The 136,698-nt window shown below is 53.1% G+C and overlaps 5 protein-coding genes across 5 annotated transcripts; 3 read left to right on the plus strand and 2 right to left on the minus strand.

Annotated features, from left to right (window-relative positions):
• Window positions 1–7,386: 7,386 nt before the first annotated feature.
• Window positions 7,387–103,410, minus strand: LOC309603411 (olfactory receptor 14J1-like; the record flags this gene model as incomplete). Its single annotated transcript, XM_082338267.1, has 2 exons — window positions 7,387–7,467; window positions 102,520–103,410. The coding sequence occupies 2 exons, from the start codon at window positions 103,408–103,410 to the stop codon at window positions 7,387–7,389; spliced, it is 972 nt and encodes a 323-aa protein (XP_082194393.1).
• Window positions 29,178–69,837, plus strand: LOC309603413 (scavenger receptor cysteine-rich domain-containing protein SCART1-like; the record flags this gene model as incomplete). The annotated part of the gene is made up of 5 exons (XM_082338269.1): window positions 29,178–29,187; window positions 29,676–29,985; window positions 30,626–30,942; window positions 31,029–31,343; window positions 69,737–69,837. The coding sequence occupies 5 exons, from the start codon at window positions 29,178–29,180 to the stop codon at window positions 69,835–69,837; spliced, it is 1,053 nt and encodes a 350-aa protein (XP_082194395.1).
• On the plus strand, window positions 70,054–71,031 carry LOC309603414 (olfactory receptor 14C36-like; the record flags this gene model as incomplete). Its single annotated transcript, XM_082338270.1, has 1 exon — window positions 70,054–71,031. The coding sequence occupies exon 1, from the start codon at window positions 70,075–70,077 to the stop codon at window positions 71,029–71,031; it is 957 nt and encodes a 318-aa protein (XP_082194396.1). The 5' UTR covers window positions 70,054–70,074.
• On the minus strand, window positions 82,337–83,266 carry LOC309603416 (olfactory receptor 14A16-like; the record flags this gene model as incomplete). The annotated part of the gene is made up of 1 exon (XM_082338271.1): window positions 82,337–83,266. The coding sequence occupies one exon, from the start codon at window positions 83,264–83,266 to the stop codon at window positions 82,337–82,339; it is 930 nt and encodes a 309-aa protein (XP_082194397.1).
• Window positions 103,411–114,642: 11,232 nt separating the features above from the next.
• Window positions 114,643–115,581, plus strand: LOC309603412 (olfactory receptor 10AG1-like; the record flags this gene model as incomplete). The annotated part of the gene is made up of 1 exon (XM_082338268.1): window positions 114,643–115,581. One exon carries the CDS (start codon window positions 114,643–114,645, stop codon window positions 115,579–115,581), a length of 939 nt encoding a protein of 312 aa, XP_082194394.1.
• Window positions 115,582–136,698: the final 21,117 nt, after the last annotated feature.

The following is a 136,698-nucleotide window of genomic DNA, read 5'->3' on the forward strand; positions in this document are numbered from 1 at the left end:
GGTCCTGCCAGCCAATCACAGGGGCTGCCTGAGAACACACGGCTCTGACGGTGTCGAGACATGGCCATCAGCCAATCACAGAGCAGTACCAGCTTTAACAAAAGGGCAGCTCACTGCCATGGAATGGCGGCGCCCTGTCCCGAAATGGCGGCCAACCCAAAATGGCGGCCCCTGTGGATGCAGGGGAAGGGCCTTCCGGGTCTGACGTATCTCTGGGCCAAGCGGCAGGGGTGGCCGGTCCTGCCAGCCAATCCCAGCGGAGCACATGGCCGGCAGAGGAGAGCGACTTCCGGGGCACAGGGCCCCTGCGGGTGCTGGGAGGGGGCGGGGCTTCCAGCGGAAGCGGGTGGGCGGGGCCCCTGTCCCGTGGTGTCTCCCGCAGCAGCGGTGCCCGTGCTCTGGCGTGTTCCAGGGCAGGGATCCCAACAGGCACCGGGAAGGCCCGTGGGGAGGTGAAAATGCTTCTTGGGAGCTGTGGGCAGAGAAGGGCTCACGGTGGGGTCAGAGCTCCCGGCTTTGTGCCGGACGTAAGACCTTTCCCCGCCTCCCAGGGCTTCAAGGCCGCATCACCTTCCCCAGCAAAATAATTACCATTAATTAACTAACCAAGAAATAAACCACCATAAACCCCAAAACAATGAAAGGGAAGAGGATGGGGGCAGAGAAGCAAGGATTAGAGGAATGAAAACCCAAAAAATCTTGCTACTGTCCAAATCTTCCAACAACACGACAAAGCACACTGCTGCAGAGACCGGACTGACCAGGCAGTACCCATGGACGTGCAGCTCCTGGTGTTCACGTGAGTTGCATCGTTCATGCAATGGAGCCTCTCACAGGGTGACCGCAAGAGGAAAGAGCTACTCAGAAATAGGCCGATCCCTGCTCTGTAAATCTTCACCATGCTGCCCGAGTCCTCCAAGAGGAACGTTCACCAAAGAAACAACCCCTCAAGCACCGACTGCCAGGCAGAGACCATGAGGAACCACACAATCACCTGCGTGAAACCACTGAAAAGATGCATTTTCCTTGTTCACAAGCTGCAAAACAAGCCCCATTTTCTTCAGCAAGGCATAAAAGAACACAAAATGGGTAAAGAAATATTCCATGATGCCAAAGCCTGCTAACACTAATGATTTTTTTCTGCAAGTTAAACAAAAAAGTAATAATGGAAAACCTTGGTGAATGTAGACATTGTATTAGTTTTATGAACTCAACAATATAAGCTTGAACTGTCTCAGTTTGTTTACTTGCTAGTTACTCATTTTAAAGAGCCTCTCAGAGATAATGCAAATAAAATCTCAAGTGCTTTCTAAAAGCAATGGGGTAGCTGAAACAACTCGAGATTCTTTTATTGACATTAAGATGTTTTCTCATTTGGTAAGTAAACTGTTGATTTAGGACACACGAGTTACATTTTACATCTCCTGTAATACCATCAGAATAACCAAAACCAACAGACCAAACAAAATGAGTCTTAAAGTAAATATTATTTGGGCTATTACTTTGTGTGTGCTATCACCAGGTACTTATTAAAACAAGGACGCTGGGAAGGGCTCTATTTAAGCCATATGGCACAGCGTGACGTTTCCTACTTGATCTCTTTTGTCCTCCTCCACCTACTTGTTTTCCTGCCAGCTTGCGCTCCCAGCCTGAACAGAGTTTTTAAAACCCTCTTTTTCAAGCAGTTTTGAGCTATGTAGACTTATTACTCCTTGAAAGATATTTTCACTTGCAGAACTTGGGGAGTTAAATGGCTACGTTCTCACCTAATGACCCCTAGCAGAGATTGCTGAGTTGCTGAGTAAATTGATATAAATAAAACCGACTGAAAGACCCTTCCTGCTGAATAGCGGTGTCTGGATGACACCTTGCAGTGACACCGAGCACGCCTTGTGCTTCAGCAGCCCATGGCCTGCGTGAGGACTACCGCAGAGAGGATGAATACCAAACACCCCAGCCAGCGCTGGGCCTGCAGAGCTGTGAGAGCCTCCAGTTTCTCAGACCTCCAGACCACGTGAGTGACTCCCTCGCAAAACATAGCGGTAATTAAACTGACGTGAAACACCGGCCCTGTTTGAGCTCTCAGGGCAGTTTGTCTGACCTTCTCGTCCTGGGGAACCTGCAGCTGTCCCAGCACCGCCTGTGCTCACCATCTGACACCGTCACAAGAGGTGCCCTCGCCCTGTGTGTGGGACACTGCCTACACTTGCACTAGCACGATCTATGTTTTACTCTTGTTCATGACATCCAGCCATAGCATATCTTACTCTCATCTTTGTCCGGGTGTGCGGAAGGAGCGTGTCTGCTCCTTTAAGGGTCTCTGGTCAAGGACCTGTTTCAGTGCAACAAGGGATGATAAGAAAAGGAGGAAGCCATGGACAAGAACATAGAGGGACACAAACGTGACCGTCAAATGATAAGGGAGGCAGGGATGGGGGCTAAAGCTGGTCAGTCACACAGATGAAGGCATATGAGAGGGTGAGAGCGTTTATTCCAGCAAGTTTATCTGATGGGGGACCTTGTTAATTGGGGAACCAAGAGAAAAAGGGGAAACCAGAATCAAAATTTACTGAGACAAAGACTTGACAAAACAAACGTGGAGTCAATGACAAGAAAGGAACCCAGCCATCAAGAAATTACAGGCGCCACTTCCAAGAGGATCAACTGGACTGTTCAACTGATAAGACTGTGAATCAGAGGGACCCCAGACGAGAGGGGTGTGGGAATCGATAGATCTGTGCAAACCCATGAGGGACAAGCACGGGAAGGGGGAAGAAGAGGGAGTGAGACAGAAACGGGTATAAAAGAGGCCAGTTGCATGTCAAACATGGTCAGCCAGCATGCTTGTCTGGCTGAGAGCTGCACCTGATCACCACACTCTGTCTTGTCGTCTTATATCTTCTCATAAAATCTTGTCTTAATCTGTATAATTTCACTCTCTGTCCCGTGTGTGCGCGTGTGCTGCAAGGACTAAGTGCCAGCTGCTGGTGAGACCTCTGTATGTGCAAGTGGAATTTGGTGCCAGCTACTGGAGTCCGACCAGGGGTGTGGGTGCCCCTGGCCTGTGGTGCCAGCGTCTGGAGGGAGTGGTGGTCCCACTGAAGCTACTGGAGCCAGTGGGGTCCTAGTGCAGCTAATGGAGAGAGTGAGGTCTCAGCATCAGCCTCTGGAGCGAGTGGGGGTCTTCAGCTTCCAGCCACTGGGGTGGGAATGGTGTGTGTCCCCAAAACCACCTACTGGAGGGGAACGGGGTGAGTGAGGTGAGTGAGGGGCTCCATGCCAGCAGCTGGAGTGGGACTGCAGGTAACAGCCTGTGTGCCTGGTGCCGGCTGCTGGGCAGCGGTGAGGGTCTGTATCCCCCCAGCCTGGTGTGCATGGGATGTGCGTGTGTATTCACCAGCAAACTTCGAGCTGGACCGGCCGGGAGCAGGGGGGCCTCAGGACCAGGCCAGGTTATCAGGGGTGGGGGTCTGTGCTGGTACCTGGGGGGACCTGTGAGTGTGGGGCAGCTGTGGGATGGGTGCGCAAGTGCTGCGTGTTTGTAGCGAGCACCAAGCTGGATCAGCCAGCAAGTTGGGGACCTGTGGGGTGGGTCAGAAGGCCATGGTCCCGGCACGGGTCCCGGGCGTCAGAGGCGCTGTGCCAGTGCTCAGAGGACCCATGAGTGTGCATGTGCCTATGAACCCTGAGCGGCCTGTGCCTGCACTAGTGACCGTCTGTCTGTGTATCCCCTGTGTGTCTGTGGAGGGGGAGCTGGGGGTGGGTGTCTGTGTGGGGGCGTGTGTTTGTGTGTCAGTGTGGGTGTGTTTCCCTGGGACATGTGGTGTAAGGGAGGTCAAACTCTGGAACAGATTTCCCAGAGAGGTTGTGGAGTCTCCATCCAGCGAGATATTAAAAACCTGACTGGAGACAGTTAAGGGCAACCTGCTCAAGCCAACCCTGCTTTCAGCGGTGAGGTTGGACTAGATGACCTCCAGAGGTCTTTTCCAACCCCAACTATTTTGAGGTTCCGTGATTCTGTAATGCCTGGCCGTGTTTCTGAGAACTTTTCTGTAGTATCCCCATATTACTTTGACTCCTGGTGCCCATGGAGCAGAGCCTCCTTTGGAGAATTAACACGTTCACTGTGTAACCCTGCAGAAAGGGTGGAATCGGGGATTACAAATGCCTCAGCAGTGTCCCCTACCCTTGACTGCCATGCCCAGCCCCTTCCTCCAGAGGTCTGGAGTTGGAAGTCAGCTCTGGAGGTCTCCTGTACCGTGAGCTGCTCTGAGCAGGGATAGCTTTACAGTTACCTGAGACTGGTCAGTGCTTTCTCCAGTTGAGTTTTGAAAATCTCTGGTCCTCCGGCACAATGCTGATCCATTGTCATAATGATATATAAATACATAGACATGTAAAGATAGAAATAGGTTTTTTTTTTTTTTTTCTTTCCTTAACATCATTTGAAATTTTCTTTACTGCTTCTTGTCCTTGTTGTCTCTTTTCCTTCCCTTCCCTTCCTGGTCCCCAGCCAGATCATGATCATCGCACCTATTCAGACCAAGGACAATCACAACCTACTCTCTAAGCACGCCCTCGCTGGGATCCTCTGGGACCATGCAGGCCAGCCATGGTGGCCATCTTGAAGCAGAGACACACGCTGCAGAAGGATTGTGGTAGTGATTGTGAGCTGATGCCAGGAAAGAGCTGGGGGCTATGGTGGTCAGCAGAGAAGACCTCCAGCAGTTCCCCTTCACACCCAGGCAAGGAGTAACCCACCTGGCAGAGCTCCTGAGAGGCGATGGTGACACAGGAGGTGAGCATGGTGAGCTGCGGTGCGGGGAACCCTTGCTCACTCCTGTGTCTTGGGGCTCCTTGCATGTGGTGCCAGTGGCTGCAGCCCCCAAGAAACCCCCCAACCTTGTGAAGAGCAGGGAGAACTATCCTGACTGTACGGAGCTGCTCTGTCTGCAGCACAGCTGCTGGCAGAGCTTGAGTTTGTGGTGCTCACCCCCCACCCCCCACCCATGGTGCCTCTTGGGTTCCCAGTTTCATGACGGTGACTGGGGCAACAGCGCTTTGTGGCTGCTGGTTGAGGATAATGTTTGACCTCCCAGCAGTGTGGGAACATCCTGGAGCATCGTGGCTCCTGTGCACATTCTCATCACTGCGCCAGCCCAGCCCCACAGCCCCACATGAGGACCCAGAGCAGAACTGTGCAGGCACCACATGGGGAAGAGTGCATTCAGGGGCAGGGAACCATCCCCCTAGTATGGTCTGCACACCAGACCTCCGTGCCCTATCCCCCTGCAGCCCTTCTGCTTTGGCAGCCCATGCCAGTGACCGGCCCCTGCCCAGACTTGGCTGTGTCCCGTGTGGGGCTTTGCAGACAGCCCATCTCTGGGGTCTGCTGGGGTACGGGGGTGTGTGAGCCCAGGAAGGGCTGGATGCTCCCCCAGTACAGGCAGAGTTGGTTACGTTTCAAAGATCAGCCCTCACCTGGACCCTGGGGAACGGCCAGGGCATGAAATGAAAGGTACAAAGGGCTGGGCCTGGGGGTGACTTTTGGGGAAAGGTCCAGCACAGGGGGTGGGGGATACTGTGGCCACATGCTGGCATGAGGACTTAGGGACAGCAACTTACTCACATGGCTCCTGGGTCACACTTCTTTCAGTGCAAGCCCTGACACAGGGTCCCAGCCTCCCCCTTAGTGACACCCTTCAGGAGAGATGATGGCACTCAGAGATGGGGAGTGGGGAGCACTGGTCCTTCTTCAGCCATTTCCCAACCTCGTGGAGCACCAGAAAAGATAGGATTTCACAGCGTGAACATGCTTTAGGGTACTCACAATCTGGGCACTGTCTTGCTTAGCTGAACACCAGCATTTTCCTCTGTGAGGCAATTTCTAGCTCAGGTCAGCTCCCATCTGAAGTCTTCCCATCCCTCCTTCGTTGTGGCCAGACTTTGCTGTCCTCTTCCCCATGCTCCCTGCAGAGCCCTGAGCTGGATGGGGATCCCTGCAAATCCCCCTCCCTGGAGATGTGTGGATGTGGCAGTGTTGTGGTTTAACCAGGCAGGCAGCTGAACACCACACAGCCGTTCACTCATGCCCCCCGCTCCCCAGTGGGATAGGGGAAAATGGAAAATTTGCAGGTTGAGATAAAGACAGTTTAATAGGACAGAAAAGGAGGGAAAATAATAATAACAGCAATAATAATAATAATGATAAAAAGAATAAACAAAATAAATGATGCACAATGTAATTACTCACCATCCGCTGACCGATGCCCAGTCAGTTCCTGGCCATCTCCCCCCTCTTCTCATTACTGAGCATGACAACATATAGCATGGAATAGCCCTTTGGCCAGTCTGGGTCAGCTGTCCTGGCTGTGCCTCCTCACAGCTTCACGCTGGCAAGGCATGAGAAGCTGAGAAGTCCTGAGTAGTGTAAGCACTACTTAGCCACAACTAAACCATCAATGTGTCATCAGCATTATTCTCATCCTAAATCCAAAACCCAGCACTATACCAGCTACTAGGAGCTAACTTAACTCTATCCCAGCCAAAACCAGGACAGGCAGGTACTTGAAGGGAGGATGGAGCATTTCCAAAGTCACCTCAGTGACTCGGTTATGCCTGAGGGTGACATGAACCACTCTCCAGCCTCCTTTCCTTGTGCCGGCTGGGTCCCCACAGCCTCCCCTGGGATAGAAAAGCCCTCATTTCCCTGCAGATACCTGGATTTAGCACTTTCCCTTTGGATGACTCTGCCTTGGGCAAGCTCTCCATTTGTGGGGCTCCAGTCACTGCCCACCCCAGGCACACACTGTCCATGGAGATCTCCCAGGCTCTCCAGGCCGCTCCAGACTCCCCTCCTTAAGGACACCACCCTCATGTCGCACGTGGGGCCGCCCTGGGTATGTAACGCAGCGAGAATTCACCACCTCCACTGTCATTAAACACCAACGGGTTAGTCTTAAATCCAGCTTTTGTTCTCTAAACGGTCACAATGTGACATGGAGCCCTTTGATCCAGGCCTTTTGGGGGAGCGGTTGCTCATGCCTGTTCTTGGCACCAGCACTGAAAGAGCCAAGTCCTCAGGAGTGCACTGGGGAGATCCCATTTTATTAGAGAGAGGCTATGAGAGAGCCAACTCTGACCCGATGTTGGACAGACGTTTACACGAGGTTCAGGTGAGACAGAGCAGGTTCATTCCTCAGCAGATGTGAGCTGAATCTAAACCTTTGTGTAGGAATGTAATAACCACAAATAACAACAATGATGACAGCAATAATAATAATGTTAACAATGATGGTGATGCTAATGCTAATAATGGTATAGCAAGTTAAAAAAAAAACTCCAACCAAACCCAAAGAAAAAGCCTGGAATGGGATAGGATGGGAGTCATTTGTGGAGAGTGATGGGAAGCTTATCACTATTCAGAAACATCCATGAAATCCCTTTCCTAATACCATCCTTGAGTTCCTTCTTCCTCATGCTGTAGATGAGGGGGTTCAATGTTGGAGGCACCACTGAGTACAGAACTGCCAGCACCAGGTCCTGGGGTGGGGAGGAGATGGAGGAGGGCTTCAGGTAGGCAAACATGGCAGTGCTGATAAACAGGGAGACCACAGCCAGGTGAGGGAGGCACATGGAAAAGGCCTTGTGGCGTCCCTGCTCAGAGGACATCCTCAGCACGGCCCTGAAGATCTGCACATAAGAGAAAAGAATGAACACAAAGCAGCCGAATGCTAAAAAGACACTAGCCACAAAAAGCCCAACTTCCCTGAGGTAAGATTGTGAGCAGGAGAGCCTGAGGATCTGGGGAGCTTCACAGAAGAACTAGTTCAGGCCATTGCCTTGGCAGAGTGGTAGTGAAAATGTATTGGCAGTATCCAGCACAGCATTGAGAAAACTACCGCCCCAGGCAGCTGTTGTCATTTTGACACAAGTCCTGCTGCCCAAGAGGGTCCCATAGTGCAGGGGCTGGCAGATTGCAACATAGCGGTCATAGGCCATGACAGTAAGAAGATGCAATTCTGCTGAGATCAAGAATAAAAAGAAAAAAACCTGGGCAGCACAGCCTGCTGGTGTCCCAGAGGGAATTGGCCATGGATCTGGGGAGAGTGGTAGAGATGAAGCCCAGGTCGAGGAGGGAGAGGCTGAGGAGGAAGAAGTACATGGGCGTGTGGAGGCGGTGGTCGCAGGCTACGGCGGTGATGATGAGGCTGTTGCCCAGGAGGGCAGCCAGGTAGATGGCCAGGAAGAGCCAGCAGTGCAAGAGCTGCAGCTCCCGTGTGTCTGCGAATGCCAGGAGGAGGAACTGGGTGATGGAGCTGCTGTTGACATCTGGTGCCTCTTGGCATGGGGGCCTGTTGAAGGAGGGAAAGACAGTGAAGAGTTAGGACAGACACCTCTGAGCAAAACCTACTCCATTTCTCACAGAAAATCCCCACACTGCCTCTGTCCTTTCAGAAAAGCCTTTGTGCAGCTCCCTTTCCCTTGAGCTCTGGTGCTGGCTGAGGCTGCCAGGAGAGCAGGGACTCTGCTGAGGGCTCTGGAGGAATACCTGCCCTACAGCAATTGGTAAATAGGAACATGGCTGATCTTAGTTTAAATCCGCTTGTGATAGCAAAGAGCTTTTCAGCATTGTTGCTCCCGCTGCACCCCACTGCAGAGCAGAGCTGAGGGAATTTTGTAGGTTTTACTTTGTCCTAGTTGTCCCACCACACCTGATGAGTGGTTTTTTAAGGCAGAAATCCTTGGCATTTCTGCTGCGCTCCAAGTCAAACAGTGTGGGTCCTTGGAGGCAAAGGGGCTGTCCCTTAGCGCAGTGAGGACAGCTGGTCAGTCCACCCGTCCTGCTCTCACCTGCCCTGAGCTGGCAGCTCTTTGAGCTGGAAGATGATCACACCCCGATGTTCCCCTGAGAAGAACCTGGGCACTGCTGGGAGCAGAGGAATCCAGTTTGAAAGTGCAGGTCAAGAAACCACTCACGCGGTCGCAGAGCGCCTGAGGAGGATCTCAGCTCTCTGTTCTGTGCCAGGGACACAGAGGGCTCATTTCAGTTGTCGACGTACACCATTCAGCAGCATTTCCATGGCCTTAGCACCGAGGCGTCTTCATGGAGCTCCTAGATAACACAGAGATGCTATGGGAGAGCTGTGCCCTTGTGGAGGGCAGACTGCAGCCCAGCAGAACCCCCCCCAAGCAAAGAGGGGAATGTCCTAAAGATGGGGTGCCCTGAAGCAGGGGGGTCAGCTCATTTCCAGCCCCTCACATGGCAGTGCTCAGAGCCTGCCGCCTCGGTGGGAAAAGGCAGCGCAGAGAGCTGGGGAAACATGGAGAAATGCCTCAGTGTTCCTGCCAAGGGAGGCAGGACAGGGACAGGCAGATGGTCACTCGGTAATTTCTCCTCCCCGGGGGTCGGGCTGCTGAGGAGGCAACTCAGCCAGAAAGCCCACAGCCTTGAGGACAGAGGCTCTGCTGGGTGGGAGAGGAGAAAGAGGGTTTGCTCTGGGGAAGGCTTCTGCACTGTAGGGGATGGCAGGAGGGTGCCCGAATCCCACCTCCCTCAGCATTCCTTGCAGCAGACCCCTCTCTCTCCCTCCCTATGTCTCTGTTGCCTAAACCCGTCCCTGCTGGGAGCTGCTTCTCTGTCCCCACATCTGTGCCCTGTCGTCACTCACAGACCTCATCCCACCCTTTGCGTGCTCAGCTCTGCCTTGCAGACACCTCCCAAAGGCAGGGCACTGCCCATGGGCATCTCCATGCTAGCAGGAGCCAGACAGCATGTCACAAACCCTGATGAAGCCGGAAAGGTGATGCTGGTGCTATCTGCAGACTGATGAGTGGTGAAGGCACTTGCTGAGGTTCCTCATAAACCTCACGGTGATGGATCAGGAGCCCCAGCCCTTTCCTAAACCAGACAACCCTAGTTCCGTTCCCACCCCGACAAACAAGCGAAAACTCCAAGCACAGCTTCAGGAAAGCACAGGCTTGAACAGGACAAGGCTGCCCTGATCACACTCATGTCAAGTCCCCTCCAGAGATTTGTAGGCTGTGAGCAGGAGCTATGAGCAGCCCTGAGCCACACAGCACCCCCCCCCCAACAGGCAGAAGGACCCTTCCCTGCCGAGGGTCACTCCTTCTCCCAGCAGTGCCATGGGGAGCTCCCCGGGCAGGCTGAGTGCTGACCCTGGCAGGGGGCAGAGTCCCCACCCCAGCACACAGCTCCCAGGGGTGCAGGGACCCTGCTCTGAAGGACAGCCCTGGGCACCCAGGGGTGCACACCCTGGCTGCCCACCGCGGCAGCTGTCCCTGGGAGAAGGGGAGATGTCATGCCCTGTCCCTCTGACGGTATTGGCAGATAATCACTGCTGTGGAAAATGTCCCCCTCCTCTGCGCTAGAGAAGCCAGCAGAGCCACTGAGACCCACCATATCGGCCATGGGATGTGCCAGCTCTAGAAGAGCCCTCCAGGAGTCTCATCTGCCTTGCCCTGCAGCCAGAGACTTACCACGTCAAGGGCTATTGGGGGATTTCTGCTGCAATGAGCTTTAAGTTGTCTTCCCACTTCAGAGAGCTGTTAAAATCTTGCTATCTCCTTTCCCCTTGATCCCCCGCAGGCAGCGTCCCCAGCCCTGCTGTGCTTTGCAGATGAGCTGCTCCTGGGCAGGGCTGTCTCAGTGCAGCGCTGCCGGGTTGCCATCATCTTCCCCTGCCCTAGGAGCCCGGCTCAGCTCAAGAGCAGAGACCCAGCCCAAGGTGTCACTGTCTCTGCCCTGCCCTGCCCCACCCCTGCCCCAGCTCCCTCGGGATTTCCCTGGTGCTCCAGGGCTGACAGCTCCTGCAAGGCAGCTGGGTTATCCCTGGGGAATGTACTTTGAAGTCAACTGAAGTAATCACCAGTTGTCCCCCTCTAAACAGCAGAGAGACTGAGTCTAGCAGCGTGGTTTGTCCTACCAGAGCGTGGTTGCCTGCAAAAGCTGTAAATGTTCCCCTCTGGAAAATGTCATTGCTGTCCCCAAATAAAAGCAGGACACATAGGGTGGGGCAGGGAGGGGTTGGCTCCCCCTGTGCAGGGCAGTGACTCAGCTGAGGCAATGCAGGCATCTCATCCTGAGCTGGAAGTCCTTGGGCTAAAGCAGGATTCAGTTCCCCATCCATCCTGCAGAGCCGTGGGAGCTGGGATCACCCCTTCAGTGCAGCCCTGCATAAACTGGTTACCTGGGTGTGAGTCCCCACTCTCAGCCCCTGCAGTGGGCAGTCAGTTGCTCACACAAAGACACTTGGTGAGGATGGAGGTGGCAGGGGTGCTCCAAGACATGTGCAAGTGCCTGCAAGCTCCGATGGAAAATCTCTGAGTATGCCCACATCCTTCCTGAGCATCAGCGAGGCCAGAGGGGCAAGAAGGATATTCTTAACCATCCTGAAGAATGTGCCTTTGTCCAGTACCTCCCCAGAGCACGCAGAGCTCTTCAGCTGCCTAAGTGCAGGAGTGCCCCAGAAGGGCCCTCTAGGCTCCATCCGCTGAATTTACTAGAGTGCAAGGCACTACAAAGGTAAGACACATCCACACCCTTGCACTGAAGACACCTCGTTTTAATGGCATAAAAGGAAGTGTAATGTCATCACAGGTGTCTGGGGTGCCCAGCATACTCGCCTACATCCAGCAAACGCAGTACAGGGCCTTCAGGAAAGCCATGCCCTCCTCAACTGGATGCAGGGAGACAGCCCAGGGCCTTCCAAAGGGCTCTGGTGCCTGTGTACCAGCATCTGAACACCCATACCATGGCCTAGAGACAAGGTCCATCCTGGCTACAGGGTGCTGCAGAACTGGGAGGTTCTCTCAAGTGCATGGACATCAATGCACGCAAGATGAGGAGTAAACCTGATGCAATAGAGACCTGTGTGTAGTTGAGGGCTACAATCTTGGTGGGATCACGGAGGAGTGGTGGGATGGCTCCCATGACTGGAGCGTTGCAATGTAAGCACACAGGCTCTTTCCAAAGGAAAGGCTGGGAAGACGAGGATGGGGAGCTTCCCTTTATGTGAGAGAGCAGCTGGAGTGTGTGGAGCTCAGCCTGGGGATTCATAAGGAGCCAAATGAGAGCTTATGGGTGAGGATTAAAGAGAGGACAGGTGAAGGTGACATTATAGCGGGTGTCTGACCTGACCAGTTTGCAGCCTCAAGTGCGCAGTCCCTGGTCCTCATGGGGCACTTCAGTCATCCCGATAGCTGCTGGAGGGACAATACGGCAGGACATAAGCAACCCAGGATGTTTGTGGAGTGCACTGAAGATAACTTCCTCCTCCAAGTGATGGAGGAGGCAACAAGGAGAGGTGCTCTGCTGGGAATGTGAAGGTCAAAGACAACCTTGGCTGCAGTAACCAAAAGATGGTGGAGTTCGGGATCCTGAGGGCAGGGAAGTGGGTGAAAAGCAAGCTCACATCCCTGGCTTTCAGGAGAGCAGACTGGCCTCTTCAAGGATTTGCTTGGAAGAAGCCCATAGGATAAGGCCCTGAGGGGAAGAGGGGTCCAATAAAGCTGGTTAATATGTCAAGGGCAACAAGAAGAACTTCCATAAGTACATAGGTGACAAAAGGAAGGCTAGGGAAAATGTGGGTCCACTGCTGAATGAGACGTGGGATCTGGTTACACGTACCATGGAAAAAGCTGAGGTACTGACTGCTTTCTTTGTCCCAGTCTTTCCTAGCAAGACCGGCCTTCATGAGTCCCAGGTCCCAGAGGCCAGGAGGAAAGGCAGGAGCAAGGCAGACGTACCCTTGGTGGAAGAGGATCAGGTCAGGCAATCTTTAAGCAAATGAGACATGCGTAAGCCTGTGGGCCCTTATGGAATTCACCCACAAGTACTTACGAGTGCTGGCAGATGTCGTTGTGAGGCCACTCTCAATGGTCTTTGATGGATCCTGGTGATTGGGAGAAGGGCCCAAAGACTGGTAGAAAGCAAATGTCACTCCTGTCTTCAGTAAGGGCAAGAAGGACGACCCAGGGCACTACAGGCCAGCCTGTCCCACCTCCATCCCTTGGAAGATGATAGAGCAGCGAATCCTGGAAACCATTTCTTGGCACATGAAGGACAAGAAAATCATCGGGAGTAGCCAGCATGAATTCACTGAGGGTTACTCATGGCTTGATCAACTTGATAAGCATCAATGATGAAATGACTGGGCTGGTATACAAGGGGAGAGCGGTGGATGCTGTCTACCAAGACTTCAGTAAGATTTTCAACACTGTCATAGAAGCTGATGAAGCAGACGTTGGGTGGATTGAAAACTGGCTGAACAGCCGGGTTCAGAGGGTGTTGATTAGTGGCATGAAGTTTCGCTGGAGGACAGCAAGTAGTGGTGTACCCTCGGGGTCAGTTCTGGCTCTGATGCTCTTGAACAATTTCTTTAATGATCTGGAAGATGGGGCAGAGTGTACCCTCAGCAAGTTTGCTGATGGCACAAAGCTGGGAGGAGTGGCTGAGACACCAGAGTCATAATGCTGTGGACCTCAGGAAGGTCAACAAGGGGAAGTGCAAAGTCCTGCACCTGAGGAGGAGCAACCTCAGGCATCAATATATTCTGTGGGTTGCACAGCTGCAAAGCAGCTCTACACAAGAGACCCTATGGGTCCTGGTGAACACCAGGATGAACGTGAGCCAGCAATACGCCCTTGTGGCAAAAAGGGCTAATGGTTTTGGGGGCTGCCTACGGTGGTATGTTGCCAGCAGGTCAAGGGAGGCGATCCTTCCCCTCTACTCAGCACTGGTGAGGCCTCACCTGGAGTACTGTGTCCAGTTCTGGTCTCTCCAGTACAAGAAAGACATGGACACACTGGAGAGAGTCCAGGGAAAGGCCACGAAGAGGATGAAGGGACTGGAGCATATCTCATTTGAGGACCTCACTCATTTGGACTAGCTGACCGACTTCCCAGCTTGATTCTTTAGGGGTTTTCAATGAAATAAGACTGTGGCCACCCACGTGCTAGACCCATGCGGAGTCACAGAGGCTTCAGGCCTTTCCTTTCTTCCCATCTCTTGGTCAGGCTCTGGCAGAAGATAAGAAGGTGAGTTTCTTGGCTGCCAATGATTGAAAGGGGTGAGGAGAGGCATCCCATGCAAAATGATCTAAAGGTTGTGCTAGTTCAAAACAGTTCACTTTGGATCCTGCCTCTGAAGCCTTAACTCTGCAGCAGGGAACCTCAAAGCTCAGAGATGCCTCCCTCTCCCTCTCTTTCATCAATTAAGTTGAGATTACCCCGGTCAGGGGCATTGTTTCCGTTCTGTTTGCAGCCTAAAGCACCCCATGGGTGTGGAGATATGCCAGGAAGCATTCAGAAGACACACTCCTCTGGACAAGAAGGCGGATGTTCCCAGCAATATCAGGTCTCATGGCTTAACCAATGCTTGTGTTCTGGGAGCTGGTCAAATGTCTTTTCTCCATTTCTGTAGCAGTAGCTTAGATTCCTGGCTCCTGTGAGGGCTCCATGAGGATGCTGACTTCTACTGAGAAACCGGGTCTGAGATCAGAGCTGGACCTGCTTTGAGACAGAGGTTGGACCAGAGACCTCCTGAGCTCCCTTCCAACCTGAATTGTCCTATGAGGTGGTTCTGCAGAGGCCCTCACCTCCAGCTGAATGCCTTCTCCTCAGGCTCACTGCAAGGCACAGGCTCATGGAGGTGTTCATGGGGAAGGGACTGCTGGGGCTCTCTGCTCCAGCCTCTCACCCAGAGAGGAACCATCACCAGCCCTGGGGTCAGGTTGGCTTTTGTTTTGTGGAGCTGGGACCTGAAAATCTCCAAAGGTGTAAATGACAGGGCCTGTGGGGGAGGTGAGACTGATGCTGAGGAAAGACAAGGTGCTGCTGAAAATGGCCTTTGGTGTGGACATGCTGTGATTCAGGCGTACTGGGAAAATCACTGGCCTGTTCCTTGAACGTCTTATCAAGGCAGTGGGTAAAGGATGGGGAGAGAAAATCTGCCGCGTTTCAGAGCGGAGGCACGAGAGCAGAGGCTGCGCTGTGATGTGCTTCCTAGTCATGCACTGCCTGCATCTCCTGGATAGAGATGGGACAGACCTGGCCTCGCTGCAGCAGTGGCAATCAGCTTCTTGCACTCAAGCACCAAATCCGCCTACAATGCCCAGGGTTTTCTGTCACGCGCCTGCTCTGGACAGGGATGGCTTTCCTGTAGGTGCTGTGCTGTCCTTGCCAGCCACATACAATTGTGTTGGAGATCCCTGGCATCTCACGCAGCACCTCGGGCCTGGAATTGGCCCTGACGCTGAGCAGCTGCCCAGAATGAGTTTGGCAACGTTGGGATGTACGTGAGACAACTTTATAATCAATGGAGGTGGTGTAAGTGCGGCTGATGGAGAAGACAAGAAGGGAGAGGCTTCGCTCTCCCTGTTGCACTGCACTCCACGTGGCCAGCTGACGACCTCCGCAGGTTGCCCTGAACATACTGTTTGGACAGTTTGTGTTGTCGATTCAGGTGGCCAAAGGAATTTGTCACCAGCCCCCAAGAGGCTTCCCCCAGATGATGTCCTGCCCCTCGGCATTGCTCCATTAGAACCTGAAGTTATCTACACGTAGTTTTACCACCTCTGGCACCTCAAAGGCCAAGAAGCTTTTGCGTGTAGCTTCCTGCCCTCGGTCTCCATTAATTAGCATGGGAGCGGAGACAAGAGGTTCCCATGCGGGTTCCTGGTTTGGGTACACCTGAACTGAGGCAAGAGGAATCACCAGTCCTGGGGGTTTGTGGGGAGCACGGGAGCAAGCTGAGTCCCCTTGCAGCTCCAGGACTACAAACGCCGAAGGAGATGCCTCAGCTGACTCATCTGAATCCATTCTCTCGGCATGGGTAAAGGAAACCCCTCCCTGCCCCTCTCTGGTGTCTCTGTCTGATGGTGGGAAAAGGAGCGAGTATTCCCGTACCTAACTCTGTCTCTGAGAGGAGAAGTGACACTGCTGGGAAGAAGTGTCTCTGCAGCGCTGAGAGAGGGGACATCAGTGGTTGCTTCGGTCTGTGTCAGAGTAGGTTCCCTGGGAGACCTGGAGACATCTCAAGGGCTCCATCTTCTCCTGCGCTGGGCCGGGCTCCTGGGATGGAGAGAGTTGAGGGCAAGCAGGCACCACTGCAGAGCAGCTCATCCTGAGCGCCATCACGCGGCGCGTACGGGCCAACCAGGGGATCAGGCCCCGCCAGTGTGGGTTTATGAAAGGCAGGTCCTGCTTGACCGACCTGATCTCCGTCCATGGCAAGGTGACCCGCTGGGTGGAGGAGGGGAAGGCTGGGGATGCTGTCTGCCTGGACTTGAGTAAGGCCTTTGACACCGTTTCCTGGAGCCAGGGAGTCATACTGGGAGCACTGGGGTGGCACTGGGAGCACTGGGGGGAGCCAGGGAGCCACACTGGGACCAATGGAGCTGCACTGGGAGAACTGAGGGGAGCCCCAGAGCCGCACTGGGAGCACAGGGGCGCCACTGGGAGCACTGGGGAGAGCCAGTGAGCCGTAATGGGAGCACTGGGGGGAGTAAGGGAGCCGCACTGGCAGCACTGGGGTGTCACTGGGACCACTGCGGGGAGCCAGTTAGATGCACTGGGAACACTGCAGGGAGCCAGAGAGCCGCACTAGGAGCACTGGAGTGTCACTGGGAGCACAGGGGCGGCACTGGGAGCACTGAGGCTTTACTGGGATGACTGGGGGGTACCAGGGAGTGATACTGGGAGCACTGAGGGGAGCCCGGGAGCCACATTTGGGACTATGGGGCTACACTGGGAGAACTGGGGGGAGCCACAAAGCCGCACTGGAAGCAGAGGGGTAGCTCCAAGAGCACTGTGGCTTTGCTGGGATGGCTGGGGGGACCAGGGAGTGATACTGGGAGCACTGGCAGGGGCCAGGGAGCTGCACTGAGAGCACTGGGGCAGCACTGGAAGCACTGGGGGAAACAGGCATCTGCACTGGCGTGGCACTGGGTGCATTGGGGGAAGCCAGGAAGCCAAACTGGGAGTACTGAGTCTGCACTGGCAGTACTGGGGGGAGACACAGAGCTGCACTGGGAGCACTGGGGCACCACTGGGAGCACTGTGGAGAGCCAGGGAGCAGAAATGGGAGTACTGGGGTGACACTGGGAACACTGGGGAGAGTCAGGGTGCCAGACTATCAGCACTGGAGTGTAACTGGGAGCACTGGGATGAGACAGGAAGCCGCACTGGGAAGACTGGGGAAACACTGGGAGCATGGGGGGGAGGCAGTGAGTCATGCTGGGAAAACTAGGGTGGCACTGGGAGCACAGGGGTGATACCGGGAGCACTGGGGAGAGGCAGGAGGCCACACTGGGAGCACTGGGGGGAGCCAGGGAGCCACATTTGGGACTATGGGGCTGCACTGGGAGAACCGGGGGGAGCCACAGAGCTGCACTGGGAGCACAGGAGCGGCTCTGGGAGCACTGTGCCTTTACTGGGCTGACTAGGGGGTACCAGGGAGTGATATGGGGTGCACTGGAGGGGAGCAGGAAGCTGCACTGGGAGCACTGGGGTAGCACTGGAAGCACTAGAGGGAACCAGGGTAATGCACTGGGAGCCATGGAGCCACACTGGGAGCACTGGGGTGGCACTGGGAGCAGGGAGGGTGGCAGTGGGAGCACTGGGGGGAGTAAGGAACCTGCACTTGGATCACTGGGGCAGCACTGGGAGCACGGGGTGGAGCCAGGGAGCCACACTGGGAGCACTGGCGTGTCACTGGGAGCACTGGGGCTTTACTGGGAGGACTAGGGTAAGCCACAGAGTGATACTGGGTGCACTGGGGGGAGGCAGGGAAGGCAATAGGAGCCTTAGGTGTCACTGGGAGAACTGGGGAGAGGCAGGGAGCCATACTGAGAGCACCGGAGAGGCACTGGGTGCACTGCGGGGGGAGTCAGGAAGCCGCAGTGGCAGCACTGGGGCTGAACTGGGTGCACACAGGGGGCCAGGGAGCTGCACTGGGAGCACTGGTGTTATATTGAGAGCACTTGGGGGAGCCTCAGAGCTGCACTGAGAACACTGGGGTGTCACTGGGAGCACTGGGGGGATTCAGGGAGCTGCCCTGAGAGCACTGGAAGGAGCCATGGAGACGCACTGGGAGAACTGGGGTGGCACTGGAAGCACTGGGTGGAACCAGGGAGATGCAGTGGGAGCACTGGGGCTGCACTGGGAAGAGTGGGGGGAGCCTGGGAGCCGCTCTGAGAGCACTGGAAAGAGGCAGAGACGGGCACTGGGAGCACTGAGGCAGCACTGGGAGAAGTGGGGGCAGCCAGGAAGCTGATGTGGGAGTACTGGGGAGAGCCGGGGAGCCACACTGGGAGCACTGGGTTGGCACTGGGAGCACTGGGGCTTTACTTGGAGGAGTAGGGTGAGGCAGGGAGTGATACTGTGTGCACTTGGGGGAGCCAGGGAAGGCACTGGGAGCACTGGGTTGAACTGGGAGGACCGGGGAGAGCCAATGAGCCACAGTGAGAGCACTAGGGCAGCACTGGGTGCACCGCAGGGAGCCAGGAGGCTGTACTGGGAGCTCTGGGGCATCGCTGGGAACACTGCGGGGAGCCGGGGAGCTGCACTGGGACCAATGGGGCAGCACTGGGAAAACTGGGGGGAGCCACAGAGCTACACTGTGAGAAAAGGGGCAGCACTGGGAGCACTGGGACTTTACCAGGATGACTGGGAGGGACCAGGGAGTGATACTGGGTGCACTGGGGCGGCACTGGGAGCCCTGGGGAGAGCCAGGGAGCCATACTGGGAGCACTGGGCCACAACTAGGAGCACTGGGATGAGACAGGGAGCTGTACTGGGAGCACTGGGGTGTCACTGGGAGGACTGGGGTGGCACTGGGAGCATGGGGGCAGCACTGGGAACACTGTGGGGAGCAAGGAACCTGCACTGGGACCACTGGGGCGACACTGGGAGCCCTGGGGGGAGCCAAGGAGCCACACTAGCAGCACTGGGGCTGAACTGGGATCACACAGGGAGCCAGGGAGCTGCACTGGGAGCACAGGGGCAGCACTGGGAGCACTGGGGCTTTACTGGGATGACTGCAGGGGACCAGGGACTGATACTGGGTGCACATGGGAGGGCCAGGGAGCTGCACGGGGAGCACTGGGGCTGCACTGGGAGAACTGGGGGGAGTCACAGAGCTGCACTGGCAGCATAGGGGTGGCACTGGGAGCACTGGGGCTTTACTGGGATGACTGCAGGGGACCAGGGACTGATACTGGGTGCACATGGGAGGGCCAGGGAGCTGCACGGGGAGCACTGGGGCTGCACTGGGAGAACTGGGGGGAGTCACAGAGCTGCACTGGCAGCATAGGGGTGGCACTGGGAGCACTGGGGCTTTGCTAGAATAACTGGTTGGGACCAGGGAGTATTACTGGGTGCAGTGACAGGGGCCAGGGAGCTGCACTGGGAGCACTCAGGCGGCGCTGGAAGGACTGGAGGGGATCCATGAGCTGCACTGGGAGTTCTGGTGCCACACTGGGAGCACTGGGAAGAGCCAGGGAGCAGAAATGGGAGTATGGGGCGGCACTGGGAGCACTGGGGGGAGCCAGGGAGCTGTACTGGGAGCACTGGGTAGAGCCAGGGAGCCACACTGGGAGGACTACGTTGGCACTGGGAAGACTACGTTGGCACTGGGAGTACTGCGGCTGTACTGGAAGGACAAGAGGGAGGCAGGGAGTAATAATGGGAGGACTGGGGGGAGCTAGGGAGAGGCACTGGGAGCACTGGGGTGCCACCGTGAATACTAGGGGCAGCCAGGGATCTGCCCTGGGAGCACTGGGACTGCACTGGGAGCACTGGGGGGATGCAGGCAGCAGAACTTGGAGTGCTGGGGTGGCACTGTTAACACTGGGGAGAGCCAGTGAGCCGTACTGGGAGCACTGGGGTGCAACTGTAATAAATGGAGAGAGATAGGGAGCTGTACTGGGTGCACTGGGAGGTGACTGTGAGAAATGGATAGCACCAGGGAGCCACGCTGAGAATATTGGAGTGGCACTGGAAGCACTGGGGAGAGGCAGGGAGCCACACTGGGAGCACTGGAGCAGCTCTGGGAACACTGCGGGGAGCTAGGTAGAGGCACTGGGAGCCCTGGGCTTACAATGGGAGCCCTGGGGTGAACCAGGGAGCCTCACTGTGAGCTCTGGGGTGGAAGTGGAACCACTGGGGGGAATTAGGGAGCAGCACTGGGAGCACTGGAGTGTCACTGGGAGCACTTGGGGTGCCAGGGAGATGCACTGGGAGCCATGGAGCTACACTGGGAGCACTGAGGTGGCACCTGGAGAAATGGGGGAGTCAGGCAGAGACAATGCGAGCACTGGGGCAGCACTGGTGGCACTGGGGGAAGGCAGGGAGCTGCTCTGGGACCACAGAAGTGGCAGTGGGAGCGCTGCGGGAAACCAGGGAGCAACACTGGGAGCGCTGGGGAGGCACTGGGAGAACTGGGGGAAGTCAGGGACCTGCACCGAGAGCATTGGGGCTGTATTGGGAGCCCTGGGGTGCGCCAGGGAGCTGTGCAGGGTACCCAGCCTCCTGAGCTGGAAGACAGGGACGGGGAGCAGAATGAAGCCCCCATAATCCCAGGGGAAATGGTCAGTGACCTGCCACACCACTCAGACACGCACAAGTCTGTGGGGCCAGAGGGGATCCACCCAAGGGTACTGAGGGAGCTGGCAGAGGTGCTCACCAAGCCACTCTCCACCATCTATCAGCATCCTGGCTAACCGGGGAGGTCCCAGTTGACTGGAGGTTAGCAAATGCGACGCCCATCTACAAGAAGGGCCGGAAGGAGGATCCGGGGAACTACAGGCCTGTCAGCCTGACCTCAGTGCCAGAGACGGTCATGGAGCAGATCATCTTGAGTGCCATCACGTGGCACATACGGTACAACCAGGGGATCAGGCCCTGCCAGCGTGGGTTTATGAAAGGCAGGTCCTGCTTGACTGACCTGATCTCCTTCTATGACAAGGTGACCTGCTTAGTGGAGGAGGGGAAGGCTGTGGATGTCGTCTACTTGGACTCTTGTAAAGCCTTTGACATGGTTTCCCATAGCATTCTCCTGGAGAAACTGGCTGCTCCTGGCTTGGAAAAGTGTACTCTTTGCTGGGTAAAAACTGGCTGGAGGGCTGGGCCCAGAGAGTGGTGGTGAATGGAGTCAAATCCAGTTGGCGGCCAGTGACAAGTGGTGTCCCCAGGGCTCAGTGTTGGGGCCAGTTCTCTTTAATATCTCTATCAATGATAGAGACGAGTAGATTGAGTGCACCCCCAGTAAGTTTGCAGTTGACACCAAGTTGGGTGGAAGTGTCGATCTGCTGGAGGGTAGGAGGGCCCTACAGAGGGACCTGGCCAGGCGAGATCGATGGGCTGGGGCCAACTGTGTGAGGCTCAACAAGGCTCAGTGCCGGGTCCTGCACTTGGGGCACAACAACCCCAGGCAACACCGCCGACGTGGGGAGCAGTGGCTGGAGAGCTGCCTGGCGGAAAAGGACCTGGGGGGTGTTGGTTGACAGCCAGCTGAACATGAGCCAGCAGTGTGCTCAGGTGGCCAAGAGGGCCAATGGCATCCTGGCTTGCATCGGGAATCGTATGGCCAGCAGCACCAGGGAGGTGATGGTGCCCCTGTACTGGGCACTGGTGAGGCTGCACCTCGAATCCTGTATTCAGGTTTTGGGCCTCCCACTCCAAGAAGGCCATGGAGGGGCTGGAGCGTGGCCAGAGCAGGGCAGCGAGGCTGGGGAAGGGTCTGGAGCACAAGGCTGGTGAGGAGCAGCTGAGGGAGCTGGGGTTGTTTAGTTTGGAGAAAAGGAGGCTGAGGGGAGACCTTGTTGCCTCTACACCTGCCTGAAAGGAGGCTGCAGCCAGGGGGGTCGGTCTCTTCTCCCCAGTAACAAGCAATAGGACAAAAGGAAATGGCCTCAAGCTGTGCCAGGGGAGGCTTAGGTTGGATATTAAGAAAAACTTCTTCACTGAAAGGGTAGTCAGGCATTGGAACAGGCTGCCCAGGGAAGTGGTTGAGTCTCCATCCCTGGAGGGATTTAAAAGCTGGGTATATGTGGTGCTTGAGGACATGGTTTAGTGGTGGACTTGGCAGGGATAGGTTAACAGTTGGACTCGATGATCTTATCGGTCTTTTCCAACCTTAACAATTCCATGATTCTATGAATCTCTCCATACTGGCTAAGGAAGGATCTCTCAGTCTCAGGAAAGGGATCTCAAACCCTGAGAGGCATCCCTGCTCGAGGGGAGAGTCACCTGGCCTGCCGTCCAGCTGCCATGCAGGGAGAGCTCTCATTGGGCCCATCCTGATGGTAATATTTACAGGGTGAAGTAGTTGGCTGCCAGTCAATAGCATAGACAAGATATCTTCATTTTAGCTCTGGCAACTTGTATTTTTGGCTTTCAAAACCACCTTTTGGAATCTTGTTCAAGACACCTTCACTCCCTTGTACGTCAGCCAGGGGCTTTCCAGCTCACACATTCACCCCAAGGACGTGAGGGCTGTTGCTCCTGCGTCAGCCTGAACCAAAGTGCGGCTCGGAGTCAAGTGTATCCGTCACATTGACCAGATGCAGGAACTTTGAGGGTTTTATTCCTTTAACCCTTGCCTCTCTCCCCTCATCCTCTTTTCCTAGGGTGTTTTGGAGTTTAAGGGGGGATTTTTTGTTGTTGGAGGTGTTTCTGTAATTATTTTGCTGAGGAAGGTGGCGCAGCCTTGAAGCCCTGGGAGGCGGGGAAAGGTCTTACGTCCGGCACAAAGCCGGGAGCTCTGACCCCACCGTGAGCCCTTCTCTGCCCACGGCTCCCAAGAAGCATTTTCACCTCCCCACGGGTCTTCCCGGTGCCTGCTGGGATCCCTGCCCTGGAACACGCCAGAGCACGGGCACCGCTGCTGCTGCGGGAGACACGACGGGACAGGGGCCCCGCCCACCCGCTTCCGCTGGAAGCCCCGCCCCCTCCCAGCACCCGCAGGGGCCCTGTGCCCCGGAAGTCGCTCTCCTCTACCGGCCATGTGCTCCGCTGGGATTGGCTGGCAGGACCGGCCACCACTCCTGCCGTCCTGAGGGGCACGCCCCAAAGGAAGCCCCCTGTCATTTCCTACAAGGAGGCCGCCACTTCCAACAGCCTCATTCCCCACGTCTTTTCATCCTGCACTGTGATTGGCTGACAGCCATTTCAGAACACCTTCATATCCACATGTTCTCAGGGAGCCCTCCAATTGGCCGCCCACCTCATTTGGTCCAGGAAGTGCTCAAATATAAAAATATCTACATTTATTTAATATATATGTATTTAAAAGTGTACAAGTACATATATCTATTTTACTTTTATTTAATAAGTACAGTATTTTTAAATATATACTTTTGTATATGTATTTAAGTATAGAAGTTTTTATGTATATGTAAACATTTATAAAGCTATAGCAAGTAAATATATATAGCCTTAAAAACATAGGTATAAAACAGATAAAATCTGTTTTTAATAAGAGCTACTGGAGTGAGCACTTAAAGTTTAAATGTGAAGAGAAACAAAAGGAAGAGGCCACGTTGGGGTCCCCCACTTTCCCAGGCTGCAGAACAAGCCCTGACAGGTCTGGGGTGGGGGGGCTTCAGGAGGGCAGAGGAGTGCCCGAAAGGTGGTGGGGTTTGGACAAGCTGGAACGTGCCCAAGGGCTACGGCCACCTCCAAGGAATAAAAGACTCCTTTGCCATGCGATATTGAATATATATCATCACATATATATATATATATATATAAAAATATATAATATCTATAATATATAATAATACACAATATTATATATACCACAATATATATAATATATAATGATATTGTAATATATAATAAAATTTATTATATATTTAAATTATATTATATTATAGTATAATATTACACCAATTATTATATTATATTGTATGGTATTGTATTGTATTAGAATTATTGGTATAATTATGACATTTGTTATCAAAAGTATTATAATAAAATAAATTATTATAACAATATATTTAATATGATTATAAGTATTATAATTATTAAAATATAATTATTATATTATATTAAGCTATATTATAATATATTTAATAATATATATATATATATATAATATATATCACCATATATATACAATATATCACCGCACGAGTACATAGGAAATATGTTGGTATGTGCTTGTGAGGTCACCGGAGCCTGAGTAGCCCAATGGCAAGTACATGGAAATGGGCAGATACGTACTTGTGAGGCCACTCTCAGACAACAGGCCAGGGGCTGACTCATGGCATGTGCAGCTTGTTGTGAGGGCTCTGCTGCCTGAGTAGCTGCTAGGCCAGGAGCAGGCCCATGGCTTGTGTCTGTGCTTCTGAGGTCACTCCTGCCTGAGGAGCTAGTAGGCCAGGAGCAGGCCTATGGATTGTGTAAGTGCTTGTGAGGTCACTCATGCCTGAGCAGATGATAGGCCAGGAGCTGGCACATGGCTTGTGAATGTCTTTGTGATGTCAGTGGTGCCTGAGTAGCTGGTAGGCCAGGAGAAGCATGTCTTGTGCTGGACATTTTGAGGTCAGAGGTGCCTGAGAAGCTGGTAGGCCAGGAGTAAGCACCTGTCTTGTGTAGGTGTTTGCAAGGTCATTTGTGACTGATGAGCTGATGGGCCAGGAAGAGGCCCATGGGTTGTGTAAGTGCTTGTGAAGTCACTGCTGCCCTGGTAGCTGATAGGCCAGGAGCAGGGCCATGGCTGGTGTAGGTTGCTGTGGTGTCACTGGTGCCTGAGTAGCCGATAGGTTGGCTGTTGGGTCATTGGTGTCCAAATACCTGATAGGCCAGAAGCAGGCACATGGCAGGTTTAGATGTTATGACATCACCTGTGGCTGAGTGACGGATAGGCCAGGAGCATGCACATGGCTTGTGTACGAGCTTGTGATTTCCCCGGTACTGGATCAGCTTATAGGCCAAGAGCAGGCATAGGGCTTGTGTGGGTGCTTCTGATGTCGTCAAAATAATGTTTAGTCCCCACCCAAACATGGCTTTTTGGAAGACCAATCAACAGCAGAGGCCTGTGCACAGCACCCACCCCCGTGTGACTGTGTAACTCTTGAGCAGACAGCGATGGCAGCAGGAGGGTGTGAGGTCACCGTCACTCTAACTGCTGAGCACCCAGTGGTGGCTGTAGGAGGGTGTGAGGTCACCGTCACTATAACTGCTGAGCACCCAGTGGTGGCTGTAGGAGGGTGTGAGGTCACCGTCACTCTAACTGCTGAGCACCCAGTAGTGGCTGTAGGAGGGTGTGAGGTCACCGTCACTACAACTGCTGAGCACCCAGTGGTGGCTGTAGGAGGGTGTGAGGTCACCGTCACTGTAACTCAGAAGCACACAGCTGTGGCAGGAGAAGGGTCTGAGGTCCCGTCACCGATGGCACCGCGTGGCCGTGGGGCTCGGTGCACAGCGGCCGTGTGCATCAGCGGGGCATGCCGGGGGCCGGGAGCTGCCCGGCCCCGTGTCTGCGAGGCCGAAGGAGCAGCCCCTGCAGCCCTGGCTGGAGCAGTCGGGGTGGGGGTGGCTCGGGGGCACCGCAGGGATGTGCCTGGGCACGGTGCCAGGAGGAAACCACAGACTTCCTGCCCGGGCGCTGCGCTGCGCAGGGAGCGCGGCGAGCGCTGCGAGGCCATGGGGGCTGTGGTTTGTGCACCTGCAGGCTCCAGCTCCCGATGCGCCTGTGGGGAAGAACGGCCCCTCGGGGACAGGCTGAGAGTCAGGGGCCTGACGGAGCCTCTGGGCTGCAGGTCTGCTGCCAGGGCAAGGCCATGGCCCAGCTCGGGCTCCTACGAGGGACCCAGGGTGGGGCTGTGCAGGGAGGGACGGGCGAGCCAGCCCTCCTGGGATGGAGCTCTTCCCCTGCCCAAGGCCCTTGCCCAGCTGCTGCTCCCAGCACAGCAGGGTCCGTAGCAGGGGCAGGGGCTGTTTCCTTCCCATCCTGACACAGACCCTGGTGCAGTCCCAGCTCCGTGGTTCCACAGCTCAGTGGTGGCTGGACACTCACACCTTGGCCTCTTGGATGAGCCCACCGTAGAAGATGCTCAGTGCTCCCAGTCCCCACAGCAGGGTGCAAGGGGTGACGGACTCATTTCCCCTCCACACTCAGCTTCTCCCATGATGATTCCCTTACGTAGCAACCATGACACCCGCAGCAGGACACATATGTCCCTCATATATGGTCATGAATGGCGCTCGCGAAGTTCATTGGAGGGCTGGGCTGTGTCGGAGGGGAGATAGCTCCCGACAACGTCTCAAAAGGTGCTGCTGCTGCTTTGATTGGCTCCTCCTGCAGCTGTGTCGGCATCTGCAGAGATATATTACCCTCCCATCGTCGTTGTCCCCGTGAGTCCCCAGGAGCCGTGGCAGGGAGTGGGGCGCAGCAGGGCTGTGCCAGCAGGGCAGGAGGCTCAGGATGGGGATGGAGGCACTCGTGTCCCCGCGGCTGCTGTGGCTGCTGCTTTGGGTGCAGCTGTGCAGGGGTAAGTGCCGGTTCCCTTGTCTCACAGCCCAGGGCCAGCGGGTACCAGTGGGGTCATCGGGATCCCTTTGGGAATGGGGTTTCTTTCCAGGCTCCACTGAGACAAGGGTCAGAAGGTCCATGGACCTTGTGCCTTTTCCTGTGCCTCTCTGTGTTTAAGGCAGCCTGTGCCTGCCTGCATTTATGGACTCCCCCATCCTGGGTGACCCTTTTGGGACCCCTTGTTCCCCAGTTCTGTGCCCCTGAGGCTGGCAGTGGCCCAGGTGGTGATGGCAGCACTCAGCGACCCCCAGGGCACAGCCAATCTCCAGGGTGCCCCGGAGGGTTTGTGTGCTGCTCCCTGCCCCAGGGTGCAGGGGAACCCCGACCCCAGGAAGGCAGTTTGTGCCCCACAGAGAGAAGGGGCCCGGGCTGTCTGCACCCACAGGTGGCAGAGAAGTTTCCTTCCTGGGGGCCTCGGTCAAGCACAAGAGTTGGCCTGATGCCTGGGCAAGGAGACGATATGGGTTCGGGGGATCCTTGGGATCATCTCGGTGCTCCCTGAGGACATGGGAAGCCCTGGGGGTGGTGTGGGTTTGGGTGGTGGCAGGGCAGGTGGTGGGCAGGGGAAGCTGCGGGCCTGGGGGCATGGGGCTTTCCAGGGTGTGCTTGGCTGGGGAGATGGTGCCCTGTGCAGGGCCTGGGGGCACGGTGTGTGGGTGGGCATGGGCAGGGGGCTGTTGGAATGGGAGGAGGTGCCAAGGGCTGTGGGGCAGTGAATGGCCCAGCAGGGCTGGGGTTGGCCCCCCCAGCCTGCCCAGCCCGTGGGGAGAGGAGGGACCCCCACACTTCCCCAGGGACAGCTCAGAGAGGAGAGGGCTCCCAGCCTGGTGCTGTGACTCGACTCCCAGACCTGCAGCCTGGGACTCGGCCCTCTCCTGACCGGTCCCGTGTTTTGGTGTTTGAAGGGGCTGCGGAGGTGAGGCTGGAGGCTGGCGGCGGGCGCTGTGCTGGGAGAGTGGAGGTGAAACACCAGGGCCAGTGGGGGACCGTGTGTCATTTCTCCTGGGACATGGCCGATGCTGCAGTGGTTTGTAAGCAGCTGGGCTGTGGGTCTGCTGTTGAAGCTCCTAAGTACGCACACTTTGGGCCAGGATCTGGCCCCATTTGGATGTCTTATGTTGGCTGTCGTGGCACCGAGTCTGCCCTGTCTGACTGCAGACACAGTGGATGGGGTAACCATTACTGTGATCACAGCTGGGATGCTGGAGTGACGTGTTCAGGTAAGGGGTCAGCCCTTTCCCCACCTTTGAGACCAGGATGCGGGGAGGGAACTGGCTGTGCCCTCAGGAAGAAATGAGTGGATGCCACAGCAGGGCCCAGTGTGGCCAGTTGCACTGCTGAGCTGGGACATACGTTGTTGGTTTTGCCAGTCCCTGAGGAAAGCCCTGTGAGAGCCCACCCTGGGTGCGCGCACCCTTCCTGGTCCCTTACATGGCTCAGCCCACCCTCCATTGGTGCCTGGGGCTCAGGTGAAACCCCCTCCCTGCCCCTTTGTGTCTGTTGGTGCCCATCTTTCTCCTCCCATTCAGGCAGGACCTGTCTGGCATTGCCAGCGGCCAGGTCCCCCCATGCCAGAGGCACCGAGAGTGGCTCATGTGGTCACACACAGCCCCGGGGAAGGGCACAGAGTGGCCAGGGACTTCTGGGTTGTGCCTCCTGGCAGGCATGAGTCCCTCGGCCTAAGCAAAGGGGCTGCTCAGAGGGGGAAAGCGCTGGCCTTGAGCAGAGGAGCAGGGTGGGGCGCAGAGCATCCCATTCCTCTCCCAGGGTCACCCCATGAGAGCCAGCCCACGTGGACATGGCCCCGTGCTGTCAGTGCTGACCCCCTGCCCAGCCTCTCCTGCCTGCCCCAGCCCCGGCTGCCCTGTGCCCCAGGGGCTTTGCCAGCACTTGCACTGTCCTCGGTGCCTGTCCTTGCACCGGGAGCTTGTGTCAGCCCAGGGCTGCCCCTCTGCCCGCTCTCCTGCCCTCTGCCTGGCCGTTGATGGGGATGTGTGTGCCTGGCAGTGCACTCTGGCCCTGGCTGAGGACCCCCTCCCTGGGCAGGTGCCAGAGTGGGGGGCTGGCACAGACACTGACTGTACATAGAGCTGTGCCATAGCTGTACCCCGTGAAATAGCCCATCTAACAGCAGTGCCCCAGCAGCCTGAGACCACCCTGAGAGAAGGGTGCGTTACTGGGAATTCCAAGGGTTCCTCAGCCAGGCCCTGAGCTCAGTGGGCAGATCAGGCTGCAGCAGCCAACAGTGCCTTGGCCAGTCTCCCTGGGCCCCAAGTGCTCGCAGTGCTGCCAGGAAGCCCAGGGTCTCCAAAATGGCAGCAGTTTGTCCGAGCAGTGCCTACGGCTGGGGGTTTGGGAGAGAAGCAAGGCCACAAGTGCTGTGCTGATGGCTGAGGAGCGGCAGGGTGTCCCTGGTGTCTTTGTGCCATCAGCAGCCCCTGGGAGCTGCTGGGAGGGTTGTGGGGCTCTGTGCCTGTGGCCACCTTGCAGACCAGGTGGGACGTGGGCATGTAACAGCCAGAGGGCTCTGGCAACTCTCCGGGGACTTTGATTGCTCCAGGATTTGTCCGGCTGGTCGGAGGGGAGAGCCCTTGCTCAGGACGCGTGGAGATCCGTGATGAGGACCAGTAGAAACCTGTCTGTGACTCAGACTTTGGTCCCAAAGCTGCCGACGTGGTCTGCGGGGAGTTGCAGTGTGGCGCAGCCCTGTCTGTGCCCAGGGCAGCTCACTTTGGAGAAGGTGTTGGTGCCACGTGGGACAGAGAGCTGCAGTGTGTGGGGAATGAATCCTTCCTCATGTTCTGCCCCAGGGGATTCCGCAGAGACCAGCCCTGCACCCACACGAACGCCGCTGGTGTCACCTGTACACGTAAGGACTGAGGGTGGGGTGTTCCATATCTGGGGGTGTGCTGGGGCCAAGGGGAGCAGGACAGGGACAGTGCCATGCTGTGCTGGGTGTGAGGGCTGGAGGGGTGATGTGGTTGCCTCCAGCCTTAAAATCATGCAGAAGGAGGAGAAAGGCAGGCTCTCCTCCATTTGGCTGCTCCTCCATCTCCAGTGGAAGCAAAAGCACAAGTCTACCCTCTCTCATTTTTCTCTGTTCCCGATGACACAGGGTTCAGGCTGGTGAACGGCAGCACGGCGTGTGAGGGGAGGGTGGAGGTGCAGGTGCTGGGGACCTGGGGCACCCTCTGTGCCTCCCGCTGGGATCTCTCGGACGCCCACGTTCTCTGTCGTCACCTCGACTGCGGGTTTGCTGAGTCCATTCCCAGAGGAGGGCATTTTGGGAGAGGCACCGGACCTCTCTGGAGAGACTCATTCCACTGTGACGGGACTGAAGCCCACCTGGGACAGTGCCCAGTGACAGCCCTGGGGGCTTCACCATGCTCCCATGAGAACGATGCTGCTGTCATTTGCTCAGGTGAGTGCTGGGACAACGCTGTGTTAACTCCATTTGTCCCTTGGGTGTTGCATGGCCACCCAAAGCAGAGGACCCCATGGCAGCAGCAGGGTGAATTTCTGCTGAAAGAAAAGAAACCCTAGATTCACCAGGAATCTCTGCCCCACCCTGGGGATCAGGCCCAAACTTGTCCTGTTTGATCGGAAAGGCCCCCCTTGCTCTGCTCCCTGCCAGGGACACAGGCTCCCAGGCCCAGATCCCCAGGGATGCAGAGAGGCAGAGGTGTGTGTGCTCTGCCCCATGGCTCAGCAGTGCCAATGGCAGCGCTGAGGTGGGGCAAGGCTTGTCCTGGGGCTGCCTGTCCCCAGGCCACCGCCGGCTGCTGCTCCCTCCTGCGGGAGCTGCCCCATCTGCCTCAGCAGGGACGTGTTGGGTGGCTCTGCCCCACCAAGAGCAAAGAGAGGGTCTTGCTCAGGAAGGCTCAGGGACTGGGGAAGCAAGCCTGTGGAAAGCTGCTCCTGAAGCTGACCGCAGAGGGCTGGGGGCGGGCGGGTGAGCTGCAGGGTGTTGTGAGGGTTGGAGAGCCTGGAGAGGTGCTGCAGGTTTGTGGGCTGCCTGGTGCTGCTGAGGGCTGGGGCATGGCTGCTCTCCCCAGGCCCAGGCAGCTCCACAGCCCTGCGGCTGGTGGGTGGAGGGAGCCGGTGCGACGGGCGAGTGGAGATCTTGCAGCGCGGGACGTGGGGCCGAGTCCTGGATGAGCAGTGGGACATGCAGGAGGCCAGCGTGGTGTGCCGGCAGCTGCGGTGCGGAGAGGCAGAGAGAGCCTACAACCCCCCGAAGCCTCAGAGAGGGACGGGTCCCGTGGGGCTGCGAGGGGTCCGGTGCGCAGGGCACGAGGCCAACCTGACCCTCTGCAACACCTCCCTGCCCGTGAGCGCGCTGGCAGCAGGGATTGCAGAGGACGTGGGGGTCGTTTGCTGGGGTGAGTGGCACTGCACAGGCCCCCCAGGCTCGGGGCTGGGTGGGCAGCCGGCCCCTGATGGCAGCTGGGGTTTCTTCCTGCTGCAGGGAGCCGGCAGGTCCGGCTGGTGAACGGGCCCGGGCGCTGTGCTGGCAGAGTGGAGATCTACCACCAGGGCAGCTGGGGGACTGTCTGCGATGACCAATGGGACCTGTCTGATGCTGCCGTCGTTTGCCACCAGCTGGGCTGCGGAGGGGCGGTGGAGGCAGTTGGCTCCGCCCGGTTCGGGGAAGGCTCTGGTCAGATTTGGCTGGACAGCGTGAACTGCTCCGGGGCCGAAGCTGCTCTCTGGGACTGCCCGGCAGGGTCCTGGGGGCAGCACGACTGCGAGCACAATGAGGACGCAGGAGTCGTCTGCTCAGGTCTGTGCTGGGAGCTGTGGTGGGAGCCCAGTGCCTGGGGAGACCAGGACAAGGGGAGAGCCGACAACAGCCGAGGCTGTCCCTGGCTGCCTCTGAGCCCCTGCCTGAGCCTGTCCTGGGGACACCCATGCACAAACCCCCTCGGTCCCACTGGGGGCCCCTTGTAAGCTGAGCTGTCCCCAAGGGTTAGCGGGGAGGGCATGGGTGTCTGTCCGTCAGGGACTTCTCTCTGCCCCTGGCAAAAGGGTGACTTGCTGGCCGTGCCTCTGCCTGGCTGAGGGCCTGGGGGGTGAAGAGGCTCCTCTGCTCCCATAGCCCCAGACCAGCCTGTTCCCCTCTGGGCTCTTTCCTCCCAGATTTCATGGCCCTGAGGCTGCACAACAGCACCAACTGCTCTGGGCGCCTGCAGGTGTTCTACAATGGCACATGGGGGACCGTTTGCTCCAACTCAATGACTCCCAAAACGGTGTCGCTGGCATGCAAGGAGCTGGGCTGTGGGGATGAAGGGACGCTGGAAACACGCCTGCCCTATGGTAGGGTGTCTGGTCTCACCTGGCTGGATCGCGTGGAGTGTGGGGAGAGAAACAGCTCCTTCTGGCAGTGTCCTTCTGCTCCCTGGGACCCACAGTCGTGTGATGACCTGCGAGACGAGACCCACATCACCTGCAATGGTAATTTGGAGCTCCGCGGGCACCAGCATCCCCCCAGCTCCTGCTCCCTGCTGGGCACAGTCAAGCGCAGAGACAGGGCCTACAGGGGCTTTTACAGGGGCATGTCCTGGGCTGCCTGCGCCATCCTGCCCAATACCCAGAGCAGGGCCCTGGGCTCTGTCCTGGCCACCATGACCAGTTTTGCAGGAGGGGCAATTTGGGTGGGATGTGTCAGGGATATATGAACGCGCACGCACACACACACACACACACAGCGCGTGTGAGAGACGAGGCTCCCTGGTACCTGCACACCCACCCTCTCAGCCCAGCTCTCCTTCTCCTCTTCTGCAGCTGCACCCAGGACAGCAGCACCAACCCCCTGAGCGGGTCCCCGCCAGCGCCGGGTCTTCTCAGGGCCAGCTGTGACCCATGGCGGGAGGGAAGGGGCTCCTTGCTGGGATGTGAAACTCCCAGGAGGAGGCACTGGGATAGCAGTGGGGCGGGGGGGTTGGGAAGGGCTGTCATTTCCCCATCAGGGTGGGAGCTTCCTCATGACTCACTCCTGGGGTTGTCTACCCCTGGTGTAATGGGGGTCAGGACTGGGGTGTCCCAGCCCCCCACCTCTCCCAGGCCTGGTGCTGCCCTTTTTGTGCTCCTGCCATGCAGATCCCACCCGGGGCCGTCCGACCACCAGCGGGAGAGTCTCATTGCCCGTCATCATCTGCATCATCCTGGGGGCCCTTCTCTGCCTTGTCCTGGCCCTCCTGGCCAGGCAAGTGCAAAGCGCCAGGTCTGGGCACGGAGGTGGGTTGTGGGGAAAGATGCCTCCTGGCAAGGCCAGGGGTGCTGTGAGGTGTGAGTGAGTGGCACAGGCAGAGCTGGGGGGATAAGGGTGTGTGCTGCTTTCATTCCCATGCACCGCCTCCTTGACTGCCTGACCATGGGCCACCAGCAGCAAGGGGTAGAGAGGGTCCGGACATGGGGGGAGGTAGGGATGGGTTGAGGACAGAAATGGCAGAGCCGGACTAGAGGAGCGGAACTGTACTGTGGCGATAGCCGTGTGCTGGCCCAGGGGACCCAAAGCTGGGGGAGCAGAGCGGGATCCCATCCTGTCTCTGCCTGTCCCTGGGCCAGCCCTGCTGCTGTCCACAGGCTCTGGGAGAGCTTGGGAGCCCTTCCCTGAGGCCGTGTATGAGGAGATCGGTTACAGCCCGGCGTGGGAGAAGCAGGCGAGGTTCAGTGGCTCAGGTGGGTGTGGGTTCCTCCCGGGGGGCACATCTGCCAGGGTCTTCCCCCTCATCCCCACCCATGGCTGACCCCCTGCAGTCCCCTGGCCCATGGTCCCTGCAGTGCTGGGGCTGTGGGGGCTGTGGGGAGAGCAGCCAGGTCCTGGGCCCAAGAGAGGAGCTTCCTCCCCACCAGTTCCTCCCCTCCCAGCTGGGGACAGCCCCTCTCTGCCTGTCCCTGCACCCCTATGGGACACCTGAGGGGGGAGGGAAGGGGCTGTCCCGGGGCAGCTCTGGGAGCCCCTTTGAGACAGGGTTTGTCCCAGGGGAGCAGGATGAGTCCTGAGCCCTGAGCCCTTCTCCCCACTCAGCCCTGCCTCTGGGGGTCCCCCGTCCCCAGCAGCACTGACCACAGGCCTGGTCAGCAGAGTGCACTCCCCTAACAGCCGCTGCGCCTCTCTCCAGGCTCCTCTTCAGAGGGGTCCCTGACCAAGCTGGAGCCCTACCCCGGGGACAGCAAGGAGGAGGATGGTCCGGGATCAGCAGCAGGTAATAGGGTGCGGGAAGGAGTGGATCTCTCCTCCCTGCAGACATGTGAAGAACAGCAGTGTCACCGTCGGAGCTGGGGAGGACATGGAGGGGTGTCTCCTGTGGTGCTGCCAACACCGGTGTCTGAGTCCCATGTCCCTGAGCATCCTCCCATCCTCTGCTCTGCAAATGTATCTTCTCCCTGTCACCAGCTCCCCTCTCCCTTCAGACGTCCCTGTCCTGCCTGGAGGTGACCCAGCGGATGGCTATGATGATGCCAGGGAGGTTTCTGAGCCTGGGGAGGATCGTGCCCCTGGGCAGGGAGGCTGGGAATTGGCCAGGGCACGAGAGGAGGCAGCAGGGTCCAGGGATGCACCTGGAGGTGAGAGGGAAAGAGAGCGCTGCCGGATCCTGGGCTGCCATCCCTGGTGCCAGATGAATCCTTGCTGTACTGAGAGCCCAACGTCCTGGGTGGGGGAACGTGCGCCAGGAGTTGTCCTTGGGGGCCCGGGATAGGGAGAGGGAGCTGAACATCTCCAGACTGGTGGGGAGAAGGGAGGAAGGTGATGTACAGAGCAGGAGGATCACCCCATGCGGCGAACGTGCAGTGGCTGCCTTGCTGCTTGCAGGGGCAAACCTGTGCTCCCAGAGATGCGCTGGGGCCCCTGGAGCTGAGGGAGATGCCTGGTTCCTGTCCCCAGAGAGCACAGGCTATGACGATGCTGAAGAGGTGTCTCTGGCACATCCCCCTGAGGACACACAGGCTGTGACACCGGAGCTCAGTGCACAACAGTCCCTGAGCCCCGCGCCAGGAGAGCCCGTCCCTGCCATGCAGCTGGGTGCAGCCAGGAGGGAGGAGAGGTCTGTGCAGCTGGGAGAGCCGTGAGCACCAGGGAACCGTCTCCCTTTTCCCACAGGCAGCAGAAACAGCCAGGCAATTCCTCTCTTTGTATTCCCCTGTTTTTGCATCGTGCCTCCATATTTGTTCTTATTAAAAGCCTTTAGGGGTCTGAGCCACAGCTGGTGCTTGCCTGGTGTGATGTCGGGGTGTCTCCCTGAGGCTGATCAGGAGGAGCGGAGCACAAAGACATGGTGGTGGGGAAGGGGCATGTCTCAGGGACAGCAGTCTCGGGGTCAGATTGTGGGGCTGCAAGAGCCCATGGTCCCTGGGGATATTCCTGCTGACAGCGACATTTCCGTCCTGCCAGCCACAGTTTCCAGCCAAAATGTCTCTCTCCAAGGTCCCAGGAGTGCCCATCTCTTCACCTCGGGGTTCCCCAGTTGCTCTTTCCCCTCCCACAGCAGTGTTGCCCCATTCCCTGCTGGGAGCTCCTCCACCCCTGGGGTGACCCTGGGGGTGGCCCAGGGGGAGCCCAGGCTCACACACCCCTCTGCCCTGGTCCCTAGAGCTTTCCTGCTGGCAGCCCCCGGTCCCAAGCCAGCCCCTCCATCCCCAGCCCTGGGCCCATCTCTCCCTGTGGAGATGCAGGGCTGGAGCCTGCCCTGCTGGGGGTTTCCCATGGGATGGGGGCTGTGTTTGCAGTGCCCGTCTGTGTCACCCGTCCCCTTGGGGGTCTCGCCCTGGAAACGCTGCTCTCCCGTGGACTTCCCACAGCCGTGCTCTGCCCAGGGTGGGGCAGCAGTGCAGAGGGTTGGGGTCCCACTGTCACACCCTCGGGGAGGTCCTCGGGAGCTGCAGGAGCAAGCCCAGATCTGGGGCACAGGGATGATCCTGCATTGCTCCAGAGCACAGACCCAGCCTGCAAGGCCAGATGGTTCAGGCCCCAAAATGCCATGAAATGGGCTCTCTCTACTCAGCTGTGCAGAAAATAGCATTTGAACCCTCCTGAGATGGAGGAAGTCCGGACTGCCTCTGCACTGGGGCCTGATCCTGGCACAGGGCTGTGCGACAGAGCACTGCCCCTGCACGTCTCTGCAGGGCAATGGGGCAGAAGGCGGCTCTTGCTGCAGGCGCTGCTCCCACGCTCTGGCCCACCCTGGGGTGCTTTGATGGAGAGGAGCAAAGCCCTTCCCTTGAGCCTCCTCTGCCCCCCAGGGCTACAGCCCTCTGTGTCACATCTGTCCCCAACTCCAGAGCAGGAGCAGAGCAACAGGCTGAGGGAAATGCCCTCCCTGGGCTGAGGTGCCCCCAGGCTCTGATGGCAGCCCAGGGCATGCGGTGGAGGGGACAGAGGAGCAGAAAGCTCACAGCCCCTCATCCAGGCACTGGGACTCCCCATGCACCCCTCTGCCCCCCAGCATCCCTGGAGGTGGGGGGAAGGGCAAGCTTCCGTCTCCCTGGGGCTAAGGGTCTCTGTGGCAGGGTGGGTGAGCATGGTCAGCTGTTAACTGAAAGGCCGACGGTTTGGCCACACGCAGGAGTGGTGTCCTTGTGGTGCTGCAGCTGGGGCAGTTGTGTCGCCCAGTGCCATAGACTTGTTCCCCACTGAGCCCCTGCCGGGCAGAGAGGGTTTGGGGGAATGAAAACCAGACCTCAGTCACCGTGAACATCTGGAGGGGTTGAGTGGAGGAGTTAAGGGGATGGGCTGCTCATCCAGTCTGCTTTGCACACATGGCCCCAAGGCCCATCCTTATCAGTGACTCTCCTATTCTTGCTCAGCAACAACCTAGAAGGACTCTTTGGGAGCAGTGAGAGTCCTGCAGGCACTGTCCCTGCATCCAAGCAATTTCAAGCTCATGCTCAAAGCTGGCCAGACAGTAACCTTGCTTGGACAGACAGTCTCTCCCTCTCCCCGTCCTCTCACTTGCTCTCAGTCACGAAAAAAGCCAAAGTCCTCTGGAGGTGCTGTAGAGCACCAGCTGAATGATCCTCAGCAGGGCTTTGTCAGCTGTCCTGGGCACATCAGAGGTCTTACTGGGACAGAGCTCTGGAGGGAGGATGCTGCCATTCAGGACTCCGCTCCAGGGAGTGCATCTCCCTGGGACTGCGGGGACGGTGGCCTCTGGTCTGGGAAATGGGGTCCAGGTGAAGGAGGTGTGTGAGGATGGGACCAGACTGTGCACCACTGAGAATGACAAAGAGGAGAGAGACAGGGTCTTTGCAGAGACCCCGCAGAGGAGAGATCTCGATCCCTGTGGAGCAGGGAAGGAGGGACAGCTGGAGACCACCCCAGAGGAGCTCTGAAGGGCGAGTCCTGACCCAGGAGGGGCTGGGGACTGTTGGTGCTGGAGGAAGGCTCCTTCGAAGCCACAGATCGACAGCTACAGAGCTGGGATGGTGCTCTGGCAAGAGGTGAAGGAGCAAGCAGGGCTGGGGCAGGCTGGAAGAAGGCAGATGGGCTTTGCAAACATGTAAGGGAGAAAATGATTGCTGAAGCCCGGGGATGAAGCAGGGACCTTTAGATGTTCAGTCTAACGCTCTCCCAGCTGAGCTACTTCAGCCCTGCCTTGCCCCCCCAGCCCTTGTCCCTATGGCAGCGGTGCCAGGCCCCAGGCTGACACACAGGAGGAGGCTCCTCAGGGAGGTTCCCAGGGAAAAGCTGTGCCCAGCCTCAGGCAGAGGGGACCTGGCCCCTCCCTGCCTCCAAGGCCCCGTGGGCTCCACGTTTGGTGGAGGCCAGCTCGCACTGGCTGTGCCAAGATGTGTGGGGTCCTTCTACAAATGTGACAGTGGCAAAGGTAAGTGGGCAGGCCAGGCATGCACAGCTGCAAAGGCTGAGGGTGGAAGAAGCATGGAGACCTTATCTCCTTCCCCATGGAAGGCCTCCCTCCCACCACCCTGTTTTCCCCAGCTCAACTTCACCCCTTTGTTCCCAACTCTTCTAGCCCTGAGCAGTGCAGGGGGATGGGCAATGGAGGCTGTGGTCAGTCCAGAACAGGTCCTCTCTGCTGCTCCTTCCTTCTCACACTTTTCCCATGGGGTCCGTCTTATGGGCTACAGTCCTTTGAGACGAACTTGCTCCAGCATGGGCTCTCCTCAAGCCACCATTCTTGCAGGAAATATCCTACGTCTCCAGTGCTGGGTCCTCCACAGACTGCAGGGCTTTCCTTCTCCACCGTGCTCTCTGCCATGGGCTGCAGGGAACCTGCTCTGGTGCCTGAAGCACCTCCTTCTTCACCAACCTCTGTGCCTGCAGGGCTGTTTCTCCCACTATTGTTTCCCTCACTCCTCTCCCACTTTGGCGGTTGTGTCCTTAAATACACTTTCACAGAGGTTCCACCGTCCTCGTTGATGGGCTCAGCTTTGGCCAGCAATGGGTCTGTTTGGAGCCAGCTGGAAGCAGCTCTGTCTGGCATGGAGGCAGCCCCTGGTCTCTTCTCACAGAGACCACCCCTGCAGCCCCCCCCGCTACCAAAACCTGCACCTGGACACCAAGACACAGTGTGAAGCTTTGCCTTGCTAAATGGTGTCCCCTGCTCTTCCCTCATCCACAAATAGAGTTTAGTCGCTGGGGAGGAAGGGAGAGAACCAGAGAAGGCCTTGATGCTGTGCAAACACAGGTCAGCACTAGCTACAACATTGGGGTGCTGTCAACACTGTTTTGGTCACAAATCCCAAACATAGCACCATACGGGCTGCTATGAAGAAAATTATCCCCATCCCAGCCAAAACCAGTACAATGTGCCTGGAAATACAGTTTCCAGGATTCGCTGCTCTATCACCTTGCCAGGGAGAGAGGTGAGGCTGAGTGGCCTCTAGTTCCCTGGGTCCTCCTTCTTGCTCTTCTTGAAGACAGGACTGACATTTGATTTCCTCCAGTCTTCGGCCACTTCCCCCAGTTTTGATGATTGGTAAAAGATTACTGAGAGTGGCTTCACAATGACATCTGCCAGCTCCCTGAGCACTTGTGGCTGCATCCCATCAGGGCCCAGAGACTTCCGTATGTCCAGTTTGCTTACGTATTCCCTGATCTGATCCTCTTGCACCAGGGGTACTACTGCCTGGCTCCCGACTTTCCCCACTGGTCTCTGGGACCTGGGATTGCTGAAGGCCTGTCTTGCCAGTAAAGGAGGAGGTGAAGGCGGCATTCAGTGCCACGGCCATTCCCATGTGCTGTGTCAATAGCTCCCCCACCTCCTTCAGCAATGCACCCACTGTTTTCAGAGCTTTTGTCATAGCTTTTGTCAGCTCTGTCAGTACAGAAACCCTTCCTCTTGCCATTAACATCCTTCATGAGATTCAGTTCTACTTGGGCTTTGGTTTTCCAGACTGCCTCTCTGCATGCTTGGACAGTCTCTCTGTATTCCTCCCAGGTTACCTGTCCCTGCTTCCACCCTCTCCATGCTCCTTTTCATGTCTGAGTTTGGCCAGGAGGTCCTTGTTCCTCCATGCAGGCCTCCTGGCATATTTGCCCGACCACCTCTGGCACCTCCAATGTCACCAGGTGTTTGTGTGTGAACAACTCCCTCCTGGCCTCCACCCCCAGTAATGAGCATGGGAGCTGAGACAAGGAACTCACATGCAGGAGCCTATTTTGTGCACATGTATGAACTGAGGCAAGAAGAAACCCACCACCTGTGGGGTTGTGGCAGGCATGGGATAAAGTTTAGTCCCCTTCTAGCCCAAGGACTACAAACCCAGAAGGAGATGCCTCGACTGACTCAGCTGAATCCCTTCCCTCAGCAGGGGTAAAGGAGATCATTCCCTGTCCCTCTCTGGGTGTCTTGTGTAATGATGGGAAAAGACAACGTGATTTTCATGGTCAAATCTTTTTCCTGAGAGGAGAAATGCCACTGCTAGGAGTAAGTGTCTCTCCCCAGCTAAGGGAGGGAACATCGATGATTCCTTCAGGCTGTTTCACAGCAGGTTCCCCTTGAGCCCCAGAGACACCTGGAGGGAGCCCAGAGGGGACAGAGAAAGTGGTGCCTTGGGCTGGTCCTGTGCTGCTGAGCTGGGCTGGGCTCCTGGGACAGAGGGAGCTCCTGGCAAGTGGGCAGCGCTGCAGAGAGACAGCTCTGCCCAGGAGCAGCTCCTCTGCAAAGCACAGCAGGGCTGAGGGCACTGCCTGCAGGCACCAAAGGGAGAGGAGTGAGGCAGAGAGAGGTTAAGTTAAGAGGTTAAGTTAAGGTTAAGAGGTTAAGAGTGAGGCAGAAAGACATTAAAGTTCGTGTGGGGTGAGAGGATGCAGAGAGCTGACTGTGGGAGAAACCTTCACAACCCTCTGCACAGGAAGTCTCTGGCTGCAGGGAAAAGCATCTGTGGTTCCTGGAGGGATCTCATAGAGCAGGTACATCCCACCGCCTATGGGACCTTCTGGGAGGATTTTCATGTGGAGGAGGAACGTGCGCTGCCTCTGTGTGAGGCAGAGAAAGGTTAAAGGCAGCCTTGAGTGGGGGGATGCTGAGGGCTCACTGGGGGAGAAATCTTCACAGCCCTCTGTGTGGAAAGTCTCTGGCTGCAGGACAACGTGGATGAGTATTCTGGAGGGTTCTCCTGAAACTCAGGCATCCCACAGCCTGTAGGATCTTTCCGGAGGACTCTCACAGTTTCTCTAGCGTAGAGGAGAAGGACATGCTCCAGAGCAGGGATTCCCTGCTTCACTGTGAGAGGGACAGGGCACGATGGCTGCCTTCTCCTGGGGATGGCTGCAGGGGTGTGAAGGGGTGCCCAGAGCTGTCCTTCCAAGCAGGGTCCCTATGTCCCCAGGGGGCTGTGTGCTGGGGCATGGACTCTGCCACCCTCCAGGGTCAGCACTCGTCCTGCCCGGGGAGCTCCCCACGGCACTGCGGGGAGAAGCTGTGGGTGGAAGGGGCGACCCCCAGCAGGGCAGGGCAGGGTCCTTCTGCTGTCGAGAGGCTGCTGCATGGGTGAGGGCTGCTCACAGCTCCAGATCACCCCCGGGACATTTCTGAGGGGACTTTGGAAGAAGGACATCAAGGCAGCATTTACCTGTGTCATGGTTTAACCCCAGGCAGCAACTAAGCCCCACAGAGCTGCTTGCTCACTTCCCCCGCCCCAGTGGGATGGGGCAGAGACTTGGAAGGGTGAAAGTGAGAAATCTCGTGGGTTGAGATAAGAATAGTTTAATAATTGAAATAAAAATAGGAATAGTAGTAGCAGTAGTAGTAATAATAATAATAATAATAATAATAATAATAATAATAATAATAATTTAGTCCCTCACAGCACCCCTGGCCCAAACCAGCTAAATTGTGCTCAGTAGGCGGAGGCCAGGCCCCAGCACAGTGCGACAAGCAGTGTCTCTTCGGCATAGCCAAGGCCAGGGCACCCTTTTCTCAAACATTCTGGCACTTCATCAGGATCCTGCACTTGTTTGGGTTGAAGTCCCAGACCGTCAAAGGTGACAACCGTTTAGGTACCTGCCCATATTCTCCAACATGCCTTGCAACCTGTAACCACACTGCCTCAGGGCCTGGGTGTTGCTCCAAAATAGTGGTTAACTTTAGAGAAAGCTGAAAAACTAGTCTTGAGAAGTACCAACAGGAGTATTTTGGTTCCCCAAGGATGTCCAAGATACTGAAGAGTTGTAATGCGGGAGAAAACATCTGCCACGCAGGGAAAGGTGGTGAAGGTGCCATTCTGTGTTTCCTCCACCAAAAAGCTCTCGGAGGAGAAAAGGTGAGAAGTGTAATTGTTGATTGTCCCCATGAGATGGTTCCCAAAGTAGAGTAGTGGCATCAGTGCAGAGCTCAAAGACCAGATTAAGCTCAAGGCCGCTACTTTTATAATATACCTGTGAGATAAAGCACCACCAAGCGCTACAGAGCACAGCAAACAGCAAAAGCCAAAGCCAGCCTTTAACATGTACAACAAAAAGGGAGCATGGCACAGATCAGATAAACTAATGTTGGGGAGAGAGAAGTCAATATCATAACCAGCAACTGTTCAACAGCTATCACAATTATAAGTTCCCTCTACTACACTCTGGTCAAATCTGTGGTGAACTCTATCCCAGCCAAAAGCAGTAGAGCAGGACAGAGACCCCCTGCTGAGTCCTGTCCTTGCCCCCACCCTCCGCAGGTACTAAGGGAACTGGAGGGTACTGGGAGACGGGATGGAAGAAGTGACCATGGGGAAAACAAGGCCCCCAGTGTCCGTCTGTCCCCACGCACATGCCTGCCAGTGCTGCAGAGCGGTCTCTCCCCTCTCCTTCTAACCCTCCCATCCCTTCTCCTCCCCTTTCGTGCCTGCCTCTGTCGGTCTCTCTCTCTCCCTCCCTGCCTCCATCCCTGGGTTTCCTACAATGGGGCAGGGGAAGATGCATCTCCAAATGGGAGAGGGGAGAGCTGGGCTCATAGCTTAGGCTCCCACCCTGTATACCTAGGCAAGATGGACAGATAAACCAAGTGTTTCCACCAAAGAAGAAGTAGCGCAATCACTTTTTCTCCCCTTTCTCTCTCTAAAACAGTGGCATACCTTTTGTAGGTATCCTGTAGGCAGGTCAAAGCCTGAGGAGAACAACCTTGCTAAAACTTTATTTGGGAAATAAATGTGGTCCAAAGTCCACTGCCTCACAGAAGCGACTGCAGGAAAAACAGAAACTCCCAGAAGCGCTCTCAGCCCTGCTTGGAGAAGGCGGAGAGAGATTAGCTACAGTTTAGACCAGCCCTGTAAAGTCTCCTGTCCATCTCTTTGTCAAACCGGCAACCTCGTGACATTTTACTTTTTCAATACGCTACTGCTACAAAACCATGAGCACCTCCTTTTAGATACCATTAAATCAGCAGATGGCATCTTCCTGAGGAGCACCTTTAATGTTAAGTGGCTATCAAACGCCATCCACCTGATTTGCATTTATCTCCAAGGCAGCCTTGACCTCTCCTAAGTCAGTATTCCTCAATTATGACAGTGCATACAATTCATCAATTCTTTTAAAAATAACTTCAGAATACAAATAGCTCACAGCCTATTGAAACATGATGGATAACACTGTGTAACTGAGCTATCTAATAAATAGCACAAAAGCAGAAGCAGTCAAACTGAAAATCTTCCGGGTGACTGCCTGCCCTTTGGGCAATTTCCAAAGCAAATATTCAAGTCATTGCCTGAAATCTTTTTGCAACTGATCCACAACAGATCTCTTATTTATAGGTAGTGTCCCGTTAAGATATAACCATATCCCTAACCCTTAAAAATTACATAGAATGTCAGTGAAGAATCTGAGCCATTTACAGTTCTCATGAACCACTTATCAGTGTTTTTTTATTTCTTTGAAGCCGTGGCAGGAGTGTGTATCATCATCAGAACAAAACCAGTGACACCTTGGATTCACTGACACGCAGGCAAACCTCCTGCTGACTTCACAACCTAAACCAGACTTTTACCACCAGCCTTTGATTCCCAGCCTGTGTCTCCTAAAAATGAATTACCCTCACTCCCTCAGAGACAGAGGGCTAAACCAGAGCACTGTTTTACTTTCAGACACATGAGGTGGACTGCTGGATGGTTTGGGAAGTGAATGGCAACTGGGAAGCACAGTGTGGTAGCTTGAATTCCTGTGGCACATAACAAACAGCGGATGAGTTTAGAGAGGAACGTGGCAGCCTTCCGAAGCATTCATGGATCTGCTATCATAATGCTGATGTCCCATGAAGCCAGGAGAGGCCACGAGTCCAGCGCATTCAATGCTGCTGTTTTTCCATGCGCTTAGTGGATTTGCTGGTGATGACATGTGGTTACTTCTGATTATCAGCTGCTGAGAGAGACACGTATCGTAGAATGATAGAATGCTTTGGGATGGAAGGGACCTTTAAAGGTCATCTAGTCCATCCCCCCTGCAATTGGCAGGGACATCTTCAACCAGATCAGGTTGCTCAGAGCCCCATCCAGCCTGGCCTTGAATGTTTCCAAGGACGGGGCATCTACCACCACTCTGGTCAACCCGTTCCAGTGTTTCACCACTCTCATCGTAAAAAATTTCTTCCTTCTATCTAGTCTGAATCTCCCCTCTTTTAGTTTAAAAGCATTACCCCTTGTCCTGTCGCTACAGGCCCTGCTAAAAAGACTATCCCCATCTTTCTTGGAGGCCTTTTTTTAAGTATTGAAAGGCTGCAAGAAGGTTTCTTGTTGAAGAGCCTTCTCTTCTCCTGACTGAACAACCCCAGCTCTCTCAGCCTTTCCTCATAGCAGAGGTGTTCCAGCCCTCTGATCATTTTTGGGGCCTCCTCCGGACCCTCTCCAACAGGTCTATGACCTTTCTGTACTGAGGACCCCAGAGGTGGAGGCAGTGCTCCAGGTGGGGTCTCACCAAAGCAGAGCAGAGGGGCAGAATCCCCTCCCTCCCCCTGCTGGCCACGCTGCTTTTGATGCAGCCCAGGGTACGGTTGGCTTTCTGGGCTTTGAGAGCACATTGCCAGCTCATGTCCAGCTTTCTGTCTACCAGTACCCCCACGTCCTTCTCAGCAGGGCTGCACTCAATCCCTTCATCCCCCAGCCTGTACTGATACCAGGGATTGCCCCGACCCAGGTGCAGGACCTTGTACTTGGCCTTGTTGAACCTCATGAGGTTCCCACAGGCCCACCTCTCCAGCCTGTCCAGGTCCCTCTGGATGGCATCCTGTCCCTCAGGTGTGTCGACTGCACCACTCAGCTTGGTGTCATCTGCAAACTTGCTGAGGGTGCTCTCGATCCCGATGTCTGTGTCATTGATGAAGATATTGAACAGCACTGGCCCCAGTACAGACCCCTGAGGGACACCGCTTGTCACTGATCTCCATCTGGACATCGAACCATTGACCACTACCCTCTGGATGCGACCATCCAGCCAGTTTGCTGTCCACCGAATTTTCCGCCCATCAAATCCATATCCTTCCAATTTAGAGAGAAGGATATTGTGGGGGACCATGTCAAAGGCCTTAGAGATGTCCAGATAGATGACATCCATAGCTCTTCCCTCGTCCACTGATGTAGTCACTCCATCATAGAAGGCCACTAGGTTGGTCAGGCAGGACTTGCCCTTGGTGAAGCCGAGCTGGGCTCTGGCTGTAATGAGGGCGGGGGAGAAAGAGGGTGTTGGGACCTATAGAGGGCTAGGCAAGCGCAGAGCCGTCATGTTTGTGGGGCTGTGAATGGGGTTCCAAGGATCCAAGGATCGTTGAGGACCAGCAACAGCTTTCAGTCCTGCCAGCTTTGCTGTGGAGAAATCTCTGTCCCAGGACAGAGCGGGCACAGGGAGCAGAGATGGGGGTGATGGCCTGTTAACGAGCCCCATTGGTGCCTCTGTGGCTCACAATTTAGCAGGCCGCTCCCACTAGGGAAGCTGGGTTCCCCCAGGCCATTGGTGGCTTCCATGCCCAGCTCCCCGCCTGCTGACACCGCGGGCTTCCACATCCCTGCATGCCCCGATATGAAGTTTGGCCCAGAATTGGTCAATTCCTGGGTTTGCTGTCATTATGACCCAAACAATTGTGCTACTGATCTGTATTTATTGCTATTATTCTGAAAATAATGGTCGACCCCTGAAGCTGTCAGTCGGGAGTCTGTTGTCCCACCCAAAACCCATATCCTGGTGGGGCTGCCTCAGGCCCTTGGAGGAGGGCTGGGGCAATGGGCTTGGTGGGCAGGGGGGTGGCTTCCGTTCCTCTGGGGGCTGGAGGGTGCTGGGCTGCTCCCGCGACAGCCGGCTGGCTGAGTGAGACAGCCATGAAGGCCGGGGTGCAGGCAGGCGAGCCTGTCCCCCTGCGGTGCTCTGTGGCAGGCGGGCCGGTTTTCCAGGCACAGGTGATGGCTGCTGCTGCCGGGTCCAGCCCTCAGAGGTGCTGGGGCGGGCGGTCTGGCTTTGTGGGTGTGAGGGGCAGCTGCTGTGTTGGGCCGGGCTCCTGAAGCTGCGGAGAGGCGCCTGTGGAGAGAGGAGGCTGCTGAGGCCCCACCATGGCTGTGGTGCCAGGCGGGTGCGAGGGTGTGGGGCAGTGCTGGGCGCACCGTCGGGTGCGGGTGGCTGGGTGCACGTGGGAGCAGTGGGCACAGAGAGCTCTCTGCAGAAAATGGGGCACCCCGCACCACTCAGCTGGGGCTCTGCTCGCCTGACCATGACTCATCTCCTCTCGGCCCTGACCATCCTGACCTGCCTGCTCTGCACATACCGAGAAGGAGACCTGACCCCGACAGATCGAGGGGGCCAAAGCTGGGCATGGCACTGCAGGGCCAGGAGAGCCTCCTCTTCTCCTTTCTCAGCATGCCTGGCAGAGACTAGGAAAATGCCCCTGGAGTGGCCACAACCCCCTGCACCTCCCCGCAGGGTGTCTGCCTCCCGCTGCCCGTGGAGCTGGCTACGGCTCACCCAGCCCAGCCCGGCCCTACTGCTCTCCTAGCCCTGCCCCACCATGACCTCAGCCCTGCTCTCACCCCGAGGTGTGGTGGGTGCTGCGCCACACATCCAGGCCTGGGTGCTGGCCCTCACCTGCCTGCCTACCTAATCCCTGCACTCGCCACGGAGCAGCCCCGACGTCCCAGGCTCGCAGGACCACCAGGAGGAGGAGGAGGCAGGCAGGGGCCACGGCCCGCCGCGCCTGCACCGTGCTGCTGCTGCTGCTGCTGCTGCTGCTGCTGGCACTGCTGGCACTGCTGGACCAGTGCCTGCTGCACAGCACTGCACATCATGGCACGGCACAGTGGGGCTCTGTGACCTCACCACAGCAGCCACACCCCACCACACCCACTCCCCCAGGCACCTCCCCCAGCACACCACGCCCCCACATGTCACCTCAGGATGGTGGGGCATCCAGAGGGGGAGGGGAGGGAGACTGAGACTGCTCTCCTGGGAGCTGCCCTGGCGTGGGAGCGCCGCGGTGGCCTGCTGACCCAGGGACTGACACACGGGGTGTGAGGAGCAGCTGTGACACCCGCCGAGTCAGAGCGCAGCAAAACTCATCAACCCAGGCTAATCCTCAGGCAGTTCAGTGGAAAACACTGCTTTTTTGGCTTGGAAGGGATTCTGGCCTAAACACTCTGGCTTAAACACTCTGGTCACTCCCCCAGACCAGGAAGCACCCCCCAAAACTTGCAGCACTTCACAGGAGCAGTTGCCAGGACCCAGGGAAAGCAAACGGGTTGCTAGTTGGGAGGACACAGTGATGCAAACAAGGGACCACCTGCCAGAACCCTTGTTCTTAGTCCTTCCTCCCCAAGCACGTGCAGAGACAGAGATCTCACACAGGGCCCTAGACTTCTGCTTTGGCAGCTTACCCCTCTTCCTCTGCCTGCTCCCTGCCTCCCGGACAAAGACACTTGCTGCCATTGCAGCCCATGTGCCACTGGTACACCAGTCCGAAGGCCTGGTCGCTCTCCTGTGATGGTTGTCTGCTGGAGAAGGAAGGGAAAGTGTTGAGCCCCTGTTGCCCCAGCATCAGGCAGATCCAGGCCATCCCTGCTCTTCCGCCCCCACCCCGTCTCCAGCTCCTCCATGAAGCCGAGGACAAGAGTCAGGGAACAGCAGAAGGCCAGGCCTGCCGGGGCAGTCCCTGGCCTGGCACCGCGCTCGTGCCTGACATCTTGTGAGTTGGGAAGAGAAAAAACAGCCTCTTGGAGATTCGAATCCCCATGGTGAGCATCTCCCTCACAAACTGATCTTTGTTTTGGCAACGCAAGCAGCAGAAGCAGACGCCAGCGTGGACAGCCTGTTTCTGGATGCAGCTCTGGTGGAACCAGGCGTGTTGGCATGCTGGGCATGCCATGGTGCGGTAGGACTTTTTGTCCTCCACGAGGTCCGGGCGGATGATGCAGGTGCTGTTCAGCTGTGGACTGGCCTGCACTGCCTGCTCTGGGTGGTGCTCCCAGCAGAAGGACCTGGGGGGAAGATGGAAGGGGTGGGCGAGGTGAAGTGACAAGTGCTGAGTCCTTCCCTGGCGATGGCGAGGAGGGCAGAGGAGCAGTGAAGGCACCGCAGACCCTGTCCGTGCTCTGGCTCTGGCTGTGGCAGGCTGCTGGGAAGTGTCCCTGTGGGTTCCTCACTTGCTGGCAGGAGGGGACTTGGAGACGAGGAGGCTCCTGCACGAGGGCTGGCAGCCCTTACCTGTACAGCCCGCAGAATGGGGTGACACATTCACCCTCTGAGGTGCAGGAGAGATGGAAGCTGCGGTCGCACCCCTTCTCCTGGCAGTTGATGGCCGCGCCCGTCTCGCCGCAAACGAAGCAGCGCTGGAAAGAGCACAGCAGTCCCCTCAGCGGCAGCCTCGGGGCCTGTGTGGCCAGCCCCACGCCTCCGGGCAGGGCGCAGGCTGTGGGCACTGCTGGCTCACAGCCCGCAGATCCGCCTGGCACACGAGGCGCTTGCCTGTGCTGGAGCCTCTGTGGAGCTGCTGGGAGCAGGCGTTTGTCCCAGAGCTGGTGGAAAGGCTGGGATTTCTTTCTTGGGTCCAGGAGGAGCTCCCACAAGCCTCTCCTAGTGCAAACCTCCCTGCTCTTTCCAGGTCCTCAGAGCATAGGATCCCACTTGGGCAGACGTCCAACAATTATTGGAATCAGTGTTTGCCCTGGATGAGCGTATACGAATCCAGGAGCATCATCAATGATGGGCTGCAGAAGACCCTGGGAGAAGACCGTGGCCGATGGCTGACCCAGGATGGGATCATAGTACAGAAGCAGTGAGGAATACCCTGAGACAAGGTAGGGATGGGCTTGCAGAATCCCTGGAGTCAGCAGGATGAAAAACAACAAATTGGAGTCAAGTGAGGGAATGTCAGAAAGGGCCGACAGAGCACCCGTCTGATTTCTAAGCTCGATTAGCTCATTAAATGAGAATGTATGGAGGGGACAACCTTGAAAATCAATCATTATTGTTTGACTTTCTGTTGACCAAGCCGCTCCTGACATTTGCAAATATGTTTCTAGACATGCTCCAGGATGGCAAGGGAAAGGAATAGGTTAAATAGTTAGTGTATCTGCTTTTGTCTTTAATGGCAGGGATGACAAACAAGGACAACTGAGGAAAAAAACAACAGGAGGAAAAAGTTTCCTTGCTAGCCGCAGCCCTTAGGGGTCCAGGACCCTTCTTCCCAAGAGGAAGGGGCCAAGGGCAAGGATGCCATAAACCGCGAGGCCCTTTTTCCTCTGGAACTCCCCAAGCTGATTGCTGCAGCTATTGTGGGTGATTAGGACACGGGAAAAAAGATTGCCCCTTTAAACCCTGTCTTCCTCTGACACCACAAGCTATGCCCGGTGTAACCGTGACTTCCAAATTCAACTCCCCTGCACCCGCACAAGAACATAATTGTAGCCAAGACTGACAGCTACTGGGAACCTGTTAGGCAGCAACCATCAATAATGCCGACATGATTTGAAATACGATAAACCCACAACCAGAGCTCCAACTGACCCTTACGGTGGGGCAGGGGGGGAATTATTTGTGCCTCATAGATACGGGCACTATGCATTTGACTCTAAACAAATGACCACAAAACATGAACACGGTGGGACAAAAACATATCCTAGGAATTGAAGGAAGTCCCCAGCACGTACCCTTGTTAGAAGAGATGCCCCTCCAGGCAGGGCCCCTATTGATTACACATTCTTTTACACTACTTGCAAATTAACCCAACAAATTTATTAGGGAGATATTTACTCTGCCAATTGCAGGCAAATTTAAACTGTTCCCCCCAGGGCATGCGGCTCCCAATACCTAGCAAGAATTTATCTGGACTAGTTGCCCCATTACAGGAAAGCCCTAGAGACTTCACCCTACCAAACGAGATGCCAAAACTCCTGGCCATATTTGGGGCTGGGATCCCACTGAAGTAGGACTCCTAAAATCCACAGTAACGAAATCCTACAAACTAAGGAGGGTGCCCCACCTTCACTCAAACCATACCCATGATCGCATGAAGCCACTGAAGGGTTATTAGCCCTAATCCAAAGGTTTTACTCCAAGGGATATTAAAAGAATACCAATCCCCATGGAACACCCCTATTCTACCCGTTAAAAAAACCCTAAATCAGGCCCACAGGGGAAACCTGTCTACCAATTCGTACAGGATCTACGAGCTGTCAGTGAGTGGGTAGAAATGCCCCACCCAATAGTGCCCGATCTGTCAACTAGTATTACCTTAACCCCCCCCAAATTCTAAAGTTTATACCCATTGATGCGCAGCACTTTTTAGCATCCCCATTCATCCAGATTCCCAATCTCTTTTTGCCTTTACTTGGATGTTAGGGTAACTCACTTGGAACTGAACGCAACTTTCTCCCCACATCCCGTCCAAGCAATCCAAAATATTCCCTGGGCACAAACGAAAAAACAGACGCCAACCTTTTTAGGAGCTGTAGGATTTTGTAGACCGTGGATTGCTGCTTCAGGAGCATTAGTGAAGCCACTCCTCAACAGCAGACATCAAGATCAAGCAGAGCCTTTGCAACGGAGTGCGGACCAGGTGGCTGCCTTTGCAAAACTTAAACGAGCCTTCTTGACAGGCCCTGCACTTGGCCTCCAAATGATGATAAACCTTTCACCTTATATGTACGTGAAAGAGAAGGAACCGCCTCTGGGGTACTGACACAAGAACTGGGGGGGAAACAAAGGCCTGCAGCATATTACTCCCTGCAATTAGATCCAGTCGGGCATGCAGGCCGTGGCTGCTGCAGCTGCTTTAACAGACAAAGTGAAAAATATGGTCCTAGGACACCCCCTAGAAGTTCAAGTACCCTGTGAAGTGGAGACAATCTTGACAAATCACATCAATCAAGCTTTGTTGCCTCAGCATCTTCATAAATAGGAAGCAACACTCTTAACAGCTGACAACATTCCTCTGAAACGTTGCAACGCTCTCAATCCAGCATCCTTGCCTCCACTACTGCACAAAGGACTTCCACACTGTGACTGTAGAGAAGTCATACAAGAATCCAGAACAACAGGAGAAGACCTCCAAGATACCCCTCCTGCAAATCCTGGTTTGAATCTATACATTGACGGTTCTTCATATTACCTAACTGGACACGGCATCATGGGCTTTGCAGTCACTCCAGAAAGCAAAGTGTTAGTAAGGGACTCAGTGGCAGTTAGCCCGGCCTAAGTGCACAAGCAGCCCAATTACTCGGCCTAACTGAAGCCTGTAAACTAAGCACAGATAAATTGGTTCACATCCACACAGACTCGCGATATGCCTTCAGAGCGTGCCAGGCCACAGGAAAATTTAGAAACACTCTTAACATGAGTGATTTGAATGGTCTCCAGAACTGTATTGTAACACATATAAACCCTGCATTCCTCTCTATCGGGGTCCCCCATACATTAGGCTGGGGCACCGCTATGCACGTAGCTAAACTATCAAAGAAAAAATTCCCCTGGTAATTCTATGCTAAGTGTCCTTGCCTCCCTCCACGGATGGCAAAGAACTGTCTTTTACAGGCCACAGGACGAGCAGGAGGAGGAGAGAGCAGGAGATAACAGGAGGGAACAGGACAAGGAGAAGGAGGGGGCAAGAGGAGGCAAGAGAAGAAAGAGGAGGGGGGAGGAGGAGGGAGTAGAGGAAGAGGCAACAGGAGGTAAGAGAAAGAAAGAGGAGAAGGAGGCAACATGAGGCAAAAGGAGGAGGAGGCAACAGGAAACAACAGCAGGCAACAAGAGGAGGAGGTGGAGGAGGAGAAGGAGCCAACAGGAAACAAAAGGAGGAAGAGGATGAGGTAGCAGGAGAAGGAGGAGGAGGGAGAAGAAGAGGAGGAGGAGGCAACAGGAGGAACAGAAGGAGAAGGAGGAAGCAGGAGGCAAGAGGATGAAGGAAGAGGCAGGAGGAAGCAAGAAAAGGCTATAGAAGGCAACAGGAGGAGGAGGCAACAAGAAGCAACTGGAGGCATTAGGAGGAAAGAGGACGAAAGAGGAGGAGGAGAAGGCAAGAGGAGGCAAGAGGAGGCAACGAAAACGGAGGCCAGAGGAGGCAACAGGAGGTGTTGGCAAGAAGAGGCAAGAGAAGGAGGATGATAAGGGGGAGGCAACAGGAAGCAACAGGAGGAGGCAAGAGGAAGAGGAGGAAGGGCAGGAGGAGGAGGAAGAAACACACCCATATTCCTTCTAGATTTTAAGCACATCAAGTCAGGGATGGAGAACCTGCCGCGTCCGTTTGTCTTCAGCGATTCTGAAAACCCAAACCTAGTGCTGAAGTCGTTACTCACAGGAGGCATTCCACATCATGACCATCGCTCTTCTCGGGAACAGAGGGGAAAGCTCTGCATGACAAAGGACGTCAGGATGCGCTCCGGAAAGAGAAGATCGGTCCAAGAAGATCCCCACCACCTAATTGCAAAGACATAATCCTAGCTCAATGAAATGAGTACACAAAACGAAACACACCGAATAGAGCTGCAGCCTGACAGCCTTGCCATCACTGTCACAGGGCCCCACTTCACAGCAATTACCAAGGCCCTTTTGAAAGACTCTAATGCGTGTCACCTCCTCTGAAGAGGACCTGCTGCTTACCTGTTGCCAGCGTTAGCAGCAGAGCCCACTGCCTCTCCAGCCCACACTTTCCCACCTTGTATGCAGGACTTACCGGCTTTCAGTTGCTACTCTAACGGTTCTCTTGGCCGTGCTTCTTTTCTGTCTCGCTTCCTTCTGTATCGGTCAGGGTAGGCTTCCTCTCATTCTAGACTGAGCCCAGCTTCTCAGTAGGAGGACTACGCTGCTGCCCCATTGCTTGCCTGTTTTAGAATATGGAAAAGAAATTATAATTGTCAAACAGTAACTCTACCCACAGCCCTTATCTATCCAGCCTACAGCTCTGAAGGTATAGACCAGCCTATACTTACATCCTGTATCTACCTGCTCTACGATCCATGCAGAAAGTCAAGTCAAAATTGCCTTTAATAGAGCATGGATCCGGGAGAAGGGGGGAGAAAGAAAAGGTGAAAAACGGAGAAGTGTAGGCACGCAATTAAGAAAGAAAGGAGCTGAGTTATCCCAAAGGCCAGCTCAGTAAACCTTGCTTTCACTGTCAGAAAGCTGTGCAGCTTGGAGGGAAAATAGCTGCCCTTGGTGCTGGGATGCACACAGATGTCTGAGTTCAGATGCGAAACAGCAGAAAAACCCTGACAGGGCTCCTTTTCACTGTCCCCCTACCTGCGTGCGTGCTGGGACCTCCTCGCTTCCCTGAAGTCCTCCCACACTAACAGGGACATGGCCTCTGTCCAGTCCATGTGCCACGAGGAGAAACAGGTTTGACCACGAAGGGGGCAGCAAACAACTGCATCTGCAGAAGCAAAGGGGCAGCCGTGCCTCAGCTTTGGAGATGCCCAAAGGCGCCCTGAGCCCCAGGAGCCCCTGGCGCCTGGACATTTGCATGGCTCTGAAGCCCTGTGGGGCCTGCCAGCGCTGGGGAGCCCCAGGGACAGAAGGGAAGGACAGTGGTCAGCCCCCATGGGGAGAGGGACGGGGCTCCATCCTTCCTTCTGGCCGCAGGAGGATGCCCTGGGCCCCGCCAGCACAGGGCGTCTCTCCTCCTCACCGCCCGGGGGAAGGCAAGGCCTGAGGGAGGCCCTGGGTGCGGAGCTCAGCACGGGCGCTGGGACCGGGGGCAGAGCCCCGTCTCCTGCCAGCGGCCGGTCTGGCCGAGGCCAGTGGCTCCTGTCACGCAGCTCCTCCTGCCCAGGGCTGGGGCTGGAGCACAGACAGAGCCGCAGTTTGGGGTGGACTTGCCGATCCTGAGCAAATCCAGGGCAGATCCTCAGTGTCCTGGCGGGCTGAGGAGCAGCTGCACTGCGGGGGGCAGCGGGTGCAGGGAGGCTCTGGGAGGAGAATCATCGAATCATAGAATCATAGAATCGTCAAGGTTGGAAAAGACCCTTAAGATCATCGAGTCCAACCGTTAACCTAACACTGCCAAGTCCATCTATACCATGTCTTCGAGCACCGTATCTATCCGTTCTTTAAATCCCTCCAGGGATGGAGACTCAACCACTTCACTGGGCAGCCTGTTCCAATGCTTGACCACCCTCTCGGTGAAGAAGTTTTTCCTAATGTCTAACCTAAACCTCCCCGGTGTAGCTTGAGGCCGTTTCCTCTCGTTCTATCGCTTGTTACTTGGGAGAAGAGACTGACCCCCACCTTGCTACAACCTCCTTTCAGGTAGTTGTAGAGAGCAATAAGGTCGCCCCTCAGCCTCCTCTTCTCCAGGCTAAACAACCCCAGTTCCCTCAGCCGCTCCTCATAAGACTTGTTCTCTAGACCCTTCACCAACTTCGTTGCCCTGCTCTGGACATGCTCCAGCCCCTCCATGGCCTTCTTGTAGTGAGGGGCCCAACACTGAACACAGGATTCGAGGGGCGGCCTCACCAGTGCCCAGTACAGGGGCACTATCACCTCCCTGGTCCTGCTGGCCACACTATTCTTGATACAGGCCAGGATGCCATTGGCCTTCTTGGCCACCTGGGCACACTGCTGGCTCATGTTCAGCCGGCTGTCAACCAACACCCCCAGGTCCTTTTCAGCCAGACAGCTCTCCAGCCACTCCTCCCCAAGCCTGCAGCGTTGCATGGGGTTGTTGTGACCCAAGTGCAGGAACCCGGCCCTGAGCCTTGTTGAATCTCATGCAGTTGGCCCCAGCCCATTGATCCAGCCTGTCCAGATCCCTCTTCAGGGCCTTCCTACCCTCCAGCAGATCGACACTTCCACCCAACTCGGTGTTATCTCCAAACTTACTGAGGGTGCACTCGATCCCCTCATCCAGATCATCAAGGAAGATGTTGAACAGGACCAGCCCCAACACTGAGCCCTGGGGAACACCACTCATGACCAGCCGCCAACTGGATTTGACTCCATTCACCACCACTCTCTGGGCTCGGCTGTCCAGCCAGTTTTTAACCCAGCGTAGAGTGCACCCATCCAAGCCGTGAGCAGCCAGCTTCTCCAGGAGAATGCTGTGGGAGACTGTGTCAAAGGCCTTACTGAAGTCCAAGTAGACAACATCCACAGCCTTCCCCTCATCCACTAAGCGGGTCACCTTGTCATAGAAGGAGACCAGGTTAGTGAAACAGGATCTCCCTTTCATAAACCCATGCTGGCTGGGCCTGATCCCTCGGTTGTCCCGCACTTGCTGCATAATGGCACTCAAGGTGACCTGCTCCGTGACCTTCCCCGGCACCGAGGTCAGGCTGACAGGCCTGTAGTTCCCGGGATCCTCCTTCCGACCCTTCTTGTAGAGGGGCATCACATTTGCTAGTTTCCAGTCATCCGGGGCCTCCCCAGTTGACCAGGACTGCTGATAAATAATGGAGAGAGGCTTAGCCAGCTCCTCTACCAGCTCCCTCATTATCCTCAGGTGGATCCCATCTGGGCCCATGGACTTGTGCACATCCAGGTGGAGGAGCAGGTCAGTGACTGCCACCTCTTCAACGACTGGGACTTCACTCTGCGTCCTATCTCCGTCTCCCAGCTCAGGGGCCTGAAAACCCAAGGATGACTAGCTTGACTATTAAAGACTGAGGCAAAGAAGGCATTAAGTACCTCTGCTTTCTCCTCATCCTTTGTGGCAAGGTTAACTTCTGTATCCAACAGGGGAGGGAGATTCTCCCTGGCCCTCCTTTTGTCACTGCCTCACTGCCTGAGCCTGCCCGGCAACAGCCACGCCATTGGCCATGGCTGAGCCAATCAGCAGCGCTGGAGGCGGCCTGTCAGTCACAGCCAGGCTGGGGCGGGGCCGGAGGGGGCCGAGGCCAAGGGGCCTGAGGAGAAAGGGGCGAGAGCCGGGCCGGGGGCAGCCGGGGCCCGGGGGGAGCAGGGCCAGGGCCAGGGCCAGGGGAGCTGCAGGAGCAGGAGCAGGAGCAGGAGCAGGAGCAGGAGCAGGAGCAGGAGCAGGAGCAGGTATCTGCCAGTGCGGATGGGCCTGGGGGGAGGGACCTGGAGGCCTCACCGCCCAGGGGCCCCGCCAGGGCCCAGTCCCCAGCCCTGGGCCCGAGGGCTCAGCCCAGGGCCAGCCCCAGCAGCAGGGTCAGGGCGGTCCCTGCTGCTGCCCCGAGAGTCGCCAGCCCCAGCCCTGACAGCTGGGGGTCGGTGTTTGATGTCCGCAGGCCAGGGGAAGGCAGAGCGGCCTCCTCTCTGTGGGAATAAATGAGATAGTGTTTTACTTTGACGAAATGCAGCTGTGCCCTTGAGGCTTGTTACAAACAGGTTCACAGGAATGCAGCTGTGGCCTTGAGGCTTGTTACAAACAAGTTTGTGAAACTCAGAGGCAGAAAAATAAGGATGAGATTGGATACATCCCTGAAAGAGGAATTCGCGTACACCAGCTTGAAGAACCAATAAGTAACGCTGAAGAGACGCATGGACAAAAGACAGTAGCCAATGAAATGGGTTTTGCTTGCTCGTGAACACTAGATCATATTATAAAAGGGATAGATTGTAAAAATAAAGATCATCGTCATCGTTATTATCATCGCCATTGCCATTGCCGTTGTCGTCGTCGTCGTCTTCGCTTGTCTTACTGCCTAAACTCATATGCGGAGTCCGTGTTTAACTGCCACAAATGGTGACCCCGACATGATTCGATCCTACGACGTGATTCGATCCTAAGAACTGCGGACGAGAGAGCGGACGGTGGCAAGCCCAGCTGAACTTTATTGCAGCGGACCATAGAGCTGAATTTTATTGCAGCGGACCAGAGAGCTGAACTCTACTGCAGTGGACCAGAGAGCTGCTTGTCGACAATCAATCGCCTCGGGAAAAAGAGGTGAGCAGCTGGGAACGGAAAAATGGGGGCGCAAATGTCCTCGGAAGAAAAATCTATTTTGCGTATATTTTTGAGAATCCTTGCAAAAAGGGGCATAAATTATGATGAAGGAAAGGTTCGGTTGTTGTTAACTTGGTTGCGAAAAAATGGGCAACAAGCGAACGCAGTGACCGCGTTCCAGGTGGAGACTTGGGAGGAGGCAGGAAAAGTGTTATGGGAAGCGGCCACCAGGGGAGACAATAATGCCACAAGTGTTTTGACAACATGGCGTTTATTGAAAGACTCTTCAGAACAATTAGAGTCAGACCGAAAGGCTGCAGCTTCTGATACCACTCCAGAGCTAATCCCGCAGGGCATGCCAGAAACACCGACATGGGGTTCGTCCTCCGACATGCCCTTGCTCGCAGGTGCTCAGGCTGCACAACCCTCCACCCCCGCCGCGCCGCCGCTACCCTCTGCGCCGCATTCTCCTTCACCTGCTCCTATGGCTTCAACACCTCTGCTAGACCTCCCGATCCCTGCAATCAGTACCCCTCCACTTCCCCGCCCGCCCCCGGCCCCTGCTGCGTCGGCACTCTTACCGCCTTTCTCTACCGCTCCTGATACCGATACTCCACAAACCCATAATCAATTGCCACCCGAGGAATGGGGGGCGTCAGCCGCTGCTGCGAGGTGGCAAAAGATTAGACACCAAGCATTGCAAGCCGGGGATACAGCTTTTTGTTCAGCGATAGCGTGTCCTGTCATACGCAGCAATGCAAATGTCCCCGATGAGCATGAACCTTTTGGCTATAATGTTTTAAAAGATCTATGACAAACAGTTGCCGCGCATGGACTGGGTTCTCCTTTTACACAATCCCTGCTACGGGGAATATTTACAAATGAAATAGTACCATTTGACATATGCATGCTTACTAATCTTATATTGACCCCAACACAAAAGGGGGATTTGTGGGATATCTGAAAAGCCAAGGACATGTAGTGAGCAACCCAGACTCAGACTATGTGGACTTAATCTGCATTTAACGCAAGAGGAATTCGAGGATGCTGCGAAGGTCGACTGTGGTTTGGAAGACATGAAACAAGCAGATTAAGAGGAAGAAACTATTGGCTTGCAACGTTGAAAACAAGATATGGGAGAAGCGGGCGGTGCGTGTGAACTATTGTTATGAACGAATCAGAATATCGCTAGTAGCGCATGAACAGCATATTGCCAAACATAGTTAACCAATTAGCGATAAGTTTATGCATGATTAGGAAGGCAAGAAACTATATTAACTAAGCTGTGTATGTAATAAACCAACATTCTGCTTGATCCTATTGATTGTGTGCTGTGTCCGTGACTTCCGCGTCAGCAGGTGGCGCCCGAACAGGGACCCTCAGATCGGAGTTGGATTTTCTGACGAAACCGAGAACGGAGGGGGCGGAAGCCAGCCGAAGGTGAGTGCTGCCCCGGCACTCGGGAAACGCTAGCGCGAAAGGTGGAATCTCACCCTGATCAGGTGAGCGGCCGGGGAGGAGATGGGGGCTACCATGACAAAAGAAGAGTCAGCGGTGGTTAAGCTCCTCCAACATATCCTCTCAACGAGAGGTATAAGTTATGACTCGTCTACTCTGAAAGCATTATTGCTCTGGGCAAAAGGAAAGGATTTGATCCCCACGGTTGGAGTTGCCTTTAATGCTATGACATGGGAGAAAATAGGGGCAGAACTGTGGGAAGAAATAAGGATCCAAAGAGGCGAGCAAATTCCCCACTGTGTGGAGACTGATTAATGAAACTTTAAAAAGCATGGGGGAGGAGCGGCAAGTCACTGCATCGGCATTCGCGGCTTTGACTCCAGGTGGCGGGCCCACCTCTGCAACCAGTATGTTGTTTTCGGGTCCGACAATCCCTGCAGCGACCCCAGCCTGCATTGCAGGAGGGGTCCGGATCCTAGCAGGGACTGCAACTGCAGCTCCCACCACCACCGAAGTGCAGTCACCAGAAAAAAACGCTGCGGAGGCTACTCCGCCATCGCCCAATGTACCACAGTCGGATCGCCCTCCGAGTTACGATGAGGCCGATCCACCAAATCGACCTCCCTCACCGGTGGCGACCACCTCACTTTACCCTCCTTTGCCACCAGGTGGCGAAGAGGAGGAGGAAAACAATGGTGTTCTAGAGGAGAAAGCTGAATTACAGCAATTGATAAAAAGACTAGAGACTTTAGAAGCGCGATTGGCGGCCCCGCCAGAAAACCCACCAACGTCACTGTCCGCATTATACCCAGGACGGTCAGCACCCGACGTTTTTGCTCCAACTAGGACACCGGTGGAAACTGGTGCTTTTCCGTCTTTGCCACCACAACAACCATCGGGGGGGGGGTGTATTCGGGCAAGGGATGTTGGTGGGAGGAGTTGGGGATCCGTCAATGCAATGGAAAGGTGTTATCCGAGATGCCATGATAGAGGGACAGGTTTTACCCATGGCTTTTCCTGTTGTAGTTGATAATAACGGGAGAGGTGTATGGGAAGCACTGGACTGGAAAATATTGAAAGAAGCGAAAAGCGCTGTTACTCAATATGGTATAAAATCACCATATACTCAATCTATATTACAGCACATTTTTTCAGCACAGTTATTAACTCCTTATGATTCTAGAATGATTGTCCAGATGCTATTACCACCATCGCAACAACTACAATTTCTCCAACATTGGCAAACTGCCTGTGATAGGGCAGCTTCAATACCTCGACAACAAGGCGATCCGTTATTCGGAATCCAGGCTCAAATGTTAATGGGCGCAGGGCCTTTTACGCGACCTGATTGGCAAGCGCAGTTTGCTACCGAGGTATTGCAATTGAGTCAGGAGTTAGCTTATAAAGCTCTTATTAACGTGCATGATGAGAAAATTAGACCTGCTTTTACCGCTGTAAGGCAGGGACCCACTGAATCGTACGGCAAGTTTAATGATCATTTGCACGCTGCAATTATGGCTCATCCAGATATGGATGAGGGAATGAAAGTAAAGTCCTTAGATATGCTTGCTTTTGATAACGCTAATGAAAAAACAAAAAGAGCACTCAGTGTGTTTCCAAGAGGATCCAGCACACAACAGTTGCTAGAGGCTGCTGAGCGAATGTTAGAACAAGAAAAGGCTATGGTTATGGCCGCAGCTGTAGGTGCAGCAGTGAAGCCGTTGGTATCAAAAAAGCAAGGGGGAAAAAAGGACAAGAAGTGCTTTAATTGTGGAAAACTAGGCCATTTTAAAAAAGAATGTAGGAGTCCAATTAATACTGAGGGTTGGAAAGAAAAATGGTGTACGAATTGTAAAAAAGATAATCACGACACCCAAGAGTGTCGGAAATCGGGAAACACGGCGCGGAGCGCGCCACACCCACGCGTGAAGACACAAGTGCAGGGTGCTTGGACCGCTGCGCAGCCGCCACAGCCAGTAGCGCCGGAGTGGACCTGGCAACAGCAGTAGACATAACCTTAACAATGTCTGAGGTTAAATTAATTGCTTCAGATCAACAAGGACCTCTAGGGCACGGGTTGAGTGCGTTGCTCATAGGCCGTTCTTCAATATCACGAAAAGGTATGTTTATAGCACCAGGACTCATCGATGCGGATTTCTGTGGAACCATAAAGATTATGGTATATACCTTAACGCCACCACTTACAATACCAGCACAGTCTAAAATAGCTCAATTAATACCATTTCATGCGTGTGTCCCTAAAGCGCATTCAATTGTACGGGGGCATGGAGGTTTTGGATCCACAGGAGTACCAAATGTGTTATTAGCAATAGATATTGCCAAGGGAAAACCTGAAGAAAGGGTAACATTAAGACATCCTAATGGACAATCTTTAGTACTGTCAATGTTAATTGACACGGGGGCAGATGTAACTATTGTCCCTATCACAAAATGGCCTCGTCATTGGCCACTGGTACCTGCAGCTAGCAGTGTTGTGGGAGTCGGGGGGGCACAATGCACGATGATTAGCAAATTACTGCTAGCATTCAATTTTGAAGACGGTGCCACTGTTACCACAAGGCCATATGTAATGTACTTGCCTGTAGCTCTTATAGGTCGGGATATATTATCCCAAATGGGAGCCAAACTTGTAACCCAGCATTTTTAGGAGCGGCCATGGTTGAGCAGCCCATCTTAAAACTCACCTGGACTATGACAACGCCAGTGTGGGTAGACCAGTGGCCGCTGAAACAGGAGAGGCTGCATATTTTACAAAATTTAGTTAAAGAACAGTTAGGAGCAGGTCACATTGTGCCTTCCACAAGCCCTTGGAACACACCCATTTTTACCATCCCGAAAAAATCTGGAAAATGGTGATTGTTGCATGATTTACGAGCGGTGAATGCTGTAATGCAAAATATGGGGGCATTACAGCCAGGATTACCCTCCCCTGTGATGATCCCAGAAAATTGGGACTTCCTCATCATTGATTTGAAGGATTGTTTTTTTAATATTCCTTTGCATCCTGAAGATGCAGAAAAATTTGCATTTACAGTACCATCAATCAATAAACAGGAACCAGCAAAAGATACCATTGGGTGGTGCTACCTCAAGGAATGAAAAACTCACCTACTCTGTGTCAAAATTTTGTAGCATGGGCCTTACAACCATTCCGAATGAAACATCCATTTTTACTAGTTTTTCACTATATGGATGATATCTTAATTGCTGGAGAAAAAATGGATGTGGAAGGAACTTTACAAAGGTTAATAGAAACCTTAGAACCGAAAGGTCTTAAAATTGCTCCAGAAAAGGTACAAGGACAAAATCCATGGCAATCTTTAGGATGGACAATTACTGGGAGCACAGTCAGACCACAGAAGATCATACTCAAAACAGACATTAAGACGCTCTCAGATGTTCAAAAACTAATGGGAGATTTACAGTGGGTAAGGTCAGTTAGTGGAATAACTAATGATGATCTAGCTCCCTTGATGCCTCTGTTGGGAACCTCAACCAGAGCCGATGAACGACGAAGCCTGACGAAGGAACAAGAGCAGGCATTGGATCACATTCTAAAAAAGGTTTTGACAACAGTTGTACAAAGAAAAATTAGTGATTTGCCTTTGCAATTTTTAATTGTTAACTCATCACCCAACCGAAAACACTTAATAGGACTGATAATCCAAATAGATAGCCCACGCATCAACATTTTAAAGTGGGTATTTTTATCCTATCAATCAGCCAAAAAATACCGTCTGTACACGGATTGAACTATTAGCTAATATGATCATCAAAGGTAGAAGAAGGATTTGTGATCTGACAGGACAAGAACCTGAAACCCTGTTTGTACCTATAGCACAGAATTATTTAGATTGGCTTTTAGCAACATCAGAAATGTTTCAAATCGCTTTAGCCGAATATCCGGGTACTGTAACCAATAACTATCCTTCCATGAAAATTTTGCCGCTTTTACAAAATCAGGACTTTGAAGACATCCCTTATAGATCAGAAGTACCAGTTGAAGGGCTTACAGTATTTACTGATGCTGGTAGAAAATCGAAACGAGCTGCTATTGCTTGGTATGACAATAATCAATGGAATCATCAACTTCTTACAGGTCATACTGCCGACTCTTTACAAACCCTCGAGCTGAGAGCGGTGTTATGGGCCTTTCAACGCTGGCCCGACAAACCTCTAAATGTGATTTCAGATTCGCTCTACGTAGTAGGAACGGTACAGCGCCTGGAACGCGCTATGATCAAATCACTGAAGAATAACACCTTATATGTGTTATTAATGCAACTTTTATTTTTATTGAATCAACGCACTGAACGCTATTTTGTGACACATATTCGTAGCCATCAATTTGACCAAGGCTTGTCGATTGGAAACAACATAGCCGACAAGTTGGTTGCTACCATCTGGAAAAATGAAAATATTAACCTGTTTGAGCAGGCCCGTTTATCTCATGAATTTTTACCTCAATCTGCAAAAGTATTGGCGAAACAATTTGATTTAAAACTATCAGATGCCCGAGGCATCGTCCAATCCTGTCCTGCCTGCCAAAAATCAGGATTCGGTTTAGGTCTTGGGGTCAACCCTCGAGGTCTGGGAGCCCTACAATTATGGCAGATGGATGTCACCCACATCACAGAGGTTGGACGGCAAAAATATGTACACGTTAAGCATTGATACTTATTCGCCTGCAATCTGGGCCACTGCTCAAACAGGGGAAACGGCCAAACATGTTGTAAAACATATGTGTGCAGCCATCGCTGCTTTGGGGATTCCTCAAGAGATAAAAACAGATAATGGTCCTGCATATATCGCTAAAACATTCGAACATTTCTGCCACTTGTGGGGCATTCACAGAACCACAGGCATACCACACTCTCCTACAGGACAGGCGATCGTAGAACGCGCACATGCTACGTTAAAATTGCTGTTGCAAAAACAAAAGGGGGGAGAAATAGCCCCTGCTGAACGTCTTGCAAAAGCGATTTACGTTTTAAATTATTTAGGGTTAACAGGGGACCGTGAATCTCCTCCAATTGTTATACACCATATGTCATTTCAATCGGGAATACAGAAGATCGATTCAGTCTCGGTAAAAGTACGATATCGTGACTTAAAAACTGGAGAATGGAAGGGTCCTGCAGAAATTAAGATGGCAGGTCGAGGATATGTTTGTGTTTTGACAGACGAAGGTCCGAGGTGGGTGCCTAGCCGCTGGGTGAAACCATGGAGAGAAGAGTCAGGACCACAACAGGAGTTACCATGATAGGTTTTCTCACGTCATTCCTCTCCATCATTGGTAGTGGTCACTCATGGATTTCAGTACAACCACGTACAAATGTTTGGGTAAGTCTAGCTAGTAAAACAGGGCAAGATTCAATCTGTTTAGCGGCAGCAAATGCAGGCAACCCATTTATGACATGTTTAGTGCTGACTCCGATTGGCGGTAAAGAGTGGGAGTATGTTTGTAACTCCTCCACCATCAGGCATGCATGCAGAGATATAGCTAACGACGTCAATGATTTTGAATATTAAAAAACAAACCCACAGATCTTGAAGAAGTATTGAAAAATATTCAAAGGATTGTAAGTCAGATTTAGATTTCTGGACAGCAGATAAAACAATTCTAGAAAGACTAGCTCTTTACGTTTTAATTCATGGTTAGCTGGGTTAGGCATTTCAGGTTGGGGAAAAGATCTAGTTATCCATGGGTTTATATTATTATTGGGATTATCATTAACTATACTTATATTAAGATGTGTTTTTAAATATTGCATGAAAGCCGTGAAGCGTATGATGAATGGAGTCTGGATTGCTCAAAAACAAAAAGGGGGATTTGTGGGATATCTGAAAAGCCAAGGAGATGTAGTGAGCAACCCAGACTCAGACTATGTGGACTTAATCTGCATTTAACGCAAGAGGAATTCAAGGATGCTGCGAAGGTCGACTGCGGTTTGGAAGACATGAAACAAGCAGATTAAGAGGAAGAAACTATTGGCTTGCAATGTTGAAAACAAGATATGGGAGAAGCGGGCGGTGCGTGTGAACTATTGTTATGAACGAATCAGAATATCGCTAGTAGCGCATGAACAGCATATTGCCAAACATAGTTAACCAATTAGCGATAAGTTTATGCATGATTAGGAAGGCAAGAAACTATATTAACTAAGCTGTGTATGTAATAAACCGACATTCTGCTTGATCATATTGATCGTGTGCTGTGTCCGTGACTTCCGCGTCAGCACTCACATGCATTGGGACATCTCCAGAAAACCACAGCTTTGTCATTCCAGAAACAGAATCTGCCACCAACCTGCCTCCTGCCCCTGCCACAGCCCCCACTCAAGTCCAGAGAATCGGCCACCAGTGAAGCCGTCCGAACTCCATACATTACCCCCAGAGCATGAGGTGTCTTTCAGCCATACCTAATGTTTCTTTTGGCTCTTTCCAGCAAGCTCTTGATTCAGAACATTGGCTTTCCTCACTGCTCTCCAATACTGTTTAATTTTCTTCATTCACAGCACCAGCCAGCCCTCCAGATGCCTCATTTAGGTGGCCTTACTCATCCTGTGTCATGTGGATCTATGACATCCATAGCAGCATGTAGGTGCCTCAGTGCCGTTAGGTTAATTTTCGGTTTGCACTCCTTAGTTAATAATCTTCATGAGTAAAATTCACCTCTTCTCCACACATGTCTGTAGGACAGCTGTTTATGTTGGATGATGCCTTTCTAGACTCCCTATTCCTTAAAAAGAGAGGCACACAGTATCTGAACACTTTCAAAAAATCGTGCTTGGTAGCAAAACTAACCTGGATTAAACCTTTGATAGTAGGACAAAATTCAGCTGTGTGTGGACTGCAAAAGCAGTGAGGAACCCTCTCCTTTCTTCCTTTCTCCCCATCACTTGCTCAGGTCTTGGGAGGAGAAGAAATGAATAAAGGTGACATTCCTGGCTGCCAGTGACTGAATTCTGCTCCCATTAGTGTCCGATGTCGAGACCCTCAGCTTCAGCTGAATCTCTTCAGCTGAATCCTGAGCAATTGCAGGACACTACAGGTAATATAAGGAGTGACCTGTTTCATGGATTTGCTGCCCAAGGTAGAAAGTACCTCAGCAACCATCTCAGAGACACCACAGGAGGATCTAAAAGAAGACAAACATGGCCAATGTGAAAAGGATTAACAAGTGTGGTGGATTGACCCCAGCCAGTAACTAATCAGCCACCCAGTCACTTGCTCACTCCCCCAACAGCAGCCTGGGGAAGAGAACTGGAAAGGTAAAAGTGAGAAAAACTCATGGGTTGGAATTAAGGAAGTTTCATAAGTGAAGCAAAGCTGCATTCACAAGCAAAGCAAAAAAGGAATTCAGGCCATTGGCAGGGAAATGTTCAGCCATTTCCAGGAAACCTTCCAGGCCTTCATCACATCTAACAGTGACTTGGGAAGGCAAATGTCATAACCACAAATGTCCCCCCTTCCTGTTCCTTTCCTTGGGCTTTAATTGCTGAGTGTGATATCCTGTGATATGGAATATCCCTTTGGTCATTTGAGGTCAGCTGTCCTGGCTGAGTTCTCTCCCAACTTCTTGCCCAACCCCAGCCCAATCATTGGAAGGACACTGTGAGAGAGAGAGAAGGCCTTCATGTTGATTAAGCACTGTTCAGCAATAGCTAAAAGAGTTTTGGTCACAAATCCGAAACTTGGATCCCTATGGATTGCTATGAAGACAATGAACTCCATCCCAGCCAGCCAGGGCAGGCTGGCCTTTTTGGATGGTGTGAGAATGAGAACAATGAAGAATTTGAGAGGGGGGGAAAAGGGAAGCAGTAACTTAAAGATGAGGCCAGGGATGTTATCGGGACTGTTTGGGGTGCCTGTGCTGCTGCCTTGTACCTGATGTGAATTATTTCCACAGTCAGAGGGAACCTGAGGGCTTTCCCTCATGCTGAGGACATGGAGAGGTGAGGAATGAGAGCGTCATTCAGGCTGGAAGGGACCTTGCTAGATATCTGTAGGAAACATCCTGCTCAATGTAGGGTCACACCAGGTTGTTCCTGGCTTTATCCAGATGGGTCTGAGAAACTTCCAGGCATGCAGAGTGCAAAATCTCTGGGAAATAGATTCCCATGTCTGGCTGTCCTCATGTTGCAAAACTTTCTCCCTATATGGAGCCTGCCCCTCTCGCATTTCAGCTCATATTGCCTCCTGTGCTCCTGCCTTGCACCACAGTGTCTTCTTGGGAACCTCACCATAGGCAATGCGAGTCTGTTGCATCCTCCCCACAAAGCCCTCCATTCTCCAGGGTGAACAAGCCCAGCTCCCTCAGACTCTCCTAACAGGACAAGTGCTCCAACCTTGACCATCTCTGTGGCCTTCCACTGAAATTTGCGGATCCTCCAGCTTGTCAATGTCTCTCCGGCATTGCGGGCAACCAAAACCTGGGCAAGTATTCTGGATGCAGTGTCACAAGTGCTGATCAGAGGGAGAATATCACTTGCCCTGGCTGTGCTCCTGCTCACACAGCCCAGGCTGTTGTTGGCCACCTTTGCTGATGGCTCATTTTTTGCTTAATGGAACCCAAAGACCAGCAGACCCTTTCCTGTGGAGCTGCTACCCACCTAGCCAGTCCCTGTCCTAGGATATTTCAGAGCCTACATCCACTTCAGGAGCAGGACTTAGGTGGAAGCTTTACTGGATATCATGAGGTTTCTATGTCCTTTGGGTTGGCAGCCCTGCCCTGCTCTCCTCACTGGGATGTCTTCTACAAACGTTATCAAAAATTACTCTCTCCTATCCTCCAGGTCACTCAAAAGATGTGAAACAGGGCAGGTTGCAAGCTAGGCCCCTGCAAAACCCTACTAGCTAGATGCTTCCAGACAGAGCACCACGCATGTACCACACTCCTCCAAGCCCAACTACTCTCCAGGTGTTTTTTTACAAAACTACTTATCTACCCATTCAGCCCATAATATCCTAACTTGGACACAAGAAATTTCTGGAGGGATGATGCTGAAAGCCTTGATGACTTCCAGGTAAAAGAGCCTCTCTGCTCTCCCTGCATCCAGCAATCCTGTCCTTTCATCACAGAAAGCAAAGAGGATGGCCAGGAACAAGCTCCCCTGGGTAAATCCAGTCGCCTTCTCTTTCAGACACCCAGAAATGGGATTGGTGTGGACAAGAGATGGGGCACAGTCTTTCATTTCCCTGCTCATCATTTGGGCATTCTGGAAAGGTGTATGCATTGTAGAGATGCTGCCAGTGATCAGGGAGTTCCCAGAGTCTTCGTGACCTATCAAAGATGCTGGAGAGTGGCCTCGCTGTGACATTGTCCTGCTCACTCAGCTGCCTGGGATGCTGCCCCTCCTGTCCCACAGACTGGTAAAAGATTGATTGTTCAAGGGACCCCTGACTTGGTCCCCATCCACTGCTGCCTGGTCTGCTCCAGAGTTCTACCTCAAGGCACAAAGGCCTGGGAGACCTTGCTGGGGAAGTCTGAGGCAAAGAGGACACAGAGAGTCTCACATCTATCTACACCTGCTCTTCTTAAATTCAGCAGTGGCCACACAGGATCTTTGTTTCTTCTTTAACTGTTCCTGAAGCAGTGAACACTCCTTATGGTGCCCTTCAATTGCCTTTCAAGTTTAGACTGAGTTTTGATCTGGGCCCTTGCTTTGCTTGGAGGATGCTGTCCCTGAAAAGCAGCTGTCCTGAACTCTGCCACGGTGCCTTGGCAGTTTATTCCATCAGCATAACAGCTCTGTCTCCGACATTAACATTGCGCTCATCGTGTCTGTGCTCCTGGCTGAAAGCACTGCTGCACATTTGGGCTGAAGCAACACAGCTGTGGAACCAGTGGAGCTCGTATTTGCCATAAGGAACCCTGGTACTAAGTGACCAAGACCCTGCGTGTGCAAAAGCTTTGCTTCAGAGCAGAGACAAGGCACGGGCAAAAGAGAGCTGCATGTCTTTCTAGCCCCAGGTCTAAGGACCCACGATGAAATGCCTAAATTCACTCAACAGAACATGTCCTCCCACCTTGGAGAAATTAGATCCTTCTCAGTAACCTTCCATGTGTCCTGTCTAAGGATGGGACAAAAAAAGTAATTCTCATGCACAATTATTTTTCTAATAGGAGTAATGACACTGCAGGGGAGAAGTTGAGGGAGGGAACATCAGTGATGCCTTCAGCCTGTTTCCCAGCAGGTTCCCCTGGAGCCCCAGGGACACCTGGAGGGAGCCCAGAGGGGCAGAGAAAGTGGTGCCTTGGGCTGGGCCTCTGCTGCTGAGCTGGGCTGGGCTCCTGGGATGGAGGGAGCTGCTGGCAAGTGGGCAGCACTGCAGAGAGACAGCTCTGCCCAGGAGCAGCTCCTCTGCAAAGCGCAGCAGGGCTGAGGGCACTGCCTGCAGGCAGCGAGGGGAGAGGAGCGAGGCAGAGAGAGGTTAAAGGAAATCAGGAGTGGGAAGGCTTTGATCTGGGAGCTCACTGGAGGAGAAATCTTCACAGCCCTCTACATGGTAAGTATCTTGGTGCAGGGCAATGTAGCTGGTTTTCCTGGAGGAATCTCCAGAAGCTGGCACATCCCACAGCCTATGGGATCTTTCAGGAGGCTTCTCACAGTTTCTCTAGTGTAGAGGAGGAGGACGTGCTCCAAAGCAGGGACTACCTGCTGCACCATCAGAGGAACAGAGCATGACAGCTGTCTTCTCTCGGGGATGGCTGCAGGGTGTGAAGGTGGGTGTGCAGCCAGGGGTGCCCAGGGCTGTCCTTCTGAGCAGGGTCCCTGCAGCCCAGGGGGCTGTGTGCTGGGGCAGGGACTCTGCCGCCTGCCAGGGTCAGCACTCAGCCTGTCGGATGAATTCACCATGGTGCTGCGGGGAGAAGCTGTGGGTGGACAGAGTGACCCCCAGCAAGGCAGGGTCCTTCTGCTGTTGAGAGGGTGCTGCGTGGGTCAGGGCTGCTCAGGCAGGACCTGCACCTCCTCTGCAGCCAGAGCTCCAGCAGAGCCGTGGTGCAGCTCTGCAGCCACGGGCCCAGTTCCCTCTGCAGAGCCCAGGGGCTGAGAGCAGCTGCCCGGCAATGGTGGTGTCTGGGAGGTGGCGTGCACAGCTGGGGAAGGGGAACGCTGTCTGAGTGCCCCAATGCCTCTGCCCTGGCCTCTCTCAGCCACACCCTCACTGTGTCTTTCCTTGTTCCTCCACTGGTCTGTGTTACTGCTATTGTTATCTTGTTCTTGCTGCCAGGCTTTCTGGAGAGGTGGAGTTTCAGCTGCAGAGTCACACACTGATCTTGTGGGTCCTTTCATGCAGGTGTGTCCATGGGAACAAGTGTCCCAGCTTTCATCTCACCTGTGGGGCTGTGTGCAATGCGGTCAGTGCATCTAAGGAAAGAGCTGAATCTCCCTCACTCAAATGCCATCATTAGGACACTTGGCCATCTCCTTGAGGATTCCTTACAGGCTGTGAGCTTCCCTCCAGGATGCAAACCTGTCCTATAAGCACCTTTGTGTTATCTGAAATCCCCATGGAGAAGTGCAGAGATGCTATGACAGAGAACGTTCTTTTGGGTTTGTGAAATGAGCCCTGTGTATCCTTGGCTAGAAGTGGTGGGCTGAGACCTTGAGAGAGTGTGAGACATTTAGTGGTCTGTGGTGGATTCCTCTGCTCTCAGCAGTACCGTGTGTTTTTTCAGGGGACCACGGGACTGTGATCACCCTCCATCTCTAGAAAAATGCAAGCCCAAGACAGCTGGGAGCAAGACGGTAGGAAAGACCAGCTCCCCTCAGTCTGCACTAAACCACAGGCACTCCTCTTGCCTTGCAGGACTTGCTGTGTTCTCCCTAAGGGCAACAGAAATGCTGACATCCAAGAATACTCACCAGGGGAGATGGGGGGGAATTGTACAAAAACCTAGATCTCTGAAACTGCCTTTGCCATCCCCGTTCCTTAGCACTGGGAGCGCGGATGCTGACGGGCCCTTCTGCGTTGTTTTCACCTGACAAAGTTGAACACGAGGACTGGTCCCTGCCCCTCCCCACTTCTGCAGAGTAGGGCTGGCTTATTGAGAGCCCATGGGCAGAGGCTCTGCTCTGCATTGCACACTCGGATAGCACCAGGCTGAGCTGCAGCCACAGAGCTGAAGGAAGCTCTCCTAGAAAAACAAATGGGTGTCTGTGTGTGGCAGGGGCAGGGTCTATTGGAAATGGCTTTGATTTCGCTCAGACACGTCTCCCCTAACTTCTCACTCTCTTTTCTCTTATGACGGTGCCCCATGCCCAGAAGCAGCAGATGTCCAACAGCAGCTCCATCACCCACTTCCTCCTCCTGGCGTTTGCAGACACGCGGGAGCTGCAGCTCTTGCACTTCTGGCTCTTCCTGGCCATCTACCTGGCTGCCCTCCTGGGCAACGGCCTCATCATCACTGTTGTAGCCTGCAACCACCGCCTCCACACCCCCATGTACTTCTTCCTCCTCAACCTCTCCCTCCTCGACCTGGGCTGCATCTCCACCACTCTCCCCAAAGCCATGGCCAATTCCCTGTGGGACACCAGCGCCATCTCCTGTGCAGGATGTGCTGCCCAGCTCTTTCTGTTTGTATTTTTCATTTCAGCAGAGTATTTTCTTCTCACTGTCATGGCCTATGACCGCTACGTGGCCATCTGCAAACCCCTGCACTACGGGACTCTCTTGAGCAGCAGAGCTTGTGTCCACATGGCAGCAGCTGCCTGGGGCAGTTGTTTCTTCTATGCTGGACTGCACACGGCCAATACATTTTCACTCCCCCTCTGCCAAGGCAATGCTGTGGACCAGTTCTTCTGTGAAATCCCTCACATCCTCAAGCTCTCCTGCTCAGATGCCTACCTCAGGGAGGCTGGGCTTCTTGTGGTTAGTGTCTTTGTGGGCATTGGGTGTTTTATTTTCATCATGCTGTCTTATGTGCAGATCTTCAGGGCCGTGCTGAGGATCCCATCACAGCAGGGACGCCACAAAGCCTTTTCCACGTGCCTCCCTCACCTGGCCGTGGTGTCCCTGTTTCTCAGCACTGCCATGTTTGCCTACCTGAAGCCCCCCTCCATCTCCTCCCCATCCCTGGATCTGGTGGTGGCAGTTCTGTACTCAGTGGTGCCTCCAGCAGTGAACCCCCTCATCTACAGCATGAGGAACCAGCAGCTCAAGCATGCAGTGTGGAAAATGATGACTGCATGTTTTTTTGAAGCAATAAACTGCCCATCATCTACTGCGTAGTAGTTATTATGTAACTCATTGCAGGACCAACCTGTCTTCTGTATTTTTTGTTGTTTGTGGGGGTTTCTCAATTGTGATAATGTTGTCATCTCCTTTCTAATTCACTGTCTGCTTTTCTTTTCTGACCGAGTGGCTGTGTAAATGAGGAGCCATGCTCCCTGTGTTTGTAAACAAAATAAAGGACCCTGCAGCAACTATTTTTTTCCTGACATCCTTCCTCCAAGGCCTTTTTGGAGCTGCAGGGACAGTTCCTGTGTGCATGGGTGGAGGGGAAAAGAGTCCCGGCATGGCAGCACTGCCAGGGAGCACCAGCACTTGGTCTTCAAGAGCTGCTCTCTTGCCACTTCCACACTCTCCTTCTGATCCCTTGTGTTGGTGTCAGCCCTGAGTGCTCTGGCAGCCTGGTCACAATGGGCACTTCCATGACAGAGCTGGCCTCCATAGCAGCGCTTCCATAAAGAAGGGTGATCTCCTCAGGGCCGTGCCTGAAGGCTTAGGTCTTCTTTCAGAGTTGCTGTCAAGAACAAGCTCAAGAAAGTGCCCTGGGGAGGAAAACATAAGTGAACATCTAATGTGTGTGAGTGTGCAGGGCTGGGGCACACAGCAGTGTCCCTTGCACAGCCAGGCCTCCTGCGAAAGACTTGAAGGACCAGCAGAGCAGGGTCTGGTCTGTGCCCATGTTTGCCTGACACCCTGGGCAAGGTGCCCCGGGGCAATGGCCACAGACCAGCCCCTTGCAACCACCATTGCCAGCACTGGCCTCTCACTCCAGCTCGGAGAGGTTCTTTGTCCCTCCATGGAAGGACACCAGAGGAGTAGGTCAGCAGTCCATGTTTGCATTGTACAGAGGAAATGTAAGCATGCACATCACGTACATGACGTGAGATGAACCTGAGTGAGCAGAAATGCCATCAGCTATTCCTTGGGGTTCCAAGGAGGCCTGTGGGATAGACACTGCCTCCAGGTCACTTCACGTTGGGAGCAACATCCCCTGGGAAACCACCCGAATGCAGCATTGGGATGTGCTTCCTTGAGCCGAGGTCCCTGTGTCCATTCCTCATGACGAGCGGCATCTCAGACAGGTGCAGAGCAGGGCGATACACTGCAGGGCTGAGGTGCCTCCCAGCCTCTGGCAGTGGCAGCAGGAGGCCATAGAGCCATTATGCCTGCTGCAGTGCCCTGCCTCCGCACATGCAAGGGAAGGGCTCGTGCCTCTGAACACCCCTGTGTGTATGAGGAGTGCATGAGTCCAGCTGAGGTATGGGCACCTCACAGATGTGTGTGACTCCAGGAACAAACCCCACTGGCCCAGGGAGATTCATCTCACCCGCCTTGGACAGGCTCATTGCAAATGCTCCTGTCTGCTCATGCTACCCTTTCCGGGTTGTGCCCTCAAAGGTGTCAGAGGCATCAGAGAGGTTCTGGGGTCCTTGGAAAAGGCAGACATCAAACCTTTCTTCAAGAAATGCAAGAAGGAGGACTGGGAGAATTACAGGCTGGTCATCGTTACATCTTTCCCCGGGAAGGGAATGGGCCAAATACTGCTGCAGCCATTTCCAGGTACTTGTAGGAGAAGAAAGGCATTGCTGAACCTGTGCGGGTAGGGGAAAGAAGGGGATGTTTTGTTCCTGGGCCTTAGCAAGGGTTTTGACATGGTTTCCCGTAATCTCTTTATAGCCAGATTGGTCCCCAGTCCAGGTATCTGGACTGAAGAAGTGGGTGATGTAGTGGGTGGGAAGGTGGCTGTTGGATCCAGCCCAAATGTCAGCAGTGGTAGAGTCCTCCTCGTGGCCATTCCTAGTGGCATCCCTCAGTGCAAGCAGTGGGGCCAACACTGTTGACTGTCTTCATTAACTGCCTGGATAATGTGCTGGAGTGCCTTTTCAGCTCCTTTGTGGATGATGCCAAACTGGGCAGACCCGTTCCGCAACCTCATCTTGTTCACCCTGCCTTGAGCAGGATAGCTGGACAAGGTGATCTTCAGGGGTCTCTTCCAAGCTGAGTTATTCTAGGATTCAATGAATCTTTTCCTTGGAGAGCTTTTTGAAGACAGAAGAGACAGAGGAAGAAGGAGAAACAGAGAGGCAGAAGTAGAGGCATATAATGCACCAATATAAATACAACGTTCCTCTGAGGAACGTTTCTCTGCTCAAATGGTTGGTAGGAAATCTATTAGATAAATATGATGAAACAAGGTTACTTGTATCTGCTCACGTACATCTATCTGCTTGCTGAAGGGTGATGGCTGGATACGGTATCATGTGGTCAAATGTGTCTCAGGAACTCATAATCCATTAGGAAGCCGATGGCTGTGAAGGGGGCTGTGAGGTCACTTCTGCCTCTGGAGGTGAGAGGCCAACAGCAGGAATGTGTCTGGGAAAGGCACTGTGAGGTCACTTCTTCCTGAAACAGCTGATAGTTCAGCCCTTGACTCATGGCTGGGATATGTGCTTCTAAACTCACCTCTGCCGGTGTCTCTGACAGGCCAGCGGAAGGCACCTGGTTGGCACATTGGCTGGGAGACCCCCTCTGCCGAAGGACCTAGGCTCACTCCAGGAAGGGGGCTTCTATTTTGGCTGTCCTGTCTCTTCTGCCTGAGTACAGGATGGGACAGCGACAGGCACGCAGCTTGGTCGTGTCTATCCGAGAAGCTGAAAGGCTCACAGCCTTGGAAGATCATGGTGAGGTTACTTCTGTCCGGTCAGATGAAGGGCTGCAAGAAGGCTGATGGGTTTGGATGCCTGTTTACAAGGGTGGTTTCCCAGATGCTGGAACTTTCCCTGGATGTAGGAAAGAGCAGGAGAGAGAGACAGTGCCACACAGTGCAGCTTGGATGGTGGAGATTGGACATGAGGAGGAAGAAATGCCACTCAGAGGGTGGTGCTGTGGTAGATGAAGTCCTCCAGAAGGAGTATGAGATCAGTCCATCTCCTGGTGTTCGAAGGAACAGAGTGTGAGGGTTGACAGCCATTGGTGAATGTATGGAAATGGCAGGGTGAGAGCAAGGTGAGGAAGCGAGATGGGTGTCTGCAGCCTGCGGGGCAAAAGAAGCAGCTGTGGGACAGCGTAGGACAAGCTGTGGTGGAGATGGCAAAGAGCACTAGCAAGGCTGGAAGCGGCCAAGAGAAGCCAAGGCTGTTCCCTTTAACTATGGCAATCGTCTCTGCCACCAAGGCCTATGAGAAGACATGTTGTCCTAAGGCAGTGGGGAGGCCTCCTTGCACACCCCCAGTTAAGGCTGGGAGCTGTCATAGCCTTGTCCTGCACTCACCGTCACCCCCCCACATCCCACTGCCCCAGGAAGAGCCCTGAGCAATGCGTGAGGGACAGGACCTGCCTTCCCCGGGGCTGGGGGTCAGCGCTTGGCCTTGCTGCTTCATAAAACAAAGCCAGGGTTTCCTCAGCATCTGAGCTGCCTGCACATTCCCTTTGCCTGCCTGCAATCATGGCCTCCAATTATCTGCTCTAACGAGTCCCTGGGGAGGCTTTGCCAGTAATGGCCCTCAGTGGGGCTTATGAATACTTCAAGGTACTTGGGGTTTTGCTTTTGATGCTGACTCTTGGAGAGGTTTGTGCAATCTCCTCTCAGTGCCTGAGGTTCAAGGACTTGGCACAAAATACACCATGGGGCTCATTAAAATAAAGCAAGCCCTAATGAGCTATGTCTCTTCCTGTCATTTTCTTCAAGTCTTCAAGAGTTGTACAGATAATTAGAGCTGTTTCCTAGCATAGTTAGGTGGAAAGATTTCAAAGAGCTTCTAATAAAAATGAGGTTTTATTTCCAAGGGTGTAGTTTATTACTTTTCAGTTTAGAGAAGAGGTGATGGCAGCATTCTCCAATAGATATTGCTGCAGGGTGTCTCCTCAGGAGGTCTGGACTGGTAGGAGAAGCTTCCCCTTGAGCTCTGACAACCTCCCACCTCACCTCCCCAACCCCACCATTTCTCTCCTTGCCCACCTGGGACTTTTCCTTACAGCAGACTTCTCCATTGATCTCTGCAGCTGGATGGTACAGCTCCTTTGCACCATCTCCCACCTGCTCTCCTTGGAGACCTGGCTGCACACAGGCACAGAAGGGTTTTTCCTATTTGCAAGCAAAGGAAAAGTCAAGCATGGTCAAGTTCCATAAAGAAAACAGACTCTGCAAGCATCGGCTAAGTCCAAGCTGCCTCTAATGAGGTTGCCTTTCTACAGGGGATAATCTTAGGAGAACTATTTCTAGGTAGGGAGATACAAAGAAGAGAGATACAAACATAATTAAAGAGTTGGCTAAGGAGACAATTAGACTGCTGAAAGAGAGGCAAACTTTTAACTCCCTGATGTCAAAGCAGCAACTGAATGGGTGAGAGGAATCTGAATGAACCAAGAGTAAGGGGAGGAGAAAACTGGAGAATAAGGGAGTGGGCTTTTGTCTAGGCAGTCTGCATCTGAAAAGATGACGTTAGAAATGGTTCTTCTATCAAGAGAGGTGAAAATATAAGAAAGAGACAAGTTAAATTGCTATAAATAATTTTAATTTCTTTCAATACTTTAAATTAAACTTAATTTGAATATAAATTCAATACACGGTATAACAGGCAGAATAGTGGTAATGAAGTTACACTGGAAGATTGCACTGGAAGATTGATATTTCTTTGGAATATCCCTTTTGAAAGGTCATGGGATTGGTAGAGGTCTCTTGGGAGTGAGGACAAACCAATGTTGCACCCATCTTTGAAAGAGGCCAAAAGGGCAACCCCGGGAACCCCAGGCTGTACAAGCTCACTTACGGGAGGAGTGAGCCTTCCCATGAGGGCTCTTGGGTGACATTGCTGGGCACCTCAAAGAGCAGAAGGTGTCCAAATGCAGTCAGCATGGATTAGCCAAGGGTAAATCATGCCTCACCAACCTGATGGCCTTCCTGATGAAGGAACTGCTTTTATGCACGAGGGGAGAACAGTGGCTGTCCTTTACCTCCACTCCAGCAAGACTTTTGACATGGTCTCCCTCGATAGCCTTGTACCCACATTGGGCCATTACAGTCTGGATGGGTCAACAAACAGATGGGTGAAACACCAGTTGGAGGATGAGGGTGAGAGAGCAGTGGAGAAGGGGTCATACCCTACCTGGAGGCCGGTGGGACATACTGGGGCATTGTGGGGCAGCACAGGGGACTCTCCTGAGCCCTGTGCATTTTAACACCTGTATCCATGACCCGGAGGAGGCAACTGTCACCACGTTTGTGGATGGCACTAAATTGGGAGGACCATTCCTGTGCCCTAGGGATGCCATTCAAGACAAAGCTGACAGGCAGAAGGACTGTCCTGTCAGGAACTTCAGGAGACAGAAGAAGGACAAAGAACAGGTCCTGTGCCTGGGAGAGCCCTACAGCCTGCAGTTGCAGGGGCTGGGGACAGCCTGGCTGGGGAGCAGCTCTGCGGAAAAGGCCCTGGTGGTGGTGGGGGACAGAAGGCAAAACAGGACCCAGCAGTGAGACCTGGTAGCCAAGGCAGCCAGCAGGGTCCTGGAGTCTCACCAAAAGAGCGAGGGCAGTGATTGTCTCCCCCTGCTCATCACTCCTTAGACCACCTGTACACAACCGTGTCCATTTTTTGGCCCCCACTGGGGAAGGGGAGGAGGGAGGGAGCGCCTGTGGGGCTGCTGGGCTCTTGGCCAGAGATCACCACCACAGCAAGGGAGGTGTTGGTAACTGGCAGGGAGTTGAGTGGAGAGTCATCGAGCTGCTGAGCGGCTGGAGCACTTGCCTGGGAGGAGAAAGTGGAGGAAAGGGCCTCGTTCAGCCTGCAGAAGGGAAGGCATTGAGAACCTTACAGTGACCTGCCAGTCCCCATGGGGAGGTTTTCAGGAATATGAAACCGGTCTTGTACCCATATTGCTTGGCAGGAGAAAAATAGGCAATCGTCAGATGCTGAAATGAGGAAGTTTCTGGATAGAGATAAGGCAATGAGATATCTGCAGAGCATGGGGTGCTTTGGGTTGTAAACAGAAGTTAAACCAGTCACCTGACTTGGGATCTCACTCAATGGAAATGTTCAATATTTGTCATAACCAGGCCACGAGCACATGATCTAGCTGGAGCTGTCTGAGAATGGGCTTGGTTGAGAGACCAACTGTGGCAAGAGCTGTGGGACTTGGTGTGTAATGAGTGTCAGGAGGTAACTCGTTTCCTTTTGATAAATAATGCCAGTGGAGCTGGGTATCACTGAGCCCCAGAGGACGATGTCAGTGACCATGCAGCAAAGCTCCTTCCTCAGAGCTGGGATGTATGGCCAGAGATGGAAATGGCTGGTGGGTGGGACTGGTCTGGGACAAATTTTCCTGGAGTAGCTTCCCTGGGGTGTTCAGGGAACATGGCGCAGGACTCAGTCCTGCCCTACAGCAGTAGGTAAATAGGAACAGTACATATCTGACAAGACCAGCTTGGGTGAAGAGGGAACTCATGAGGAAGCTCCATAGGTAATGGAATCAGAGAGGAGGAGGGTGCAGAGAGTCACTTCAGAAGGAGGAATTTAGAAATAGGAGAGCCTTTTTTTTTTAAGAACAATTTTGGAAACCAGGGTGGGTTGAGTTACAGGAGCACAGATGCCTGGTGTCACCCTCCATCTGCAGTTTTCATTGGAGGGTCCAGGTCTCTCACAGTCCCTGGTGGTCACTCCCAGTCCCAGGTGAGTGTATCAGGCACACCAGGACCTCCTGAAGTGGCACTGGAGGCTTCTGGTCAGGAACTGAGCTCAGCTTGCAAAGAATTTTTCTCAACATGTATGTAGGACGGGCATATTTTCATCAGCTGAAATGTTTGAATACTTTTCAGAGAGAGAGAGAATGTTTTCCTGTGCTGCCATCATGAAACTCTCCAGGATGTGTACTGCTCTCAGGAGAAGAAACCTTGATCTTCCCGGCACTTGCTTGACCACTGCTCTGTCCAGTATGGAGTCTACTGAATCTCACTAATCTTCTAGGTATTCCCACATGTCCTGATTCAACTGACCATTTCTCAAGTCATCTTCTCCAGCAGACTGTCTGCACAGATGCCTGTTTGAGTGTTCATCTGGTTTTCCTCCTCCCATTACTCTCCATTCCCTCAGACCCTTCCCGAGTACCCAGGTGCTGCTTGGAGCTTCAGGCAGTTGAAAGCTTGCTGCTCCTGTCTCCTGACTGTCTCTGTAGCCAACGCCTTCATTGCCTTTCTCTCTGTCCTTTCCTACTAATCTCACTGCAGATTTTCCCCTCAAAAGTACAAGTGGGATTTAGTGGAGGCAACTTGGACTTCATGGACAGCTGACGAATATATTTTATTCTTTACTGAACTACTCTTGTTTTTTCTTTCTTTTTGATTTTGTTCTTGTTAACTAAGAGAAATGCTGTGTGTCTGTGCAGCCACTTCTCCAAGGAAAGCAGAAGGAAATGGAGGCTGAGACATTCAGCTCCAGCCTGAGTGGGAAAAGCTTCCATTTGAACATAAGTGATGTGAGTTTCAGGTGACCCGTGAGAGAAATGGCAGGTTGGGGGGGGGTGGGGGTGGGATGAAGAGTGTCTCTAGAGTGTCTGACAGAAAGGGTCTTGCTTTGCCCGCATGTTCATACTTCATCATGAGACCCTCTGGATCTATATGACTTGGAGATTGTCTATATTGTTTATTCTGTAAGCAGGAAAATAATGAAAATGCATAAATCTTTTACAAATGTTATTTCTTTTTGACATCTTCTCATTTAGACTATACTCCTGAACTCTCTCTAATGAACCACACAAGAACAGAGGCATTAAAGAGAACTGCAGAGGGCCATGGCATGTTAGGGTATCTGCATTTCCATGAGCCCTCTGCTGCCAAGTTCCCAAACTGCAGCTACCGAAAGGAGATTGAACAAGCCGCTGAAGAAGCCTTTAAAATGTGATTCAAATCTCCAGGACTCTGAGGGTGTCAGTGGGCCCCCTGAGGGCCATCACAGCTGAAGCCATGAAGGGAAGCAGGGGTGGAGGTACCCCTCCCTGGGGGCTGCCTTAAACTGGCAAGAGGTCAGCACTGGTTCCAGGTGACCAAGGCAATGTGCAGGTGGCTCTGCTGCTAATGCTCCTCAGTCACCTAAGATACCCCAGCACTGTACTTACTTATCACAGAATCATAGAAAGAATCATAGAATCACAGAATGGTTTGGGTTGGAGGGGACCTCTAAAGGTCATCTAGTGCAACCCCCCCTGCAGTTAGCAAGGCCATCTTCAATTAGATCAGGTTGCTCAGAGCCCCGTCCAACCTGACCTTGAATGGTTCCAGGCATGGGGCATCTACCACCTCTCTGGGCAACCTGTGCCAGTGTTTCACCACCTTCATCATAAAAAAGTTCTTCCTTATATCTAGTCTGAATCTCCCCTCTTTTACTTTAAAACCACTACTCCTTGTCCTATCACTACAGGTCTTACTCAAAAGTCTGTCCTCATCTTGCTTCTAAGCCCCCTTTAATTACTGAGAGGCAGCAAGAAGGCCTTCCCAGAGCCTTTTGTTCTCCAGGCTGAACAACCCCAACTCTCTCAGCCTTTCCTCACAGCAGAGGTGTTCCATCCCTCTGATCATTTTTGTGGCCCACCCTAGACCAGCTCCAACAGGTCCATGTCTTTCCTGTATGGAGCGCTCCAGAGAAACATTAGAAAAAGCATACTTTTTTCACTAATTATCCAGGAGAGCTTGGGGGATATTATGAATGTGCATAAATAGCTGAAGGGAAGGAATGAAGACAAGGGAGCCAAATTCTTCTCAGTAGTTCCCACTGTCAAGACAAAGGCTGATGGACACAGATAAAAATACATGTCATTCTATTTGAATGCAAGAAAACACTTTTTCACGGTGAGGGTGGTCAAGCACTGGAACAGGTTGCCCAGAGAGGCTGAGGAGCCTCCATCCATGAAGGTATTCCAAACCCACCTAGACAAGGTCCTGAGCAACCTGCTCTAGCTGACCGTGTCTCAGCTGGGGAGTTGCACTTGATGAACTCCAGAGGTGCCTTCCAATCTCAACATCTCTGTCATTCTGTGAGTGTGAAGGAGAAAAGTAAGATGGAAAGAAATGAACAACACATAGCCTTGATGGCAAACACAGTGGGATCCTGTGGAGAGGACCCACGCTGGAGCAAGGGAGAAGTGTGAGGAGGAAGGAGTGGCAGAGATGTTCTGTGCTGACCGTAAGCCCCATTCACCATCCCCCCTGCTCCTCTTGGGGTTGGGGTGGGTAGAAGAATTGGTAGCAATGGAGTAATTTGAGCCTGGGAAGAAGGAGTGGGGTGGGGAAGTGGTCTTGAATATTTTTCCTATGCTTTCTCTCTATCCAAATGTCTTCTAAATGGCAATAAATCCAATTGATCTTCCCCAAGACAACTCTTCTTTGCCCATGACAGTAATGAGTAAGTGATCTCCCTGTCTTTATCTTGACGCATGAGCTAGTCCACCTTATTTTCTCCCTTTGTCCTTTTGAGCTGGGGGTGTGAGTGAGCAGCTGGGTGGGTGTCTGGCTGCTGGCCAAGGCTAACCCACTACAGGACCACCACAGCAGGACTGCTGTGTCCAGCCTGGGGCTCGGCAGCACAAGGAAGATCCTGACAGACTGAAGCAAGTCCTGCAGAGGCCGGAAGGAAGGTTGGGGCCTGGATCACATAATGGAGAAGGAGAGGCTGAGAAAGCTGAGTTTATACGAACGAACTCAGAGCCAAACACCGGAGCAAAGACCCAGGCCAGCTGGTAAAAACTCAGTTAATGGAGATTTAAAAAATCAGTCGAGACAAGCACCTGATTGAGCTGGAGGTGTCTGAGAAGAGGCTTGGCTGAGAGTCCAGCTGTGGCAAGAGCTGTGGGACTTGGTGTGTAATGAGTGTCAGTAGGAAAATGGTTCCCTTTTGATTAATAATGGCAGTGGAGCTGGGTATGACTGAGCCCCATAGGAGGATGGGGTGACCATGCAGCAAAGGTCCCTCCTCAGGGCTGGGGTGTATGGCCAGAGATGGAAATGGCCTGTGGGTGGGACTGGTCTGGGACAAATTTCCTGGGGCAGCTTCCCCAGGGTGTCCTGGAAACATGGCGCAGACAAGGACCCTCTCTTCTGCACCTTTGATGCCTTGCTTTCTTCACCATGACGCCTGGCTCTGCACTGGGAGTGCTGGCTGCCCCTGCCCTGCACACTCACACACCTTAGCTCTGCACTGGCCTTTTTCTCTCCCGGGCTCTTTCCAGCCCAGCCCAGCCCCTCCCCACCTCTCCCCACCTCCCCTGCCCTCTCCCCAGCCCAGCCCAGCCCAGCAGAGCAGCCCAGCCTGGGCTGGCTCCATGGCACTGCCCAGCGCAGGCTGCTGCAGAGCTCTGGGCACTCACCCCACAGCCCCAGCCCCTCTGAAGGCCACAGCAGCTGCTGGGGGGCAGGCAGCGGGACTCAGGCTCCCCGTCAACCCCACGGCTGGTGCTGGCCACAAGGGCATGAGGAACCAGAGGCTAGGCACTCTCTGGCTCTCCTCAATTCATCTTGTAGGTGATCGCCAAACCTGACTGAATTTGCCCCCTCCTCTACTCGCGCCAGCCCCACTCCCCAGGACAGCACCAGAGTCCTGGCCCTGGGGGTCCTCAGGCAGCTCCTGCAGCTCTCCCCACTCTCCCTTCCCTGTGCCTGCTGGGTTCTCACTGACTCCTATGGTACTGCCTTAGTCCTTCTTCGTGGATACATGAATTTAGTGCTTTACATTTGGGGGACTTCACCTCTGAGGGTGTTTCACCTCTGAGTCTCCATTCATTCCAACACCAGAGCATGTGCTGAGTCCCCATCCTCTCCTCACGCCTCCAAATTCATTTCCAAAAAGTCTGGTATATACCATCAGTCCTGTCAGACACGAAGGAACCTGAGGAGATAATGGGGAGCTCATGGACCATCTCCCCTGACATTGGACACCAAGAAGAGAGCCTTTAAAACCGGACCATTTTATTCAATGGAAACCAACATTACCATGAGCTTAACCCCAAAATGACTGAGAACACAAGGAGACCGGAAACATTAAAAGACCAATTCCTTGGACATTTTCTTGGAAGGAACTTTGGAAGAAGAGCCCAGCCTTCAGGCACTGCACCCAGGAGGTGCCCTTTTCTTGAAGAGCTACAATTTGATGGGCCACATCTTACACAGTGTTGTGCAAGGGTCAGACACAACAGGATCAAACTTCCACAGGAGTATAAAACCAGAAAACTATCCCTAAGTAGAATTATCACAGGATAAAAAAAGGAAACTTGTGGCCTAAGATAAACTTGGAGAAACATGCGGAGGAGGGGAGGCAGGTTATTGTCAGTGAAACGGCATCCATTGGATCAGTTTCCATAAGGAATCCCTGAGCTCCTTGTTCCTCATGCTGTAGATGAGGGGGTTCACTGCTGGAGGCACCACCGAGTACAGAACTGCCATCACCAGATCCAGCGATGGGGAGGAGATGGAGGGGGGCTTCAATTGAGCAAACACGCCAGTGCTGAGAAACAGGGAGACCACGGCCAGGTGAGGGAGGCACGTGGAAAAGGCTTTGTGGCGTCCCTGCTCAGAAGGGATCCTCAGCACAGCCCTGAAGATCTGCACATAGGACAGCACGATGAAAACAAAACACCCAAAGTCCACAAAGACACTGACCACAAGAAGCCCGGCTTCCCTGAGGTAGGAGTGTGAGCAGGAGAGCTTGAGGATCTGTGGGATTTCACAGAAGAACTGGTCCACAGCATTGCCTTGGCAGAGGGGGAGGGAAAATGTATTGGCAGTGTGCAAGAGAGCATGGAGAAACCCAGTGCCCCAGGCAGCTGCTGCCATGTGGACACAAGCTCTGCTGCCCAGGAGGGTCCCGTAGTGCAGGGGTTTGCAGATGGCAACGTAGCGGTCATAGGCCATGATGGTGAGAATAAAATACTCTGCTGAAAAGAAAAATACAAACAGAAAGAGCTGGGCAGCACATCCCAAGTAAGAGATAGCCCTGGTGTCCCAGAGGAAACTTGCCAAGGCTTTGGGGACAGTGGTGGAGATGCAGCCAAGGTCGAGGAGGGAGAGGTTAAGGAGGAAGAAGTACATGGGGGTGTGGAGGCAGTGGTCACAGGCTACGCCGGTGATGATGAGGCCGTTGCCCAGGAGGGCAGCCAGGTAGATGGCCAGGAAGAGCCAGAAGTGCAAGAGCTGCAGCTCCCGTGTGTCCGCGAAGGCCAGGAGGAGGAATTCAGTGATGGAGCTGCCGTTGGACATTGTGTCCCTCTGCCCATGGGGATCTGTTCAAGGAGGTAAAAGAAGGGTGAAGTTAGGGCAGACTGGTTTGTGAAAAATCTACTCACTTTTTTATAGAAAGCCCCCAAACTGCCTTTCAGTTCTCCAGAAGACCTTTGGTGAGCTCTGGTTGGTGCTGGCTGAGGGTGCCCCAGGGAGCAGGAGGCTCTGCTGGGGGCTCTGCAGGATTCAGTCCTGCCCTACAGCAGTAGGTAAATAGGAACTCGGGGTGATCGCAGATTAAATCTGCTTGTGATATAAGAAAACTTCTCAGCATTGTGGCTCTCGATTCACCTGACTGCGGAGCAGAGCTGTGGGGAGTTTGGGTTGTGACTTCTGTTCTAGTTGCCCCAGCACAGTTGAGGAGTGGTTTGAATGCAGCAATGCCTGGCATTTCTGCTGCACTGCAAGGGAAACCTTGTGGGTGCTGAGATTGGGCAAAGGGACTGTCCCTTAGTGCAGAGTGAGGACAGCCGCTCTGTCCATCAGCCCTGCTCTCAGCTGCCCTGTGCTGGCAGCTCTTGCACCTGGAGGACTATCGCACTTGGATGTTCCCCCCAAAAGAAAGAAGCCAGTGCTGGGAGCAGGGGAATCCAGTTTCCAAGTGCAGATCTCCAAACCCCTCACCCCATCTCATCGCACCTGAGGAGGATCTCAGCTCTGCCCTCCCAACCAGGGACACAGAGGGCTGATTACAGCTGCCTGTATGCAGTCACCCAGCAGCATCTCAATGGCCTTAGCACCGAGGTGTCTTCTCCATGGGGCTCCTGCAAAACACAGAGATGCCCTGGGAGAGCTGTGCCCTACGGGAGGGCAGCCTGCAGCCCAGCAGGACCTCCCAAGGACAGAGTCAACCGTCCTGAATTTGTTATGTCCTGAAGGGAGGGTGAGATCACTGCCAGCCACACACACTGCAGCACCCAGAGCCCCACAGGCGAACAGGGTGCGAGCTGGATGCTTTTCCTCCATGGCCATATGTGCACGACAGCACACACAGCTGCACTTGAATCCTCACCCCCCCCCACCAGTGAGTGTAACAGTGAGAAGGGCGTCAGGGAGAAGAGGAGAACATGCCAAAGGAGCCCTGCCAAGGGAGGCAGGAGAGGGAGACAGAGAGAGACCCTTGAGTTTTAACTCTCTTTGGTGGTCAGGCTGCTTGGGAAGGTAAATCATGAGCATGTCTCTGTGCCATTAAGGACAGAGGCTCTGCTGTGTGAGTGAGGAGACCAGGGGGTTGCTCAAAGGAAAGCATCTGCACTGCAGGAGATGGCAGGGAGATGCCTGATACCCACATCTTCTCCCTTTTCATGCTCACAGAGGCCATCCCACCTGCTGTGTGCTCAGCTCTGCCCTGCGGGCACCTCCTGGCAGCAGGGCACTGCCCAGGGACATCTCTGTGTGCGCAGGGGCTAAGGAGCAGCTCAGACAAGTCCTAGTGAGAACTGGGGTCTCATTGCCTACTCCAGAGCAGAGACATAAATTCCCATCTCCCACTGCCCACCCAGACAACCAAGAGTGGAAAAACTCAAAGCACAGATTTCTTCCCTTTCAGGCAATCCCCTACCTTGACATCCCTCTTTAGAATGACCCTCTGCAAATGTCCGCTGGGTGATGTAGAAGTCTGAGCAGCCCTGACCCACGCTGCACCCTCTGGGCAGCAGAGGGATCCTGCCCTGCTTCCACCCACAGGTTCTCCCCGCAGCTTTGAAGGGCACTCCCTGGGCAGGCTGCGTGCTGACCCGGTCAGACGGCAGAGTCCCTGCGCTGGTGCACAGCCCACTGGGGTGCAGTGACCCTGCTCTGAAGAACAGCCCTGGGCACCCACAGGTGCACACTGATTTTCAAAACCCCAGAGGAAGGCAGCTGTATTGCCTTTTCTTTCTGATGGTGCAGCAGGGAAGTCCTCCTCTGCAGCACGTCCTCATCCTCTACGTTAGAGAAACTCTGAGAGTCATCCTGAAAGTCCCATAGGCTGTGGGATGTAGCAGCTTTTGGAGATCCCTCCAGGAACACCAGCTACATTGTCCTGCAACCAGGGACTTACCATGTACAGGGATGTGAAGATCTCTCCCATGCAGTGAGCTCTCAGCATCTTCCCACTCCAGGCTGCCTTTATAGTCTCTCTGCCTCACTCCTCTCCTCTCAGCACTTGCAGGCAGTGCCCTCAGCCCTGCTGCGCTTTGCAGAGGAGCTGCTCCTGGGCAGAGCTGTCTCTCAGCAGCACTGCCTGGTTGCCATGAGCTGCCTCCATCCCAGGAGCCCAGCCCAGCTCAGCAGCAGAGGCCCAGCCCAAGGCACCACTTTCTCTGCCCCTCTGGGCTCCCTCCAGGTGTCCCTGGGGCTCCTGGGAAACCTGCTGTGAAACAGACTGAAGTAATAACTTGTGGCCCCTCTCCCACCTCTGGAGAGATACTTCTTTCCAGCAATGCAATTTCTCCTATCAGAGAGAGAATTGGGCATGAGAATCACCATTCCTTACTTCTGGTATGGGACAGGAAACCTGGACAGTGAGAGAGCTCCTTTACCCCTGCTGCGGGAAGGGATTCAGCTGAGTCAATTGAGGCTTCTCATCCTTTGTTTGTAGTCCTGGGGCTGGAAGGGACCTCAGCTCTCATCTATGGCTGCCACAAACTCACAGGAGGTGGTATTCCTCTTGCATCCGTTCAGGTGGACACAAAATAGGAACCTGGTGCCTGGGAGCCTCTTGTCTCAGCTCCCATGGTAATTGCTGGGGATGGAGGCAAGGAGTGAGCTGTTCAGACTCAAACGCCTGGTGACATCTGAGGTGTCAGAGCTGGTCCAAGGTATGTGCAGGTAACTGCAAGCTGTAATGCGGCAGTTCACAGAGAGGGAAGCATCTGGAGGCATCATGCTTGAGCTTAGAGGGGACTTCCTTTGGCCAACAGCAGATGCCCATGTTTAGGACATCTGAACTTTTCCCTACTCCTTATGTTCAGGGCAGCCTATTGAGGTAGTCAGGGGGGCAGATGTAGCCATTGCCATAGGCATCAGCCATCTTCTCCATCAGCTGCATACACTAGATCACCATGGACTGTAATGGCACAACGCCCGTGGACATCCCTATGTTGCCTAACCTAATTCAGGGCAGCTACTCAACGGCCAAATACAGGCCTGTAGTGCTATGCGAGATGCCAGGGCTCTCCAGCACAACTGCGTGTTTGACACCATTTGATTTTCTTTCCCACAGCATTCTCCTGGAGAAACTGGCTGCTCATGGCTTGGATGGGTGTACTCTCTGCTGGGTAAAAAACTATCTGGATGGCCAGGCCCAAAGAGTGGTGGTGAATGGAGTTCAGTGCAGTTTGCAGCTGGTTACAAGTGGTGTTCCCCAGGGCTCAGTATTGGGACCAGTTCTGTTTATTATCTTTATCAATGACTGGATGACGGGATCAAGTGCACCCTCAGTCAGTTTGCAGACGACACCAAGTTGGGTGGAAGTGTTGATCTGCTGGAGGGTAGGAAGGCCCTACAGAGGGATCTGGACAGGCTGGATCAATGGGCCGAGGCCAACTGTAGGAGGTCCAACAGGGCTAAGTCTCGGGTCCTGCATTTGGGTCTTGAGTGATGGACGCTCATGGGCCCCTCGTCCCTGCAATCTGGCCTCACACAGAAGAGGAGCCACCCTGCTTGTGAATTAACCATCACCCTCGGTGGTGCACATGGTTTCACTCTTCCAGTCCAGGTGGATGTGTGTAATATGGACAATTACTCACATCACACTCTCTGCATTCTTCACTTCCCCCGACTGCCAACCCTTTGCAAACAAAGTGCTGTGGTCAAAATGGGTCTCGAGGTGTGGGAAGACTGGCTAAACATGTCTGTGCGCCAGCTCGTCACAAAGTGGCGCGTTGGCTGGAAGTGCAAAGGCATGGGTCCATCTTTCCTGGAAGACTTGTGAGGAAATGGAGGGAGCAGTGGGTTCTATCAGCCCCTGCTCTACACCCCCTGCCTGCACTGGGAAAGGAAGAAAGGGGTTGAAAGAAGTGATCTGGGGCCCAGCTTAGACAAGTGCAGGGTCATCCAGTCCACTGTGAAGTCGGGAGATCAGGAAGAAGTCCATGGGCAGAGGTTTGTGCTCTGCCAGACAGTGCCAGAGGATGGGGCTGGCCTGCCGACATGGAGTGCAAAGGAGGTCCTATTTTCATGAGCCCTGTGGAGAAAGAGGGACTAAGAGCCTGTCTGTACTCAGGGAGAAGGAAAGTCTTCTTCCATGTCACCAAGGAAGAGACTCCCAAAGCCTTGAAGAATGAGATTCCTCCCTCTCAGCTTTAGGGGAACAATTCCACCCAAAGAGAGATACCTTGTCCTATTTCAGATGCACTAAGATGGGCAGAGAGGCCTTCACAATGTTGCCAGTTTTAGCACCAAACCCTCAGGACATCGGCTTCCTTCTGGACTGGAAGGAAACAGTCAGGTGGCCCCTAGACAGCAATGAATGATCTCTGCAAATCTCCCAGAGGTCTGCAATGAAGAGGCCAGGTGTCGATTGGTCAGTCAGGGCTCCCCTTGCAAGTGCAGAAGAGGAATCGACTCCTCTCCTCTACCTTTAGAAAACCATTTCTGCAATAAGTTGAACTGTGTCCTGAACTTCATTGACAAACCCCAGGAAAACTAAGGAGATTACTCTGACACTAAAAACCACCTATCCTTTAGGTGTCCAACATTGTAAAGACAAGGCGGGTAGCATGGAAGTCACTCCACAGAAGCTGCTTTCAGGGTTTACATCTCTTGACAGCACCTTTTAAGATTTGGTGCTTCTCCCTCACAGAATACTTCACAGAATGGATCTCGACTTCTGCAGGGATTAGGTCACCGAGCTGCCAGCTATCATTGTCATTAATCTCCCCTCACCCTCTCAGAGCTGCTCTGCTGAGGAACCATTTAGCACCCAAGGCCATGAATCCTCGGGGAACGTACCGAAGGCCTTAGAAATGTTCTCCACAAAAGGGGAAGAAAAATCAGAGACTCCTTCAGTCTGGAGGAAGTGCCTCAGCACAAATGGCATTCCCAGCTGACCCACAAAGGCTTTATAAGAGCCTTGAAAGGAGCCCTGATAGACTGTTCTTTAGGGGTTGTGGGAGGAAAGGAGATGGTGCTTCACACAAAGTCTGCTGGGCTTCTCTTTCCCCCCGCTAATGCTCCCAGCACATCATAGATTCATGTCAGTGGTTTGTCACATTTCACCTCGATTTTCACTGATTTGGCTGTTTTTAATTCCTGGCCTGCCTGCCTTCTTACCTGCTACCCTCCTTTGACATTCCTCCTTTCCCTGTGATATTTCTCGGGAAGCGAGACCTGTGTCAGGATCTCTGCCCCTTCCTTTGATGTGGGCTTGTTGGCCCATCTCAGCTAAGCTGCACAGAGCCCGATGGGTCTGAGGTTTTCAGGCTTGTGTAGGTTTTGTGAGCAAAACCAGCAGGACAGGAAGGAGATGGCCCGCATAGGGGAAGGCTGTTTGGAAAGAAGCGCTGCACCAAGAATTCAAACTTTCCAAGCCCTCAGATAATAAATTCTTGACTTGGTAAGGATGAACTCCTTACCAAACCAGGCTTCATTCCACAGGAAAGAAAAGAAAACCAGAAAAAGAAACAAAGAACCAAACACCACAGGAGAGAGAAGGCTCAATTTCCTATTAGTTTATTTAGTTTCTTTATTTGTTTGCTTTACAAGGTAATTTTTATCCCCCAACTGAATGAATTTCCCTTCTCCGCCTCCCTCCCCCCCATCTTTTTCAATCTTGTTATGCTCTTAGGTTTTTCCTTTGTTTGTTCCCCTCTTCTCTGCTGCTTTTCAAATCTTCTTTTCTTTTTCCCTCTGACAGCCAGAAAGGTTTATCAAAACTGTTTTTCAGCAAGAAAGTTGTCAGTGACAGAGGAGGAATCTGTTTATAAAGTTTTCTGTTCTACCCGACAAAGTTCAAGCGTGGATGGAAAGACAGTCCTGAAAATGGACTAGTTTTAAACACGGGATGTTTGTCTTCTCCCTCTTTGGCTCTGACTTTCCCTGAAAACCAAACCTTTCCCAGGGAATAAAACCTTCCTCTTCTCTCACTCTCCTTCTTACCTTTACTTCCCACACGCCTCCGCATTTGTCACCATCTTCATGCCGCCTTCTCTCTCTTTCTGTCCTAATCAGAAGGTTAAAGGCACTTGGCTGTGCTGTTTTATCTTGCACTAGAATGCATTGTAGCTCATCCTAAAAGATACCTTTAAATAGATTAGAATAAAACCGGTTGAGAAACATCTATTTCTTCCCCACTGACTGTAAAGGGACTGTTGGGTAGAGAGCTCAAATACAATAACTTGCATTGTGTTTATAGTGGATTCCTGCTCTAACCCCCATACTACGTCTGCTCCTAGGGCATAAAATGGTGTCTTCTTGCTCTAGCTTGATTCTTCTCTCCTCTCTTCTGTTTTCCTTCCAGCCTTTGCATGAATGTCTCCGTGAACGCTTTTTCTCATCCTTCTACATTCTTTTGCTCTGACTCATCTTCTTGTAACCTCCTCAAGCGTTGTTTCCTCCACTGACCATCTGCCCTTGCTCACTGCAGCTCCGATGCAGAAATGTTGAACCACACAACTGTCACAGAGTTCCTTCTCTTGGGCTTCCCCTCCCGCCACCATCAGCAGCGCCTAATGGCAATCCCTCTCCTGCTTCGTACCTGGTGATCTTAGTGGGAAACTTGCTGATCATTGCCCTCGTTCTGCCTGGAAGAGACCTCTGCAGGCCCATGTACTTTTTCCTCTGTAACCTCTCCTGCTTGGACATCTTCATTGCTACATCCATCATACCCAAAGCCATAGGAAACTTGCTGATGGGCAGCAAAGCCATTTCCTTCCCAGGCTGCTTAACTCAGGGCTACTTCTACTCCCTTCTGGGCTTAGTCGAGTTTGTCCTTCTGGCTCTCATGTCCTATGACCGCTGTGTGGCCATATGCCACCCTCTGCAGTACCCCATGCTCATGAACGGTCAGCTTTGCCTTCAGCTCCTCTTGGGCTCGTGGGCTGCCGGCTTCCTGGCCACTGTTGTCTCCACTGTCCTGGTTTCAGGATGCCCTTCTGCAATGCCAGTTGTATTGACCACTTCTTCTGTGACAGCGTGCTTTTGATCAAGTTGTCCTGGGCGCAAACACACATTGTTGAGCTGATCACCTTCATGGCCTCATCCATCATCCTACTTGGCTCACTGGGCCTGACAGCAGTGCCCTACCTTTACATCATTAACACCATATTTAGGTTGTCCTCAGCTTCCTCACGGCACAAGGCATTCTCTACATGCTCCTCTCACTTCACCTTTGTCATCTTGGGCTACGGCAGCTGCATACTTATGTATGCCCAGCCTTCAGGTCACCACATGTCCTACAACAAGGCAGTGGCCCTTCTCAACACAGTGGTAGCTCCTTTGATAAGTCCCTTTCTTTTCAGCCTGAGGAACCAGATGATGAAAGATGCCCTCAAGGCACGCTTGCAGAGAAGGGTGATCATCTTCAGGCAACACTTTTCCATCTAAGAAGAGTTTTTGTAAGTGGACTTTGGAAGGGGACAGGGGTGGGGAGGGCAAACACCTGATGATGACATATTTGCAGGAATGCGACCTTTCTTTCTTAGCAGTGTAAAGTTTCCTGAAATGAATATCACACCAGGTTCTCTCCTGCAATACATCACCATAAGAAGGCCTTACCTAGCAATGCCTTTCAAATGACCTACAAGCACTTTACAAACCCTGGTGAATACCACAATGGCATTTTCCACGTGTGGAAACCGAGACAGAAAGCAACAAGCAGAGGGCTTCATCCCTCCATGGCACACCCAAGTCTCAATAAGCTTCACCCTCCTCCAGTTCTGATGCAACTTCTCCTTGCTTCTAAACCTGGTTTCCTGATTATTTTGGTGGCAGATCTTTATTGAACCTCTTCATCTTTAGGAAATGACAGAAAATAGGTGGGGCACAATCAAAAGAACAATAATGGCTTTATTTCTCTACCAAGTGGCGCTTACATCTCCATTAACCTCGTGGTTAGAACAAAAACATGCCTGAAATCAAGTCCAGTTTAGCTGCCTCAGATTACCTCTCTTCCACTTTGGTACAAAATCCTGAATATTGGTCAGAAATGTAGTTTGGAGTAACAAGGCAGCTGTCTCCAGATCAGGTCTGGTGAAGTAAATGTCCAGTCCTTGATGCAATGCTCCCACACCCAATACTTCAGCTGATCTAGCAAATTCAGTGGAATTAACTTATTCCAACATAGCCTTTTATGACTGTAATGTCTAAAAAGATGAGTTCATTGCCTGGTCTCCTTTGACAGCGGGGAGGAAGGAGCAGTACAGAGGATGGTGTCATCTCCTCCTGTAGTGGTCTATGGCACTTCAGGGGAACTGTACTTAGCACAGGCTCGGCAGCTTAACTTTTCAATACCTAATGCCAGGTGCACTGAGCCACATGCTGGGCAACATCTGGTGATTTGCACAAGTGAGGGACTCTTGCTCAGCGGGGGCCATCCTTTGAAGACACGAGGGTTACAACTGTACCTTAAGGTCTCTCCAGAATTAAACAGAAACATCGCCTCTAATCACTGCCACAGCGTTGCCATTTTGTAATTTTCCTGGATTACTTTTCACTCATGATTGGCAAGAAAAATGTTCTCTTTTGGAAAGAGAATCAAAACCATGATTTGCTGATTCATTTACATGAAAATAGGGATTGTCATGCAATGCGAGAGATTTCTTTGCATTTGAACTGAGACAGTTTTCTTGCATTGAATAAATAACTTCCCTGCCAAGCTGCAGAAACACTGAAATACATAAACGATTCCATCAAGCTGGCACACATGTTACTAATACAGAAAACTAAGGTGGATGAGTGTAGGCTGAAATGCCTAAGTTCATGGGATGAATGCCATCCCATCCAAGCTGGCAATGAATGCCAACAATGTTTCTTCAGTGAAGAGATTTTGAAATCACAGGTGATGATTTAGCTTAGCTGTTTCAGGCATGTTAGTGTGATAAATCCTACCGAAAGCCACTTGTGCATCAATGGCTCTGATATTTTGGGGTAGATAGCTTAGGTTTGACTGAATCCCCACTGGTACCTCTAGGCAGCAAATACCTGAGGCCCTTGTCTTGCTCTAACGGCATGTCCTCCAGACTGATCACCTTATTCACCTCCTTCACACCAGGGAAAGGGCTGGGTGCAGCTGTGGGTATCGTTCCTTCAGGAAAGTGCTCCTTAGAGTTAAGGCACAGCTCCCTCCAAGAGCTCTTCCTTACAAGACGTCGGGACAAGGCTGTGCCAGGCGCTGCTTCCTCTAGTCTGTGCAGACACCAAACTGTATTTCACGCCACACGTGCATGCAGAACATCCTTACTGGCAGCCTACAAGACAAAACAAAGCACACCATACAGACCTCACTTGATTTCATGTACTCGGGGTGGATGAAACACAGAAGTACAGGACTATGTGTCTGGGCTGCAGGGAATGCTCATGGGGCCAGATGAGACCCAGGAGACGTGGAAGTTGTGCACTATGAGCAGCATGGCCTGAGAACCAGCGTCTCCTCCCTGTAATGGATGTGGACAGCAAAGACCATACTTCCTTAAGTGGACAGAAGTCCCCTAAATAACTGTCCACCTCCCTGGCACTTGAGCAAGATGAACAATGGATTTTTTTTTTTTTTTAGTGACTAAATTGAAAATGCACATAAATAAAGAGTAGAAGCATCCCAGTTCACTTTGAGGACTTTATTAAAGGAACAAAGAACTCTTCTGCTGTACTTGAAACCAGTTCTTTCTTTTGTAAAGCCAGGAGGTTAGTACCTGTTCTGTGGGTTGCCAGTGACCTGAAGACAAAACCAGTCTTAGTCAGCTCAGACAAATTTTACCTTGAAAGTACCTCTTTCTTTTGATTGATGAGACTGACTCATTGCAAATGGCTTCTGTGGAGACATTTACAGCTGTCTGAGATGAATCCCTCCCAAATCACCTCCTCTTGGTTCCTCCTGCTACCCATGGGAAGAGAAACATTTCCCATTCATGATTCATCAGGTCCTAAGGTGGGTGACTGTATGCTCACCACTTAACAGATCTCTCTCCACTGGCCACAGAAAGGGGCCTCAGATCAGATGCTTAATTTAGAGATTAGATGTGAGCTTAGGTCTTCATGTAGGTTAAGTTCAGACCTAAGATTTTGACCTTTAGACTATTACTTTCCGATTCATCTGTGCAGAACTTCTCTGATAAACCACCCCCTTCCTAATCTTTTTTTCTGTTAGCCAAGGGGACCATGTGTTCATATGGAGGAAGAAAGATGCAGCACAGCACTAACTGCTTTATGCACAATGGTCTTCTCATCAGCAGCACTGCTCAGGTTTCCCTGTGAGAAGTCTGTGCCCCACTAGCGTGCCACAACTGAGGCACTGCAGCCCAAGTGTGCACTGCCAGGAGGAGCCCCATGTCTTGTCACAGGATTGTGACATTTTTGGATTACATGAGATGTGATGGGACAGCTTGCTGAGCTGTGGTGCTGCAGTGGAAGGATACAGGTTCTGCAGGAGGGAGTGGTGGGGAGGATGAGGGTGGGGGGATGCCCCCTGTGTGAAGGAGCAGCTCAGATATGTGGAGCTCCTCTATCAGCTGGGCAACAGGTTGAATTAGCTTGTGTGAGTGAGGATGAGAGGAGGAGTGAGTAAGGGTGACAGTGTCTTGGCAGTTACCAACTACTTGATCAGGCAGAGTAGGCAGAAAAAGTCTTCTGACAGCAACCACAACAAGTCTCCAGGTTAATGAGCAGGGTTCTATGGGGAGCTGTAAGTGCCCTGGCATTCACTGGCCAGGCAATTCAAGAAGGTGCCAACAGTCCGGAGGATCTTGGGATGACTTAGCATAGCTGCCAGGTGCTCCAAGAAGGGTGATGCTCGCCTGGACCTGGTCCTGGCCAACAAGGAAGAGCTGCCCAGGGATGTGATCATCAGTATCTGCCTTGGCTGCTGTGACCAGGAAATAGGGGAGTCCCAGATGTCAAAAGAAGACCCGCAGCAGAGCACAGGCTGGTGGACTCCACAGAAGAGGACTTTATGTTGCTCAGGGACTGATACAAGTGGTGCCATGGGGAGCAGCTCTGAAGGGTGAACGATATAAGGAAATCTGACAGTCATTACAGAACAGACTCTTCCAAGGACAAGAATGATCTCTCTGAGTTCCCGTGAACAAAAAACATTCATCTTGTGAGGCTGCTTCTCTGAGCTGACAGAGCTCCAGGGCAAAAAGTCAGCACCCAGGAGCTGGTAACAGGGGAAGCTGCAAAGAAGGAATTGAGAAACCTTCCCCCAGGACGAAGGGAGGATGCCAAAGCCAAAGCTCCCATAGGCTTGAGAGATGCAGGGATGGGTAGCAAAAGCAAAATGAGCTTATAGATGCATGCCTCAGCCTAGCAGATGGGGATTCCCCCTGCTGGCGGTGGCTGTGCCAGTGCATCCCCATGGGTCTCAATGGTGCAGGCTCTACTTGAAGACATTCCTGTAACCCAAGTACGTTGGGATTCATGCAGAATTGGCTATTCTAAATCAAGTATTTGATTCACTTTGCCTCTTTGCTTTGACGTCTTTTCACTGTGACCACACTCCTGAAATCTCTCTGATAAGCCACATAAGAATTGAGGACTAAAGGAAAGTTATGCCCACAATTGGCTCCTTGAGGTGCTTCTGTGTGGCAATGAGCCCTCTGGTGCCGAGTTCCTGAACTGCAGCTCCTGAAAGACTCAGCAAGCCTCTAGAGAAGTAAAAGCAGCAGAGCTGAAGGTTTCGGAGAGTGTTAGCAGACCCTGCTGCAGTCTGTCAGTAAAGAGACCATGCAGGGAATGAGCAGAGAAGGTTCCTGTCCCTGGGGGCTGGTGGAGACATGAAGTCACAGGCACTTGGCACAGGAGGAAATTTCGATGTGAGATGTTTTCCCACTGTGAAAGCCCTTGATGTGCTTCACCAAGCAAGATGGCCAAGCCCTGACCCCCATCCCCTGCAGAGGGGGCTCCTTTCCCTCTTGTGATGCTCTGGGCTCTTCCTGGGGAAATTGTGATGTGGGAGTGTGTGATGGCAGGCGCAGGTCAGTGGTAGGACACCTGCCAGGCTCTATGGAGGGTGGGCGAGGAGGAGGCAACAAGGCACTGGAGCTGTAAGGACCTCATGTCCTCTCGTGGGTCTCAGTGGAAGAGACAGAAGCCATAGCTGAGTGGACAAGGGTCCCAGTTCTGTTGGGGTGTCAAAGCCCCACCAAGGCCCTTGGCCATCCCCACCACGGCTCCACTGACCTGTGCCTGTGCCTGCTTCCTTGCTTCCAGCACCAAGCTCTGTGTTCCTGAGCATTTGCCCATGCCTCTGAGTTCCCCACAACCCATCCCGTTTCTTCCAAAGCCTTGCTAATGCTGCTTTCTCACCCAAGAGTTCCAAGGCCCAGACATGCTAGAATCCTCTGTTTAGCTCTCCATCCCAGCACTCAACTGCCCATCCTCCTTCTGCTGCTGCCTCCAAATCAAGACTCAACCTGTTTCACTTCAGCATGACAGCCCCTGACATGTCAAGTCTTCTTCCTGCCTTTAACACACTCACTGCTGCACCTGCACTGCTCCCTCCCTGCATGCCCCTGTGTCTCACCAACCCTTCCTCTTCCCCTGCAGTGGTGGGACCTCACCCCAGGAGGGCTGTGCATCCTCCAGGCTCAGGGAGGTTTCCTGACACCCACCCAAGTGTGAGGAGTGGAGGAGGGGAGGAGAGCCAGGTCAGCTCATGGGGCATGACTGAGCACAGACACCCCAAGCAGTGGGCGTTCCCCATCTGTCAGGCTGAGCCATGCACATGCGATGGAAATGCCTGTATCATCCCTGATTTGCACAGGAGGGGCCTTCCGTCCTGCCATCTTCCCAGGACAATCTTCTTCTTCCTCCTCCACCATCAGACATCCACTGCTTTCCATTGCTGGCTTCAGACAGGGTTTTAAGGATTTGCAGAAGCCATCAGCCACCCCTCTCCTTTCTCACTGACATCTCCCGACCTCTCTTCCAGACCTACACATGGCCCATCACTGCTGCTCAGGGCCACTCACTCTTCAGAAGAGGCCTTCAGCACTTTGGATCATCCTGGTGCTTTTTATAATCTTCCTCGCTGCCTCCAGGGCTCGTGCTGATCTTTCTGGACCATGACAGGGCTTTTTCACCACCTCTTAGGAAGAAGTTGTCATTTTTTTTTTTTTTTTTTTTTTTTTAAAATAGGTACTGCTGCTTTTAGGGAAATCACAGAAACACCTGATGAATTACTGATGCATCATCTGCAGAAATCTCACCAGGTTTGCATGTCAAGAAATGGGATGCCAGAGGCCAAGGGAAGGATGGTCTGCGGACTGTCATGGCATTTGGGTACCTGAAGTGTGTTCTGTTTTCCCTCTCTCCCGGACACCTAAAGAGGACTCACACTTCTCTGCACTTCAAGTTCAGGCGTTCCTGGGAATCTCAGGAGGCGTGGCATATTGATTCCTGGATTCAAGGAGCTGGTCAAATGCCTCTTGTCTCTTTCCACAATGACGGATTCAATGCCAGGCTCATTTGTAGACTCTGTACGTGGATGCTGACATTCCTTGAGCAACCGGCTCTGAATGGAGTAACACAGTAGGCTGCTATTCTTGGAGGGTATAAGGATAGGAAAAGAGAATAGGCTTTGGGCAAATGAGAAGGGAAGCAAAGGATGTGGTCAGGGCTGTTTGGGGACACCTGTGAAGCAGCCCTGAACCTGATGTGAATGACTTCTGGGGTCAGGGAGAACCTGAGCGCTCTCCCGAATTGGAAAACATGAAGGGGAAGGAAGGACAGCATCATTCCGTCTGGAAGGGACCTCGGGAGCTGTCTGGACCAACCTCCTGCTCAAGGCAGGGTCAGACGGACTACTCAGGCCTTTATCCAAACACATCTTGATCCCATTCCAGGACAGAGCCAGTGCACACTCCCTGGGAAACAGCTTCCAGCACTTGACTATCCTCATGCTGGAATAATTTCTCCCTCTCTCTAGCCTGACCCTCTCTTGTTTCAGCCCATTGCCTCTTGTCCTTGTGTCATGGACATGAGCCTGACTCCATCTTCGTGGGAACTGTGTAATGCTGCTACATGTTTCTCACAAGATCTTCTCTACTCCCGTCTGAACAAGCCTAGCTCTCTAAGCCTCTTCTTACAATAAAAGTTCTCCTATCCTACTGACCTTGGTGGCCCTCCACTGAACTGGTTCCAGTATGTTGAGGTCTCTCTGGCATTGTGGCATGTCAAAACCCAGGAAAATATTCCAGATATGGTGTCAAAAGTCCTGAGCAGACTGGCTGTGCTCCAGTTCATAAAGCCCAGGATGCTGTTGGCCCTCTTTCCTGATTGCTCCTCTTTTGCCTAATGGAACCCAAGGACCACCAAAGCCTTTCCACAGAGCTGCTGCCCACCTGGGCAGTCCCTGGCCTATGTTGTGTCATGGGCTTAGTCGACCTCAAGGCCACAAATTATTGGCTATCTTGAGATTCCTATTGGCCCATCACTCCACCTTGTCTTTGTTCTTTGGGATGGCCACCCTGCCCTCCAGTGCAGTGTCTGCTCTCCTCAATGTGGTGTCTTCTACAAATGTTATGAAAAAGCACTCTCTTATCTCCTCTGGGTCATTAAAAACACGTTAAACACAGCCAGTGGAAGGACAGACCCCTGCAGGACCCTGCTATCTAGATGCCTCCAGGCAGAGTACCACGCATTGACCACGTCCCTCTGAGCTTGACCATCCATCTGGTTATTTACCCATCTACTTATCCACTGAGGCAGACCACAATATCCTAACTTGGGCATGAGAATATTGAGGGTGCGTGATGTTGAAAAGTTCACTGACTTCCAGGTTAAAAGATAACCACTGCTCACCCTGGGTCCAGCAATCCTGTCCTTTTAGCACAGACAGCAAAAAGGATGGTGAGAGACAAGCTCCCCTGGGTAAATCTAATCCCCTTCTCATCCAGAAACCCAGAAATGGGATCCGAGTGGACACATTCTGGGGCACAGCCTTTCACTCCTCTGCACGTCCTTTGGGCATTTTGAAAGGTGCATGCAAAGTTTGCATTTTCCCCATTGTCAGGGCATTCCCACAGACTCCCTGACCTTTGAAAGATGCTGGAGAGTGGCCTCGCTGTGCCATTGGCCTGCTCACTCAGCTCCCTGGGATGCTGCCCCTCCTGTCCCATACACTGGGAAGAATTTGCTCAAGCGATCCCTGACTTGATCCCCATCCACTGCTGGTTGATCTCCTCCAGAGTCCTGCCCTGAGTCACAGAGGCCTGGGAGACCTTGCTGGGGAAGACTGAGGCAAAGAGGACACACAGAGACTGTAAGGCAGTGTGGAGTGGGAGGATGATGAGAGCTCACTGCATGGGAGAGATCTTCACAGCCCTCTACATGGTAAGTCTCTGGATGCAGGGCGATGTAGCTTTTGCTCATGGAGGAAAATCCAAAAGGTAGCACGTCCCACACCCTATGGGATCTTTCAGGAGGAATCTCACAGTTTCTCTGGTGTAGAAGAGGAGGACACGCTCCAGAGCAGGGACTCCCTGCTGCACCATCAGAGGGACAGAACAGGACGACCGCCTTAATTTTGACAAGTCACTGAGACTGCTGAACTGTAAATTTGAGTGACCAGTAGGTCTTCCGGGTGTCTCCTGATGTGTTTTCAGGCACTCCTCTGCTTATGGACAGCACCAGAATCACCTCAGCTGGACACATTGGCGTTAGGGACTTGTCCTTTTTTCCACCTGCAAACAGGAATATGCACCCAGCCAGTGCCCTGCAAACAGGCAGGTTTCTGGAGGGCCAAGGTCAGTGCACAGAGGTTGGGATGGGGTCTGTGAGCACTGACAGGGAAACACCTCTCAGGACAAAAAACTACAGGCAGCAGGGATATGATGAGGGAATGAGAGGAAACTAAAACGAGAAATGTTGTGGGAGGGAGAATACAGAAAACTCTGTGTGATCCCCTCCAGTGCAGACCCCTCCCTCTGAGCAAGGCCCCTTGCCTCCTCTCCCACCCACCAAAGCCTCTGCCCTCAGGGCTGTGGGGTCCAAGCCATGAACCACCTCCTCTGCAGCCAGAGCTCCAGCAGAGCCATGGTGCAGCTCTGCAGCCACGGGCCCAGTTCCCTCTGCAGAGCCCAGGGGCTGAGAGCAGCTGCCCGGCAATGGTGGTGTCTCGGAGGTGGCGTGCACAGCTGGGGAAGGGGAATGCTGTCTGCGTGCCCCAATGCCTCTGCCCTGGCCTCTCTCAGCCACACCCTCAATGTATTTTACTTTGTGTTTCAACTTGTCTGTGTTATTGTTCTTTCATTTTTGCTGCCAGGCTCTCTGGGGAGGTGGAGTTTCAGCTGCGGAGTCACACACTGATTTTGTTGATCCTTTCATGCAGGTGTGTCCATGCGAACAAGTGTCCCAGCTTTCCTCTAACATTTGTGGCTGTGTGCAATGCATTCTGTGGGGCTAGAGAATAATCTGGTTTTCCCTTAATCAGACGGTGTCATTAGGACACTTGGCTATCTCCCTGAGGTTTTCTTCCCAACTTCCCTCCAGGTTGCAAACCTGTCCTATAGCACCTTTGTGTTATCTGAAATCCTCATGAAGTGCAGAGATGCTATGACAGAGAATGTTCTTTTGGGTTTGTGGAATGAGCCCTGTGTGTCCTTGGCTAGAAGTGGGGTGCTGAGACCGTGAGAAAGGGTGAGACATTTAGTGGTCTGCCCTGGATCCTTCTGCTCACAGCAGTGTCTGTTTTTTTTTTTTTTTAAGGGTAACACAAGAGTGAGATCAGCCCCCATCTCATGAAGAAGAAGCCCACGGCAGAGCTTGGAGGGAACAAATCGGAGGGACAGACCAGCTCCCCTCAGTCTCCACTAAGCCCCAGGCAATCCTTTTGCCTTGCAGGACTCGCTCTGCTCTCCCTGAGTGCAGCAGAAATGCTGAGGGTTTCTGACATCCAAGAACACTCCCCAGGTGAGATGGCGAGAGCTTTAAAAACATTTGCCCACATGCAGAGGCTGTTGCTGTCTGAGCTGCCCTGGGGTTATGGATGTACCCATAAGGTGCTTGGAAATGTGACCCAGGGCTCCCTTCTGGAGCATTGGTTGGTCACCAGGAAATCCCCAGGCATCTCGGCTGAGACATCTTCTGTCTCTCCATTTACTGCCAAGGGAAGCCTAGACAACTCGATTAGAGGTAGACATCTGCGTTGAGGTGTTTGGTGCTGGGTAAGGACAACCTTGTCCCTTTCTGCACCTAAAATAGAGTGACAATTCATGCACGCCAGAGGGAATGTGAAGGGAGTGTGTCTTGCTGATTTAGGGACTCCCTCCAGAAGTGCTGGTAACACAAATATGTTGGCCATGCAGAAAGAGAGCGTTTCCCTGAAGACGGTCACCCTTCTTCTCTGGAACGGTTGAGAGAGCTCAGCCCCTCAGAGTGTGACCGGCTGTGTGAAAGGGCGAGCAGTGGCAAGGCCAGTCCTGGGCAGGGAGTGTTTGAGGGCACTGAACTTCATGTGAGACACAAACATACTCTTTTTAATGTCATAGGCCTGATTACGACGGAACAATTCAGAAAATGTCAAAAAAAAAAAAAAATGAAGCCACGAAGAAATTAAGGAAACAATTTAAAGGGAAGGAAATGTTCTACTTCTGTGGTGGGTTGATGCTGGTTGGATGCCAGGTGCCCACCAAGCCGCTCTATCACTCCCCCTCCTCAGCTGGACAGGGGGAGGAAAATATGAGAATATGAGAAAACGCTCGTGGGTCGAGATAAGGACAGGGGGATCACCATCAATTCCTGTCATGGGCAAAACAGACTCAACTCGAGGAAATTAATTTCATTTATTGCCAATCAAAAGTCAGAGTAAGATAATGAGACATAAGAAGAATCTTAAAAGGCTTTCCCTCCCCACCCCTTCCTTCTTCCCAGGCTCAGCTTCCCTCGCGATTTTCTCTACTTCCTCCCCTGCGAGCGGTGCAGGGGGACAGGGAATGGGGGTTGTGGTCAGTTCATCACATGTTGTCTCTGCTGCTCCTTCGTCCTCAGGGGGAGGATTCCTCACACTCTTCCCCTGCTCCAGCGTGGGGTCCCTCCCATGGGAGACAGTTCTCCACGAACTGGTCGCACAGCTCAGCTAACATTGGTGGTGTCCTCTCCTGGGCACTTGCCAGACCAGCCCAGACCTTTCCTGGCTCTTCCCATCTCCCCTGCCCTCTCCCCAGCCCAGCCCCGCAGAGCAGCCCAGCCTGGGCTGGCCCCACGGCAGTGCCCGCCGCAGCCCACAGCCCCAGCCCCTCTGAAGGGAGCAGAGAAGGGTCAGCCTCCCCATCAGCCCCAGGGCTGGAGGCTCACCATGGCATGAGGAAATGGAGGTTAGGGAAACTGCAGGAAGCATGGTCTCTGGTCCAGGAGATGCCACAGACTGACCATGCCCCATCATTGCCAGTCCCCCTCCCCAGGCCAGCACAAAAGTCCTGGCCAGGGCACAGAGCAGCCTGCCCCAAGCGGATGCCTGCAGAAAGAGGTTTCTCTTTCTCATGGATTCCCCCCTGCAGGCACAGAAATGCTCCCTTGCTCTTTTCCCTGGCCATCCCTTTCCCCTGGCCAACTTGTCTTGGTTCCCACCCCGTGCTCTCCACAGGCCCCTGAGCTGGCAGTGCTGCTCTGAAGAGACCAGGTCCTGCTGTTGTCCACAGCCATGGCTCCAGGGAAGCAGCAGCCCCAACGTGAAGGTGGCAGAAAGGATCTGCCCACTGAAGCAGCGAGGGGCATCCCTGAGGTCCACGAGTGCCTGCTCCTCCATGTGGCAGCTGGGCTCGTGGCTCCTTGACCCCTCCTGTATGCTGGGGCTGCACCCCCAGCTCCAGCGGAGTTGTACGAGATGGGAGCAGAGTCAAAGAATTTTCTGCTGGATTCTTTATTGTGTTTCCCTAGACAGGGAGCCTGGCTCCATATCTATGTGAGGTCTTTTGCGTCAGAAAACACTTGCAGGGGAATAATAATATTATTATTTAAGCGGAAGTAACATAGGACGTAAAATAAACAAAGAGAAAAACAAGACACATATGATCAAAAGAGCATGCGAGCTTTTCCTGAGGATGATGGCCACCTTACTGATGGTGCAGTAGTCCGTGTTCAAACAGTTTCCGCAGGACCTCTTTGATGTCTGTGTTCCTCATGCTGTAGATGAGGGGGTTCACTGCTGGAGGCACCACTGAGTACAGCACTGCCACCACCAGATCCAGGGATGGGGAGGAGATGGAGGGGGGCTTCAGGTAGGCAAGCATGACAGTGCTGACTAACAGGGAGACCACGGCCAGGTGAGGGAGGCACGTGGAAAAGGCTTTGTGGCGTCCCTGCTGTGAGGGGATCCTCAGCACAGCCCTGAAGATCTGCACATAGGACACCACAATGAAAACAAAACAAGCAAAAATAAAGAAGGTGCTAAATATGACAAGCCCAACTTCCCTGAGGTAGGCATCGGAGCAAGAACGTTTGAGTATCTGGGGGATTTCACAGAAGAACTGGTCCACAGCATTGCCTTGGCAGAGGGGGAGGGAAAATGTATTGGCAGTGTGCAAGAGAGCATGGAGAAACCCAGTGCCCCAGGCAGCTGCTGCCATGTGGACACAAGCTCTGCTGCCCAGGAGGGTCCCGTAGTGCAGGGGTTTGCAGATGGCAACGTAGCGGTCGTAGGCCATGATGGTGAGAAGAGAATACTCTGCACCAAACAAGAAGAATACAAAGAAGACCTGGGCAGCACATCCTGCGTAGGAGATGGCCCTGGTGTCCCAGAGGGAATTGGCCATGGCTTTGGGGACAGTGATGGAAATGGAGCCCAGGTCGAGGAGAGAGAGGTTGAGGAGGAAGAAGAACATGGGAGTGCGGAGGCGGTGGTCACAGGCGATGGCAGTGATGATGAGGCCGTTGCCCAGGAGGGCAGCCAGGTAGATGGCCAGGAAGAGCCAGAAGTGCAAGAGCTGCAGCTCCCGCGTGTCTGCAAATGCCAGGAGAAGGAACTGGGTGATGGAGCTGCTGTTGGACATCTGCTGCCTCGGGGCATGGGGCACTGCCAAGGAGGAAAGGACAGCGACAAGTTAGGGGAGACTTCTCTGAGGATAATCAAAGCCAGTTCTCATGGAAACCCCTCTGCACACTGTCTCTCTCTCCATTCAGGAAGACCTTTGGCAGCTCCCTGTCACAAGCTCTGGTTGGTGCTGGCTGAGGGTGCCTCAGGGAGCAGAAGGCTCTGCTGAGGGCTCTGCAGGAGTCAGTCCTGCCCTACGGCAATAGGTAAATAGGAACTCAGGGTGATCTCAGATTAAATCCAATCCTGATATCAAAGAGCTTTTTGGCATTTTCACACCCAATTCACCTGACTGCAGAGCAGAGCTGTGGGGAGTCTGGGTTGTGCCTTCTGCTCTGGTTGCCCCAGCACAGCTGAGGAGTGGTTTGAATGCAGCAATGCCTGGCATTTCTGCTGCACTGCAAGGGAAACCTTGTGGGTGCTGAGATTGGGCACAGGGACTGTCCCTTAGTGCAGAGTGAGGACAGCCGCTCTGTCCGTCAGCCCTGCTCTCAGCTGCCCTGTGCTGGCAGCTCTTCCACCTGGAGGACTATTGCACTCGGATGTTCCCTCAAAAGAAAGAGGCCAGTGCTGGGAGCAGGGGAATCCAGTTTCCAAGTGCAGATCTCCAAACCCCTCACCCCATCTCATTGTACCTGAGGAGGATCTCAGCTCTGTCCTCCCAACCAGGGGCACAGAGGGCTGATTACAGCTGCCTGTATGCAGCCACCCAGCAGGAATTTCTTTGGCCTTAGCACCGAGGTGTCTTCTCCATGGGGCTCCTGCAAAACACAGAGATGCCCTGGGAGAGCTGTGCCCTACGGGAGGGCAGCCTGCAGCCCAGCAGGACCTCCCGAGGACAGAGTCAACTGTCATGAATTTGTTACGTCCTGAAGGGAGGGCGAGATCACTGCCAGCCACACACAGTGCAGTACCCAGAGCCCCACAGGTGAACAGGGTGCGAGCTGGATGCTTTTCCTCCATGGCCATATGTGCATGACAGCACACACAGCGTTGGTGTCAGAGCTGCACTTGAATCCTCACCCCCCACACCAGTGAGTGTAACAGTAAGAACAAGGGTGAATGTCCTGGTTTCAGGTGGGATAGAGTTAATTTTCTTCTTAGTAGCTGGTATAGTGCTGTGTTTTGGATTTAGGATGAAAATAATGGTGATAACACACTGATGTTTTGGTTGTTGCTGAGCAGAGTTTACACCAGCCAAGGACTTTTCAGCTTCCCATGCTCTGCCAGGTGCACAAGAAGCTGGGAGGGGGCACGGCCAGGGCAGCTGACCCAGACTGGCCAAAAGGCTATTCTACACCATATCTTTGTCCCCACATCTCCTCACTCTCCATGCTCGCAGAGCCCATCCCACAATGTGCTCAGCTCTGCCCTGCCGGCACCTCCTGGCAGCAGGGCACTGCTCAGGGGCATCTCTGTGTGTGCAGGGGCTAAGGAGCAGCTCAGACAAGTCCTAGTGAGACCTGGGGTCTCATTGCCTACTCCAGAGCAGAGACATAAATTCCTATTTCCCACTGCCCACCTAGCTAACCAAGAGGAGAAAACTCAAAGCAAAGCCTTCTTCCCTTTCAGGCAATCCCTTACCTTGACATCCACCTTTAAAATGACCCTCTGCAAACATCGTCCGCAAATGTCCTCAGGTGATGCAGAAGTCTGAGCAGCCCCGACTCGCGCTGCACCCTCTGGACAGCAGAAGGACCCTTCCCTGCAAGGGGTCACTGCTTCCACCCACAACTTCTCTCTGCAGCTCTGTGGGAAGCTCCCAGGGCAGGCTTAATGCTGACCCTGGCAGGCAGCAGAGTCCCTGCCCCAGCACTCAGCCCCCTGCGACTCCAGGAGAAGGCAGCCGTCATGTCCTGTCCTCTGACAGTGTGGCAGGGTATCCTTGTTTTGGAGCATGTCCTTCTCCACAGTAAAGAAATCCTCAGAGCCATCCTGCCAAATAGTATCTGCAGCGTGATGTGCCATGTCTAGGAGACCCCTCCAAGACACTCATGTGATTGCCCTGCTGCCAAACACTTACTCTGTTAAGAGATGTGAAGATTTCTCCTTCAGTGAGGTCTCAGCATCGTCCCACCCCACACAGCCTGGAACATCCCTCTTACTTCTCTCATCTCCCCTCAGTGCCTGCAGGCAGTGCCCTCAGCCCTGCTGCCCTTTGCAGAGGAGCTGCTCCTGGGCAGAGCTGTCTCTCTGCAGTGCTGCCCACTTGCCATGAGCTGCCTCCATCCCAGGAGCCCAGCCCAGCTCAGCAGCAGAGGCCCAGCCCAAGGCACCACTTTCTCTGCCCCCTCCGGACTCCTTTGAGATGTCCCTGGGGCTCCAAGGGCTGACAGCTCCTGCAAGGCAGCTTGGTCCTTCCAGGGGAATGTGTTTTGAAGTCAACTCAAGTAATCACGGACAATCCCTCATTAAACCGTGGAGAGAGACTGATTCCAGCAGTATGGTTTGTCCTACAAGAGCATGGTTGACTGCAAGAGGTGTAAATGTTCCCCCCTGGGCACTCCCATTCCTGTACCATAGCAAAAAGAGACACAGACAGGGAAAGGGAGGGGTTGGCTTCCCCTGTGCAAGGCAGGGCTTCAGCCGAGGCAACACAGGCATCTCATCCCAAGCTGGAAACCCTGGGCCTGAAGTGGCATCCAGCTCCCCCCATGCACCACACATGCCAAAGGGAATCAGTTCAGGAGGGCATAAAAGAGTGGCCTGGATGTGAGCTCCTGCTCTGAGCCCCTTGGCTTCATTCAGTGGGGACTCAGGCGCTCACACTCAGACACTTGGTGATGACTGAGGTGCCAGGGGTGGTTCAAGACGTGGGAAGTGTTTGCAAGCTCTGATGGAAAATCTCTGAGAACACCCACATTCTTCTGAGCATCAGCTGAGGGCCCGAGGGGGAACGGGGATATCCTTTGCCACCCACGGTGACACCAACCACCTACGTGCCTTTGTCAAGTATCTCCCTGGAGCATGCAGAGCTATTGAGGTAACCAAATAGAGGACTGCCTCAGACAGAGACCCAGGTCTCTCTCTATCCACTGTACTCACTGGAGCTCCAGTCACTGCAAAGCTAAGTCGCATCCACATCCCTGCACTGAATACATCAGGGCTCTCATTTTAATGGCATAAAAAAAAGGCTCGAGTGCCATGCCCGGTGCCTGGGGTGCCAAACGCAACTGCACTCAGCAGGCAAACACAGCACAGGACCTCCAGAAAAGCTGTGCCCTCTTGGAGCTGCTGTGGGGCAGACAGCCCAGGGCCCCCCAGGTGGGTCTGGTGCCTGTGTGACACCTGAACACCAACACCACAGCACAGATGCAAGGTCTGTCCCATCTACACCCAGGGGCACTGCAGGACTGGGAGGCGGATCACACCAGGATGCCCTCCGCTCTCCCTGTGCTCTCAGCCCTTGGCCATTCTCTCTCTCAATCTCTAAGATTCACCTGCCTGATGCTACAAAGAGGAAAGGTGACAATAATGTTCACAGAGTGGCTGGATCAAAGTCTGTTACCCCCAGAGACTTTCTCTGAATCCCCCCGTCCTCCCTGCAGTTTGTCTTGCAAGCCCCACAGCTCTGCAGAGTTCATGCAGAAACACCAAAGCCTTCTCTGGGCCAGGTGTCATTGCCCAGCCCTGCTCCTCTGCCCTTGGAGACATCAGGGTTTGCTCTCTTTGTGGGCACCTCATCTCCTCCTTACCTTGCCATCTACCAAACACTCCAGCACGTCTGTGCCCTGAAGCAAAGCCTTCCCATATGTTTGGTCATGGGCCCTTGCTCCCATGTTTTCCTGGAACAAGTTGGTGCCGCAGCCCAAACGTGCGCAGGCAGGAGGAGCAGGGGAACAGATAGGAGAAACTGGACCCTCACAGCCCTGTGAATTTTGTGGATTAAATTAGATGTAGTGGGACAGCTTGCTCACCTGGGGTGCTGCAATGGAGGGAGACAGGCTCTGCCAGAAAGAGTAGCAGGGCGGATGAGGAGGGGAGGATGCCTCCTTTGCGAAGGAGCAGGTCAGATGTCAGGAGCTCCCGTATGGGAAGGACAATGGGTAGGATTTGCTTTGTCACTGAGGATTAGAAGAGCCAGCAAGGGTGTGTGGTGGGCTGAGCTTGGCTGTCCGCCAGGTGCCCACCAAGCCGCTCTGTCACTCCCCCTCCTCACCAGGACAAGGCAGAAAATATGACAAAACGCTCATGAGTCGAGGTAAGGACAAGGAGATCACTCCCTTGTTACTGTCATGGGCAAAACAGACTCAACCTGGAGAACTGAAATGAATTGATGGCCAATTAAACAGAACAGAATAATGAGAACTAAGAACAAATCTCAAAACCCCTTACCCCCACCCCTCCCTTCTTCCCAGGCTCAGCCTCACTCCTGACTTCTTTCCCTCCTTCCCCCAAGCAGCACAGGGGGATGGTGAATGCAGGCTGCAATCAGCTGATAATGCTTTGTCTCTGCTTCTCCTTCCTCCTCACACTCTTCCCCTGCTCCAGCATGGGGTCCCTCCTGCGGCATCCAGTCCTTCATGAACCGCTCCGGCATGGGTCCCTCCCATGAGCTGCAGTTCTTCACAAACTGCTCCAGCATGGGTCCTTTCCCCGGGGTGCAGTCCTTCAGGAACAGTCTTGCTCCAGCACAGGTCCCCCACAGGGTCACAAGTCTTGCCAGAAAACCTGCTTCTGTGTGGGCTCCTCTCCACAGGCTGCAGTTCCTCCCAGGAGCCTGCTCCAGCACGGGCTGTCCATGAGGTTAAATCTCCCTTCAGGGCACTTCCACCTGGTACTTACATGGAGTTACTTCCTTGCATGGAGTTACTTCCATGCTACCTGCCTTGTCTTTACAATGTTGGACACCTAAAGGATACGTGGTTTTTAGTGTCAGAGTAATCTCCTTAGTTTTCCTTGGGTTTGCCAATGAAGTGCAGGACACAGTTCAACTTATTGCAGAAATGGATTTCTAAAGGTAGAGGAGAGGAGCTGATTCCTCTTCTGCCCTTGCAAGGGGAGCCCTGATTGACCGATCGACACCTGGCCTCTTCATTGCAGACCTCTGGGAGATTTGCAGAGATCATTCATTGCTGCCTAAGGGCCACCTGACTGTCTCCTTCCAGTCCAGAAGGAAGTCGGTGTCCTGAGGGTTTGGTGCTAAAACTGGCAACATTGTGAAGGCCTCTCTGCCCATCGTAGTGCATCTGAAGTAGGACAACGTATCTCTCTTTGGGTGGAATTGTTCCTCTAAAGGTAAGAGAGAGGGATCTCATTCTTCAAGGCTTTGGGAGTCTCCTCCTTGATGACATGGAAGAAGACTTTCCTCTCCCTGAGTACAGATCGCCTCTTAGTTCCCCTTTCTCCACAGGGCTCATGGAAATGGGCTTCTATAGGTACATTAACCAGAAAAGGAAGGTTAAGGAAAGCGGACCCCCTCTGATGAGCAGAAGTGGCGAGCTGGTAACAACAGCCGAGGTGAAGGCTGAGGTACTCAACAACTTCTTTGCCTCAGTCTTCACTGGCAACCTCTCTCCTCACACGTCCCGAGTCAATGGGCCATGCGATGCGGATCGGGAGGGCAGAGGTCCTCCCACTGTAAGAGAAGATCAGGTTCGTGACCACCTGAGGAACCTGAAGGTACATAAGTCTATGGGTCCTGATGAGATGCATCCCAGAGTCCTGAGGGAATTGGCTGATGTACTTGCTAAGCCACTCTCCATGATATTTGAAGAGTCATGGCAGTCAGGTGAAGTCCCTGGGGACTGGAAAAAGGGGAATATTGCAGCCATTTTTAAAAAAGGAACAAAGGACCCTGGGAGCTACTGACCTGTCAGCCTCCGCTCTGTGCCTGGGAAGATCACGGAACAGATCCCCCTAGAAGCTATGCTAAGGCACATGGAGGACAGGGAGGTGATTTGGGACAGCCAGCACGGATTCACCAAGGGCAAGTCCTGCCTGACCAACCTAGTGGGCTTCTGTGAAGGAGTAACTACATCAGTGGATGAGGGAAGAGCTACGGCTGTCATCTATCTGGACTTCTTTGAGGCCTTTGACACGGTCCCCCACAATATCCTTCTCTCTAAATTGGAAGGATATGGATTTGATGGGTGGACTGTTCGGTGGATAAGGAATTGGCTGGATGGTCACCTCCAGAGGGTAGTGGTCAATGGCTCGATGTCCAGATGGAGAACAGTGACGAGTGGTGTCCCTCAGGGGTCCATTCTGGGGCCAGTGTTGTTCAATGTCTTCATCAATGACATAGACAGTGAGATCGAGTGCACCCTCAGCAAGTTTGCAGATGACACCAAGCTGAGTGGTGCAGTCAACACGCCTGAGGGACAGGATGCCATCCAGAGGGACCTGGACAAGCTGGAGAGGTGGGCCTGTGTGAACCTCATGAGGTTCAACAAGGACAAGTGCAAGGTCCTGCACCTGGGTCAGGGCAGTCCCTGGTATCAGTACAGGCTGGGGGATGAAGGGGTTGAGAGCAGCCCTGCCGAGAAGGACTTGGGGATACCAATAGACAGAAAGCCGGACGTGAGCTGGCAATGTGCTCTCACAGCCCAGAAAGCCCACTGTATCCCAGGCTGCATCAGAAGTGTGGCCAGCAGGGCGAGGGAGGGGATTCTGCCCCTCTACTCTGCTCTGGTGAGACCCCACCGGAGTACTGTGTCCAGCTCTGGGGTCCTCCGCACAAGAAGGACATCGACCTGTTGGAGCGGGTCCAGAGAAGGGCCACACAAATGATCCAAGGGCTGGAACACCTCTGCTTTGAGGAAAGGCTGAGAGAGCTGGGGTTGTTCAGCCTGGAGAAGAGAAGGCCGCGGGGAGACCTTATTGCGGCATTTCAGTACTTAAAGGGGGCTTAGACAAAAGATGGGGACAGACTTTTTAGCAGGGCCAATAGCGATAGGACAAGGGGTGATGGTTTTAAACTAAAAGAGGGTAGTTTCAGACTAGATCTAAGGAAGAACTTTTTTACAATATGGGTGGTGAAACACTGGAACAGGTTGCCCAGAGAGGTGGTAGATGCCCCATCCTTGGAAACATTCAAGGCCAGGCTGGATGGGGCTCTGAGCAACCTGATCGAGTTGTGGATGTCCCTGCCAATTGCAGGGAGGATGGACTGGATGACCTTTAAAGGTCCCTTCCATCCCAAAGCATTCTAGGATTCTATGATTCTACATAGAAGCTGTATGGGGCCATGCTTTGGATTTGTGACCAAAACAATGCTGATCACGCAGGGATGTTTTAGCTGTTGCTGAGCAGAGCCTCCACAGTGTCAAGGCCTTTTCTGCCTCTCACACCACCCCACCAGCAAATAGGCTGGGGGCGCACAAGAAGCTGGGAGGGCACAGAGCTGAGACAGCTGACCCCAACTGACCAAAGGGATATCCCATACCATGTGATGTCATGTTCAGCAAAAAAAAGCTGGGGGAAAGAAGGAGGAAGGGGGATCATTCATGGTAACTTGGGAAGACAAATGCTTCCTAACCTAACCCTGAACTAACCCTTTTACCTTAAACCTTACCCTACCCATCACCTGAAACTAGCCCTACCACTACTCCAGTCATAAACCTCAACTCTAACTCTAACCCTTACCTAACCCTAAACGAACATCAGCCACAGCCTGAAGTCTAACTCTAAACCAGGTGTAACCCTAACTCTTACCCTAACCCTAATTGTAATTCTAACTCAAACCTGAACCCAAACCTTGACTAACCTAACAGGTATCCTAAAGCATCTTGCAAAGCCAACAGCACCTGTGTAACAACATCCGTAATATCGTCTCAGGCAATGATTACTATGGTAACAGCATTAGAAAAAAAAGATAATTTGGGTAGATGGGATGGACAGACGAGCATCCTTGTATCATCCTGTCAGTGCTGGTTCAAGGCCTGGCAGCATGAGCAGCTGCCCTCTGCTTCCTCATGAACTGGAGGCTGGAGGCACCATGGCTGTAGGCACCACTGTGTGTCACCCAAATCAGACTCAGGTCAGACGAACCATTTTGTATTTCTCATATACCATATCCATTGTTTCTCTGTTGAGCTCTAATCAGAGCTTAGTTACATAGATAATCAGGATTTGGGTGGGATATTTCTTGAGCAATGACCTCCTGGAGTAGCTCTACTGACCCTGGTCTCTCTCCATATTTACAATCCTACAGCTCTGACAGGAGGAAAGCACCCTGCAGTGCCTGGATTTGTCCAAGCCACAGCACTTCATAGCCTTCCTGACCATTGGGTCCTTTGGTCCTGGTGGGAGATGATTTTCTTGTCTTAATCCTGACTTTGTTGGGTAACCTGAAAGGACAGACTGGAGGCTGTTGAGTAACATCTCAGGTTTCAGAGCAAGGAATCAGGGACTGCATTTACCTCACACAGTGGTGGGAGATCCTTTCCTCTGGAGGGGTTATTTGTGCTATTGGCTATAAAGCCACCAAGTCTACCTAGGTCAGACTCAGTCAACCATTCTTGAGGCATTGGGGCCAAATTATTCTGTCCAGATACAGAGATCTGCAGTGTAGTGCCATGACATGGTCCTTTTCTCCTTCCAATGCTGATGTCCCAAACCCAAGCTTCCTCTCCAAGCTCTTTCTGGATGTGAACCAGCATGCAGACACCACAAGCAGTCGGAGTTCAACCTCTCAGGGCCACTTCCGTCTTGAGGATAACATGGGCCACAGACACGGGTTGGGACCCAGAGAGGTGGAGGTACAGAGAAGCCTTTTCTGTTGCTGCACAGTGAAGTTAAGCACCGACTGAAAAGGCTTATGTTCTGCTTCCCTGATTGCCTTTTTTGTATTTTTTGTTTTTCCTCCCACAAGTTTGGCACTTGTCCTTTGAGCAGCTAAACCTCATGTCTCAGTTTTTCTCTTTCTAAAGGCGTATAGTTATGCTGGAAGTTGCTTGTCAGGCTGGCGCCCGTGATTCTGACAGTCTTTCTAAAATAGTTCCTGGTGCCGTGGGTGTCCAGGGAGGAGCAGTGGCAGCACCAGCATCCCCACCTTCTCTCCTGAGGCTGCTTACTAACTGTCTCATAACCAGGTGAGAGTGACAGAGACATGTCCGGAGAGCCATATCCAGGTGGTTTTGAGGGGAATGACGGAGAGAAAAAGAGGTCACCACTGCCTCCTGCAGCACCATGGACTGAGGAGGGTGTTCCTGCCTCTTGGCTCCTGGCAACAGTAAATCCCTTTTGGCATGCCCTGAAATGCTGAGATAGTGTGGCAGCACAGACACCGCCAGAAGCAGCTGCAGGCATCTGTCCAGCTTGGCTGGGCATGGAAATGGGCTTCCTTCAGCTTTGAAAAGTGCTGCCCGTGAGATAGTCACCATCTAAGAAGTACTCTGGCAGTTTCCCATGACCAAAGCTAGCCTGAACCGTGCTGCACCCATGATCTTGTGAAGCACTGAGACATCGGAGAGTTAAAAAGAACAGGCTGTATGTTTGAGGACATTTTAAAACAAGCAGGAGATGCTGGTATACGGGTAACCTGCAGGTAAATGGTTGCTTTGAGTGAAAGCCTTAATTTAAAATAAATGTGGGTATCAGAGAAGTATTTTATTTTTCTGTACATTTATATGAAAAAGTAGGTAGATTAAAAAACAATCATGGTGACTTTTCACTCATGCAAACCCTAATTTTATCTTGGAAATTTTGAATGGCACCTCTATGAGATGGAAAAAACTCACACGAAAAAGGCAGGAATACCTTGGGAAAAGGATCACACCATTAGGACTGTGTGTTTTTGCGAATTCAGATTTTTCTCTTGAGAAAACCGCCCTGTGTTTTTCACTTGGCTAGTCTGAATGCTTTTATCACATGTTTTCTGACCTGCTGTTCTCATGCTTAGTACATCCGAGTTTAAGACGACTCCTCAAAGGGAGGTAGTGATAGACATGGCCAGCATCCTCAGTCCTCTGCCTGGAAGAGGGTATTCTTTCCCCATGTCAAGCTGAGATTATAAAACATCATTCAGCTGAGTCTCTTCTGCAGAAGAAGCAACCTGCTCTTGCAGCGCTGCTTGCTTGTACCTCCCATCCCTCAAGAGTGCCCAGGTTTATGCTCTGGGAAGGCGGGGAATGCAAAGGGAAGGCTCAGTTCCCCAGGCAGCAAGAGCATCGCTCTGCTTCTGCGAGGGCTTGCAGGGGAGTGGGAAGCATTGCAGGGTTGGGGTCAGAGTGAATGGGCCCTCGGCTGGATTTCTAAGCTGTCAGAAATCCAAGCAACAGAGCAGCAAGTTTAGGAATGCTGAATTATTCAGGCCTCATTCAGAAGTTATAAAAGCCTGACCTGCTCCAGAAAATTGGGTATCGTAAGGAAATCGCCAAATTTTAATCACTTTCTTCTCTGTTTAACTGAAAAGTGCATCAAGCAGTTTGATTGCTTGCATAAAAATGTCTTTTAGCACCCCAAAAACTTGAGATTTATGCATAAACTGCGGCTTATCCGTCTTGTTCAAATGTCCCCTGGACGCATCAGTGTCACTCGATTCATTGGCAGATAGAAGCCTGTTGTACTTCTGATGGGATTCACCCTTCGCCATGTAAAAAGTAATGATTCAGGTCTAAAATAGTCTCCCAGATGTTTGTGCGTGGACACCGCGTCAGGGGATGAGCTCTTACATGTGAGGAGAGCTGAGATGAATCTCTCTCGTCGAGATCTAAGGATCAAGTCAGGCCTTGCCTCACTTTCTTTTGATTGCCTCTCCTTGCCTGGCCTTGCCTTGCTTTGTCTTCCCCTTTTCATCCCTTTCCTCCTTTTCACCCTATTTCTTCTTCGTGTTCTTACATTCAATGCAGCTCTTACAAGATCTGGACAAGGAACGTAAGCAAGACTGTTCTTAAAGGGGTGAGAATTTATCCTTTTTCTTCCTTTTTTTCTCATCTCTCACCAGGTATTCTGTTTAAGAAAATCAACTCTAAAAAAGAAAGTCAAGTTTCTTTTACCCATATCAAAAACCCCAGTCATTCAGGCTCAAGGATTCTGTTCTTTCCTCTTTTTAACCCTCCCCCTGCAGCAAGCAAGCCATGTTAGATTTCCAAACATTCAGGCAGATCTTGGTCCAGCTCGCCTAATCCTGCAATCACGTGTACACTGATGTTCATAGGCTTTCTCTAGGCTTGAAGTGTGTGGGATGGTGGACAGGCCATTAGCATCCTCTAAGAGCCTGATGTTTGGATTGCTCCATCTAGGGAAAATGCCCCAAAGAAAAGGCTTGGAGAATCACACTGTTGGATCCGGATTCGTTCTTCTGGGATTTTCTGACCACTCCGGCCTGCAAGGCCTGTGCTTCACAGTATTCCTGGTCATAAACCTCATGCTCCTCACAGGGAACAGCCTGATTGCACTCATCATGGTGGTGGTCTCAAGCCTCCACAGCCCCATGTATTTCTTCCTGAGGAACTTGTCCACCCTGGAGATCTGCTACACATCAGCCACTCTGCCAAAAATGCTGGTGGGTTTCCTGCGGGCGGATGGCAGGATCTCCTTCCTGGGCTGTGCTGCCCAGCTGTATTGCCTGGTTTTGCTGGGCAGCATTGAATGCCTTCTCCTGGCTGCCATGGCCTACGACCGCTGCATAGCCATATGTGACCCCCTGCACTACACCCTCGTCATGAGCAGGGGTCTCTGCATCAGACTGGTGCTGGGGTCCTGGGTGGCTGTCGTACCAGTGCAAGTAGGACAGACCTACCAGGTGTTCACTTTGCCCTTCTGTGCATCCCATGACCTCCATCACTTTTTCTGTGATGTCCCCCCTCTGCTGGAACTGGCCTGTGCAGACACGTTCTGGAATCAAGTGATGCTATACACCATCATCCTGCTCTTCGCAATCCTTCCCTTCTCCTTCATAGTTACTTCTTACATTCAAATTATTAGGGCAATTCTGAAAATGCCTTCAGGTTTGGGCAAACACAAAGCCTATTCCACCTGCTCGTCACACCTCGGGGTGGTGAGGCTCTTCTATGGCTTGGCCACAGTCATCTACTTAAAGCGACGGTCAAGGGATTCGGTAGATACCGACAAATACCTTGCCCTGTTTTACACAGTTGTGACCCCCATGTTTAACCCTGTCATCTATAGCCTGAGGAATAAGGAAGTGAGAATTGCCTTGAGGAGACTCCTATGGACAAAGTGATGCTACCAAGGATGTAAAATAGTCCCAAGCAGTACCAAAAGTCCCACTGGGTTATGTGGTTGCCTGAACAAAGCATCCTATATTTGCTCAAACAAAACCATGTGTCCAGCCTGGCTTTCATCCTCCTCAAGAAGGGGAAAGGTCTCCTGAGGCATTCCTGCTACGCCATGCCCCACCATGATATCTTTGTACTCTAGAGCACCTTCAGTGCCCCTCAAGAGTGTGATGCCAAAAGCTACTTCAAGCTGTGTCTGACCAACGTAACGTTCAAGGGAAAGAGTCAAAGCATGGTCAGTAGTCAGTAGGGCCCAGAGGGTGACACAACCGATGAAGAGATGACTGCCCTCAAGCTTGAGAAATCACTTGCTAGATGCCACGGACTATCTACAGTGTTCCCGTGTGGAATCAGCTTAAAAAAGTTAAAAGACATGAAGGTCATCTTCCCCTGCTATGCTACCCTATGACATCATGCCCATTATATAAAGCTGAGGGAAGAAAAGGGAAGGGGGGGACGTTTGGCGTGATGGCCTTTGTCTTCCCAAGTAACCGTTGTGCATGATGGAGCCCTGCTTTCCTGGGGATGGCTGCACACCTGCCTGCCCATGGGAAGCAGTGAATGAATTCCTTGCTTTACTTTGCTTTGCTTGCGCGCACGGCTTTTGCTTTCCCTATTAAACTGTCTTTATCTTAACCCATGAGTTTTCTCACTTTTACTCTTCCCATTCTCTCCCCCATCCCACCGGGGGGGAGTGAGAGAGCGGCTGTGTGGGGCTTAGTTGCTGGCTGGGGTTAAACCATGACAAAGGGCAACAAAGCTGGTGAAGGGTCTGGAGCACAAGTCCTATGAGGAGCGGCTGAGGCAGCTGGCGGTGCTCAGCCTGGAGAAGAGGAGGCTGAGGGGAGACCTTATTGCTCTCTACAACTACCTGAAAGGAGGTTGTAGCAAGGTGGGGGTCAGGCTCTTCTCCCAGGAAACAAGTGATAGAACAAGAGGAATTGGGCTCAAGTTGTGCCAGGGGAGATTTAGATTAGGTATTAGGAAAAATTTCTTCATGGAGAGTGGTTAGGCATTGGAACAGGCTGCCCAGGGAAGTGGTGCAATCACAGTCCCTGGAAGTATTCAAAACCATGTGGATGTGGTGCTTAGGGACATGGTTTAGAGGTGGACCAGGATGTTAGGTTAACAGTTGGACTTGATGACCTCAGAGGTCGTTTCCAACATTAATGATTCTATGATTCTATAACATCCCTCTCCCCAGGCACGGTTCCTGCCTGGGGTATCATTGCCCCTGCGGCACACGGTGGTGCCTGCACAGCTCTGGGTACCCCTGACAGTGCTGGCCTGGGCGCCCCGCCGTGCCCTGGCTCTGAGAGCCCCCAGAATCTTCCCCCTGCACCTCTGCTCCCCTGGGTGCCCACCACTCCTCCTCCTCCTCCTCCTCCTCCTCCACTTCCCTACTCTCACACCTCCTCTCCCCCTGGGGAAAATCTCCTCCTCAGCAGGGATGTGCAGCCGCAGCAGGGCACACTGCCAGGGACCAGGAGGTGCGTTGGTGTTAACAGCCTGGCTGGCCGGCGCTGGCCCTCGTCATCCTGGAGGAGGCTCTTGCTGGACATCTCTCTGGGGAGCCTCTGTGCCTGAGAGGCTCTCCTGGCACTCGTCGATGTGGACTACATCTGCTGCCCAGATCTGAGGAGTTGAATACAAAGCTCTGTAGCCTTGTATGCACAGAGAGGTGCAGAGCAACCCTGCAAGTCTAGTCAGGACACATGGGGTGGGATCTGCTTCTGTCTGGAGAGAGCAGGCCCATGGTCCCTGTAATGCAATCCCAGCCTGCCACTCTCCACGCCACGAGGGCTGTCGGGAGGAGACCCTCTTTGCCCAGGGGCTGTGGGGAGTCAAAGGAAGGGCAGGCACTGCCAGGCAGGGGCAAACACCGCGCATGTTTGGAGATCCTTACCTGAGGGACTCCTCCTCACCACCATGGCAATGGGCTCTTCCCTCTACCTTCGCGAGGAGGCGGGTCGCTGCTCCTCGCAAAGCCCACTGGGTCCTTGGGGAAAGGCTCCTACCGCGGCAAGGACAAAGTCTCACATCTCGACCGAGACCCTCCTGCCTCTCCTCTCTCCCAGTCGCCCCCACCCACACAGTCCCATTCAACCCCACAGCCCCCTCAGTGCCGGCTGTGCTTGGGGCTGCAGAGAGGCACCTGGCATCAGGGACTGATCCCTGCCATTCCCACGGCATGAGAAAGGAGGGGATGCTGTCCGTGTCCAGCCCTGTGGTGCTGGGATTTGCTTCCCTCACCCACAGCTGGGCCACCAGCCCCCAGCTGGCCCAGGTCTGGCCTCAAGCTGGCCCACACACCTTGTCAGAGGTGAGGGCTCCGAAACGCAGACTCAACTTGTCCTCTGGGCTCTCCTCATCCTCCATGGAGGGCTCTTTTCGGCCCTCTCCCCATCACTCTGGAGTGCTGCGAATGCAGGAGCCCTGCACAGAGAGAGAGGGATGAGCACAGGAGATGCCGCTGGGCAGCAGGGAAGGCGCCTCGAGCTGGTACGGCCCTACGCAGGACAGTCAGCCCCCATGCTCCTAAGGCTTAGGGACCTTCCCACCTTGGCTCCCCAGCAGGAGAGGAATGCCCTTTTCCTTAGTGTTTCTCACTGCCTGCAGTACCTGGGCCTGCCACTGCTCTCGCTCTTCTTTCCAAGCCTTCGGGGCTGCCACTTTTGCCCTCGCCTTCTGCTGGAACTTCTTGTGCAAGGAGTCCCAGAGCTTGCGTCCTTCCTCCTCTGTGCACGTGCAGGGTTGTGCCTGCAGGGCCATGGCAATGCAGCAGCAGGCAGCGTTAGTCTCCCCGGTGGAGGGCTGGGGGGGTTTGAGCTCTCCCCCTCCCTCCTGCCCCTTCTTTTCAGCCTCTCCATCAGCCCTGCTTTGCTCGTAGCCCTCACAGACCCACTGCAGAGCCCTTCTGCAATGAGCCCTGAGCCAAGTGACCGCGGGGCTGAAAGCAACCCAGCTGCTTGCTATCCCAGACAAGCCTGGCAGTGCCATCGTCATTGCAAACACCACCACATCAAGTCTGTGGGTGTTTCTGGAGATGACAGAAGTGAAGGCTGCCTCTCGAGAAAGCCTTGGGAGAAGCGCTTCAGCCGTCAGCTAAGCACACGCTAAGGGGTCTTGAAAGACGTCACACGCATATAACTATGCTTTTCTACAGGTGGGTACGACACAGTCCCCCCAGGAGCCCATGCCACATACCGGTCCTGCCTTCCTCTTCCCTGGCCTAGCAGGGGGTGCAGGTTGGGGTCCAGCTTCCCGCAGTTGGTGGCTGCTGCGTGCCCCTTTCCCCGACCAATGCCGCTGCAGCACTGCCAGCTCGCTGCAGACACACGGCGGGAGGAGGCGGTGTGAGCACAGGGAGACCACTCTGCAGCAGGGGCTCCCAAGCGGGCGACCTGCCCCAGGATGCACGTCGCCACCTCCCGCAGGGCCTGGTGTGTCCGTGGGGAAAGGCTCCTGCACTGGCTTTTTTTTCTCTTCTGCCAGCTTCTTTTTCTCTTTCTCCAAGTATTTCTGGATGTGTTTCTGGAAGCTTCTCCTTCCTCTTTGAGCGTTTATTCTCAGGGAGACCAAAAGACAGCAGCCCCTGCAGAGGGCTGACCTGTTTTCATGCCTACCCTCCCTTCTGCCCCTTCTCCTCTGCCTTTCTCTCCATGCCGCTTTGCTCCCAGGTTCCTGCAGGCTCCACCAAAGACCCAGGCTCTAATGACCAGGCAGCTAAGCAACCGCTGGGCCCCTGGCTATCCCCGACAAGCCTTGCTGTCAGTTGCCGACAGAAACATCCACAAGGTCTTTGGGTGTGTTTCATGAGGCCAACAGAAGTGAAAAGTCTATTCTCAAAGGACAGAATAACCCGCCTCTCTTCAAGTAAGCACCAAAGCAACTCGGCAGTGGTCCCGTGAACACACGGTGACGAATCTTGTGAGAATCGGTGTGCACGGAGCAATGCTTCTGCACGGTCCCGTCCGACACGCTCACTGCGGCAGCCCGTGTCAGGTACCTTCTGTCTCCTCTCAATGGTTCTGGCAATGAAGTCTACTGTTCTGGCTTTCTCCAGAGGACTTAGGTTCTCTTTCCCCTCCTTTCCCTTCAAGGAGCTCCCCTGGATGGCCGGTAGCTGCCTGCAAAGACGCAACAGGGTGCATGGGCAGGAGGAGCCGGTTCTGCATCTCGTGCTTCCAAGTGGTGCGCCTGCTTCTGCAGCAGAATGCGCTCTGCTTGCCTCCTTGGGATCAAGCCCACAGAGACAGCGAAGACCCCAAGCCGTCAGACTCGGATGTGCCCAACAGCCCCCCGAAGACTCAGGATGCCCAGGTCTAGGCCCTCTCTTGCTGCAGCAACGAGAGCGACGGGGGCCTATGCCCGGAGATACCACTACGCCCTCCAGGTCAGTGCACCGAATTCTGCCTGCTCAGCAGTCCGAAATAGAGAGTGCTCACAGGCTCTACGAGCAGGTTGGGCGCTGGGGACGTGGTGTCAAAAGGAGGAGGATGCGACCCCATGCGAAAAGCAATCCTGCCACTGAGCTCTCTTTGGCTTTTCTCTTTTGCAGGCCATAAGACGGGCGTTGGCATAGAAGAGGCTTCGGGTTAATCAGAGGAATCCTCTGCAGTACCTAACAGCAGAACGCTGTCCTGAGCCAAGAGAAAGGTCGGGGTCATTTCAATCTGAAGGAAAGCCAAAAAGACCTTCCGGTCCCACAAGGAGCATTTGCAGTTAGTTACTCAGCACATCTGCACAGCAGGAGCAAAGAAAGAAACGATGCTGCCAGCAGAGCCTCCCAAGAAGCTACAAGAAGCGTGCCGTCCACCAAGAAACCATTGGTTAGTGGGACGTGGATAACCGCACTTTGAGTTGGTCTAGCCTCTGTGTCCAGGAGAAACATCTCGCTCCCACGGCGACGAGAGCACGGGGTCACCCTGATCCTGGTAGGAGGCTCACTCCTCTCAGCTCTCCGATGCTGCTCCGACTTCACAGTCATTGCCAGTGACCACTCCGGAGAAAGCCTTGCTCAACGAAGGAGACGCTTCTCGGCAAGATCCTCTAGAAAGAGGAAAGAAGACGATTCTTCAGCACAGCATCGTGGCGGTGTTCTGGGAACTGGGTGCCTGTTGTGTCGCGGTTCCACCAAGAGCGACGGGCAGGCCTGCTCAAGCCTGGGGTAACCCTGATGAAGGTGGTCCTTTTCATCCAGCTCATATCCGATTCCAATCCAACATTACAGCGGCCTCCAAAATTGGAAAAAATCAATGGCACTTGGATACTACTAGAGCTAGAGATAAGGAGGACATTCTCAGCATGTCTGTCACGCTTTTCTCAGTTTGAATCAGAGCCTTTAACATTCATTTTGCATATTAAATTAGGTTTGTAGGAGGCCATTTGAGCAATCACTGAGAGAGATTCTAGAAACCTGCCCAACACGCCAACGTCAGGCCGACAGACTCGGCTTCGCCTTTTCCGCCAACGGCAGCGCAAACTCCGCGCTCCTGTGGACAAGCACCTCTCCTTCCCCCAAACGAGGCCTCCGCAAGCTTCACGGTCCCATCGCAACTTTTCATCCTGGCTTCCAGAAGTCAGGCTGGACTCAGCAACAGCTTTACCAGCGCTACTCAAAGCCTGCTGCTGTCCTGCAAGAGGACACCTCGGAAGCTTCTGGTGTCCCAAAGCATTACCGGCCTTTCTGCTGTCCCGGGGCTGCAGGAGTTGAATGCCCTTATGGATCGCTGATCCCAGCTGGGTGTCATCACCCTTGCAGAGGCATTGCTGACATCCAGCACGCGCCCACAAACTGTCCGGGACTGCCTGTAGGGTAAGGCAAGTTGTCTTCTGCTCGTAGAGGTTCCTGCAAAGTCAGATCGTAGCCTTACTCTCCACGGAACGAGGCATGAAAGACTTTTATTTCAGCGCTTCCAATCTTTTTTTCCCCTCAGAGGGATTAACCAGCAAGAATATATGGCTGGATGCTACTAGGTGGGATCCAGAGAACCATTTTCCTCACTGAAATAGGAAATTATTTAAAAAAAAAGGGCAAAAATGTGTACGAGTAAGGTGCGAGCATCCACTCTTCTTTACCTGGAATGCAGCGTGTGTCTTCATCTTTCAGTCATCGAAAAGAATAATATTCGCACACCGAGCCTCAGAGGGTTTTGAGCGATTCATCCGTATGAAAGGGGAGACCTCTACAAGGCGTATTTAAGACTCATGGAGAATTTCTAGGACTGTTGGGAAACCTGACCTGGTGTTTTTGATTACTGCTGGCCGCTGCCAAGTTTAGGACTCCATGCACGACTTCCAATCCCAACTCTTCCCAGAGATTCCTGATGATCTCAAAATCTACTTCTCTTAGTCTTGCTCCCCGATTCAGCAATCCACCTTCCAGGCCTTATAATGAAAGCTTTATTTTTTGAACCCTGCTATCCAGCTCCTCCGGAAGAAGAATGCCGTTGTCTTGTCTTTGCTGAGCATTGTTTTTATTATAAGGCTTATTCTTCTAAAAAGAAGCATAACTTTTTCTGTGTGGTCTTCAACTGCACGTGAACAAGTTTATAAAGAAAAGCTAGGTCCCTGGGGCCATCGCCACTGCCTGATTCTCTTATTCTTCCATTATTTACTAATTTACACTTCTAGAAACTCTAAACTTGATACTAGAGCAACCCTTACACAATTCATATTTTTTTGGGGGGGGAAAGATACACACGTCTTCCCATCGTGACGCTAATGGGTGTAACCTCGGCCAACTGGAAGAGTGCCGACTTGCCACAGGGCTTTACTGGCCCAGGACTCGACAGCTGGGAAGCGTTCAATGAGATCTAGGTTTTAAACAAAGAGAGAAGAAAATAGTTCAGTGGCACAGAGCATGATGAACGGGTGATTTAGAACGCTTAAGGAATCGCTGACCAAGGTATTATCGAATCCAAGAATGGGTTGGGTTGGAAGGGACCTTAAAGATGATCTGGTTCCAACCCTTTGCCACGGGCACGGACAACTTCCACCAGCCCAGGTTGCTCGAAGCCCCATCCAACCTGGCTTTGGACACTTCCACGGATGGGGCATCCCACATGACTGCCGGGAAGAATCATAGAAAAGAAAACTGAGTTACGCTTGAGTTAGCGTGATTCACAGAGAGACCGGAGATGCAAAGAGTGAGAAAGACCCTGCTGTTGAGTGACGAGGTTCAGAGTAGACCCCCTTGCTTTCTAAACTCCTGAAGGAACTTAAGTGTGGCTAGGTCCAGTCTTAGTCTCAGACTTGGAGAACGGTTTATGTCTAAGGGATTGTACATGCAAAGTTTATGTAACGGTTCATTAGCATCAGTTCAGCATGCAAAGTCACCAAGACAAAATCAAAGTTACCGTACTACAAGGTTAGGCGTGGTATCAGTTGCTCACCAAAGATCTGTCATTGGCAAAGGGTCTCTCTGCCTCGACGAGCAACCTTGCGAGGTGTCCCAGCTCCAGGGAAGATCACCGCCGTGCCGCCACGCTGCCGAGCAAGGAGAGCTCAAAGGCGGCTCACTGAGGCTGCCGTATTTATAGGATAAAGTGGTTGGCTTGTGGTCAAATTACAGGCGACGGAAAAGGTCTGCAGGAGGCTTCTTGTACCCACAACTTTCTTTGTTCCTTGATAAATGAGTCTTGGAAAAGCCATGTGTCAACCGCACAGTCGGTGTTCCAAGCCCATGTGCATCGACACTCACGGTGTCACTCTGCTCCTTGGCGGGGTTTCAGAGAACGGATTGAAACATGAGGAGTTCACGGCCCGGCTACGGCTCAGGCCTTAACGTCTTCTGGAGCCCGCACCAAACCACCACCAGCGTGGTCAAGGGGTCGAGTGCATCCATCTCACCTCATCCCGCAAGCGGAGCACTCAGTGTGGGGCTGTCGGGGGTGTCCGATCCCAGCTTCTGCCTCCCCTCCTGCTTGAAACCCCGCCACGTTGCCCCACCCCAAGAGGCCACCGTGCTCAGCGACTCCGTGACATCAGCCCCGGGGCCGAGGCCATCGCGGGCAACGTGACTACTGCAGGCGCTACGTCGGCTGCTGCACCGGTGGTGATAAGCCCTCCATTGCCACGTGCCGATGGCAGCCATGAATTTGCTCCCCCTCCTCGTCCTGCTGGCCGCGTGATGGCCTGCACACGGCACACGGGACAGCTGTGGGTAAGTGGCCCAAGGCTCTGGGAGGGAGCTGGGGCAACCATTATGGGGTTCACTGGAGTGTGCCCGCTTGTCCCCCGTGGCCACAGCACAGCTTCCCGAACCCCATGTGGGAGCCTCAGTTCCCTGCCAGCACCCAGGCTGCTGGCACAACTCATCTACGGGGCTCAAGCAGAAACAGAGACGGATGGACGCACACCCCACGGGGCTCCCTGGCCCTGCTGTCCATGCAACGCTGTGTGGGGAGGGAAGACGCCCGACCTTCAGCCTCAACAGCAGCAAGCCATCGAGCAGGACAGTAAGGAGTTTCTGGTTGCAGAGGGACCTGCGGGCTCCGGCCCATGGCTGCTCACCACGGCACGTGGCGTGTTGTGGGAGCAGAGATGCCCAGCCAGGATCCCTAGGGAATAGGCACCGGGCATCTCTGACCCCTCTCTCCATCTGCCTTCCAGGCACATCACCACGTGGTGACAGGGGCCACCCAGCTGGGCCCTGAGGCCCACGTGCGCCATATTAAGCGGCTCCTGGTTCACCAACACTATAGAAATATCTCGGAGAGGAACAACATCGCCTTGCTGAAATCAGACCAGCGTCTCCAGCGCAGCTCCTACGTACAGCTCGGCTGCGTGCCCGACACCTCGCCGAGAGTGGTTTTGGGGTTAAGCTCATGGTAACATCCCAACATTATTCCATTGGATCAAGTGTTCAGGTTTTAAAGGCTCTCTTCTTGGTGTCCAATAGCAGGGGAGATGGTCCGTGACTACTATTATTTCTTCGCTTGCTTCATGTCTGACAGGACTGATGGCACGTACCAGACTCTCTGGAAATGAATTTGGAGGGGACAGGAGAGGATAGCGAATCACCACGTGCCCTGGGTTGGGAATGAATGGAGACTCAGAGGTGAAGTCCCACAAAAGTAAAGCACTAAATCAACATATCCACGAAGAAGGACTCTGCAATGCCTTGGGAGTCAGAGGGGACTCGGCAGGCACAGGGAGGGAGAGTGGAGAGCTGCAGGAGCTGCCTGAGGACCCCCAGGGCCAGGACTCTGGTGCTGTCCTGGGGAGTGGGGCTGGTGGCAGCAGAGGAGGGGACAAATTCAGTTGGGCTTGGGAATCAGCTACAGGATGAATTCAGGAGAGCCAGAGAGTGCCTAGCCTCTGTTTCCTCATGCCCTCATGCCTGGTCTGGGCTGGAGAGAGAGCAGGGGAGTTTGGGAGTACTGGGGAGGAGCTGGGCTGGGCTGGAAAGAGCCCGGGAGAGAAAAAGGCCAGTGCAGAGCTAAGGTGTGTGAGTGTGCAGGGTCGGGGTAGCCAGCACTCCCAGTGCAGAGCCAGGTGTCATGGTGAAGAAAGCAAGGCACCAAAGGCATAGAAGAGAGGGGCCTGGTCTGTGCCATGTGCCCTGAACAGGCTGGGAAAGCTGCCGCAGGAAAACTGTCCCCGACCAGTCCCACCCACCGGCCATTTCCACCTCGGGCCATACACCCCAGCCCTGAGGAGGGACCTTTGCTGCATGGTCACCCCCATCCTCCTCTGGGGCTCAGTCATACCCAAATCCATTGCCATTATTAATAAAAAGGGAACCAATTTCCTACTGACACTCATTAAATACCAAATCCCACAGCTCTTGCCACAGGTGGTCTCTCACCCAAGCCCATTCTCAGACAGCTCCAGCTAGATCACGTGCTCATGGCCTGGTTATGACAAATATTGAACATTTCCATTGAGTGAGATCCCAAGTCAGGGGATTTGTTTACATTCTGTTTACAGCCCAAAGCACCCCATGCTCTGCAGATATCTCATTGCCTTATCTCTGGCCAGAAACTTCCTCATTTCAACATCTGACGATTGCCTATTATTCTCCTGCCAAGCAATACAGTTATAATAGCAGTTTCACCTTCCTGAAAACCTCCCCACATGGACTGGCAGGTCACTATGAAGTTCCCAAGGCCTTCCCTTCTGCAGGTTGAACAAGGCTCTTTTCTCCACTTTCTCCTCCCAGGCAAGTGCTCCAGCCGCTCAGCAGCTCGATGACTCTCCACTCAACTCCCTGCCGGTTACCAACACCTCCCTCGCTGTGGTGGTGATCTCTGGCCAAGAGCCCAGCAGCCCCACAGGCGCTCACTCCCTCCTCCCCTTCCCCAGTGGGGGCCGAAAAATGGACACGGTTGCGTACAGTGGTCTAAGGAGCGATGAGCAGGGCGAGACAATCACTGCCCTCACTCTTTTGGTGAGACTCCAGGACGCTGCTGGCTGCCTTGGCTACCAGGTCGCGCTGTTGGGTCATGTTTTGCCTTCTGTCCCCCACCACCACCAGGGCCTTTTCCGCAGAGCTGCTCCCCAGCCAGGCTGTCCCCAGCCCCTGCAACTGCAGGCTGTAGGGCTCTCCCAGGCACAGGACCTGTTCTTTGTCCTTATTCTGTCTCCTGAAGTTCCTGACAGGACAGTCCTTGTGCCTGTCAGGTTTGCCCTGAATGGCATCCCTAGGGCACAGGAATGGTCCTCCCAATTTAGTGCCATCGACAAACGTGGTGACAGTTGCCTCCTCTGTGTCATGGATACCGGTGTTAAACTGCACAGGGCTCAGGAGAGTCCCCTGTGCTGCCCCACAATGCCCCAGTATGTCCCACCGGCCTCCAGGTAGGGTATGACCCCTTCTCCACTGACTCTCTCAGCCTCATCCTCCAACTGCTGTTCTACCCATCTGTTTGTCAGCCCATCCAGACTGTAATGGCCCAATGTGGGTACAAGGCTATCGAGGGAGACCATGCCAAAAGTCTTGCTGGAGCGGAGGCAAAGGACATCCACTGTTCTCCCCTTGTGCATAAAAGCAGTTCCTTCATCAGGAAGGCCATCAGGTTGGTGAGGCAGGATTTACCCTTGGCTAATCCATGCTGACTGCATTTGGACACCTTCTGCTCTTTGAAGTGCCCAGCAATGTCCCCCAAGAGCCCTCATGGGAAGGCTCACTCCTCCCGTAAGTGAGCTTGTACAGCCTGGGGTTCCCGGGGTTGCCCTTTTGGCCTCTTTCAAAGATGGGTGCAACATTGGTTTGTCCTCACTCCCAAAAGACGTCTACCAATCCTGTGACCTTTCAAAAGGGATATTCCAAAGAAATATCAATCTTCCCCTGTAACTTCATTACCACCACTATTCTGCCTGTTATACCGTGTATGGAATTTAAATTTAAATTACAATTAAATTTAAAGTATTAAAAGAAATTAATAGTATTTATATAAATATAAGTTTTATTTTTCACATGTTTTCAGCTCTCTTGATAGAAGAACCATTTCTAACGTCATCTTTTCAGATGCAGACTGCCTAGACAAAAGCCCACTCCCTTATACTCCAGGTTTCTCCTCCCTTTACTCTTTGTTCATTCAGATTCCTCTCACCCATCCAGTTGCTGCTCTGACATCAGGGACTTAAAAGTTTGCCTGTCTTGCAGCAGTCTAATTGTCTCCTTAGCCAACTCTTTAATTATGTTTATATCTGTCTTCTTTATATCTCCCTACCTGAAATAGCTCTCCCTAGATTATCCCCTGTAGAAAGGCATCCTCCTTAGAGGCAGCTTGTACTTAGCAGATGCTTGCAGAGTCTGTTTTCTTTATGGAACTTGACCATGCTTGACTTTTCCTTTGCTTGCAAATAGGAGAAGCCCTTCTGTGCCTGTGTGCAGCCAGGTCTCTAAGGAGAGCAGGGGGGAGATGGTGCAAAGGAGCTGTACCATCCAGCTGCAGAGTTGAGTGGAGGTGTCTGCTGTAAGGAAAAGTCGCAGGTGGGGAAGGAGAGAAATGGTGGGGTTGGGGAGGTGAGGTGGGAGGTTGTCAGAGCTCAAGGGGAAGCTTCTCCTACCAGTCCAGGTCTCCGGAGGAGACACCCTGCAGCAATATCTATTGGAGAATGCTGCCATCACCTCTTCTCTAAACTGAAAAGTAATAAAATACACCCTTGAAAATAAAACCTTATGTTTATTCGAAGCTCTTTGAAATCTTTCCCCATAACTACGCTAGGAAACAGCTCCAATTATCTGTACAACTCTTGAAGACTTGATGAAACTTACGGGCAGAGACATGGCTCGTTAGGGCTTGCTTTCTTTCAATGAGCCCCATGGAGTATTTGTGCTGAGTCCTTCAGCTTCAGGCACTGAGAGGAGATTGCACAGACCTCTCCAAGAGTCAGCATCAAAAGCAAAACCCAAAGTACCTTGAAGTATTCATAAGCCCCAGTGAGGGCCATTACTGGCAAAGCCTCCCCAGGGACTCGTTAGAGCAGAGAATTGGAGGCCCTGATTGCAGGCAGGCAAAGGGAATGTGCAGGCAGCTCAGCTGCTGAGAAAACCCTGCCTTTGTTTTATGAAGCAGAAAGGCCAAGCTCTGACCCCCAGCCCCGGGGAAGGCAGGTCCTGTCCCTCACGCATTGCTCAGGGCTCTTCCTGGGGCAGTGGGATGTGGGGGGGTGATGCTGAGTGCAGGACAAGGCTATGACAGCTCCCAGCCTTACTGGGGGTGTGCAAGGAGGCAATGAGGCCACCAGTGCCTTAGGACAACATGTCTCCTCATAGGCCTTGGTGGCAGGGACGACTGCCGTACCCAGGGGGACAAAGCCTTGGGTTCTCTTGGCCGCTTCCAGCCTTGCTAATGCTCTTTGCCGTCTCCACCACAGCTTGTCCTACGCTGTCCCACAGCTGCTTCTTTTGCCCCGCAGGCTGCAGACACCCATCTCGCTTCCTCACCTTGCTCTCACCCTGCCATTTCCATACATTCACTGACGGCTGTCCATCCTCACACTCTGTTCCTTCAAACACAAGGAGATGGACAGACCACATATTCCTTCTGGAGGACTTCATGTATTATAAGAGGAGCTGCTCCTGGGCAGAGCTGTCTCTCTGCAGGGCTGCCCACTTGCCAGCAGCTCCCTCCATCCCAGGAGCCCAGCCCAGCTCAGCAGCAGAGGCCCAGCCCAAGGCACCACTTTCTCTGCCCCTCTGGGCTCCCTCCAGGTGTCCCTGGGGCTCCAAGGGAACCTGCTGTGAAACAGGCTGATGTTCCTGATGTCCTCTGATGTTCCCTCCCTCAACTTCTCCCCTGCAGTGTCATTACTCCTATTAGAAAAATAGTTGGGCATGAGAATTACTTTTTTTTTTTTTTTTGTCCCATCCTTAGACAGGACACATGGAAGGTGACAGGGAAGGATCTAATTTCTTCAGGCTGGGAGGATGTGTTCTGTTGAGTGAATTTAGGTATTTCATCCTGGGTCCTTGGACCTGGGGCTAGTAAGACATGCAGCTCTCTTTTGCCCATGCCATATCTCTGCTTTTGCACACACGGGGTCTTGGACACTTGGTACCAGGGTTTCTTACGGCAAATATGAGCTTGCCTGGTTCCACAGCTGTGTTGCTTCAGTCCAAATGCGTGACAGTGTCGTCAGCCAGGGGCACAGACAGGATGAGTGGGAGCCGTTAATGTTAGAGACAGAGCTGTGATACTGATGGAATAAACTGCCAAGGTGTGGTGGCAGAGTTCAGGACAGCTGTCTTCAAGGACAGCATCCTCCAAGCTCAGCAAGGGTCCAGATCAAAACTCAATTTAAACTTGAAAGGCAAGGGAAGGGCACCATAAGGAGTGTTTACTGCTTCAGGAACAGTTAAAGAAGAAACAAAGATCCTGTGTGGCCACTGCTGAATTTAATAAGAGCAGGTGTAGATAGATGTGAGATTCTGTGTGTCCTCTTTGCCTCAGACTTCACCAGCAAGGTCTTCAGGCGTCTGTGACTCAGGGCAGGACTCTGGAGGTGAACAGCCAGCGGTGGATGGGGATCAAGTCAGGGGTCACTTGACCAAACCATCTTTTACCAGTGCATGGGACTGGAGCAGTGGCATCCCAGGGAGCTGAGTGAGCAGGCCAATGTCACAGTGAGGCCACTCTCCATCATTTTTGAAAGGAGACTCAGGGGACTCCCTGATGACAGGCAGCACCCACACATTACATGCACCTTTCCAAAATGCCCAAATGATAAGCAGGGAAATGAAAGGTTGTGCCCCAGAGCATGTCCACTCGGATCCCTTTTCTGGGTGTCTGAAACAGAAGGCGACTGGATTTACCCAGGGGAGCTTGTTCCTGGCCATCCTTTTTGCTTTCTGTGATGAAAGGACAGGATTGCTGGATGCAGGGAGAGCAGAGATGGTCTTTTACCTCGAAGTCATCAAGGCTTTCAGCATCATCCCTCCAGAAATTTCTTGTGTCCAAGTCAGGACAGTATGGGCGGCACAGTTGGATAAGTCATTCAGTAGAAAACCTGCTGGAGAGCAGTTGGGCTTGGAGGAGTGTAGTACATGTGTGGTGCTCTGCCTGGAGGCATCTAGCTAGTAGGGTCCTGCAGGGGTCTAGCTTGCAACCTGCCCTGTTTCACATCTTTTGAGTGACCTGGAGGATAGGAGAGAGTAATTTTTGATAACGTTTGTAGAAGACATCCCACTGAGGAGAGCAGGGCAGGGCTGGAGGGCAGGGCTGCCATCCCAAAGGACACAGACAGTCTAGGGGGATGGGCCAATAGGATACTCATGATATCCAATAAAGATTCAAAGTCCTGCTCCTAAAGTGGATGTAGGCTCTGAAATGTCCTAGGACAGGGAGTGTCTAGGTGGGTAGCAGCTCCGCAGGAAAGGGTCTGCTGGTCTTTGGGTTCCATTAGGCAAAAGATGAGCCATCAGCAAAGATGGCCAACAACAGCCTGGGCTGTGTGAGCAGGAGTACAGCCAGGGCAAGTGATTCTCTCCCTCTGCTCAGCACTTCTGACACTGCATCCAGAATACTTTCCCAGGTTTTCTTTCCCCACAGTGCCAGAGAGACATTGGCAAGGTGGAGGATCCACAAATTTCAGTGGAGGGCCACAGAGATGGCCAAGGTTGGAGCACTTGTCCTGTTAGGAGAGGCTGAGGGAGCTGGGCTTGTTCACCCTGGAGAATGGAGGGCTTTGTGGGGAGGATGGAAGAGACTTGCATTGCCTACGGTGAGGTTCCCAAGAAGACACTGTGGTGCAAGGCAGGAGCACAGGAGGCAATGAGCTGAAACACGAGGGGGTCAGGCTCAATATAGGGAGAAAGTTTTGCAAGGTGAGGACAGCCAGACATGGGAAGCTGTCTCCCAGAGCGTGTGTGCTGCCTCCATCCCTGGAAGTTTCTCAGACCCATCTGGGTAAAACCATGAGCAACCTGGTGTGACCCTGCTTTGAGCAGGATGTTTACTACAGATACCTAGCAAGGTCCCTACCAGCCTGAATGACACTCTCATTCCTCACCCTTCACATCCTCAGCATGAGGGAAAGCCCTCAGGTTCCCTCTGACTGTGGAAATAATTCACATCAGGTACAAGGCAGCAGCACAGGCACCCCAAGCAGTCCTGATGCCATTCCTGGCCTCATCTTTAATTTACTGCTTCCCTTTTCCCCCTCTCAAATTCTTCACTGTTCTCATTCTCACACCTTCCAAAAAGGCCAGCCTGCCCTGGCTGGCTGGGATGGAGTGCATTGTCTTCATAGCAGCCCGGAGGGTTCCATGTTTCGGATTTGTGACCAAAACTCTTTTAGCTATTGCTGAACAGTGCTTAATCAACATGAAGGCCTTCTCTGTTTTTCATGCTGCCCTTCCAATGAGTGGGCTGGGCAAGAAGCTGTGAGGGGACGCAGCCAGGACAGCTGACCTCAAATGACCAAAGGGATATTCCATATCACAGGATATCACGCTCAGCAATAAAAGCCCAGGGAAAGGAGCAGGAAGGGGGGACATATGTGGTTATGACATTTGCCTTCCCAAGTGACTTTTACATGAGATGAAGGCCTGGAAGGTTTCCTGGAAATGGCTGAATATTTCCCTGCCAATGGCCTGAATTCCTTTTTTGCTTTGCTTGTGAAGGCAGCTTTGCTTCACTTATGAAACTTTCTTAATTCCAACCCATGAGTTTTTCTCACTTTACCTTTCCAATTCTCTTCCCCAGGCTGCTGTTGGGGGAGTGACCGAGTGACTGGGTGGCTGATTAGTTACTGGCTGGGGTCAATCCACCATGCTAGTTAATCCTTTCCACATTGGCCATGCTTGTCTTCTTTTAGATCCTCCTTTGGTGTTGCTGAGATGGTTGCTGTGCTACTTTCTACCTTGGGCAGCAAATCCATGAAACAGGTCACCCCTTACATTACCTTTACTCTCCTGCAATTGCTCATGGTGTTATCTTGTCAGAGTGTCGGGCATCTGCACACATACCATGACATCGGAGCCACTGCCTTGCAGTATTCCCAAAGAGAAGAGATTCAGCTGAAGCTGAGAGTCTCGACATCAGGCACTCATGGGAGCAGAATTCAGTCACTGGCAGCCAGGAATGTCACCTTTATTCATTTCTTCTCCTCCCAAGACCTGAGCAAGTGATGGGGAGAAAGGAAGAAAGGAGAGGGTTCATCACTGCCTTTGCAGTCCACACACAGCTGCATTTTGTCCTGCTATCAAAGGTTTAATCCAGGTTAATGTTGCTACCAAGCACGATTTTTTGAAAGTGTTCAGATACTGTGTGCTTCTCTTTTTAAGGAATAGGGAGTCTAGAAAGGCATCATCCAACATAAACAGCTGTCCTACAGACATGTGTGAAGAAGAGGTGAATTTTACTCATGAAGATTATTAACCAAGCAGTGCAAACCCTCAAATTAACATAAGGAGACTGAGGCACCGACATGCTGTTAGGGATGTCATAGATCCAAATTACACAGGATGAGTAAGGCCACCTAAATGAGGCATCTGGATGGATGGATGGTGCTGTAAATGAAGAAAATTAAACTATTGGAGAGCAGTGATGTAAGCCAATGTTCTGAATCAAGAGCTTGCTGGAAAGAGCCAAAAGAAACATTGGGTATGGTTGAAAGAGACCTCATGCTCTGGGGGTAATGTATGGAGTTCGGACGGCTTCCCTGGTGGCTGATTCTCTGGACTTGAGTGGGGGCTGTGGCAGGGGCAGGAGGCAGGTTGGTGGCAGATTCTGTTTCTGGAATGACAAAGCTGTGGTTTTCTGGAGATGTCGCAATGCATGTGAGTTCACAAAAACCATCTACCTTCATAGATTTGCTATTTAGAAGCCTTTACCCTTGTATATAAGTGAAAGCTCCCATAGGCTTGAGAGTTGCAGGGATGGGTAGCAAAAGCAAAAAGACGTACACTTCTCTACACTTAAAGTTCAGGTGTTCCCAGGACTCTCAGGAGGCATCACATACCGATTCCTGGATTCAGAGAGCTGGTCAAATGTCTCTTCTCTTTTTCCGCAATGTTGGCTTCAATGCCTGGCTCATTTGTATACTCTGTATGTGGATGCCGTCATTTCTTGAGCAACTGAATCTGAAAGGATTAACACAGTAGGCTGATATTTTTGGAGGGTATAAGGATAGGAAAAGAGAAGAAGCTGGCTTTGGGCAAAGGAAAGGGGAAGCAAAGGATGTGGTGAGGGCTGTTTGGGGACACCTGTGAAGCAGCCCTCAACCTGATGTGAATGACTTCTTGGGTCACGGAGAACCTGAGCGCTCTCCCGAATTGGAAAACATGAAGGGGAAGGAAGGACAGCATCATTCCGTCTGGAAGGGACCTCGGGAGGTGTCTGGACCAACCTCCTGCTCAAGGCAGGGTCAGACGGACTACTCAGGGCTTTATTCAAACACATATTGGTCACAGTCCAGGATAGAGCCAGTGCACGCTCCCTGGGAAAGAGCTTCCAGCACTTGACCGTCCTTATGCTGGGAAATTTTCTCCCTCTATTTAGCCTGACCCTCTCTTGTTTCAGCCCACTGCCTCTTGTCCTTGTGTCATGGACATGAGCCTGACTCCGTCTTCCTGGGAACTTTGAAATGCTGCTACATGTTTCCCACAAGATCTTCTCTGCTCCTGTCTGAACAAGCCTAGCTCTCTAAGCCTCTGCTCACAGTACAAGTTCCCCCACCCCACTGACCTTGGTGGCCCTCCACTGAACTGGCTCCAGTTTGTCCAGGTCTCTCTGGAATTGTGGGATGGAAATAGGAGAATATTCTGGCTATGGTGTGAAAAGTGCTGAGCAGACTGGCTGTGCTCAGGCTCATACAGCCCAGGATGCTGTTGGCCTTCTTTCCTGATTGCTCCTCTTTCGCCTAATGGAACCCAAGGACCACCAAAGCCTTTCCCACAGAGCTGCTGCCCACCTGGGCAGTCCCTGGTCCGTGTCACTGCATGGGCTTAGTCGACCTCAAGGGCACAACTTACTGGCTATCTTGAGATTCCTATTGGCCCATTACTCCAGCTTGTCTTTGTCCTTTGGGATGGCCACCCTGCCCTCCAGTGCAATGTCTGCTCTCCTCAATGTGGTGTCTTCTACAAATGTTATGAAAAAGCACTCTCTCATCTCCTCCGGGTCATTAAATACATGTTAAACAGGGCAGGTGGCAGCACAGACCCCTGCAGGACTCTACTAGCTAGATGCCTCCAGGCAGAGTGCCACGCATTCACCACATTCCTCTGAGCCTGACCATCCATCTGGTTATTTATGCATCTACTTATCCAGCCAGGCAAACAAGAATATCCTAATTTGGGCATGAGAATATTGTGGAGGGGTAATGTTGAAAAGTTCACTGACTTCTAGGTCAAAAGACAACCACTGCCCTCCCAGGGTCCAGCAATCCTGTCCTTTCAGTGCAGAAAGCAAAGGGGATGGCAAGAGACAAGCTCCCCTCGGTAAATCCAGTCCCCTTCTCTTTCAGACACCCAGAAATGGGATCCGAGTGAACACGTTCTGGGGCACAGCCATTTGCTCCTCTGCGCACCCTTTGGGCATTTTGAAAGGTGACTGCAACGCTTGCATTTTCCCCATTGTCAGGGAGTTCCCACAGACTCCCTGACCTTTGAAAGATGCTGGAGAGTGGCCTTGCTGTGACATTGTTCTGCTCACTCAGCTCCCTGCGATGCTGCCCCTCCTGTCCCCATCTTGAAGAAATTAGATCTTTCCTTGTCACCTTCTTGGGTGCCCCGTCTAATGATGGGACAGAAAGAAGGGGATGTTCATGCCAAGTCTTTTCCTGATAGGAGAAAAGACACTGCTGAAAGTGCCTCTGATGGAAGTAAGCATCTCTCCCCAGCTGAGAGAGGGAACATCAGTGATGCCTTCAGCTGTGTCAGAGCAGGTTCCCCTGGAGCCCCAGGGACACCTGGAGGGAGCCCAGAGGGGCAGAGAAAGTGGTGTCTTGGGCTGGGCCTCTGCTGCTGAGCTGGGCTGGGCTCCTGGGATGGAGGGAGCTGCTGGCAAGTGGGCAGCACTGCAGAGAGACAGCTCTGCCCAGGAGCAGCTCCTCTGCGAAGCGCAGCAGGGCTGAGGGCACTGCCTGCAGGCAGCGAGGGGAGATGGGAGAAGTAAGAGGGATGTTACAGGCTGCATGAGGTGGAATGATGCTGAGAGCTCACTATGGGAGAAATCTTCACAGCCCTTAACACAGTAAGTCTCTGGCAGTAGGGAAATGCACATGAGTGTCTTGGAGGTGTCTCCTAGACATGGCACATTGTGCTGCAGACAGCAATTGGCAGGATGGCTCTCAGGAACATGCTCCAAAAGAGGGATACCCTGCCACACTCTCAGAGGACAGGACATGATGGGTGCCTTCTCTTAGCTGCAGGGATGTGATGCTGGGTGTGCATCCAGGGGTGCCCAGGGCTGTCCTTCCGAGCAGGGTCCCTGCTCAGCATCAGCATTCAGCCAGACCACTTAGCTCCCCATGGTTCTGCAGGGAAAAGCAGTGGGTGGAAAGAGTGACCCCCAGCAAGGCAGGGTCCTTCTGCCGTTGAGATGCTGCTGTGTGGGTCAGGGCTGCTCAGACTTCTACATCACCCAGAGGACATGTGCAGAGGGTCATTTTAAGATGGTTGTCAAGGTAGGGGATTGCCTGAAAGGGAAGGAGTACGTGTGTTGAGTTTTCTCGTCTTGGTTGGCTGGGTGGGTAGTGGGAGATGGGAATTTATGTCTCTGCTCTGCAGAAGGCAATGAGACCCCAGTTCTCACTAGGACTTGTCTGAGCTGCTCCTTAGCCCCTGCACACACAGAGATGCCCCTGGGCAGTGCCCTGCTGCCACGAGGTGCCTGCAGATCAGAGCTGAGCACACAGCAGGTGGGATGGGGTCTGTGAGCATGGAGAGGGAGGAGACGTGGGGACAGAGAAAGAGGTCGTGGCAAAGAAGAGCTCCAGGCAGAAGAGACATGGGCAGGAAGAGAGACAGATGGGGGGGGTGAGGATTCAAGTGCAGCTCAGACACCAACGCTGTGTGTGCTGTCATGCACATATGGCCATGGAGGAAAAGCATCCAGCTCACACCCTGTTCACCTGTGGGGCTCTGGGTACTGCAGTGTGTGCGGCTGGCAGGGATCTCACCCTCCCTTCAGGACGTAACAAATTCAGGGCAGTTGACTCTGTCCTTGGGAGGTCCTGCTGGGCTGCAGGCTGCCCTCCCATAGGGCACAGCTCTCCCAGGGCATCTCTGTGTTTTGCAGGAGCGCAATGGAAAAGACCTCGGTGCTAAGGCCATTGAGATGCTGCTGGGCGGCTGCATACAGGCAGCTGTCATGAGCCCTCTGTGCCCCTGGTTGGCAGGACAGAGCTGAGATCCTCCTCAGGTACCATGAGATGGGGTGAGGGGTTTGGAGATGTGCACTGAGAAATTGCATCCCTCTGCTCCCACCACTGTCCTCTTTCTTTTGGGGGGAACACGCGAGTGCGATAGTCCTCCAGGTGGAAGAGCTGCCAGCACAGGGCAGCTGAGAGCAGGGCTGATGGACAGAGCGGCTGTCCTCACCCTGCACTAAGGGACAGTCCCTGTGCCCAATCTCAGCACCCACAAGGTTTCCCTTGCAGTG

Source organism: Platalea leucorodia (assembly GCF_965183815.1).
Source record: "Platalea leucorodia genome assembly, contig: HAP1_HAP1_SCAFFOLD_77, whole genome shotgun sequence".
In the NCBI taxonomy this organism is placed as follows: domain Eukaryota; kingdom Metazoa; phylum Chordata; class Aves; order Pelecaniformes; family Threskiornithidae; genus Platalea; species Platalea leucorodia.